The sequence below is a fragment of the Urocitellus parryii genome, chromosome 11 (assembly GCF_045843805.1).
Source record: "Urocitellus parryii isolate mUroPar1 chromosome 11, mUroPar1.hap1, whole genome shotgun sequence".
NCBI classification, from domain to species: Eukaryota; Metazoa; Chordata; class Mammalia; order Rodentia; family Sciuridae; genus Urocitellus; species Urocitellus parryii.
The window spans coordinates 103,714,310-103,823,029 of record NC_135541.1 but is presented as its reverse complement, the minus strand read 5'-3'; the positions used below and the strand labels follow the sequence as shown (position 1 = coordinate 103,823,029).

At 36.0% G+C, this 108,720-nt stretch overlaps 3 pseudogenes; all 3 read right to left on the bottom strand.

Moving 5' to 3' along the window:
• Nucleotides 1–18,581: 18,581 nt before the first annotated feature.
• On the bottom strand, nucleotides 18,582–19,312 carry LOC113192668 (small ribosomal subunit protein eS6 pseudogene; annotated as a pseudogene).
• A 2,968-nt stretch (nucleotides 19,313–22,280) lies between these two features.
• LOC113192638 (lanosterol 14-alpha demethylase-like) lies at nucleotides 22,281–32,929 on the bottom strand (annotated as a pseudogene).
• An 18,807-nt stretch (nucleotides 32,930–51,736) lies between these two features.
• On the bottom strand, nucleotides 51,737–91,096 carry LOC113192637 (actin-related protein 2/3 complex subunit 1A pseudogene; annotated as a pseudogene).
• Nucleotides 91,097–108,720: the final 17,624 nt, after the last annotated feature.

Here is a 108,720-nt window from a genome sequence, read left to right as displayed (position 1 = left end):
TCTATTCTCTTCTATTGGTCCACATGTCTGTCTTAATGCCAATACCATGCTGTTTTTGTTACTGTGGTTTTATGGTATGTCTTGAAATCAGTTACTTGATGCCTCTAGCTTGGCTCTTTTTGCTCAAGATTCCATTTGTTATGTAGGGTCTCTCAGATTTCTTATGAATTTTAGAGTTGTTTTTTCTAGTTCTGCAAAGAATATCATTGGTAATTTAAGAAGAATTTCATTAAATCTGCAAATTGCTTTGGGTAGTATAACTATTTTAACAGTACTTATATTTCCAATCTATGAACATAGAAGATCTTTCCAATGTGTGTGTGTATTTCCATTTTTTAAATTATATTTTGATAATTTTCATTGTAGAGTTTTTTCCTTTTTGTTAAGTTTATTCTTGGCTATAGTTTTTAATTTTATTTATTTTTTGTAGCTATTGTGAGTAGGATTGCTTTCATGATTTCTTTCTCAGTGAATTCGTTATTAGTATATGAAAACAGATACTGATTTTTGTATGTTGATTATGTTTCCTGCAGCTTTACTGAATTAATAGTCTTCATGGAGTCTTTCTGATTTTTCTTTGTATAGACTCATATCATCTGCAAACAGGGATGATTTGACATCTTCCTTTCCTATTTTTATGCCGTTTAATTTCTTTCTCTTACTTTATGCTCTGGCTAAGTATTAATTTAACTCTAATTCTAGATTGCTGAGAATGGACACCCTTGTTTTGTCCTGATCTTAGAGGAAATGCCTTCAGTCTTTCTCCCTTCAATAGGATGCTATGTGTTTGTCATATTCAGCCTTTATTATGTTAAGATCGGATTATTCTATATATAATTTTTATTCAGGGTTTTATCATGAAGAGATGTTGAATTTAATCAAATATTTTTCTATAACTGTTGAGATAATCATTTGACTTTTTATTCTTTATTTTGTGTGTGTTGAATCAACCTTGCATCTGTGAAGTGAAACCATGTGATCATCATGTCTGATTTTTGAAATATGCTATTGAATTTTATTTTCAAGAGCTTTGTTTAGTATTTTTGCATCTGTGTTCATCAGAGATATTGGACTGTGTTTGTTTTTGCTGATGTTATATACTCATTAGAAGAGGTGTCGCTTTGTTTAGTATTTTTGCATCTGTGTTCATCAGAGATATTGGACTGTGTTTGTTTTTGCTGATGTTATATACTCATTAGAAGAGGTGTCAAGGTAACGCTGTCCACATAAAATGAGTTAGAAAGGGTTCCCTCTCTTTTAATCTATGGTATATTTTGAGGAGCATTGTTGTTCTTTAAATGTTTCATTAAATTCAGCAGTGAAAGCACCTAATTTTGGCTCATTGTTAGAAAACTTTTAAAAATTGCTGGTTTAATATCATTACTTGTTTTCACTTTATTCAGATTTTTATATGATTGGTTTAATTTTGATAGGTTATGTTTCCATATATTTGTTCATTTCTTCTAGATTTTTCCAATATGTTAACTTATAATATTTTATAAACCTAATGATCCTTTTAATTTCTGTAGTATCAGTTGTAATGTCTCCTTCTTCACCTCTAATTTTATTTATTTGGCATGTGCTGTCTTTTGACTTGTCTAGTTAATTTTTTATAATTTTGTTTAACCCTTCAATGAACCAACTCTTTGTTTCATTGATCCTTTTATTGTTCTTTTAGGACTCTATTTCATTTATTTCTGCTCTCATCTTTATAATTTTTCCTTCTATTAATTTTGAGTATTTTTTTCTTTTATAAAATCTTGAGATGCATCATCAAGTTGTTTATTTGAAATCTATTTTTTTAATGTAGCATTTATTGCTATAAACTTCCCTCTTAGTACTGTTATTGTTGTATCCCACAGGTTTAGGTATATTGTATTTTCATTTTAATTTGTTTCAAGGATTTTTTTAAACTTTCCTCTGACCTCCTCAGTGACCCACTGCTTATTTATAAGTGTCTTCAGTCTCCACGTTTTTGTGTAATTTCTCAAGTTTTTCTTGCTATTGATTTGTAGTTTCTTCCTATTATGATAAAAAGATAACATAATATGATTTCAATTTTTTAAAATTTTCTAAGACTTGTTTTGTGGCCTAATATGTGGTCTGTTCTAGAGAAAGTTGTACATCATGATGAAAAGATTGTATGTTCTTTAGCTATTGGAGAGAACGTTCTGTAAGTATCCATCAAGCCCATTTGATCTAAGGTGTAGTTTAACTCTGATGTTTCTTTTCTAAATTTTTATCTAGATAATCTACCCATTCGTGACAGTGAGGTATTGTTGTATTAAAGGCCCCAACTGAGGTGTGGCCAGGAATGGCCGAGTGGTGAGAGCAGCCCTACAGAGATGCCTATTAAGCTCCATCAAGATGACAGCCTCCCCAAAGCATGGAGATTTCATGGCAGAACCTCTGGGGGAAAGCCAGTGGGGAGCCTGGCTGGGTTTGGTGAAGTCCTGGGCAAGAAGCTGGAAGAAAGGGGCTTTGACAAGGCCTATGTCATCCTTGGTCAGTTTCTGGTGCTAAAGAAAGATGAAGACCTCTTATGGGAATGGCTGAACAACACTTGTGGCACATTGCCAAGCAGTCTCCGGACGGCTTTGGGAATGCTTCAAGAATGGTGTGACTCCTTCTTGTGATGTTCTCTGGGAGCCATCAATCCCAGCCCCATTATCAAGTCTCCAGAGTTTGCAGCTGAGTGGGGGCTCCTTGTGTTCTACAAAGGAAAAGATTGCTGTTGACATTCTCCAGGGTCTTTAGGAGTTCTCTCCCTTTACCGTTTCAATCTTTTTGGAATTTTTGCTCTTGCATGCAGCTCCCTTCCTCTTTCCTCTCCCAGTTACATGGAAACCATTAACTACCTTTTCTGATTGGATTCTGGGCCCCTTCCCTCACCCCACCTTCACCTCTGGTCTGTTTGGTGCCATTTGGCACCTTTTTTTTTTTTTTTTTTTGGCATAACAGTCACTGTCCTTGGAAAGTTTTTTAGATCAAAAAAGTCAGTGGCCTCAAAAATAAATAAATAAATAAATAGATAGATAGATAAAATAGCCATATAAATAAATTAATAAAGTCTCCAATTATTAGTAAAGCCTGTCTCTCCTTTCAAGTCTAATAGTGTTTTATTTTGTTTTCAATAAAACTGAGTGCTCTATAATCCCAGCAGCTCAGGAAGCTAAGGCACAGGATTGCTAAGCAACTCAGTGAGACCCTATCTAAATAAAAAATACAAAATAGGGCTGGGGATGTGGCTCAGTGTTTGAGTGTCCCTGAGTTCAATCCCTGCTAACCACCCTCCCACTTCAAAAAAAAAACAACAACCAAAAAGCTGCTCCATTATTTGGTTAATATAGATTTTTTATAATCATTATATCTTCTTGATGAATTGATTCCTTGATCATTCTATAGTGACCCTCTTTGTCTCTTCTGTTTTTCTTTTAATGACTGTTTGTCAGGTATAATTGTAGCTATTCCTTGCTTTTGGATCCATATGATTGGAATATCATTTTCTATCCTTCCTCTTGTTCACTCTGTATGTGTCCTTACAGGTAAGGTGAGATTATTGTAGGCAACATATTGTTGGGTCTTTTTTTTTTTTATATTCATTAAGCCACTCTGTTTTTTAACTGGCAAATTAAGACCATTTATATTCAGAGTTATTAACAAAAGGTATGGACTTGCATCTGTCATTTGGTTGATTTTTTTCTAGTTGATTTGAATACTCTTTGATTCTTCCTCTCTTATTCATATTTATGGTTTGGTGGTTTAGTATATTGATAATGTTTTATTCTTTTTTATTCATCTTTCATGTAACTGTTCTTTTCATGGGATTTATACTTCCATGTGCTTTCATTGTGGCAGTTATCTTTCTTCCACTTCTGGGTGTAAGTTTCCTTTAAGTATCTTTTCTTTATAGAAACAATTTATTTTTTAATATTCTCTCACAAAGATGTAAAAACATAAAATATCAATTTTATTTTAAAGCATAAAATTCTGATATAAATTCCAACTCAAATATAGTAGTACTTTTTAATAATTAGATTAAGTCTATTTGTTGAGAATGAGAATGAGAAATAGAATATCATTAAGTTGATGCTTTATTTATGTATTGTTTGTATTTGTTCTTTTTAGTTATAAGTGACAATAGAGTCTATAGGCATACTTATAGAAACATGGAGTATATCTTATCCTCATTAGGATTCCAGTCTTACGGATGTACATGATGTTGAGATTCACTGTGGTGTGTTTATATATGAACATAGGAAAGTTATATCAGATTTATTCTATTTTCCTTTTCATATCCCCTTCCATTCTTTTCATTCTTCTTTGTCTAATCCATTGAACTTCTATCCACCCCCCCTTCTGTGTGAGTATCTGCAATAAGAGAGATCATTTGACCTTTGGTTCTGGGGGATCAGCTTATTTCACTCAGCAGGACAGTCTTCAGATCCTTCCATTTACTGGCAAATATCATGAAGCCATTCTTCTTTATAGCTAAGTAATATTCCATTGTGTATATATACTACATTTTCTTTATTCATTCATCTGTTGAAGTGCATTTAGGTTTTATAGCTTAGCTATTGTGAATTAAGCTGCTATAAACATTGAGGTGGCTACACCGTTGTAGTATGCTGATTCTAGATCCTTTGGATTATATATGGATGAGTGATATAACTGGATCAAAGGGTGGATCCATTCCTAGTTGGTTTTTGAGGAATCTCCATACTGCTTTCCAGAATGGTTGCACCAATTTGCATTCTTACCGGCAGCTGACTAGTGTACCCTTTTCCCCACATCCTTGCCAACATTTATTGTTACTTCTTTTTTTTTAATGATCTAATAAATAAATAAATGACAGCAAAATATATTACAATTCTTATTACACATATATACCACAATTTTTCATATATCTGTTTGTATATAAAGTATTTTGACACCCAATTCATGTCTTCATACATGTACTTTGGATAATGATGTCTATCACATTCTGCCATCCTTGCAAATACCCTGCTTGCTCCATTTCCCTCCCACCCCTCTTCCCTATCTAGAATTCATCTATTCCTCCCATGGTCCCCGTCCCTACTCCACTATGAGTCAGCCTCCTTATTGTTACTTCTATTCTTGATAATTGCCATTCTAACTGGAGTGAGGGGAAATTTCAGTGTAGTTTTAGTTTGCATTTCTGTAATTGCTAGAGATGTTGAGCACTGGAAGATGGAAAGTTCTCCCATGTTCTTGGATAGGCAGAATTAATATCATCAAAATGGCCATACTACCAAAAACACTGTACATATTTAATACAATTCCTATTAAAATTCCAATGACATTGTTCATAGAAATAGGAAAATCAGTGAGGAAATTCATCTGGAAATATAAAAGGCCCAGAATAACCAAAGCAATGCTTAGTGGAAAAGTGAAGCAGGAGGCATCACAATACCAGACCTCAAATTATGCTACAGAGCTATAGTAACAAAACTGCATGGTATTGGCACCAACAGACATGAAGACCAAGGAATAGGATAGAAGACACAGAGACAAACCCACACGAATACAATTTTCTCATATTAGATAAAGACGCTAAAAACATACATTGGAGAAAAATAGCCTTTTCAACAAATGGTGCTGGGAAAACTGTAAATTCATATGTAGAATGAAATTGAACCCCTATCTCTCATCCTGCACAAAACTCAAAGTGGATCAAAGACCTAGGTATTAGACCAGAAGCAGTGCACCTACTAGAAGAAAATGCAGACCTAATACTCCAACATGTCGGCATAGAACCAACTTTTCTTCAAGAATCGTAAAGCACAAGAAGTAAAGTAAAGCAATAAATGAGATGAGTTTCTTCATACCAAAGTAAACAAGATCATGAAGAGAGAGCATACAGAATGAGAGAAAATCTTTGCCACCTGCACCTCAGATAAGACATTAAGTTCCAGAATTACAAAGAACTCAAAAAGCTTAATCTCAAAAAACAAGTAACCCAATCAACAAATGGGTGAAGAAACTAAGTAGACATTAAGTATCTTTTTTTAAAGGCTGATCTGGTGGTCATGAATTCCCCTAGTTTTTTCTTACCTTAGAAGGTTTTTATCCTTCAATTTTGAAGAATAAACTTGCTGTGTATATTCATCTTTGTGGACAGTTGTTTTCTTTCAGGACTTGAAATACATAATTTCATGGCCTCCTTGCCTGTAGGAAATATGACATGGCATTTTTTCTTTTGCGATGTTTAAACTCTTTTCTTTGCCTTGTGTTTTTTTTTAAGAGAGAGAGAGAGAGAGAGAGAGAGAGAGAGAATTTTTTAATATTTATTTTTTAGTTTTCAGTGGACACAACATCTTTGTATGTGGTGCTGAGGATTGAACCCAGCGTCGCATGCATGCCAGGCAAGCATGCTACCACTTGAGCCACATGCCCAGCCCTGCCTTGTGTTTTTGATAGTTTGATTATATGATGTCCTGATGAGGATATTTTCATGTCATGTGTATTTGAGGTTCTATAGGCCTCTTATACTTAGATGTCCATGTCTTTCCCAGGATTAATAGTTTTTGCTATTAACTCATCAAATATGTGTTCTTAGACTTTATTTCTTCTCTTAGATGTGCCAGTGAGGTGGACATTTAATTTTTTAATGGTGTCTTAAAGATCTTTTTCTTTTTTTCTCCTTTAATTCTGTATGAATGTGATATTTCAAAATACTTGGCTTCACAGATATTCTTTCTTCTATTTGATCTATTGTGTTTTTAAGGCTTTCAACTGAGTTTTTTTTTAACCTGACTTCTAAAAAGAACAAATAAGAAAAAGAAGCTAATAAAAACCTGACATATAATTTTTAATTTTCAAGATTTCTGATTCTTTTGCAAAATCTCTTTCCTGAATTTCTCATTCATATCCTGTATTTTCTTCCTAATTTTAATTGACCATTTATCTATATTCTGTTGGATATTATTGATTTTTTTTTTAAAAAAAATCATTCTTTTTAATTCTTTACCAGGCATTTCATCCACCTCAGTACCTTTGGAATTTGTTCGTGGAGATTTATGAACTTTAGAGTTTCCATTACCTTGTGTTTTCATATTTCCTGTGTTCCTATGTTATGATTTGCACTTCTGGCGAAATGGATATGTCTACCGTTTTATGGAATGGTCTTCATTGTAAGCAGCTTTCTCTTAAAGATGTGTCTTGTAATATCAGGTTTGTTTTGCAAAGTTGAGTTGAGTTCCATCTGACAACTAAGGTGCAATCTGCATATAGCTTCTTTGTGATTCATTTGGGTGCCATGCATTCCATGTCAGAGTGGGAGAGACCCACGATTTCTGTGGGCCAAACAAGAGTGGGAATGCTTAAGCAATTCAGGAAAGTGTGTTACAGATAGTAGAGGGGATATACTGTGATTATTTCTAGAATGGAAGTGGTGGCTCCTATCAGGTGGTAGGGATTTTCTCTGGCCCTATTGGTATTAACTCTGTTACTTGAATGGGTTTCTAGTATTGGCTGCTTCCAAAGTGATGAGGGTCCTGAAGCACTTGTTCTCTGATTTGACACTAGTGAAGATTCAAGTGTTTCATGAGAAGAAGGGGAAGGAATTATAGCTTCTTTTTCTCTGGCACTTAGCAGTACATGATCAGACAAGGTACAGAGGTGACTTGTGCAGGGAATCTGTGTAAGGTGGAGTCAGGAAAAGTGGTATTCTCTATTGCTACCGTGGGCTACTGCTGAAGTCCCAAAACTGGGACCTCAGAGCCCCTCTTAAGTATGTACTCCTGGGCTGGTGTGATGGCCAGAGTCTTTTCTCCCCCAATTCTTCTAGATGTGCCAAAGATTGAGCAGGGTGTTTTGCTATTGGAACCTGGCAAAATTCCTCTCAGCTGACCTGCTCCAAGTAGAGTGAGAGTGAAATGTAGCTGGCTGTTTTGGGCAACATTTCTTTCTGAACCTTCTCAAGCTATGCACCCAGAAGGTGGAGTGATGGCCAAGGGCTTTTCTCTCCTTTATCTTTCATTTGTAGTAGTAGCAATAGTAGGTTATGGCAGGAGCTAGCTAAAATTCCCCTTAGTTTAAATTCTCATAGGAGGGAAGGGAGTGGTACATGACTGGCACTGCTGGGCAGATGTTTTCTCTGGACCTTCTTAGGCTGTGCACCTTGAGGGAGGCACTCCAGCTGGTACAGCAGCAGTATAGCTTGACGCTTCCCCAACATTCATCTGTAAGGTGAGGAGGGAGCAGAGGGAACTCAGAGTTACTTCTATTGCCAGCTAGTGATGGGTGCCTATGTGCTGTGCTGGGACAAGGGTGGTAGGAACCATGCAGGCTACAGCCCTGTGTCTTGTCCAAAGTTAACCATGTGTAACTAACCATATCCCCAGTCTCAGAGGGTAGGCCCCCTCCCCAACCCCTGGTTCTTGTAGATGGTACCCTCTAAACCATCTACTTCACAATACCCATTCTCCAAGTGTAGCACTATCTCCACTAAGGCATATGTGGCTTATGGGGCAGCCATCCATTGAACCAGAGCAGTGGAATGTCTGTGGGGTACCAGAGATGGAAATACTAGAATTTTCTGGCTCCCAAAGCATATGGATGTCCACTTGTTTCAGCAGCATTTGAAAAGACTATGTTTTCCTCATTATTTTATCTTTCATTTTTTGTCAAAAATTAATTGATAATATCTATGTGATTTTTTTCTGTATTCTGTCAGTGATCTGTGTGTATTCTTTCACCAATACCACACAGTCTTGAATATTTTAGTTTCATGATAAATCTTGAAGTTCAGTAGTATCAGCCTGATAGCTTTATTATCCTTCAATATTATTATATTGGCTGGGCTGGGTCTTTTAAATCTCTGTATAAACTCTAGAATTCGGTACTTTTTAAACTAAAAAAATGCCACATTAGAAGTATTCAGAATGTCAACAAACAGCTGTATATTTTTGGCAATTAGAGTTCTATTCGGGTAACAAAGCAATGATTATTTCATATAAGGTATATTTGAGTTAACTTTTGTGCATGGCGAGAGGAGGGGATTCAGTTTCATTTTGTTGCATATGGATTTCCAGTTTTCCCAACACCATTTGTTGAAGATGCTATCCTTCCTCCATTGCATGCTTTTAGCTCCTTTATCAAATATAAGATAGTTGTAGCTTTGTGGATTAGTCTCTGTGTCCTCTATTCTGTACCATTGGTCCACCCACCTGTTTTGGTACCAGTACCATGCTGTTTTTGTTACTATTGCTCTGTAATATAATTTGAAATCTGGTATCGCTATACCGCCTGATTCACACTTCCTGCTTAGAATTGCTTTTGCTATTCTGGGTCTTTTATTTTTCCATATGAACTTCATGATTGCTTTATCTATTTCTACAAGAAGTGCCTTTGGGATTTTGATTGGCATTGCATTAAAACTATAGAGAGCTTTTGGTAATATTGCCATTTTGATGATGTTAGTTCTACCTATCCATGAACAGGGTATATTTTTCCATCTTCTAAGATCTTCTTCTACTTCTCTTTTTAGGGTTCAGTAGTTTTCATTGTATAAATCTTTCACCTCTTTTGTTAGGTTGATTCCCAAGTATTTTATTTTATTTTTTTTGAGGATATTGTGAATGGAGTGTTTTTCCTCATTTCCGTTTCAGAAGTTTTGTCACTGATATACAGAAATGCCTTTGATTTATGCATGTTGATTTTATATCCTGCCACTTTGCTGAATTCATTTATTAGTTCTAGTAGTTTTTTTGTAGACTCTTTTGGGTCTTATAGGTATAGAATCATGTCTTCCACAAATAGTGATAATTTAAGTTCTTCTTTTCCTATTTTATGCCTTTAATTTCTTTTGTCTGTCTAATTGCTCTGGCCAATGTTTCGAGAACTATATTGAATAGAAGTGGTGATAGAGGGCATCCCTGTCTTGTTCCAGATTTTAGAGGGAATGCCTTCAATTTTTCTCCATTCAGAATGATGCTAGCCTGAGGCTTAGCATAGATAGCTTTTACAATGTTGAGGAAAGTTCCTGTTATCCATAGTTTTTCTAATGTTTTGAACATAAAGGGATGCTGTACTTTGTCAAATGCTTTTTCTGTGTCTATCGAGATGATCATATGGTTCTTATCTTTAAGTCTATTGATGTGGTGAATAACATTTATTGATTTCCGTATATTGAACCATCCTTGCATCCCAGGGATGAATCCTACTTGATCATGGTGCACAAAAGTTAACTCAAAGTGGATCAAGGAGCAAGATATCAAATCAGAGACTCTGCGTCTGATAGAAGAAAAAGTTGGCTCCGATCTACATATTGTTGGGTCGAGCTCCAAATTCCTTAATAGGACACCCATAGCACAAGAGTTAATAACAAGAATCAACAAATGGGACTTACTTAAACTGAAAAGTTTTTTCTCAGCAAGAGAAACAATAACAGAGGTAAATAGGGAGCCTACATCCTGGGAACAAATTTTTACTCCTCACACTTCAGATAGAGCCCTAATATCCAGAGTATACAAAGAACTAAAAAAATTAGACAATAAGACAACAAATAACCCTATCAACAAATGGGCCAAGGACCTGAACAGACACTTCTCAGAGGAGGACATACAATCAATCAACAAGTACATGAAAAAATGCTCACCATCTCTAGCAGTCAGAGAAATGCAAATCAAAACCACCCTAAGATACCATCTCACTCCAGTAAGATTGGCAGCTATTATGAAGTCAAACAACAACAAGTGCTGGCGAGGATGTGGGGAAAAGGGTACTCTTGTACATTGCTGGTGGGACTGCAAACTGGTGCGGCCAATTTGGAAAGCAGTATGGAGATTCCTGGGAAAGCTGGGAATGGAACCACCATTTGACCCAGCTATTGCCCTTCTTGGACTATTCCCTGAAGACCTTAAAAGAGCTCACTACAGGGATACTGCCACATCGATGTTCATAGCAGCACAATTCACAATTGCCAGACTGTGGAACCAACCTAGATGCCCTTCAATAGATGAATGGATTAAAAATGTGGCATTTATACATCATGGAGTATTAAGCAGCACTAAAAATAACAAAATCATGGAATTTGCAGGGAAATGGATGGCACTAGAGCAGATTATGCTTAGTGAAGCTAGCCAATTCCTAAAAAACAAATACCAAATGTCTTCTTTGATATAATGAGAGCAACTAAGAACAGAGCAGGGAGGAAGAGCAGGAAGAAAAGATTAACATTAAACAGAGACATGAGGTGGGAGGGAAAGGGAGAGAAAAGGGAATTTGCATGGAAATGGAGGGAGACCCTCATTGTTATACAAAATTACATATAAGAGGTTGTGAGAGAATGGGAAAATAAACAAGGAGAGAAATGAATTACAGTAGATGGGGTAGAGAGAGAAGGTGGGAGGGGAGGAGAGGGAGGATAGTAGAGGATAGGAAAGGTAGCAGAATACAACAGTTACTAATAGGGCATTATGTAAAAATGTGGATGTGTAACCGATGTGATTCTGCAATCTGTATTTGGGGTAAAAATGGGAGTTCATAACCCACTTGAATCTAATGTATGAAATATGATATGTCAAGAGCTTTGTAATGTTTTGAACAACCAATAAAAAAAGAAGAAAAAACATATAAGGTGTATTTGAGACAAGTGAGATAAAAAATCTACTGTTCTCATATACAACAATTTGTGCTGTGCACAAACAAGAATCTGCTTTAAAGTCCCATGCCAGTTTACAACCCCTGTGCTGTACCAGACAAGGTTTGTGGCTATTGAAAATAAGGGCTATCTAAAGACACACTCAGTAGTGTGTTAACTATACAAAACAAAAAATTTGTTATACAGTTTGAAAACAAATCACAACTTTACATTGTAATTTTTCTTTAAAAGGGGTGAGTTGTATATGGATGTGTGCAGGGAGTGCTTTATAGACATATACACAACAAACTGTGTTCAAACCAAATAGTTTATCCTCTTCATCTTCCTCTTCTCTCTCTTCCTTCTTTTTCTTGCTTCTTTTTTTCAGTCTTGACGACTCCAGTTTTTTGTTTATTGATTTTTTTTTTTTTACTGCATTGGGTTTTCCTTTTACTCATTAGGCAGCAATCTTTTCCCTGTGTTTCCTTAAACTTAGCAGCCTCTTCATAAGTTTTGGTTTTTTTGGTCATCTTCTACAGTGCTGCTCCACATCTCTCCCAGTTTCTTTGCAACATCACTAATGGATACGCTGGGATGCATTCCTTTGATTTTTGTGGTGATACTCAGAACAAGTAAGACTGAAGGAGGACCCTTGGTACATTAGGATCCTTTTTTGTTTCCCTGCTAGGAAGTGTACAGGTTTTTATTTCTCTTTCATAACATGCCTTGTCCACCTTTGCTGTATCTTCAAATTTTTCTTTCTTTTTAGCATAAGCCATCTTCTACCTCTCTGTGTATTTCTTAGAAAACTCTGAGAAGTTGACTAAAGCATCTGGATACTTCTTGAACTTTCTAAGGTCTTCTTCAATTAATTTCTTCAATGTTATATAGTTTTCATTTTAGAAGTCCTTTACCACCTTCATTAGATTAACTCCCAGGGTGGGTTTTTCTTTGTTTGTTTTGAAGTTATTGTGTATGGAATAGTTTTCCTAATTTATTTTTCATCAGATTAATTATTGGAGTATAGGAAAATGATTGATTGATATATGTTGATGTTGTACCTTGCTACTTTGCGAAATGTGTTCATCAGCTCTAGACCTCTTCTGGTAGAGTTATTTGGGTCTTCTAAATGTAGGATCATGCCATTGACAAGTAGATAATTTGACTTCTTTTCCTGTTTGAATGCCTCTAATAGCCTTCTCTTGCCTGATTGCTCTGGCTAGAATTTCAAGGACTTTTGTATGCAGTCTGCCATTATTTTAAGAATTTTTGCATATATGTTCATCAAAGATATTGGCGTAAAGCTTTTTACTTGATGCGTTTTTGTCTGGTTTTGGTATCAGGATGATAATGAATTTAGCAGTGTTCCTACCTTTTCTATTTCATTGAATAATTTGATCAATGAAAATTTCATTGATAGATTTTAAAGGTTCAATAGAACTTGTCTGAGAATCCATTCAGTCCTGGACTTTTCTTTGTTGGAAGGCTTTTGATAGCTGCTTCAGTTTTACTACTTGATATTTATCTATTTAAATTTTCTATATCTTCATTGTTTAATTTGGGTAGGGGATATGTCTCTAGGAATTTGTCAGTATCTTCAAGATTTTCTAGCTTATTAGAGATTTTCAAAATAGTTTATAATGAGTCTCTGGATTTCTGTAGTATCTCTGATGATATTTCCTTTTTCAGCTCTAATTTTATTAATTTGTGACTTCTTTGTCTTTATTTTGGTTAGTTTGGCTAAGGGTTTATCAGTCTTGTTAATTTTTTTTATACTGGGAAATTTAACCAATGGGCACTTTACCACTGAGCTACATCCCTAGCACTTTTTTTTGTTTGTTTTAATTTCTTATTTTGAGATAGGGTCTCAATAAGTTGCTTAGGGTCTTGCTAAGTTGCTGAGGCTGGCCTTCAGTTTGCCATCCCCCTGCCTCAGCCTCCTGAGCCACTGGGATTACAGGTGTATACTACCATGCCCAGCTCAATCTTTATTCTTAAAAAAAAACTCTTTGATTCATTGATTCTTTGTATTGTTTTTATTCTCAATTTCATTGACTTCAGTTCGATTTTAATTATTTCCTGTCCTCTGCTGATTTTGGTGTCAGTTTATCTTTTTCTAGGGCCTTGAGGTGTCATGGTAGATTATTTATTTAGAATATTTCTATTTTTTAATGTGTGAAATCAGTGCTATAAACTTTGTTATTAGAACAGCTTCATATTGTCACAGAAATTTTGATATGTTGTATCATTTGTTCTTACTTGTTTCTAAGAATTTTTTAATTTATCCCCTGATTTCTTCTGCTGTCCATTTATCATTTGAAAGAGCATTATTTAATCTCCAGATGTTAGAGTGATTTCTGTTTTTTATCTTATTGTTGATTTCTAATTTAATTTCAATATAATATAATAGGATACAACAATTCTCTCTCTCTCTCTCTCTCTCTCTCTCTCTCTCTCTCTCTCGTATTTTCTAAGGTTTGCTTTGTGATTTTAAATTGGTCTATTTTAGAAAATGCTTCAGGTGTTGCTGAGAATAAAATGAATTCATTGATTGATGGATAAACTAGTCAACAGATATCAGTTAGGTCCATTTAATGAATAGTATTTTTTTAGTTAGGAAGAATCTTTGCTTAGTTTATGTCGGACGGTCCATCTATTGGTGAGTGAGGTGTATTGGAAATCACCCAGTATTATCTTATTGTGTTCTCTTTGATTCTTTATATTGAGAAGGGTTTGTTTTATGTATGTAAATGCATCATGGTTGGGGCTAAACATTTATAATCATTTATTGTTGTTGTATGATGCCCTTAGGCAGTATGAAGTGAACTTCTTTTTCTCTACTGATTTATTTTGCCTCAAAATCCACTTTGATATGAGAATAGCTAACCCTAATTGCTTTGAGCTACCATTTGCATGGTATATAATTTCCCATTCTTTCACCTTTAGACTATGAATGTCTTTGTTTGTAAGATGAGTCTCTTGTAAATATCATATTGTTGGGTTCTGTTTTTTCATCCAGACAATCTCTTTTTGATTGAATAGTTTAGACCATTTATATTCAGTATTATTATACAGAGGTGACTTTTATTTTCTGCCATTTTGATTCATTTCTAATGTTTAATTCAGACTTGATTCTCCTTGAATAGACTATTCTTCTAGTGCGATTTATCCCTGTGTTGATACTCATTTTTATTCTTCATTTCTTTAAAAAATATTTTGTTAAGTATGTTTTGTAATGCACGTTCTGTAGTTATGAGTTTTTCAGTTTCTGTTTATCATGGAAGGTTTTTGTTTTATCTTTAGTTCTGAAGGATAGTTTTATTGGGCATAGTAATCTTGGTTGGCATCCATTTTTTTTTTCAGAGTTTGGTATGTATTATTCCAAGTCCTGGCTTTTTTAGGTTCTGGATCAAGAAATCAGTTGAAATCTGAATTGGTTTACCTCTAAATGTGACTTGCCATTTTTCTCTTGCAGCTTTTATAATTTTATCCTTATTCTTCATATTAGGTATTTTCATTATTATGTGTCTTGTAGAAGATCTATTCTAATTCTGTTTATTTGGAGTCCTGTATGCTTCTTGTATTTAAATTTCCATCTCATCCTAAGATTTGGAAACGTTTCTAATAGTATTTCATTGAAAAGATTGTATATCCCTTTAGTTTGTATTTTGGAATCTTCATCTACCCCAATGATTCTTAAATTTGATCTCTTGATGTTATCCCAGAGTTCTTGAATATTCTGGTAATGGTTTCTTAATATCTTTTCTTTCTTTTCAACTTTATTTTTAAGATTAAATACTTTGTCTTCAAGGCCTGAAAATCTATCTTCAAAATGTTCTAATCCATTGGTGATTCTTCCCATTGAATTTTTAATTTGGCTTTTTGAGTTTCTCATTTCCAGGATTTATGTTTGGTTCTTTTCCAGGATATCTATCTCTTTATTGCAGTGATCTTTCACTTCCTGTATTTTCTAATTTCGCTCCTTATATTGTCTTTTAGCTTGTTGAACATTTTAACTATGAACATTCTAAATTCTTTCTCTCACATTTTCATCTCTGTGTTGTCAATGAAGTTAGTTGTTAAAGTATTATAGGATGTTTCAGGTGGTTTGTTCACTGTTTTTTCATATTGCTTGTCTGTATTCCCATCTATTGGGATGCTTATTGGTTATTTTAAGCAAGGGACTCTTTTGTTAGCTTCTTTCTCTTAGGAGTCCTGGGTTAGGCAAATATGCAAATATTAATACTTTAATTCAGTGTTTAGCCTTTGCTGGTTCCAGTGTCGGCACCACTTTGAAAGAAGCCTCTGAGCACTACTTACTATGATCACTTCACAACCAAGTCATGTGCTTACTCAATCTTGTGAAAAATCAAAAAACATGTTATTGTTCTTAACAGTTCTTCTAATCCATATCTAAACTTGTAGTGAAGTTCTGGAATAGGTAAAACATTAGTTATATATAATAATAAAATTTCTGTAACATTTCATGGGGGTTGAGAAGGCAAAGAGAGAAAGATTAAGCAAAAAGAAGAGAAAAAACAAGAAAGGTAGAAATGAATAGTGCATACCAAGGTAAGGAGGAAAAAAATGGATGGGGGTGGGGAAAATTGAGACTGTAGCAGACAGTGTAAGAGGAAGAATAGTGAGAAGGAGGAGAAAGTATAAACCAGAGCTAGGAGAAATAAAAAAGAGTGATTTCAATTAATGCTTTAAACCATTAGAAGAAATATATTCAAATAGGTTGAAGGTCCAGTGTTGATTTTTAGGGTAACCACTATTAATCAAGATAAAGAGTGATATATATGAACAAAGTTGATTTTACAGTTATTTAAAGTAAACTATGCTAAGGTAAGAAAGTTCTTGTTAAATTTTTGTTTGGATTTAATGAGGATTTGTGATATTTAGAAGATACCCATTATTCTTGGCTTTGGATCCCTCCAGACCTGCTGGAGTGCAGGAGTCACTCCCCCAGTTGCTTTGGACCTCCCACTGGCTGGTTCTGGTTTGTCATCTCAGGGGCCTGTGGCTGAATACTCACAGGGTGCAGGGTGTCTCTGTTGGTCATTTTTATTGTGTGCCTGAGATTGAAAACTTTGTTTTCAATGGTTTTTAATGCAGAGCTCTGGGTTATTGTTATAAATGCTGCAAGTGACCATGTATCTGCTCCCCTCTACAGCATCCTTTTCAAAGTGATGTAGAGCCTGGTAGCTGCTGTAAGCACAGGCCTGTGGTTGTGGGTTCTCCATGGTTGATCTGTGGTGCAGAAATATTCCTCCTGGTTGACATAGCTCATTGGGTACTATTTTTACTACTGAGTAAGGTGACTCAGCTGGCTTTCTTGGGTGTTCTATCTTTCACTAACCCAGATGGTGATTGGTGGGCACTGTTTCACTCTGCTGACTGTGACTGTTGCAAATGTCCAGCTAGTGTCCAAACACTGATCGTGGGCCAGGCTGGGTGCCATTACTATCTCCTGCCTTGGGTCCAGGCAGCTTTTCACCTTAACCAACTTCCCACTGGTTATTATTGCAATTCAGATACCTTCTTTTTAAGCATCATGGTCTCAGGCAGTTTCTAATTCTGGCCTTCCACTAGCCTCTGCACCAACCTATGGACTGTCCCACTATGCCATTTGCTATCCAGGCATCTTCCCTCTAGAATGGGCCCCATGCTATCTGTGGCTGCAATCAGTGAGATAGCCCTTCTAGGCTTCATAGGACTCAGGCAATTTCCCACCGTGTCTACCCCCAGTGTCAGTGATCATTGGGAGCAACAGTCCTGCCGGATTCCCTCTCCTCTGCTTGGAGCCATACTACCTTCCCACTTGGATTTGAGGTCTTGATTCTTATCTCCATGACTTGCAGGAGACTGCTTCATCTATACCGGGGTTCTTGTGAATGCTGCATGGAATTCTTGGAGGGCTCCTTTTCTGCCTGGGGTCCCACTTGGGCTGTATGGAGCACTTTTTCTCTGGGGTCCTAAGGATGCTTCATGGAGTGCACCCTCTCCTTCTGGGTTCTCATGGAGGCTATGCAGAGCATTTACTTTCTGCCCGGTTTCCTAGGGATGCTTTGTGGAACACTCCTCTGCCAGGGCATTCAGGTTGCACAGAGCTCTGCTCCACCCTGCTCCAGTTGTTTTTGGAGATGAGAAGGGGGTTATAATGACTTTCCTAGTGGTAATCCCTCTGTAAGTTCTTACTAGACAGATTCTTAAGGGGTTCCACCAAGGGGTGTTCCCTGTGTTTCAATTTGCTGATATCTGAAAATGGGAATGATTTAATGTGTGGTCATCTGTGTGCCCATTGAAATGGCTGCAGAGCCCAGCATGGGCTTTCTGTTTCTGTTTTGGTTTTAAATTGCTTGATCTGGCTTAAGGACAACTCATTGCTCCTATTATGTTTTAATACGGTCTTTTTTTCCTTCTCAATTGTTGTAAAACAGGTGATTTTAGGTGCTTTTCCATTCCCTCTCTGTTGCCTCTCCTCTTTCCCCCCACCCTGGGGTTGGAGAAATCTGAGCTTCTTCTTCTACTCTAGTAATTGATCTTCTAATCTCTCCGTGTTTAGATTTTGTAACTCTGGATCTTAGAGATTTTATTTTGTCATCCACCTTTTAGAGCTGTCATTTTTTCAGTCTTATTTCTGTCTTATGGGGAGGTGAGGAATTGCTGTCTAGTTCTGCTCCACCATCTTAGCCTCCTTCAATTTATTCTTTTTTAATGTTTGGAAAAATTCACCAGAGAATTCAACTTGGTCTTGAACTTTGTTTTCAATGGTTTTAATTATTGATTCAATTCTTTACTAGACATAGGTTTATTAATATTTTTATCTTTTCTGGCATGCATTATCATAGGTGGTATCATTCAAGGAAGTTGTCTATTTCATCCAGGTTATAAAATGTATGAACATGTATTCCTTTCTTATCCTTCTAATGTTATTTGAATCTGTAGTGATGTTTCCTCTGATTAGAAATTCTTATTTTTGATTGGACTCAGAAGTAGAAGCTCTCAGAGAGGACAGCCTGTTTCTCTTGGCAATCTGTTCTTGACTTGGCAATCTGTTCTTGGCAATCTGTTTATTTGGCTTCTTTCATTCTCTTAGCCAAAAACTTGGCATGTTCTGCAGCCTCTTCCTTATTCTTTTTAGTATCTATCTCTTGAGAGCAATAGGCCTGTGATTGTATTGCAGGACACATGGAGTAATAAGACTCTGAATCTTCCATGCTTTGGTTCTGCATTTTTTACCTTCCTTAAGAGTTTTCTGATAACATATTGGCAGACATAATTTTCCTTAGAGAGACTGAAAAGTTTGCAGATTCTTCTAGCTCTTTTGGGTCCCAGTAGTATCTGTAAGTCCAGGAATATCCTTCTCTCCTTTTTGCACAATAACCAAGTTGAGAACGCTCAGATTGGCATCCACAATGCAACTTTGAACAGATTTGCACTTTCTCTCTCCAGTTTGCCTTGGTCTATAGCAGGAATGCCCCTTACTTAGTAGTAGGTGAACATGGCTATGGGTCAAGACACCCTGCTTCATGGGGAAACATTGTTTGTTATTTCTGCCATTGATTCGGACTGCATAACCTTTCCATTCTTCACCCAGAGCATCAGCAGCAACTTCTCATAAAACGTACCAAGTTTGTGTTCATCATCCACTCCAATGAATTTCTGGCAGCCAGTAGCAGGGAAGGAGATAATCAGCTTCATCTTGGAGCAGCTGATTGCCTTCAGGGCACCAGGAAAAAGAGCTTATCTCTGATATAATTTATGTCTTCTTTCTCATTTTTCTTAGTGTATCTAAGTTTTTCAAGCTTATGAATACTTTCAAAGAATCAGCTTTTAGTTTGTTGATTTTCATTTTTATTCAAAATAGTTTTAAATTTCTCTTGAGAATACTCATTTCACCCATATGTTTATTTAGAAAATTATCATTTAATCTCCACATATTTGGGAATTTTTAGCTACTTTTCAATTGTTTAACTTAATCATAGTTCATGCATACATTGTGTGCAGAATTTGCTTCCTTGTTTTTTTCTTGCTCTTAGAGAAAAACTTTCAGTCTTTCACCATTGGGAAAGAGATTAACGGTGTGTTTTTTCCTCTATGGGTTTATTATGCTGAATTAATTTCCTTCTGTATTAGGGTTTTCCAGAGATGCAGAACTGTGGTTGTGCAGCAGGACAATGTATATGAGAAAGTTAAATGTAGGGATTGGGCCATATGATTATGGAAACTGAGATGTCCCAGGAGACTGAGATGTTCCATAGTATGCTGTGTGCAAGCTGGAGAACTCTGAATGCCATTTTGTAATTTAGTCCATTTCTAAAGGCTTGATAACCACAGGAACTGATGTTAGAGTATCAATCTGAATCCAAAAGCTCAAGAATGTTTGGGGGAGTGAGGAAATGATGGTGTAAGTTCTGATCCAGTTTGAAAGGTCTGACTACCGAGAGTGCTGATATTCCAGGGCAGGAGAAGATTAATGTTCTATCTCATATAAAAAGAGAAAATCTACCATTCTTCTGTCTTTTATTTTGTTTAAGCTCTCCATCTATAAAATGATGGCACATACATTGGTAAAGGCAATCTTCTACTTAATCTACCACTTCAAATACTAATAACATCTGGAAACATTCTCATGAACACACCTAGAAATAATGTTTCTCCATCTATTTTGGATTCTTTTAACCTAGTCAAGTTGATACAAAAAATTAACCATTATACCTATGTGTCTATTCCTGTGTTGGTCAGTTCGAGTCTCTGTTCACTTTTATTAATTTTTTTCCTTCTGTTCCTTGGACTTGATAATTTCCATTGTTCTACCTACAAGTTTGCTGATTCGTTCTTTCACTTGCTTAAATCTGCCTTTTAATCCCTCTAGTGGATTTTCTTTTCAGTTGCTGTTCTTTAAAATGCCAAAATTTCTTTTGGATTCTACTTAGGTTTTCTTTCTCTTTATTGATGTTTCCATTTTGTTGAAACATCTTTTTCTTACTTTTCCCACCTCATCTGTCAGTTTGGGGAACATCTTAAAGATGGTTTCTTTAAAGTCTTTAACTAGTAGATCTACCATCAGGTTCTTTTTCAAGATGGTTTCAATTGGCTGATTTTTTCCCCTTTGAATTAGATCTACTTTCCTGTTTCTTTGTATTCCTTGTGTGTGTGTGTGTGTGTGTGTGTGTGTGTGTGTGTGTGTGTGTTTTAAATGACCATTTCAATCTAGTATGATGGTAACTCAGGGATTAGATTCTCCCTCCTTCCTTTAGGTTTTCCATTTAAAAAAATTTTTTTAATTGTTGTAGGTTATCTACCATTCTAAGATCACCTTGAGATATAAATTTACAGTCTTCTCAGATCTTTTCTAAGCTTGTGCCTTCTACTGGACATGCGTGGTGACTTACTAATTTACTCATATATGTTGTTTTGAAACTGAATGTCAGTGTCTTGCTTTCAAAGGAGGCAGAGTTGGAAATTATGAAAGCATTTTTTTTCTCAAAGAGAACTTTAATGTGAAAAAATGAGTAACAACAGAGATTTAATCTTCACAGAATTTAACACAACTCTTCCGGCCTCTTAAACAGAACTGTAATATATATATAAAGGACAATATTTTGGCTTCATCTAGTAAAAGCATATCAAATTACAGTTATCTCATAAAATTGGTCCCTAGTTATAATTTGGGTTAGGTTGATTCCTGAACATAGGCTTCACAGAATATGACCAGTGATATTATTTATCAAGTATCCTGCTTCATATTACCTTATGTTAAAGCAAGATACCCTGGTCTCAAATTCTATACTTTAATAAAGTTTAACTACTTGAATGAACAGAACTAGTAATAGAAACATCCCTAGTTGTATTTTGGAGAGGAGGTAGGGAAAAACCTTAAGCCAAAGTAGAAAACAAAAATATTCTCCTAATGGCTTGATTTTGGACTTGCACATAGATGTGACCTTGTGGAACAAGACTGATATTTAAAATATGGAGAAGCATGTAATCTTTAGTAATTATATCAAGACACATGGGCAGTCTTTAATGTATTTATTAATTTTAGGAAATATGATTATCAAGGTATGGTCCCAGATTTCTCATCTTCTGATAATAGTGCTTCCAGTTAAAGGACATATTGAAGGTATATTTTTCAAAGGATATGTTTTTCTGCAACATAATTTAATCACTGCTGAATATCATCATACCAAAACAAATAATAGTACTCTTTTAAGGCATTGACTATGAGTTTATTCCCTGCCTTTCCATCCTTACATACAAAAATTGACCAGATAAATGAATAACTTATGGTCTTCCAAAGGTAGAACTAGTCCCAGATTTGAAATTCCTGAACTTATTTGCCAAGAGCTATATCTTTTAAAATTAAAACCCAGAAGTTGTACATTTAGAATCTGCTAATTATCTAGATCCCCTAAACAAAGTACATGTAGGAAGTGTCAAAACTATTATAAAAATTTCAAATGTCATTAAATTTGATAGAATCATTCAGTTAATAAAATATTAAATTAGTAAACTGGCTCAGACCAGGGATATAGCTCAGTATAGTGCACAAGGCCCTGGGTTCAATCTTTAGCACCACCAAAAACAACCCCAAACAAAACAACAACAAAAAAAACTTCATTAAAATAATAAACTGGTTTTTAGAATTACACACTCAAAGAGTATACTATGAGAGCTGTTTCATAAACTTCATTCTGAAATGTTTTTGCAGCTTGCAATGATATATAACAAGTTCCTTGTAGACTTTTTCATTTTTATCTTTGTAGTGAATAATTGGATTTTCAGTAGTATTAATCATAGTTCTATAATTCACAATGAGAAAAAATATCCATCAATGAGATCAAAATCTTGTAAATGAAGCATAGTGGACCAAATTGTCTTAATTTGAGCATAGGTAAAATTTTCCCCAATACGACTTCAAATGGCACATAGGCATACTTCTCTTCTGATGCTGGGTTATCCTATAGGTAGAGATCAGGTTGGAAGTCCAGACTTCTACCCACCAATCTTTAATTGACATTGGGAGAAATGAAAAACTGGACGAATGGTACACCCTGCCACAGTCTGAGGAGTTTTGGCAATCTTCATCATGGTCATTATAGGAGGGCTGTCTTAATGTTTCATATATACATATTTTTTTGATCAAATAAATTTAAATTCTTGAGCTGGTCATGAGTTAAAGGAGGGAGATCCTCCCTGCAGCCTTCTACATTGTTCTAAATAACATTTTTCTTGAAGGGTTTTGTCTCTGGCCAAAAAGAAGTCCTTGCAGACACTAATAGTTGAGGATGTATGCTGCCCTGCCAAGAGGAGTCCAATCAGCATCCCTGCTGTTTCATCATCTGTGGAAGGACACCAATCCTTATATGTAGAATCTAATAGAGTTTGGAGAATGTCATCAATTTTTCTCTTCTGATTGTCTGCATTTCTGGATTGACTCACAGAAAATATTCTTGATCTTGTTGAGCTCAGTTTCTCATCTGAAATGAGGCAGGGACAGCTAATTGGCAAGTCAGGCTGTATGACTTAAACCTCCATCCAAATCTGCATATAGTTGTGCCACCTTCTCATTGAGTTGACGTCTGATTTCTTTTCCATGTAGACAATGGCTAGCTCTTAAAATTATGAGCTCAGAAAGAGCCTTAAACAAATTTTTTTTCCTTCACTTTCTCTCCAACTTTGGAAGAATTCCTTTGTTTCTTTTTCAATTATAAAAAGACACTGACTGGTTAAAGTTAGGTCACTCTTTAACGTTTTATTTTGCTCTAAGAAAATTGTATTTGGCACATCATAAACAACTCCATTCCCAAACATAGGTGTTTTAAGACGACTGTAGACATCTTCACACTCGGGTTTTCATTTTTACTATTAAAAAGCAGCGCAGCAATATCGCTCCCTAGGAGATAAGTAAGCTTTGCCCACCATGGTAAAACTAAATACAGGTGCATATTTCGCATATACTTTTTCTGGGAATTCAATTGGACGTATACCAAATGCTATGGCATATCCAAGGAATGGAACTGGAGGGAAAATATATGGCGAACTTTTGCTTGTTTACGTGCCCATGTGCGTCACAAACTGGAGCGCGTTCTATGTGGCCATGCCCTCAGTAGTGCTCCATGATGCTGAAGTGCCCTTGTACCAAAGAGAGAACTTGAGGAAGCAGTCTGTGCCTTTGGTGTATGCCACACAGGAATGAAAGAGAAGTGGACTTGAGAGGCGATCGATCATCGCCTGAGAACCACAGGCCATTCCAGCTTGCACTCCTGGGGTGTGGAGGGCCTTGGAGAGGCACAGCAGAGGGATCAGGAGTACTCCAACTTCACATATGTGGAAGCCACTTCAGCCTGTGTGGGGTCAGGGCTTAAACAGGGAGAGTGCTACAGCAACCTCCGTCTCTTCTTGGTATGCAGTGATCAGGGCACAGGAGTCCTGATATTTGGAAGACTGGTCCTTCTTTGCACACCCCATGCTGTGTACATGTTGCTTTAGGAGCTCAGGCACACCTAAACGTCTCAGGTTTGAGGGGTAGAAGAATGGTAGCTACTACCTTGTGAGGGACTGAAATTTACTTAAATTAACCACAATTTACCATCTAAGCTTTCCTTTGGAAGTTGCAGGCCTCCAGTAGGTTTGAAAATTCTAAAATAGTTAAATGGAATCTGCCAGTGCAATTATTGTCTAGGTGGAGGGATATATTTCTGGTGTTTCCTATTTTATCTTTGTAGTATTCTCCCTATCTTCTTCATTTTATTTGTGTGAGTGTGTGTGTGTGTGTGTGTGTGTGTGTGTGTGTGTGTGTGTAGGGGGGAGATGGGAGACTGAATTCAGGGCCTCCTTAAATGTGCTAAACATATGCTGTACCAATGAGCTACAGCCCTATCTCTTCTTCATTTTTGAAAGATGATCTCCCAGGATTCCAATTTATAGGTCCTCCCACCCCCGTCTATTTTTCCTGCTTTTTTCCATGTCCCAAATGGAAAATAACACTTAAAATTCTCACTCCACTCTCCTTTCTTGCATAATTTTGGAAGAGAAGTAGGATTGATTCAGATCATTCCTCTTTTGTGGGAAAGCTGTTTTATTCCTTTTTTTAAATCTTGAAGCTATTTAATGAGAATTTCTTTTTTTTAATCAAATGGGGTATAATTTCTCATTTTTCCAAGTGTACAGGTTGCAGAATCACATTGATTATACAGCCATGTTTATACATACAGCAATACTAGAGTCTATTTTATTCTCCTGCCCTTCCTATCTCCCCTTCCCCTCCCTTCCCCTCCCATCACCTCTCTCTACCCCATCTAATGTGACACATTTCTTTTTTTTCCTCTCATCATCATACATGTATTTTGTATAATCATGAGGGTCTCCTTCCATCTTCTGTGCAATTCCCCTTCTCCCTCCCATTCCCTCCCACCTCTCTTCCCTATTTAGTGGTAATCTTCTTCTCATGCTCTTCCTCCCTATCACATTTAGAGTAACCCCCCTTATATCAGAGAAGACATTAAGCATTTGTTTTTTTAGGGATTGGCTAACTTCATTTAGCATAATCTGCTATAATGCCATCCATTTCCCTGCAAATGCCATGATCTTGTTATTTTTTAGTGCCGAGAAATATTCTGTTGTGTAAAAATGCCACATTTTTTTATCCATTCATCTATTGAATGGCATCTAGGTTGGTTCCATAGTCTAGCTATTGTGAATTGTGCTGCTATAAACTTTGATGTGGCTGTGTCCCTGTAGTATGCTCTTTTTAGTTTTTTGGGGTATAGTCTGAGAAGGGGAATTGTTGGGTCAAATGGTGGTTCCATTCCCAGCTTTCCAAGGAATCTCCATACTGCTTTCCAAATTGGCTGCACCAATTTGCAGTCCCACCAGCAATGTACGAGTGTACCTTTTTCCCTGCATCCTCGCCAGCACTTGTTGTTCCTGTATATCAGAGACAGATCCTCTGAAATGGAAATGAGGACAACTACCCTATTCACAATACCCTCAAAAAATAAAAATAAAATACTTGGGAATCAACCTAACAAAAGAGGTGAAAAATTATACAACGAAATCTACAGAACCCTAAAGAGAGAAATAGAAGAAGACCTTGGAAAATGGAAAGATATACCTTGCTCATGGATAGGCAGAATTAATATTATTAAAATGGCCATATTACCAAAAGCACTTTTCAGGTTCAATGCAATTCCGATCAAAATCCCAATGGCAGAATAGAAAAAAAATTCCTTGCAGAAATAGAAAAAGCAATCATGAAATTCATCTGGAAAAATAAGAGACCCAGAATAGCTAAAGCAATTCCAAGCAGGAAGGGTGAAACAGGTGGTATAGCAATACCAGATCTTAAACTATACTGCAGAGCAATAATAACAAAAACAGCATGGTACTGGCACCAAAACAGGCAGGTAGACCAATGGTACAGAATAGAGGACACAGAGACCAATCCAAAGAATTACAACTACCTTATATTAGACAAAGGTGCTAAAAGCATGCAATGGAGAAAGGATAGCATCTTCAACAAATGGTGCTGGGAGAACTGGAAATCCATATGCAACAAAATGAAATTGAATCCTTTTCTCTCACCATGCACAAAAGTCAACTAAAAATGGATCAAGGAGCTAGAAATCAAACCAGAGACTCTTAGTCTAAAAAAGAAAATGTTGGCTGTAATCTCCATCTCACAGGGTCGGGCTCCAAATTCCTTAATAGTACACCTATAGCACAAGAGTTAAAACCAAGAATCAACAAATGGGATGAATTCAAACTAAAAAGTTTTTCTCTCAGCGAGAGAAATAATATGTGAGGTAAATAGGAAGCCTACATCCTGGGAACAAATTTTTACCCCTCACACTTCAGATAGAGCCCTAATCTCTAGAGTATACAAAGAACTCAAAAAGTTAAACAACAAAAAAACAAACGACACTATCAACAAATGGGCCAAGGACCTGAACAGACACTTCTCAGAGGAGGACATACAATCAATCAACAAATACACGAAAACATGCTCACCATCTCTAGCAATCAGAGAAATGCAAATTAAAACTACTCTAAGATACCATCTCACTCCAGTAAGAATGGCAGCCATTATTCCTATTTTTTTGAATTGTTTTTCTTTGACTTCCTGCTGTTTGAATATGGTACTCATATATTTAATTTATTTTTATCCTGGTTCATGTTTTCAGAGCTTCTTTTTAAAAAACTTTTTATTTGAGAGAGAGAAAGAGAATCTTTTTTGTAGATGGATACAACACAATGCCTTTATTTTTTTATATGGTGCTGAGAATTGAACCCAGGTCCTGCCCGTGCTAAGCGAGCACTCAACCGCTGAGCCACAATCCCAACCCCTTCAGAGATTCTTGAACCTGTAGTTGAATTAGAAGGAATTTTCAGTCATTATTACAAGTATTTGCTTGGTTGTTTGCTTTGCCTTGCCTTCTCCTTTTGGTATTCCCATTATTCATGTTATACTTTTTGTAGTTGTCCCAAGTTCTTGGACTTCCTGTTCTTTTTTTTTTCCATTTAATATAACTTCACTTTTAAGTTTTGGAAGTTTCTGTGAACATAGCCTAAAGCACAGAGATGCTTTCTTGACCTTGTCCTCTCTACCAGTAAGTCTGTCATCTCTGTTAACAATATCGTTCTCTCTCTTGCTGCAGTCTGGCTGGGCAAAAATAACCGGGGGGGGGGGGGTGACAAGCAATTTGTGAAGACTGACACAGCGGGAGCCGCTTTATTGTGAGACAGTAGGGGTATTTATACCTAACTGAATACACAGCTTGTTTCAATTTAGCATCATCCAGTTACAGCAATCAGTTATTAAGGAATCCTCATCATCTTATAATTATACACAGCTTAATTAACATCATTAGATACAGCAGTCAGTCATTAAGGAATCTCCATCATCTTAATGGCTTGCTGGCGTGACTTCTCAAACCACTCCTTCTGGCAAAGTGCCAGGCGCCATCTTGACTTGTTTATGGACCCTAACACTCTCTCTAGAATTTCATTTTATTTCTTAAAATTTTTATCTCTTATATTTCCCATCTGTTCTTGACAGTTGTCTACTCTTTCAATTTGATTGCTTAGGATATTAATCATAGTTGTTCAAATTACAGATTAGATAATTTAACATCTCTACCAAAGGAGGAATGTTTGCACTGTCCCTTAAAATTCTGTTTTTAAACTCTTGTGTGTCTTGTAATTTTTTTGTTGAAAGACAGGCCTTTAGTAACCTGGTGGTAGGGTTTGGACAAGGAGTAATGTTCAGTATTCCCATAATTAGTTCTCAGTCATTTAGGGAGTCTGTGCCCCTGAGCTCTTAACTTTACAAGTGCTCCCTGATTTCTCCCCCATTTAGGTAGGACAGTATGGCTAGAGCAGGCCAGAGTTTGGTATTTCCTTTCCCCCAGATTGATTAGGCTCTGATACAACCCCAATAGAGTAGACTCTGATTAGATAACTTCTTTTGAGGTCAGGCATTGTTAAGAATAATAGAATACTTTTATCATATTTCAAAATGGTTACTTTCCCCCTTCTACTGTAAGTATGAGTGTTCTTTGATATTTACTGTAAAAACCTGGTAGAGCTCCTGGAGGCAAAACTTCAAAAGTTTTGGAGGTTCTCCTAAAATAGACTGGAGTTTTAAACTCAGACTTTTTCACATGTGCTTCCAGTAATTAATAAATTACACTTAGGTTTTCTGACTCTGGTAGTGATTCCTACAGAGATTTCTGCTCAGTTAGTTGTGATTTCTCTGTAACTCCTGTCTGTCTCTCCAATTTTGTGGGCAGCAGTTTGCCCTGTGACCTCACTTCTCTGATACACCTAAGAAGAATTGTTTTTTTAGTTTGTTCAGTTTTTTAATTTTTAGGATTGTTAAATAATTTCAGCAGCCTTACATTCTACCATACTAGGATACCATAGATTGGATAAACTATAAAGAAAAGAAATTTATTACAATTCTGGAATCTGGAAAGTCCAAGATCAAAGAGCTACATCAGATCGAGGGCCTTTTTGCTGCATCCAAACATCACAGGACACATCACATGGTGACTGAGCACAGGGTAGAGAAAGAGGATGGGGGGGCAAGATTATAACAAAGGCATTATTGCAGTACCTGTCTCACTCCTGTAGAAGTCTGTTTAGCCTAGCCAGTTTTTACTGACGTTCACATATTATTTTTTTGGTTTATTTTTCATTTTTTCCCTACTCTTTCAGGTTGCTTAATCTTTCTCTTTATCCTTGCTTCAGGTTTGCTTTTCTTCCAATTCAAAACTGATCTTGAGTTCTCCCGTAATTTTTTATTTCAGTTTTTGTAAATTTTATCTACAGAATTTCCATTTAGTTCTTTTCAAAATTTACTAACTATTGATATTCTCCATTTGATGTGACATTGTCATCATGCTTATCTCAACTTCTTTAAATAGTCTTCCTTTAGTTCTGTTGAACATATTTATAATGGCTACTTTGAAATCTTTCCCATTTGAATATAGCATTTGATCACTCTTGAAAGCACTGTCTGTTGTTTGGTTTTATCCCCATTATATGGTTTATCATCTTTTTTTTTTTTTGCATGCCTGGTTTTTTTTTGTTATTGTTGTTATTGTTGGGGACTGGGAATTTGAGGGACTATATTATTATTATTTTACCCCTTTCCTCCTCATCTCCTACCTTTATACCATTTCTTTACTGATTTCCCTTTGATTTTTAGGAGATACACCCCTTTTTCCCTTTTTTTCCTCTCTAGCTTCCTAATGTGAGAGAATATATGATCTTTGACCATCTAAGTTTCTAAGTTTGACTGGTACCACTTAACATAATGGTCTTTAGTTCTATCCATTTTCCTGCAAATGCCATAATTTATTTTCATAATTTCTTCTTCTTATGCATTTCAAAAAAATTATTAACTTATTCTCCAGTAGATTAAAATTTTATAACACAATTTAACCTAAAAACCATAACTGCCTCTACTATTTTATTTATTCTTATAATAATACTTACATATTACTCTGTCTCCCTGCAATCAGATCTGGCCTCAATATCCTTTAGACTCTAAATGGCTGCTTAAGAGATCCCAGTATTATCTGGGATCTTTTCAACTATTGTGAGCATTCAGGAAAATACATTCAGGCTTTTTCCTCTGTATATTCTAAGCCCTCTCTCTGCAACTCTGCTGTCCCACACAAGTCCTCTTAGCTCTCACCTCCCCTATGCCTACTTCCAAAGGAACAGAAAATCCTACCAGGACTCCTCCTCCTTTGACCCAGAGGATGATCCCCTGCCATACTACAATTCTCTTTCTGATGAAGCTACTGCAGCAATTATCCCCTCAGCCCCTCCACCCTTCTCTCCTCCTGCTACACACTTACGGGCTGCCACTGCCAAACATGATCTCTGTGTTCTCTACGCAAGGTGGCTGGGGTAGATGGTGTAATCCAGGTTCAAGTGACTTTCTCTTTGTCAGATCTTTCACAAATAGAAAAAGTGGCTTGGGTCATATGCTTCAAGCCCCACCACATATATCAGAGTTTCAGTATCTGACCCAATCATATGATTTGACCTTCCATGATGTCCAGGATCTTGTCTAACCCCCCCCCCCCACCTGAGGAATGCAAGCAAGTTGGGAGCAAGCTAGAAATTATGCTGATGAGGTACATCAGACCTCCCCTGCCCATCCTATTGGCACTGAAGCAGTCCCTGATCAGAACCCCAGTTGGGATTACAATTCACCTGGAGGAGTAACTAGTAGAAATCAATTCATTACTTGCCTCATGGCAGGCCTTAGAAAGGCAGCCCATAGACTATTGATTATGAAAAGCTCCAGGAAGTCATCCAAGATAAAAATGAAAATGCTCAGCATTTTTCAATCGCTTGACCAAGGCTTTATTACAATATACTAATCTGGACTCTGAGACTCCAGATGGGAGACAACTACTAATGACTTACTTTTCCTCCCAGAGTTTCCCTGATATTAAGGCCAAACTAGAGGAGGTCCCTAACTCCCCAAGCTGAGGTTCTAGAGTGGCTTTTAAGGTGTATAGCAAGAGAGACCAGAAGGCTGGAAGCAGATATATCAGATGCTCCCTCAAGCCATCTGTCTGGCCCCAGCATCTGTCCCTGGTTCCACTGGCCTGTGGAGGGGTCCCTCAGGACTGTCTGGACCCTGTATTAAATGTGATCAAATGGATCATTGGTCTTGTACATATCCCAAGCCTCGCAAGTCTCCAGGCCCTTGTTCTAAATGCCATCAGGAGGGACACTGGGCCATTGGTGCTTGGGATATAACCCAGGGCCTCTGCTTTTAGATTGGATGTACTTATATCCCTACTTCCTATTATGGGATGGGCCCAGCTACATTTGGAGGTTTTTTGTTGTTGTTGTTGTTTTTTTGTGCTAGGGATATAACCCAGGGCCTCATGCATGCTAGGTAAGTGCTCTACCATTGAGCTACATGTGCTGACATTGACTGTCCCAGAGCCCTTAGCAGCCCCAGCCATCCAGCCCTTCTGGTTCCCCTTTTCAACTCTTAGGACTGGCTGCAGAGGACTGACAAGGCCCAGGTTCCCATTACCCAACCACTACCATCACTCCACAGAAACCCCAGGTAACTGTGTATTTCAGGTAGGCCTATCTCATTCCTCCTAGACATCAGTGCTACATATTCAGTCCTCAAGGAGTTCTGGGGGCCTACTACCATTCCTTACAGACAACTAGCCTTGTTTGTTCTTTTGGCTAATTTTTAACCATTCCCTTTTGGTCAATCCACAGTGCCCTGTTCTTCTTATGGGAAGGGACATCCTCACAAAGTTTGAGGATACTCTTTCCTTCTCCCCTCACATGCTTCCATCCAGACTCACTGCTGCTCCCCTGATCCTCACCCTTACCTTAGGACCATCCCCTATTCCGTCTACCAGTGCCTTCCCATTACCCTCTTCTAAGGTTGATCCTACTCACACCATGAGCCCATTCACATCCATCTCAGAAACCCCCTCCGCTTTCTGCCCAATCACAATACCCGCTCTCTCTCCTTGCTCCTGCTGTCACTCTCTTTTTGCAGAGCAGCCTTGTCAGGCTCCTGCCAATAAACCTGCTTCTTATCCCAGGTGGTGTGTGATTAGTCCTGCGCCACTTTTCTTTCACTGATGCCAGTGATTCCATCACATTCTCCCATCAGCTTTGCTCTCCCCTCCAGGGATTTGAGCTGCTTTGGGATCCTGGTCTGAGGGCCCAGGACAATGACCACACACCTTCGTTGTTCATTCACCTAGTGCTCTTCTTCTTCATCCACACTCTGGCCTCATTTGGGTAAGTGACTTCACCCTTCCCCTTCCCTCCTCCTCACAAGTTTACTGGAGATGGCAGTGAAAAGTCTCCTCTTAGAACTTAGATCTTGGCCCAGCACCAAGATCCTCACCCATTCCTTCCCTGGCAAATTCACGCCAACTTACCATGGGGAACTCCCAATCCCTTTCCCTTGGCAAGTTCACTCTGGGGTCTTGGTTCTCAGCTCCTCAGCAGAGTTCATGGAAGCCCTGGCCAGGCAACCAAGACTCTCTATGCCCAAGGGACTAGGGAAGTCGCAGGTGACTGCAACTCACCATGGGGAACTCCCAAATCCCATCTGACTCACCTCTCAGCTGCATCCTCGCCCACTTTCCCCCATTCCGTTTGGCTCCTGATCTAAAGACCCATCAACCAATTCAGCCTTCCAATTTTCATAACTTTTGTGAGTGTTCAGGAAAAGGAAGAAAATCCCTTATGTACAGGCTTTCTCCTTTCTCCATTCTAAGCCTTCCCTTTGCTCCTATTGCTCCCCTTCCCAGCTCCTGCATGCCACTAAAGCTTTGAATTTCTCCAGAGACCCTACTTCCAGACAAACATGGGACCATACTCTCCTACATTGTAAAGCCCTAAGCAGGAATCTCCCTGGCCAAGGCCACACTGAAGCTAACATTAAAATACAAAGGACAGACTCAGCAGGCTTGATAAGAGGCCTAAAGAAAAAAAAAAGTGTCAATTTAACTTTTCCCTTGGCTACAACACTGAAGAATGACTTCAAAACTTTCTCTATCTCCCAGATCAAAACTTTCTCTATCTCTCTGATCTCACAAACCCATTTCACCTTTTAAAAGCAGGGATTTGCTATAGGAGTCCTCTGACACTTGCTGGGGCCAACCTTTGCCCCTTTGGGTTATCTATTGAAGAGTCTTGACCTTACTGTTAGGGATGGGCCCCTTTCCTACAAAAGTTGGCTTCAGTCTCTCTACTCATTAACAAGTCAAAGAAACTCACCTTTGGGGCCCCACTCACCATCCTGGCGCCTATCGCCTAAAGGAACTCCTTAACTACAAGGGCTTACATTCCTTACCCCACTGTTACCTTTTATCTCTACAGGTTTCCCTGGTGGAAGATCCCAGTCTTACTTTCCACACCTCTAAATCCTGCTACTCTCCTCCCTGCTCCTCAGGAGTCTTCCACCTCTTCTCCTCTTACCTATTCATGCATTGAAACTCTGGAGGAGTTTCTTCCGTATCCCTCCCACATACCGGAAGGCCCCTTGCTCCAGGCAACATACACGTGGTTCATAGATGGCTCCTCCTTCAGGAAGGAGGGAGTTCATCAGGCAGTGTATGCTATAGTCTCTCTAACCTCCCCAATAATACATCCAATCAGCAGGCTGAACTTGATGCCTTCATCAGAGCCTTCACTTTGGCAAAGGGAGCCTCCCTCAATGTCTACACTGACTCTAAATCTGCTTTCTACATACTTTTCTCCTTCTTCACTATTTGGAAGGAACACAGATTTCTTACCACCAAGGAAACTTAAATTACTAATGCCCCCTTTATCTCCAATCTCCTTGAAGCCTCAAAGCTTCCCACTGCCATTGGAACTGAAGGATGGCACTAAGTAACCCCCTTCTCCAGTGGGCATTTCCTTTCCTGACCTCTCTGCTTAGGCCTTTTGCTAATGCTTGCCCCCTGTGTCATTAGATTTATTCAAGACCAGATTCAAAGAATCTCTAGCCAAACTGAGAACCAGCTTCTATTACAGGACTTCCAACCCCTCACCAAATTTGGGCCGTCCAAAGTCAGCATCGCCCGGCAGCACCTCCTGACCATCACCATTGCCTCAATGATATCCTGCAGCCCTAACAAGTGTCCAGATGCTGCCCCTTCCCAGCAGGAAGAAGCTACAGAAGATTAATCTACGCCCCTTTCCCTTAAGGGGCCCAATAACAAACAAAAAAGTGGAGAACTAAGGTCCTTGCTTAGCATCTGGATAGTCATCTTAAGTGACAGCTGCCATTTTAAGAAAAATTTTGCTTTCCTGCCCAAAGGCACTTCTGAGAAAGGCTCACCACTCCCTCATACCAACCCCCTCTTAATCCCCCACTGCATAATACCAGAGAAGCAAGCCGAGGCAAGTTTAGAGTGGAAAGTTGAAGCTTTACTAAAGGACAGCAGAAAAGACTTCTCCCTGGAGGAAGAAGGGTACCTAAGAGGTGGAATCCGTGGAAGGGAGATGTCTTCCCCTTTTTATAGCTAAGGTCTTCTTTCAGCTTTCCCGCATTTCTGTCCTTAGTTCTGTTATCTTGCAGTATTGGAATATAGGTGGGAAAGCCAAAGGGTGGGAGACAGGTGGGCCATAGGAGTAATCTGGGCAGGAAGGACTTTTGGATTAGCATCTCCACATTTGCTGGGAGCTGCTTCATTAACATTTCCTTGGGATGGGCTCTGGGCCTTGGGGACATTTTCAATTCCCCTTTTCCTGGACTCCATTCTCAATATGGCCTTCATTCTCCATATAAGACCCCATTTTCCTAAATACACTAACTACCTATCTGTAAATCTGGCTTCATTGGAACCCGTCCAGTTCTAATTCCTGAGCCTGCCCCATAAAAGTCCTGAACCCCAAGCCTGTTTTGCCTCTCTTCATCTATGGAGAGATGTGTCTTTATTTACTTTATTTATCAGCTCTGATAAATAAACCCTTAAGTGTATCTCTGGCTGGTCTCCATCTTTCATTTCTCTCTTGCCCGTCTCCTAGTTCTTGGCTTTCCTTTCACTGAGACTTCAATATCAGGAGTATCTGTTTTATGTAATTAGTTGCAACCATGTTCGGTGCATAAATATTTTATTATTGTTCTATCTTCTTTTTGGATTGTTCCCTTTACCAGTATGGAGTGACCTTATCTCTTCTGATTAATTTTGATTTGATGTCCACTTCAATATTTGGGGGTTATTTGCTGGTGAATTATGAAGTTTAGTAGTTATTATGTTAGCTTGTCTTTTTCACATTTCTTCTTGTCCTCTGTTGGGTTTTATGCATCTGTTAGAAGGTATTTCTTTTCCACTCTTATGTATGGGCCTTTTTAGTGTTCTACAGTGATCTATATTGAGATCTCTCTTAGGTGTGATATCCACAGACTTTGTGTTATTTTCCTCTGTTTTTGATATAATAGTAGTAAATGTCCACAGGTAGGACCTTCTTCCCCTCCAGCTGTTTCTACTTGAAGACTGTTCATTGGTTTGGATTTGTATCTCTTCTATTATTTGTATGAAAGTATAGCTAAAGATTGAGTGTCCTTAATTTGTGGAGCAAGGTGTTCTGTCTTTTGGTGTAGTTGAACAGCAGAGTTTCTACCCTTTGAACGTGTAGTGTTCTTATAGATTCCCAGGACCTCACGGAATAAAGGGAAATATAACTCAGCAAAATACAGGGCAAATATTATACCGCATTGACCTAAATACCTGGTTTGGACTATGATATCTACAATGTTAATTTCCACAAAAAACAGAAATGGTAGGATCAGCAATTGTGAAAAGCAAAAATAATAATTTACCACAAACTATATCTGGCATTAAAGCAAACAACAAGTGTCAACTATATTATCCACAACAGTAATAATTACAACAGCATTCTGGTGAGGGAAGGAATTATATAAACTAATTAGTGCTAAAATGTATTAGGAATATAGTTAAGAGAAAAGAAAATATTCGAGAAAGGTAGAAGAGAGTGTACAATTTTAAAGTGAACAGAGGATGCAGAAGAGATATAGTTTGTGGTGGTTATAAGAATGGAGGAGAAAAAATAGAAATAACAACGTAAAGGGAATGTTAAATATATAATAATATATATAGACAAAGTGCCTTTGATTTCCCCATGACAAATTCCACTCTTAGTAGGAAGAGAAGAGACAAAGAAAAGCAAGAGAATCAGACAAATGAAACACAAAACCAAAATGTACTAATCAAAAAACCTTAACCCTCTAAAGAGAAGGCAAGTAAAAATAACTACATTTAAAAATGCTAATAATGAGGAAAAAAATAAACATATATATAAACAGAAAAAGAAAAGATTCTTAATGAAAAATGAAAAAATCATTTCCACTGATATTGTCAAAATAGTTAACATGAATATAGGGTCACTGTCTATGCCTGAATGTCTTTCTTTCCATTTCTTCTTGAGTTATATACCGAGAATGAGAGCAACGACTGGGAGTTGTTTACCCTTTTCTCCTCTCGTGTTACTCACCAAATTGGTTCCAATAATTCTCAGCATATCTTCTTCCCAGTAGGAGGTAGTATGGGATGAGAAGTACTGTCAATTGGAATTTTATCTGCACAGACCAAGATTGCTGCCCTCCCAGGGTGGGGCTCCTGCAGTGTTTATGAATAGAGTTTCAGCAGATGGTGTTTAGGTCTAATCAGGTCTCAGGGGCTTTGTTGGGTTGTGTCTACTCTGGGGAGATAGATCAACACACCCCTAGGGCTTGGTAGTTGCAATCTTTGTTGGGAATCTGGATCTCAGGAGCCCCCAAAGGTACTCTTCTATCTCTATTTCTTCATACAATTTCTATAGTTTTTCTTATTGTTTTTTTCTAATTTTATTCTAAAAAAATATGCAGGATTATATCAATTTTTTTGTGTGTGTTTTCTAAGACTTGCTTTGTGACCCAAAGTATGATCTATTTTGGAAAAATGTTCATGAGAAGTTGAGAAAAAATGAATTTGGCTGTTGCTAGATGAAATGTTCTATAGATGTCTGTTAGGTCCATTCAATTTGTAGTATTTTTTAGGCCAAAAGTGTCTTTACTGATTTTTATGTCTGTCTGACCTCTCTATTGGTGAGAGAGATATGTCAAAATCAGCCAGTATTATGATAGTGGTCTATCTGAGCCTTTTTTGTTGAGTAACATTTGTTATCAAATTGGGTGTATCAACATTTGGAGCATGGCTATTTACTTTTGTTATGTCTTCTTATTGGATTGTTCCCTTTTCCAGTATGAAATGTCTGTCTCTGTTGGTTAATTTTGGCCTGAAGTCTGCTTTGTTGACTATCAGAGTATCCACCTGCTTGCCTTCAGGCACCATTTGCGTGAAATATCACTTTCCATACTTTCATTTTCATCTTATTGATGTATTTGCCTATAATATGAGTTTCTTGTGAAGAACATATAGATGTCTTGCTTTTTAATCCACTTTACCCATCAGTCTATGTCTTTTAATTGGAGAGTTGAGACCATTTGTATTCAGTATTTTTATGAAGAGATTATTATTATTTCATGCCATTTGTTTTATTTCTAATGTTTAATTTGGCCCCAAATACTCATTTGTTAAGCTTCTCTTTTAATGATATTAATTTATCCATTACCTTTGGGTTTTGTTTTTAACATTCTTCTGTATGTAGTGTTTCTTTAAGTATTTTATGTAATGCTGGCTTTGTAGTCATTAACTCTTAGTTTATGCTTTTCTTGGAAGATTTTGTTTCTACTTTGATTCAGAAGGATAACTTTCCTGGATAAGTAATCCAATTCTCTGTGGCTGTAGCAGTTTTCTACACTTCTTTGTGGTGGTTGTGATAGGTCTGAAATTCTCCCATTCTAAATCTCAATTGTAGTGTTGAATATCCTATTCTTCTCCGTGGCAATTAGCAGCTCTGAATGTCATTCACAGTAAAGAGATGCATTTTTGCCCCAGGGATAAATAGTATTTATCTCACCCTACCTTCTGTGTAGACAAAGTGGCTTTGAGATCCTCATGACAAACTCCACTGCTTGGTATCTGGAAATTTAAACTGCCAGACTGCACCTGGTATGCAAGAGCACACATAGCTCTAAATCACCAACTCAAAGGTTTTGCTGTCTGCCTGTTGTGGAATAGAGCTCCCAACATATGTACACCAAACTCAGTCCTGATTGAGGAACCCATTGATCAAAAGAAAAAAGGATGAAAAAAAATTGCATTTGGAGCTTGGGGATACTAAAAATAGGATTTTAAAAATGATAAAGAAGACAGAAAAGTATGAAGAAATTTATAATCCTCTGCAGAGACAATTTATACAATGATGTCCCTTTAAAGATGGTCCCCCTTCACAGCTCTCCCAGACTCCAATGGGAAATGCTGGTCTGCTTTTGAGTCATGCAAGATTGTTACATTGTATTTACATCTCCTTTCTGCTCAAACTGACTATATGTCCAGTGGGGGAGTCCATAATTCTTGAATCATCATGATTCCTTTATCTTTTCAGCTTATAGAGGGACTTTTCCCTTTCCCATTGAGCAGCTATGTATCAGTATTTTTCCATGATTTTTATTGGTGCATTATCATTGTATATAAAGTTGAGATTCATTGTTACAAATCCATACATGTACATGTACACAACATAACAGCATAATCTGGCCAATGTACTTCCCAAGCATTACCCCTTGCCCTCCTCTCTTTCCTTCCCTTTGTCCTTTCCCTCTGCTGATCTTTCTTTGATTTTTATGAGATCCCTCTGCATCTTTCTTTACCTTTTCCCTCTCTAGCTTCTGCATATGAACTTTATTTTCTTCTCTGACCTATTTGCTCTGGCTGGATTTTCTAGTAATATATTGAATAGAATTGGAGAGGGTGGATACTCCAATCTTATTTCCAATTTTAAAGAAAATGCCTTCAATTTTTCCCCATTTACTATAATGTTGGCTTTGGGTTTGTCATATATAGCCTTTATGATGTTGAGGTAGGTTCCTTCTATCCCTAGTTTCTTAAGTATTTTTATCAGGAATGGGTGCTGAATTTTGTCAAAGACTTTCTTTGTATCTATTGAGATGACTGTGATTTTTGTCCTTAATTCTATTTATATGGCAAATTACCTTTTTTGACTTGCATATGTTAAACTATCCTTGCATCCCTGTGATAAAGCCAACTTAGTCATGATGTACAATCTACTTAATATGTTGTTGAATATAATTTGTTAATATTTTTATTAAGTATTTTTGCATCTAAGTTCAACAGGGAAATTGGTCTATAGTTTCCTTTCCTTGATGTATTCTTATCTGATTTGGATAGAATAAATTTAGAAGTGTTCTATCCCTTTCTATTTCCTGGATAATTTGAAGATCATTGTCATTTGTTCTCCTTTAGAGTCCCAGTAGAGGGGCTGGGGATATAGCTCATATAGCTCAGTTGGTAGAGTACTTGACTCACATGTACAAGGCACTGGGTTCAAAAAACAAAAAAAGGCTCAGTAGAATTCAGCTGAGAATCCTTCTGATTCTGGGCTTTCCTTAATTGGAAGGCTATTTATTTATTTATTTATTTTCTTCTAATTTGTTATATATGACAGCAAAATGCATTTCAATTCATATTACACATACAGAGCACAATTTTTCACATCTCTGGTTGTATATAAAGTATATTCAAACCATTCATGTCTGGAAGGCTTTTTTATTACTGTTTCTATTTCATTGCTAGTTACTGGTCTGTATAGGTTTTCTGCATCCTCTTGATTTAAGTTTATCAGATCATATGTGTCTAGAAATGTATCCATTTCTTCTAGGATTTTCAATTTACTGGAGTTTAAGTTTTCAAAATAGTCTCTAAAGATCCCATGATTTTCTGATATTTGTGGTGATTTCTCCATTTTCATCTCTAATTTTATTAACATGGGCCTTAGCTTTTTCTTTTGGTTAGTTAAGTGTTTTTCAATATCATTTATCTTTTCAAAGAACCAACTTTTTATTTTCTTGATTCTTTGTGATTTTTTTATTCTCAATTTTAATGTTTTTGTCTCTGATCTTAAATATTTTCTTCCTTCCATTTGTTTTAGAGTTGGTTTGTTCTTCATTTTCAAGGGCCTTAAGATGTATCATTAGATTGTTTTTGATCTTTCTAAATTCCTTATGTAGGCATTCATAGCTATCAAATTTTCCCTAGATTCATCTTCATACTGTCACATAGGTTCTGCTTTGTTGGAACACTATTCTCACTTGCTTCTAATAATTCTTTTTTGTTTTCTCCCCTGATTTCTTATATTACCCATCCACCATTCAAAAGTTTATTGTTCCATCTCTATGTCTTTATCTAGTTTCTGTAAGTGTGTGTGTGTTTCTAATATTATTCCATTATTACTCAGTAAGATGTGAGGAATTATTTTGGTATTTGCTAGGATTTGCTTTGTGGCCTAAAATATGGTCTATTTTGGAGAATGCTCCATGATCTGATAAAAATAAATTGTATTCTGCTGTTGTATTTAATAGTCTATAGATGTCTATTAAGTACATTTTACTTGTAATGATTTTTAGGGTCAAATAGTCTTTACTGAGTTTAAGTCTGGATGACCTATCTATTGATGAGAGAAGTGTGTTGAAGTCATCCAGTATTATTAAATGGGGTCTATCTGAGTCTTTGAGTAGTGTCTTTTATGTAATTGCATCAAACATCAATTTTTATACATTTTTTTCAAGTAAATGCTTTTCCACTTTCTATTCCTAGAAGCTTTGTATTGTTGTTTTCAAAGTAATTTTCATAAGTTTTATTTTTAGCCACATTCTTCACCTCTCATTCCAGAAGTCAATCTTCATAATTTCCATTTTTGTTATACAGAGTGACAAGCTGATTACTTCAACTTAAACAGGGATTGAGATGCTCAAGGTAAGTTGAAGCTTTAGGTAGACTTATCACATCTATCTTTAGAGTTTATGAAACTGAGTATAAGTCCCTTTTCTGTGGCTATAAGAAAATATTTGAGGATTGTTAATAAAAGGATTATTTTATTCATCTTGCTGTTTTGAATGCTGAAGTTCAAAACAGCATGGCACCAACTCTGTGGACTCCCCTCTCCCCAGCTGCACTATATCATAGCAGATGATATCACAATGGTGGTAGTGAGAGCAATTAAATGGAAAGATAGGAAGCCATGGAGTAAGGAAGGTCAGTCTTGCTCTATTATAAAATCTGTTTTCCAGAAACTTGTGCCCTGTGAGTAGTTTATCAATCTTTTCCAGGTACTTCCTGCATTGACCTGATTATCTTGCACTAAGGTCCCACCTCAAAGGTCCCACCACTTCTTCCTACCATCACATTGGGGACAATCAAGTTTTTAATACTTGAGCCCTTGAGGTAAAAACAATATTCAGACCATATCAAAGTCCTTTTGGATTTTTTGTAGGCAATTTTCTCCGAAGTCTGAGCATGTTAAGATTCCTAAGCACAGCTATTTCTCTGTAAGTTTTCAGACTTCCTCTTTACCACAGCCCTCAGAAAATATTTTAGGTAAAGAAATTATTGTATCTTTGGGCATATTCTAGATTATAAGATTTCACACAAACCTCTGTAGCTATCAAAAATTCTACAAAACTCCAAAACTTATTTTATAAAACTAAGGAAAGTTTTAGAGGAAAAAAATCTGTAAATACTTAAAAAAAAAGAAAGATAAAAAAGTCAAATACCTGAACTCTTACATTAAGAAACTAGAGGGGCTAGGGATAGAGCTCCATTGTATGGTGCTTGCCTGGCTTGGGCAAGACCTTCCCTGGGTTCAACCCTAGCACAGTGTGCGCACACACACACACACACACACACACAGCAAACTACAAAAAACAAAAGGAAGAAAATAAAGATATGGCAGATAAAGGAGAGACTACATAAGAAGCAGAGGAAAATCAATGAAACAAGTTGGTTTTTGTAAAGACTGATGTTGAAGAATTAGATACTGAAGTGAACAAATAGGACAATGAGCCTGACTGAATTAAAAATTTATGACTTGATTTTTGTGCATGGTGAGAGATAGGGGTATAATTTCATTTTGTTATATATTGATTTCCAGTTTTCCCAGCACCATTTGTTAAAGAGGCTATTTTATGTCCAATGTAAGTTTTTGGCACCTTCATCTAGTATGAGATAACTGTATTTATGTTCATTTGTCTCTGTGTCTTCTATTGTATATCATTGGTCTACATATCTGTTTTGGTGCCAATACATGCTGTTTTTGTCACTATAGCTCTGTAGTATAATTTAAGGTCTGGTATTGTGATGCCTCCTGCTTCATTTTTCTTGGGAAAGATTGCTTTGATTATTCTGGGTCTCTAATTTTTCCAAATGAATTTCATGATTGCCTTTTCTATTTCTATGAAGAATGCCATTGGGATTTTAATAGGAATTATATTGAATCTGTATAAATTTTTTTTTGTAGTATGGCCATTTTGACAATGTTAATTCTGCCTATCCAAGAGTATGGGAAGTCTTTCCATCTTCTAAGGTCTTCTTCAATTTCTTTCTTTAGTGTTCTGTGGTATTCATTGTTTTGTTTTCACATTTTGTTAAATTGATTCCCCAAATATTTTGTGTTTTTGAGGCTATTGTGAATGGGATAACTTTCCTAATTTCTCTTTCAGTGAATTCATTACTGATGTATAGGAATGCATTTGATATGGATGTTAATTTTATACCTGCTACTTTGCTGAATTATTTATTAGTTCTATAATGTCTCTGTGGAATTTTTTGATCTTCTAAATATAGAATCATGTCATCAGCAAAGAGTGGTAATTTAAGTTCTTCTTTTCCTATTTGTAACCCTTTATTTTTTTTCTGATTGCTCTGGCTAGAGTTTCAAAGATGATGTTGAATAAAATTGATGAAAGAGGGTATCCTTGTCTTGTTCCAGTTCTTAATCTTAGGCACAAGAACATAGACCCTGTGCCTAATAGAAGAAAAAGTAGGCCCAAAATTCCACCATGTCAGCTTAGGAACTGACTTCCTTAACAAGACTCCAAAAGTGAAAGAAGTAAAATCAAGAATCAATAAATGGGATAAAATCAAACTAAAAAGCTTCTTCACAGCAAAGGAAATAATCAAAAACATGAAGAGAGAGCCTACATAATGAGAGAAAATCTTTACCACATGTACCTCAGATAGAGCATTAGTCTCCAGGATATATAAAGAACTCAAAAAACTTAACACCAAAAAAAAAAAAATCAATAAATGGGCAAAGAACTGAACAGACACTTCACAGAAGAAGAAATATAATCAATCCATAAATATATGAAAAAAAATGCTGAACACCTCTAGCAATTAGAGAAATGCAAATCAAAACTGTTCTAAGATTTCATCTCACTCCAATCAGAATGGCAATCATCAAGAATACAAGCAACAATAAATGCCAAGGATGTGGGAGAAAAGGTACACTCATACATTGCTGATGGGACTGCAAATCAGTGCATCTACTCTGGAAAGCAGTATGGAGATTCCTTAGAAAACTTGGAATGGAACCACCATTTGACCCAGCTATCCCACTCCTTGGTTTATACCCAAACGACTTAAAATCAGCATACTATAGTGATGCAGCCACGTTGATGTTTATAGCAGCTCAATCACAGTAGCTAAACTAAGGAACCAACCTAGGTGCCCTTCAATAGATGAATGGATAAAGAAACTGTAATATATATATATATATATGGTATTACTCAGCCTCAAATAAGAATGAAATTATGACATTAGTTGGTAAATGAATGGAACTGGAGAATATTATGCTAAACTAAATAAGCTAATCCCAAAGAACCAAAGGCCAAATGTTTTCTCTGATATGCAGGTGCTAATTCACAATAAGTGTGTGGGGGAGAATAGAGGTAGTTTGACAGAGGAGAGTGAAGGGAGGGGAGGGAGTATGGGGGTAAGAATGATAGTAGAATGAATAGGACATTATACCCTATGTGCATATATGATTACAGGACCTGTGTAACTGTACATCAAGGACAACCAGATGAAGGAGAAGGCATGCTCAATTTATGTGTGATGTGTCAAAATACATTCTATTGTCATATATAAAACTAATTAGAACAAATACAATTATATTAAAAATTTATGACTTTATTCATCTACTGCAGTGTGCAAGCAAGGGACAAAAAGACATGAACTGGTATCCTTAGAAATGCCATCAAGTGTTTCTATATACTTATACTTATTATAGAAATTTCAAAAATGGCAGAGATGGGACAATAAACTTATTCAAATAAATAAGCATTTTAAAAGCAGCAAGACAAAACAAGTAGCATGAACAAAGGAGCCTCTATAAGTGGATTTCTCAGCAAAAACATTTCAGGCCAGATGTAAGTAGAATGACATATTTAAAGAGCTGAAAGAAAAAGAAAGGGAAGGCTGGGGATGTGGCTCAAGCGGTAGCGCGCTCGCCTGGCATGCGTGCGGCCCGGGTTCGATCCTCAGCACCACATACAAACAAAGATGTTGTGTCCGCCGAGAACTGAAAAATAAATATTAAAAAATTCTCTCTCTCTCTCTCTCTCTCTCTCTCTCTCTCTCTCTCTCTCACTCTCTCTCTCCTCTCTCACTCTCTCTTTAAAAAAAAAAAAAAAGAAAAAGAAAAAGAAAGGGAATTGGGGGCGGGGTTGGAGAGAGGCAGGCACAAACCCTGCCAACCAAGAATACTATACCTGGCAAACTATCCTTCAAAAATGAAGTAGAGAGAAAAAAATGTCCTAGACCAAAGCTAGAAGTTCATCACCACTATATGTATCTTATAAGAAATGCTAAATTGAAACAAGTAGATATTGAATAGAAATACAAAATCATACAAAACTATAAAGCTTATTTCTGAATGTAAATATAATGACAAACACAAAATAGCATGATACTTTGATTAAATGTGAATTAATAATTTCTAGTGAAAGGCACACAAGACAAACTTTAAGCAATCATTAAAATAAATATTAAAATGTGTTTAACCACAAAGATATTACTGGAGATACAAAGTACACAAATGAAAGACAAAGTAAGATAAAGAAAAAAGGGACTACAAACTACAAGACAAACAGAAACCAACAAAATAGCAACAGTAAATTCTCTATTAGTACTTCAAATATAAATGGGTTAAATTACCAAATGAAAGACATAAAAATCACTCAATTATTTGTTTTTTAAAAAATTTTCCCTTGTCTAGTGGCCTCTTCCAGAACAACAATAACAATAAAATTAAGCTCCAACTATATGTTGTCTGTAAAAAGGCATATTGTAGTTTGTTTCCCCCACCCTATATCAGTTATAAGTGATAGGGTGGAAAAATATTCCTTGCAAATTGTGAACAAAAGAAGTCAAGAATGGCTATATGCTATCAAATACAAAAGACTTTAATGTAAAACTCCCAAGAGGCAAATAAGGGTACTACTAATAATAAAATCACCAATTCACCCAGAAGAAATAAAAATTATAAATGTATATGTGCCCAATATTGGAATATCTGAGTACGAATATAAGCATTGATGAGCTTGAGGGAAGAAACAGCAATATAGTAATATAGGAGATTCATAGCCTACTTTTTTAAATGAGTAAAATAGAAAATAAGAAAACAGACTTGAATACCACTCTAGAACAAAGGGACTCAACAGATGTACGGAGGATATTCCTTCCAACAACAGCAGAAAATACATTTTTACAATCACACATGGAATGTTCTTTAGGATAGATGATATGACCCAAATCAAGTTGTGACAAATTTGAGAACACAAGAGAGCCTATCAAGCATATTTCTGACCACATTGGTCTGAAACTAGAAACCAGTAGCAGAAGATAATGTGTGATATTAATTGTGTAGAAATTTTAAAAGACACTCGTTTAACAATTAATGGGTCAAAAAGGAGATCAACAGGGAATTTAAAAATATCTTGACACAAATGAAACCAAAATCACGTCATATCAAACATTCATAGGATGAAGCAATATTAGAACCTTCCAATATCATTTCAACATCGTTCCAACATCGCCACCCTAAGGACAAAGCCTTTATTTACAGATCTTTGGGAAACAACATTCAAACTTTTATATATATATATATATGTATATCTTCAACTCAATAGAAAAAGCAAATAAAAAACACAGAAAATCTGATTTTAAAGTTGGGCAAAACACTTGAATAGACATTTATCCAAAGAAAACATATATAAAATGATGCCCCATCATTAAGGAAGGGCCAGTAGTAAAACTACAATGGGATATCACTTGTACCTATTAGGATATCTATTATTTTAAAAACACTATTGGTGAGGATGTAGAGAATTGGGACCCCTTGTGCATTTTCAATGAGAACATAAAGTTTTGCAGCTACTATGGGAAATAGTTTGTATTTTCCTCAAAAAGTTAAAAATGAAAACACCATATAATTTAGTAATCCTACTTCTGGGAATTTATCAAAAAGAAATAAGGACCTTGGAGAGATATTTGAACTCCCATGTTTAATGCAGCATTATTCATAATAGCCTCGATGCACAAATAAACTTAAGATCCACTAGTGGATAAATGGATAAAGAAAATGTGGTTTATACATACCATATACTATTTATTATTCAGTCTTAAAGACAGAAATTCTGTCATATGACACATGAATGAACCTTGAGAACATTATGCCAAGTAAAATAAGCCCTTGGAAGAGTAAATACTGTATAACTTCATTTATTTGATGTATCTAACTTAATCAGACATATAGAAGCAGACAGCAAAGTTACACTTCTCAAAAACAGAGGAGAGGAAAATAGAATTTTATTCAATGGGTAAAAATTTCAGTTATAAGAGATGATTTAAGTTCTGGAGATCTGTGTACAACGTTGTGTTTATAGTTAACAATACAGTATTTTACACACAATTTTGTTAAGAGGAAGATCTCATGTTATGACTTTTACCACAATGAAAGAATTTACAGAAGTCATAATATCTCTAAAGTTGTTTTCTCTGAAAATATTAGCCCTTCTAGTTATTGCTTGAGTTACCTTTGATTTTCTTCAAACACTTCACTTTATATTTTATGACATTTCTATTATTTTTTATCTGAAGGAGATCTAGTCTGCCACCGGGTACTCTGTGCCATTTAGTAATGGAATCTCCTGGTGGTGTTGTTTGAATGTTTGATCCCTTCCAAACTCATATTGAAATTTAATTTCCAGTTTAATAGAATCAAGTGTCTTAACCTTTAAGAAGTGATGAAGGCACAAGGTCTTTGCCTTCATGAATGAATTAATGCCATTATATTGGGAGGGGTTTGTTATCAAGGGGCAAATTTGCCTTTACTCTCTTTGCATTTCTGCCATGATGTGATGCATCAAGAAGGCCCTCAACAAATGCTAGCCCCTTAATCTTGGACTAACCATCCTCCAAAACCATGAACCAATAAATTTCCATTCATTGCGAATTACTCTAATAGTAGCTATTAAATTGCTAATGGTATGTTACAGCAACATAAAATGGATGAATATATATCCACATGTTGCATTTTGAATTATCACTGTGATACAGCTGTAACTCTACATAATTTACAAAAGAAAAATTGAAGATTTAGATTAATTTTTCTAGCACCGGACATTAATAAGTGAAACAGCTGGATTTTTAACCCAGATCTCAAATACTTGTTTTTCATCTAGACATGCACTACCATAAATACTAAAAGAAATCCTTCAGACTTGAAGCCAAATGTTCCTAAGTGAAAACTTACATAGGAAGGAGCTAAACACGTTGAAAATGATATTGTAGATAGACTCAATGATTCTATATTGAAAGTTCTTTTTAATAAAAGTTTAAAAATTTAACTTTTGGAATATTCTTATTTCAAATTGGAATCATGGAGACATCTGAAAGTCTCCACCTCCAAAAACTTATAATTGTCAGTTCATAGAATGTTAATACCCTCACATTGTAACAAACTATTTAATAGATAATCATGCAAGAATAGGAATTATAAGTGATTCTAGAACAAAGTAATTTGCACATTTTTAGATGGGTGCAATCTAAAAGTAAGTTATTTCAGAGATAATATTAGGCAATATTTAGAGTAGTATTTATATGAATATTGTATTGTGACATTAGCAAAATGGTGGACCATCTCTACTCCTACACACACATTGAGTAAACATCTATGTATGGATCAGTTCTGTCCAGAGAAAGATAAAATCTAATTTAAAGATGCATATGCAATAGATGACTGAGAAAACTTTTTACCTCAAAATGAGCATAGTAAAAGTGGAGATACTCTAATGCTCATATTCCATTCTAAACAGAGTACCACGCAATAAGGACGAGAGATCCTCAACTCTACCCTCCTTGTAAAGGAGGAGGAATTTTACCACAAATATAATACCCCAGAGGTTCCTGCCAGAGGGCTTGGCTTTTAATTCACTTTCCATGGGGAGTGCAGGGACTGGACTTGGCACCATCGGATTTTCCTGAAGAGCAAAGTCGGGGAGGACTTAAACCATGAGTGTACTTTCACAACTGCAGCCTCCTAGACCAATCTAGCCTTCAGATTTCCTTGGACAGGGTTTGGTTACACACATTTTCAGATGTTTCTCATGATTCTGTTCCCCAACAAGTCTGCATCTGGAAGCCTACGTAAGTAAATAAAGAATAAAGCTCTCCATGTAATCAAAATAAACCTTTTCTCTTTATAAAAACAAAATCTCTTTGAGCTTAAGTTGGAGGAATGGCACTCCCCAGGTCACCTTTCCTGGATTATTCTAATGATGAACCCAGGTCTACAGTCTCCAGAGTCTCTTTTTTCCAGCCTCCTTTTAGGGAGGAACTGAAAGGACAGAATTTAGAGAGCCTAAATGGGAGTGATAGTCCTCTCAACTCCAGTATTCCATATGCCTTCTTTCTGCTTGTTCCACCAATAAACCCCAGTCTGAATATTCCCCAGAAGGACTTTTTTGGACATCTGCATCAGAAAAGGCAAGTGGGCTTACCTCACAATTTCCTCTGCATATTGCTCCAGTGATAAATCCAGGCTTGAAGAAATTACATGGAAGTTTCTGTGACTTCAGCGAGCCTGAAGAGAGTGGGAACTCCTTGTGCTTTCCTCCCTGACTTTCTTTGGCAAGAAATCCAAATCTACAGACTATATCTTGAAGTAGTTTCTACATGAATCAAGCTCCTCAACTTTCACAGCCCCTTCTCGAGGCACTGGATCCTAAATCACCTAGCTCTTGTGATTTGATGGGGCTCTGCATTTCTGAGTCTACTCCATCATAGAGAATGAGTGGGCTATATACCAAGGAGCTATATACCAAGGTTCAGAATGAAAAGTCTGAGAAAGATATCTACACATATCTGATATTTACACAGTTAATCTCCTGGCCTTAAGGAAAAACAGTGGGAGATAAACTCCCAATTCTCAACATCTCCACAAGGAAATAAGGAATTGGAACATGTGTATAACATCCCAACTCTTACAGCTATCATATGTCTCAGGCAACAATGCAGCTCAGCATATCCTAATCTTGAGAAGCATTAAGAACAAAGGTAGTGGGTTGGACAATCACAAAGAGTGCACAGGCATTTAGTATCTATGATCAGGATGATGGTGAGGAATATCTTACATCAGGCCACTTTAACAAGACTGGCAGAAATAGTGTTCTTATCAAATGTGCAGAAACCAACACACAGAGACAAGGAAAGTGAAGAAACGGGAAAATATATTCCATAGGAATAAAAGATAAATTACCAGAAGTTTACCCTAATAACATGGATGTATGTGATTTATCTGACAGGGAATTTCAAATAACTATCATAAATAGACTCACTGAGAGCAGAAAAACAATGCATGAACAAACAGATTTTTAACAAAAAATAAAAAAGAATCAAAAAGTTTCAAAAAGAAATTATTGGGCTGAAGAATACAACAACTGAACTCAAAATTTTAGTAGAAGAATCCAAAAATAGACTAGGCAAAGCAAAATAAAGGATTGGCAAACTTGAAGATAGATCATTATTAATCATGTGATCTGAGAGCAAAAAGAAAGACTGAAAAAGAATAAATAAACCATAATTGGCTTATGGTATACAAACCAGATGGGAAGAAAATAAATCCAGATCCAGGAGTATCAAGACACCTTATAATCAGCCTATCAAATGTAAAAACAAAGAATCTTTAAAGTAGTGAAGAAAAAGCTATTTGTTACCTACAAGAAAAATCTCACAAAACTATCAGACTTTTCAGTAGAACCTAGTAGGCAAGAATGGAGAGAGAAGATAGATTTCAAAAAATTTTTTAAAAATGCCAATCAAATATTCTATACCCAGCTACTCTGTCATTGAAAAATGAGGGTAAGATGAAAAAGTTTATTAGGTAAACAAAATTTGGGGAAATTTGTTATCACTAGACCTTCCTTACAGTAAAAGAAAAACAAATCTGCTAAATAAAATTATTGAAGCTGCAGGAAGTCACTAATTAGAGGAAGGGTGCCTAGCACAGCAGTTCTTCAGCACGGAATTTAAACAGCAGGAAGACTGCACCTTAGCAAAATGGGTGACTAAAGGAATTCACTGAAATTCAATTGTGGACGATAAAATAATCACAGAGACACAAACTAAAAAAAAAAAACCCAAAACTTTGAATATAAAATAAATAATACATTAGAGATACACCAGATTGGCTGGTGAGAAGTGCCAGTGCCACCAGCCCACTGCAGAGGGGAGGGGGACCACAGAGATGAAAGGGCAGTGAATAAAATTGGTTTGAGGGAAATGGTGTAAAAGAGAAGGAGGATGGCCTAGGCTGACCTTAACTGACTCAGAGACTGTTTGGAGAAATTGTTGAGGGAAAAGAAACCAAAATCACTCAGCCCATGGACAGAGAGACTAGTGAGAACCAGAGATGCCATGATTGTGGGAACAATTTTGAAGCTGCTACATGGCAGTGAAAAGACATTGGGAACTGATAAAGTATACTTCCAGCCTGACCCAGAAACCTATTGAAAGTTCCAGAGGGTGTCTAGGCCAGCATGATTGAAACAGACATGGAGAGAATTGAACCTCCAGTGATCCAAGGTCAAGATACCAAAGAGCAAAAGCTCCCCTTGTTGCTGGCATTCAATACAAACAACTGGAAAGATGCCAATTACCAGCCACAGAGATGCATCCACATTCCAGATCTGATCCTGGGTAATTCACATTCATTGTGATGAATAAGTGAGACTAGTGGAGGTTTAGACTCCTCACCCTGAAAGCGGAATTTGGGGGAGACTCCTGAGACCCAGACATCCATCAGGGATTGGCATCTCCACAGCAAGGGTGTGGATCAAATCTCAAATACCCACCAACAGAGTTCCAAAAGTCAGGCAAGACTAAACTCCACATACTGGAACTTGCAATTTAGAACTCTGCACCAGCCTCATGATGGAAGTACATCATATGTCAGCATTCCCCAGTTTATCCCATCCTGTCATGTGAGATGGGAAGCTGAGAGCTACTACAAACAGCTTTGACCCCTAGAAAGAATAGCTGGAAGTTTGGTGAAAAACACAAAGAAGTGTGACTTAAGAACCCAGCCCTTAACCTAAGAGAGTCTTATGGATAAATAAATATATAAATATTTATATATTATAAATAAACAGGAATAACAGCATAAGCAATGAGCATCATCCTTGTCAACAATTTTGATAGTCTCAGCACAAACAAGCCCTGTATTTCTCATTAAGGATGTTTCTTATTTTCCTCTTTCTATTATTATTATTATTATTTTACATTTGGGATTTTAATTTAATTTTCTAGCAGACCAATTTACATACCTCCCTCACCCTTTCCTTTAAGTTAATGTGACAATTTGCCACAATCAACTACTTGAACAGAAGCTTTGGTCAAGAATGAAATGAAATAGCAAAACCAAAAAAACCCCAAACCAAAAACCACTGTTGCCTTTAAAAAACCAACACTTTCACCAATTATATTTAAATTAAAACACACCATATTTGCGTAATAAATGTTTACAGTGTATACTAGGGGCCGGCTTTCCTCACCATCATGCCAGGGGCAGAGAGGCAGTCAGTCAGGTTTCTCCTGGTGGACGGTGGAGGCTCACACAGCTTCACATTATTTGGAGGCCCTGGATTGAAGACTGAGGTCTTGAAATCCCAAGTTGTCACGGCTCCATCGATGCCAATAGTGCAAAATTTGCGACAATCTTGTTTGTCCACCTCATAAATAGACACTTGAGTGATGCTACTCTGGTGCAGCGTTTCCAAGGCTTTATTGCAGTCCTCAGTCGTGGCCCTCTTGTCCATGTTGCGAACGCGGTCCATGGCAGACATGTCGCGCTGGATGCTCTGTTTAGGAATGTCTAGCTTGGAGACAATGGTCAAGCAGCCAGGTCATCCGAGTTAAAGAGCATCGGGCGGCAGTCATGTCCAGCAGCCACAACGCCATTCTCGGAGACAAATGATACACTTAGGAATGACAGGAACTCCGTTTTCAGAGTTGAGACCTGGACATTTTTTGAGGCATTTGACACAGCAATTGATTGACACAGTGCAGTCGTGGCTAACCCAGGCCAGGCGGCTCCCACTGGCAGAGAAGCTCCCAGCCTTCAGCGTCACTGCCACCCAAACTCTGACAGCAGCTGATCAAAAGGCATCTTGCTGCCCCAGGGCGTACTGGCTGGCTTTTCATCCACTTCTTCAACGTAGGCAGAAAAGACTCTGCATCTGAAGTCGCCCAATCCTGCTGCCAGCAATAGGTTGTTGGGATGCCAATCCAAGCTGAGACTGTGGAGCGGATCGGCTTTTTAATGTGCTTGCTTACCCACCAGTCATTTTCAGACTCGAAGTAGCAAATAGAAATGAGTCGTGCTCTACTTCCCACAGCAAATTTGTTTTCTAGAGGGGACCATTTCACAAAAGTGGCTGCGCATTGATCCTCAGGATCACCAGGGTCGCCTTCCAGATGCCATCTTTCTGACTCCAGACATAGGCTTTGCAGTCTGCCCCGCAAGTGACTACGTGGTCACTCTTGGGAGCCCAGTCAATACCTGTGATGTGTCTGTCCTGCTCCTTGAGTTGGTGAGCTACTGTCCATCTTACAGATGTGCACTTCATGATTATTGGGGCTAAGGGCAATCTGGGGAGGATCCCTGTTCCAAGCATGACAGGTGATTAGCTCTAGTAAAAACTGATGCAGGGACTTTATTCTTAGTGGTTTTAGAGGATAGAAAGCTGGGGTCCGGGCAGTCCAGAGGGGCTGGGCGGAGGGTTCGCGGACTCTGGTCAGTAGACGTGAACAGGCTCTGGCGAGTGTGGGAGGAGGCTTATGTTAATTATTATTTTACTTTTTTTTCCCCAGAGTATGTGTTCTTGTTGTAGTGATAGGTTCAAATATATATATATATATATATATATATATATATATATATATATATATTCATTTTAATTTCTTCTGCATCCATTTATTATTTAGCCTTGGTTTGACTTTGGTTGGATAAAATTGTACATAGATTTGATTAATTTTGATCTTGTATTTGTTTTTCCTTTGGTTTTTGTTCCTCTTATTACCCCTGGTGTACTCTCTACCCCCACTAACAGCCAAATCTTCCTGTTATGTTTCCTCTTATTACTTTTAGTTATTTTGACTCCTCATTAGAGTTGACTCCTGTTACCTCTTTCCTGCTTCTTATCTGTTCACTTTTTAAATATTTAAATTTTCTCTTGCTTTTCTACTCTATTACTCTATTTTGACTTAAAAACTGTTATTCTATGGAATCTCAGCAGCTTAAGAGGTTGAGGCAGGAGGATCTTGAATTCAAAGCCAGCCTCAGAAACTTAGCAAGGCTCTAAGCAATTTAGCAATAACTTTTCTCTAAATCAAATATTTAAAATGGGGAGGGATGTGGCAGTGGTTGAGCACCTCTGGGTTCAATCTCTGGTACCTAAAAGAAAAAATTAAAAAAAAGAGAAAAGAAATTTCACTATCTGATAGAATTATGTAAATCCTTTCTCATGCATGTTGTTGAGATTATTAATATAGTGGACAATGTAGTAGACACCTACTGTTTAATGTCTGATCTAGTTCATCATTGTTTAGTCTTGGTACTGATGTTAAATGCCAACTCCATTGTTCCTCTATAAATGGTAAGTAGTGTTATAGATGTCAAAGTTGACACCATATATTTAATATTGTACATAAGTTGCTGACATTATTTCTATAACTTGTTCCTCTTTCTCTTAAGAGTGAAGAGATTGGGAGCCTTCAGTCTCACAGAGTAGAGATCTTGCTGGTGAACAACATCAAAACCCAGCCAAGTAACAGTGACCCTCACTCCACACATGAACTAACCTCACTTGAACCTCAACAGTACTTCAGCACATAGAAAAGGGGAGAGAAAAACCCCAAACTAACAACCAGGCTCCAAGAAGAAACAATCAGAGGGGGACTGCAGGTCCCATCCAGAATATCTAATAATACGGCAAAAAAATATTTTAAAAACCAGAAAAGATAATTATATACCAAAGGTTACATACAAAAGCTCTTATGCATAAAAGAGGAAGAAGAATTCATACCAACTTATGAGAAAGTCAAAAATCTCTGAAAACATGAGGAAATGGTTAAACAAATCCCCCCCAAATTTACAATCCCCTAGTAACATATCCCACTGACAAAAAAGTGGATGAAATTATAGAGAAAGATTATGAAAATATGATTACTAAAATGTTCAATGAACTAAGAAGATCAAAGAATAAATTAAGAAAGCAAATACAGGAGGTGAAAGACCATTTCAATAAAGAAATAGAAATATTGATAAGAAACCAATCAGAACTCCTGGAAATGAAAGACACAATGAATCAAATAAAAAGTTCACTTGAATATATCATTAACTCATCAGATTGCATAGAAAATAGAATATCAGGCCTTAAAGACAGAACCTCAGGCCTTGAAGACAGAATATATGAACTTAAATAATCAGAATTTAAAGGGGAAAAAAGGGCCATGATCAGAATATACAAAAACTGTGGGACAATATCAACGGACCAAATCTGAGAGTCATTGTGCTAGAAAGAACACGGAGACAGGGACTAAAGGCATTAAGAACCTCTTCCATAACTGGGCATGGTGGTGCATGCCTATAATCTCAGCAGCTCAGAAGGCTGGGACAGGAGGATTGCAAGTTCAAAGCCAGCCTCATCAACTTTGCAAGGCCAAGCAACTTAGTGAGACCCTGTGTCTAAATAAAATTTTAAAAAAAGGGCTGAGGTTGTGGCTCAGTGGTTAAACACCGCTGGGTTCAATCCCTGGCATTGCATGCATACCGCCCCCCCACACACACACACAAAGAATCTCTTCCATGAAATAACGGAAAATTGTCCCAATCTTAGACATGAGATAGACACCCTCATACAGAAATATGTAAAACCTCAAATAGGCCATATCAAAAAAGAACCTCTCCAAGACAGATCAAAATCAAAATAAGGAGAGAATATCTAAAGCTTTAAGAGAAAAAATGTCAGGTCACATTTACAGGTGGATCAATAAGGCTCACTTCTGCCTTCTTAATTAAGAACCTAAAATCAAGGAGGGCTTGTAAAGAGATATCGCAAACACTAAAATAAAATTATTTCCATCCAGGGGTGCTGTATTTAGAAAAGCTGTATTTCAGAATTTATGGATGAATAAAAAATTTCCATGTTAAGGATAAACTAAAATAGTTCATGTCCACTAAGCCAGCACTAAAAGGAGGCTTAAACCTACTGAATTTCAGTAGATTAGACAAAGGGGAATGAAGGGAAGGGAGGGGGAATAGGAAGAGGAAAGACAGTAGAATGAATCTAACATAATTTTCCAATGTACATATATGAAAATACCTAAGTGAATCCCACCATTGTGTACACCCACAAGAATGTGTTCCTAATTAGAATAACATATTTCTTGTTGGTATAATTTTATCAAAATGGATTCTACTGTCATGCATAACATAAGAACCAATAAAAAATACTTAAAGATGTACTATACAGAGAACTCAAAAACAAACCCCCAAAGATCTCTAATAAGTGATGTTTAATAGAAGAGCAACAATTTAAATAAAATACAAAGACAATTAAATATAACAAACCAAAATGTCAGGAAATAACAAATCTCTCTCTATAACACTGATGTAAATTGTCTTAACTCCCCAATTAAAAGTCATAGATTGACAGAATTTCTTAGAAAACAAGATACAACTCTATGTTGTTTGCAAGGGAATTATCTCATAAAGACACCCATAGATTGAAAGTAAAAGAATGAGGACAATATTCCATGCAAACAGAGTCCAACATCAAGCAGGAATAGCTATTATCATATCTGACAAAGTAAATTTCAAGCAAAGATTAATCAGAAGAAACAAAGAAGGTCATTACATATGGGTAAAAGGAAAAATTCAACAAGATATAATAATAGTAAATATTTATGCCTTAAATATCAGTGAAACTAATTACATTAAAATAACTTTATAACATTAAATCCCAGAAAGAGCCCAATACAATAATACTGGGTGATTTCATCTCACTCCTTTAACCAATAGGTGGATCATCTCTCTATAAAATCAATAAATAATACTATAAATCAAATGGACTAAATAGACATTGGCAGAATATTTCACCCCAAAACAGCTAAATTTACTTTCTTTTCAAGCTCACGAACATTTTCCAAGTTAGACTTCGTTCTACGTCATAATGATGTAAGTCTTAACCAAAAAAAAAACAACAAAAAACCCCAACAACCCTGTGAATCCTATCAGATCATAATGCAATGAAACTAGAAATCAACACCAAGAAAAATAATAGAAGCCATATAAGCACATGGAGATTAAACAATCTTTTTTTTTAAAAAACAAAAACAGAAATTGATCTTAGAAAAAAATAAGAGAAGAAATCAAGAAATTCTTAGAAACAAAAAAGAATAGTATTAAAATCTCTGGGACAGTATGAAAGCAGTTTTAAGAGGAAAGTTTATAGCATCGAGTGCCTATATTTTAAAAATGCAGAACAATCTCAAATACATAATGTCAGAGCCCAAGTCCTTAGAAAAGAATGAAGAAAATAATACATAATCTATAGAAGACAGGAAATAATCAAGATCAGAGCAAACATTAATGAAATAGAGAATTAAAAATGTAAAAATCAATGAAACAAAAATTTGGTTTTTTCAAAAGATAACAATATTGATAAACCATTAGCCAAACTAACCAAAAGGAAGAGATAGAAGACAAAAATAAATAACGTTAGACATTTTTGAAATTCAGAGGTCATTAGAATCTATTTTGAAAATTGATATTACAATAAACTGGAAAATATAGAAGACATTGACAAATTTCTACACACAGATGATTTGTCAAATTAGACCAGGAAGACATAGAAAACCTAAACATACTGATATCAAGCAAAGAAATTGAAACAACAATTAATTCTTTCAAAAAAAGAAAGCCCAGGACAGGATGAATTTTTATGTGAGTTGTATCATACTTTTAAAGAAAAAACCATTAGGCTTCCTCAAAAATTCCATGAAATCAAAATAAAAGAATATTCTCAAATATATTCTATGAAGCCACAATAACTCAATAGCAAAAGTCATAGACTGACTCCCCAATTATATAAAGACACATCAAATTAAAAAAAAAACTATAGACAAATATCCCTGATGAAAATAGATGCAAAAATCTCTAGTAAAATATTAGCAAACCACATTGAAAAATATATCAATATATACACCATGATCAAGTGGGTCTAATTCCAGGGATGCAAGTATGGTTCAACATACACAAATCAATAAATGTAATTCAGCACATAAATTAAAGACAAGAATCATATGACCATGTCAATATGTTTTAGTTAGCCTTTTCACTGCTGTAACCAAAATACTTGACCAGAACAGTTGCAGAGTTGCATATATCAACATTGTAAAGGCTATCTACACTAAGCCCCAGGTCAACATCATTCTAAATGGAGAAAAATTGAAGGCATTCCCTCTAAAAACTGGAACAAGAGAGGGATGCCCCTTTTCACCACTTCTACTTAAACTAGTTCTTGAAACTCTAGCCAGACTAATTAGACAGATGAAAGAAATTAAAGGGATACACTTAGGAAAAGAAGAACTCAAATTGGCACTATTTGCTGATGATATGATTCTATACCTAGAAGACCCAAGAAACCCCACCAGAAAACTTCTAGAACTAGTAAATAAATTCAGCAAAGTAGCAGGATATAAAATCAACACCCATAAATTAAAGGCATTTCTGTATATCAGTGCAAATTCTCTGAGAGGGAAATGAGGAAAACTACCCCATTTACAATAGCCTCAAAAAAAAAACCACTTCGGAATCAATTTAAAAAAAAGATATTAAAGATCTATACAATGAAAACTACAGAACCCTAAAGAAAGAAATCAAAGAAGACCTTAGAAGATGGAAAGATCTACCTTGCTCTTACATAGGCAGAATTAATATTATCAAAATGACCATACTACCAAAACCTCTATACAGATTTAATGCAATTCTGATCAAAAATCCCAATGCATTCCTCATAGAAATAGAAAAAGCAATTATGAAATTCATCTGGAAAAATAAGAGACCCAGAATAGATAAAGCAATCCTTAGCAAGAAGAGTGAAGCAGGTGGCATCACTATACCAGACTTTAAACTATACTATAAAGCAATAGTAACAAAAAACAGCATGGTATTGGCACCCAAATAGACTGGTAGACCAATGGTACAGAATAGAGGACACAGAGACTAACCCACAAAAGTACAATTATCTTACATTAGACAAAGGTGCCAAACACATGCACTGGAGAAAAGATGGCCTCTTCAACAAATGGTGCTGGGAAAACTGGGAATCTATATGCAACAAAATGAAATTAAACCCCTATGTCTCACCATGCACAAAACTCAACTCAAGGTGGAACGAGGACCTAGGAATTAAACCAGAGACTTTGCGTCTAATAGAAGAAAAAGTAGGCTCTAATCTCCATCATGTGGGATTATGCCCCAACTTCCTTAGTAAGACTCTTATAGTGTAAGAATTAAAACCAAGAATCAATAAATGGAATGGATTCAAACTAAAAAGCTTTTTCTCAGCAAAAGAAACAATCATGAGGTGAATAGAGAGCCTACATCTTGGGAGCAAATTTTTACCCCTCACACATCAGATAGAGCACTAATCTCTAGGGTATATAAAGAACTCAAAAAGCTAAACACCAAAAAACAAATAAACAACAACAACAGCAACAACAACAACAAAAATAACTCAATCAATAAACGGGCCAAGGACCTGAACAGACATTTAACAGAAGTGGATATACAATCAATCAACAAATATATGAAAAAATGTTCATAATCGCTAGCAATTAGATAAATGCAAATCAAAACTAGTCTAGATTTCATCTCACTCCAGTCAGAATGGCAGCTATTATGAAGACAAACAACAATAAGTGTTGTCGAGGATGTGAAGAAAAATGTACACTCATACATTGCTGGTGGGACTGCAAATTGGTGCAGCCAATATGGAAAGCAGTATGGATATTCCTTGGAAATCTGGAAATGGAACCACCATTTGACCCAGTCTATCCCTCTCCTCGGTCCTACCCAAGGATTTAAAAACAGCATACTACAGGGGCACAGCCACATCAATATTTATAGCAGCACAATTCACAATAGCAAAACTGTGGTACCAACCTAAAGGCCCTTCAACAGATAAATGGATAAAAAAAAAATCTGTGGCATATATACTCAACGGAATATTACTCAGCAATAAAAGAGAATAAAATCGTGGCATTTGCAGGTAAATGGATGGCACTGGAGAAGAAAATGCTAAGTCAAGTTAGCCAATCCCCCCCCAAAATAAATGCTGAATGTTTTCTCTGATATAAGGTGACTGACTAATAATGGGGTAGGGAGGGGGAGCATGGGAGGAATAGACTAACTCTAGATAGGGCAGAAGGGTGGGAGGGGAAAGCAGGGGGCAGGGAGTTAGCAAGGATGGTGGATTATGATAGACATCATTATCCAAAGCACATGTATGAAGACACAAATTGGTGTGAACATACTCTATATACAACCAGAGATATAAAAAATTGTGCTTTATATGTGTAATAAGAATTGTAATGCATTCTGCTGTCATTTATTTAAAAAAATAATAAAAAATAAAACAAGGGGGAAAAAGAAGATAAAATATCTGTTTGTTGGTGACAAAATATTCAGTAGACCCAAAAATATTCTACCAGAAAACTTCTAGAACTATAAATAGAGTCAGCAAAGAAGCAGAATACAAGATCTACCTTTTTAAATCAATAGCTTTCCTCTAATCTGTACACATGGAAAAATAAGATTACGTACCCCATTTGAATCAAATGTATGTCAAGATTATTGTAATGTTTTGAGCAACTAATAAAAAAATTAAAAAAAAAGAAATCAGGAAAACTATCCAAATCAAACCAAAAGCTTGGGAATAAATCTAAGAAGGGGAAAGACCTCTTCAATAAAATATATAGAACACTACATAAAGTAATTGAAGAAAACTTTAGAAGCTGGAGAGAACTTTCATGTTCTTGAAAAGGCAGAATTAATATTGTCAAAATGACTATACTACCAAAAAAAAAAAAAAACTATACAGTTTCAATGTAATCCCCATCAAAATACCAATAATGTCTTCACAGAACTAGAAAAAAAAAAGTCCTAAAATTTGTTTGGAAGAACAAAAAGTCCAGGCTAGCCAAAGCATTTCTTAGTCAAAAAAGCAATGCTGGAGGCATCATAATACCTGCCTTCAAATTGTACTACAGAGTAATAGTAACGGAAATAGTATGGTATTGGCATCAAAATAGACATGAAAATAAATGGAATAGAATAGAAAACACAGAGACAAATCCTCATAGTTACAGTCATCTGATACTTTGCAAAGGTTCCAAAAATATATGTTGGAGAAAAAAAAAGATATCCCTTTTAACAAATGGTGCTAGGAAAGCTGGTTATCTATATATTGAAGAATGAAACTAGATATCTACCTCTCATCCTGCACAAAAGTCAAATCAAAGTGTCTAAGTATAAAATATTTAGTAATTAGATCAGAAATTTTGAAACAGTTAGAATAAATAGTAGGTCAATATGCCAAAATATTTGTGCATGAGATGACTTCCTTACTAAGACTTCTAACGCTCAGGAAATAAAATGAAGACTCAATATGTGAGATCACAGAACATAAAAAAATTATGCATAGCAAAGGAAACAATAAAATGTGTGAATAGAGTCTAAATAAGAAGTGAAAATCTTTGCCAGCTACTAATCTGAAAGGAGATTAATATCCAGAATATATAAAGAACTAAAATAAACCCACCAAAATATGGTATATATGAACAATGGAGTTTTGATTAGCCATAAAGAAGAATGAAATTATGGCATTTGCTGAATCCATATGCCAAATAAATGCAACTGGGAACATAATGCTAAATGAAATAAGCCAGACTCAGAAAGTGTCAAATGTTTTCTCTCACACAGAAGCTAGAGCAAAATAATGGGGAAAATGGTGTGTGTGTGTGGGGGGGGACGGACAGTTGGATATCTTAAGAATAGAGAAGACAGCAGAGTCAAAGAAGAAGACTAAGGGAGAGGGAGGATATATACAGGAAAGGGAATGTACAAATTTATGCCATAAGCATGTATAAATATGCTGCAGTGAATCACACCTTTATGTTTATCTATGAAAATACCAACTAAAACTAGATGAATAAATGAAATGAAGACCTACAGAGTAGAGGAAGAAGAGTTGGGGGAGGGAGGAAGGGAGGAAAAGAGAAAGCATTGGGGACTGGAATGGAGCCAATTAAAGTTTATACATGCATAATAATGTCAGAAGGAACCCAACTATTATATATAACTATAATGCACTAATAAATGCATTATATATTGCATTTTATATATATGCATAAAATATAAAGCCAAAATTAATTGGTAATCATAAGTAGATTGTAAAACTTTTTATACTCCAATATTAGAGTGGTGGTAAGAAAATAAATTCCATATCTACTATTAAAATTTAAAGATAAATATCTTTTCAAGTAGTTTTACTTACAATAATTATGAAGGGATAAGATTATAAAAGGTGTAAATTGTGGAATCAAAATATACAATGTATAATGGAAGGTACAATTTTGAGTAAATTATCAAAATAAAGTTGTTAATAGTTTTTAACAACTTATTAAAATTTGAAATATTACATGTAAACCTCATGATAACCACAAAATTAAAACTTATGGTTGATACTCAAAAGATAATGAGAAAAAACTCAAAGTATATCACCATAGAAAATCATCAAAACACAAAGGAAGACTGCAAGAAAGGAAGAAGCAAAGGATCTAAAAATCAAACAGAAAACAATGAGCAAAATGACACCAGTAAGTACTTACCCATTGATAATTACTTTGAATGGAAATAGATTAAGATTCTCCAATGAAAATGTATCAAATGGCTGGGTAAGAATTCCATTTGTAGGCTGCCTGGAAGAGACTTCATTTTTTAATATCCAACACATAGACTGAATGTGCAGGGATAGAAAAAATTAAACCATTACAAATGGAAGCCAAAAGAGGAAACGGTAACTATACTTACATCAGGCAAAGTAGACTTTAAGCCAAAGACTATAAAAAGTGACCAAGAAGATCATTATATAATAAATCATGGGTAAATTCATTAAGATGGCAAAACAATTGGAAATATATATGTACCCAGCATCAAATCATCTAAGTATATAAAACAAATATAAACAGAACTGAGGAGGAGCTATAGACTGCAGTACAATATTAATAAGGGACATAAATATTCCATTTCATCAATGGACACACCATTCAGACAGATAATATATAAGAAAATATTGGCTTAAACTACACCTCAGGCCAAATGAATCTAAAAGTTATACAGAGCCAGGAGTGACAGGGAACACCTGAAATCCCAGTAATTCAGGAGGCTTAGGCAGGAAGACCATAAGTTTGAGGATAGCCTCAGCAACTTAGATCCTTTCTCAAAATAGAATAAATAAATAAATAAAATGAGCTGGGGATGTGGCTCAGGGATTAAACTCCCTTGGGTTCAATCCCTGATCATAAAAGGGGAAAAATGACATATACCGAAAATCCCATCCAATAACATCATACACATTATTCTCAACTGAACATTGAACATTCTCTAGGAGAGGTCATATAAAATTAGTGTTAAGTTTGAAAATATTGAAATCATATTGAGTATGTTTCCTGACCACATGATATGAAACTAGAAATTAATACCAGGAGAAATCTTGGAAGTTCATAAATACTTGGAAATTAAACAACATGCTCTTGAACCACCAATGGGTTAAAGAAAAGATTAAAAGGGAAATTTAAACATAATGAAATGACAATGGAAACACAGCATACCAAATCTTACAAGATTAGAGCAATTCTAGGAGGGAAAGTTATACCAATAAAAGAAAACCTCAAATAAACAACCTAACATTACATTGGAAAGGGCTACAAAAAGAATAAGCTAATCCAAAATTTAGCAGAAGGAATAGCATAAAGATTAGAGAGGAAATAAAGAAAACAAAGACTAGAAAAACAGTTGATAAATGAAATGAAAAAAAAAAACTGACTCAAATAAAATCAGAAATAAAATTAGAGGAATTAAAGATGGCTGAATAGAGGTGCCTAACACTCACCACCTCCTCCAGATAGAAATAAAACAAAAACAAAAAGAAATCAAATAGGTAGGTGTATAGTTGCATTTTGAGGTGACTGTGGAATAATGTTGGAAATCTGCATGAGGCTCACTGGAAACAGAATATGGAATGATAGCATACAAAGTTCAGAGATCCACCAAGCAAGTGCCATAAGCTCCATGGCTGGAGGAGGGAGACTCCTCTTCGTATGAGTAAGGGTAAATGGAAGAGTCCCAGAAAACTCCCATCAGTGCAGATGCTGGCAATTCTAGCTACTGTGAAATCCTAGACAAGCTTGCAGTCTAGACAGGCTTGCAGTCTAGTTAGGCAAACAACCTGAAATCTGCACAGTAGTTGCACTTTGAAAAATGATCTCACATTATTTCCTAGTCACAGAGACTTCAGTTTCCAAGCTTGCTAGGTTTCATGCATTGTGTGGATTGAATGTTGCATAATGGAGGGGAACATATGATACTGCCTTTGCTGCTAGGAGATCAGGGCACTCTCCCTCTAATACAAAGGGCATGGCAAGTCCTGTGTGGACTCACATCAGAGTCAAGGATGTGACTGAATACAGGCACCCACATGGTTACCCAACCCCATGTCATGCTTGGGTGCCTGCTGCTAACAGAGCTGGAAGGGAATGATATGGTTTCTACAGATGCCATGCTCATGGGTCCATGCTAAAGGGGCTATGAGAAAGTTCTTGGCTCCAGCTGCTGTCCTGCCCCCAAATGAATACTGTAACTAAAGAGGCAGAGAGCAATGCCCCAGTTTCAGCTCCTGCCACACCTCTTGTTGCACACTAACACTGAAGAGGCAGATTCTGTGATTCTCCTGTTGCTTGCTTATGCACTTCCCACCACTCATCACTCCTGCACTGAATCTGAGCGTGCACTGCTGTTAGAGATAGGAGTTCGCACCACAGAGGGGTGCTTCAGTTCCTACAACTGCCTCTTCCTATACAGCATCCAAGCCTACTCCACTATCTACATAGAGGGCATATGCTTCAAGACCTTCATAAGTTCTGGGACTGCCAGTACCAGAGACACTTGCTGGTAGTGGAACTAGCATCAACAGCACCTGAGGAAATCTTCATCACCTAACTGGAGCCACAAGCCACAAGTCCCCTCTCTTTCATGGCCCGTGGAGACAGTGGGTATTTCACACTCTACCAAAGTATGCACTTTGTCATTAATTTGCCCAAAGTCATTAATTACAGTTGAAGAAATCAAAGGAGATGCACTATAATGCCTACCTGGAAACAAAGTCAATATTTCCTACTAAGCTGACCCAAGACACCTTCAGGAGAAATCATGTAGGAGGAATTCTGCCCCATAAGAATATCTAGAGATAACTGACACAAATTTCAACATAAGGGCATGAGAATTATGAAGAAAAAGTAACAGGACACTTTGAAAGAACATAAGTCTCTAGAAATAGATCCCAAAGAATGTACACAATGCCTAACACAATGCCTAACAAAGAATTGTAAAAATCAGCACAAAAACTTAATGAGATCCTAGTGAATACAGAGAGAAAACAACACTCTCTGAATAAGAAATTCAGCAATAAGATATACATTTTGAAAAAAAAAACAAAGAGAAATCTTGGCAATGAAGAACTCAATAATAGTCCCATTTTAAAATGGGCAAATGATCTGAATCCACCCTTTTCAAAGTACATATACAAATGTGCAATAAATATATGAAAAATGAGCAATATTATTAGCTATCAGAGAAACACAAACCAAAATTGCAATGAGATGCCATCTCCAACCAGTTAGAGTGGCTATTTTAATTTTAAAAGTAACAAATATAAAGATGTGGAGTAAAAGAAAATCTTTTACACCATTGATGGGAATCTAAATTGGTACAATTATGAAAAACAGTATTGAGGTTCCTCAAAAATTCAAAAATAGAACCACTGTGAGGCCCATATATTCTATTCCTGGGTCTATATCTGAAAGAAATGAAGTCAGCTTACAAAAGGCATAGCATTATTCTCATGATTATTGCAGCAGTATTCACAATAACTAAGATATTGAAGAAATTTAGATGATCAACAACACTTGAATGGATAAAGAAAATTATATATATATATATATATATATATGCACACATACATATATACTGTGATTATAAAATCACAGGAGTACAAAATATATAAAATGAAGTATTATTTAGCCATTAAAAAGAATTAACACCTGTCTTTTGCAGCAAAATGGATAGAACTAGAGGACACCAGGTTAAGTGAAATAATCCAGACACAGAAAGACAAGCATTGCATGTTCTCTCTTTTATGGATATGATCAGTGCACATTACACTCATTTGTAAACATATTACATTGAATCTCATTAATATGTGTTAACCTTTGAAGACTCAAAAATTACAGTTGAAAGCCTCAACAAAAGACAAGTGGAAGAAAGACTCTGAACGTGATGAGTCTTTTGAACAATTGGATAGAAACGCAGGATTCAGTCCTTACCTATCAGCAATAACCTTGAATGTAAGGGGACAATTAAAAGAGACTGGGTGAATGGATTCAAAAACAAAAGCCTGATTACATACTGCTTACACAAGACTCACTTCAGTGGTAAAGACACCTACAGAGACTGAAAGTGAAGACATGAATAAAGATCTTCCATGCAAATAGAAACAAACTAAGCAGGAATGTGTATATATATATATGATAAAATACATTTTAAAACTCAATTTAGGTCACAAGTTTTCCATTCTATGAATAATTGAAAAAAAATCAACATGGGTGCATTAAAATAGGTTGTAAATCACAATATAGAACTTATGTATCCTTTATTACCATTAAGGATGAAAATGCAAATTGTTATATAAATAGGATACTAATAAAAAGATATGTCATATTATAAATAGAACAATGGACAAACATGATATTATGGTTTGGATCTTTAATGTTTCCTTAGAAGCTCATGCGTTAGGCAATGCAGGAATGTTCAGAGGCAAAATGATTACATTTTGAGACCTCTAACCTCATCAGTGGATTAATCATTTGCTACATTAATAACTTGAATAAACTATTGGGTGATAATCTAGGAAGGTAAGGTGTGGCTAGAAGAAATTAATCACTAGAGGCATGGCCTGCACTATATTTGTCCTTGGCCCCTTTACCTCCCCTCTCTGCTTTCTAGCTACCATGACTTGACAGCTCTTCTCTATCACAGCTGTCTGCCATGATATTCTGTCTCAGGCCCAGTGCAATGGAGTCAGCTAACAAAAAACTGAACCTCTGAAACTGAGATCAAAATAAATTCTGAATCTTCTAAGTTGTTCTGGCCAAATATTTTAATCACAATAACAAAAAGCTGATTCACACATTTTTTTTTTTGTAAATTGTACAGTAGAGGTGATGGGAGGGGAGGGGAGGGGAAGGGGGATAGGAAGGGCAGCAGAATAAAATAGACACTAGTATTGCTGTATGTGTAAACGTGGCTGTATATCCAATGTGATTCTGCAACCTGTACATTTGGAAAAATGAGAAATTATACCCCATTTGATTCAAATGTATGATATGTCAAGATCATTGTATTGTCATGAGCAATTAACAAAAAAATAAATAAATATTTTGTTGGTTTCATATGATATGGCTTGTCTTGTTGTTGCCAGTGTTCTTAATCTGAGAATATCAGATTTGACTCCTTTTGTCAAATCTAATAACATCTTGGACAGTTGTCAGTCTGGGAGTATTATGCTTTATCCCTTCTGATGTTTTGTTTCATTGCTTCATTTTAGATATGCTAAGCAGATTTCACATTTAAAATCCAATAGATGTATGAGGTTGAGGTTTTTATTGTCTTTGTTCACAAATTTGTATACATGTATTTACAATACACATATCAATAATTCAAGTAAACAGTCCAATTTCACTTTTTACCTCTAATAGAAGAAGTATGAAGAGGCAGCCTTCACTGCCTGCTGTTTGCCAACCACTCACCCACTGCTTGCTCCCAGATCACCCTCCATTTGCCCACAGATCACTCTCTGATTACTGCTGGTCACCTACTGTTTGCCTACCACCTATCATCAGCTATTACCAGCTCAACAGCGGGTGGCCTGCTACTTGCTGCCTGACGCTGCCTGGAGGTCCATTGCCAGGCTACCTGCAGGTTTGGTTACACACAGCTGACAGCATCTTGAGACACTGACAGGGCCTGGAAATCTAGGGCCAAGGGACCTGCAGGTTTGCGGCCACCACTGCTGCCATCTGGAGGCACATCTTTCTCAGTCTGACGACACTGGTCAGGGCCTGGAGATCAATTGTCAGGGTACCTGCAGGTCTGGTTGCACCTAAGGTCTTTCTGATGGGTATGTTAGTGGCCATAATATGGCTGCCTCTTTGCAGGGTTCCTTCTTTGTGTGAGTGAATCCCTAGTGGTCTTTCTGCAAGTTGGAATGGCGTTGAGATCTTGGGGCTACAGTGAAGCAAATCCTGGGGAATCTGAAGCCCAGATCCCTCTGATTGCAGCTGGGTCTAGGTGAGCTAGTCTGGCCCTGGGGAGCCTGTGGAAAGCTGGAGATTGGGGGCATTTCCCCAGAGGGAAGCACAGGTTGGAGGAACTGAAGAGAACTGGGCTCTCTCCAGCTCAGTGAGTCCTGAGATGCATGGGGACAGAAGGGGCCAGCTACAATGGATGGGATGACTGGAAGAGGGTGTGAGCACATCTTGCTATCAGCTCACTCAGCCAACTGGTCAGCACCCACCAGACTGAAGCTACCATCAAACTTCAGACAAGCCCACCTATTGGTGGAGAAGGGAAGGTGAGAAACTTTTGAATGCCAATAGAAAAAATTTTCCTATTTTTCACTGAAGAATTTTTTCTTTTTCTTTTTACTTTCTATAGCATCTCTACCATCTTTGAAACCAAATATTTTTCATCCAGCAGTTTATTGAGGAATAGCATGTCTGAATAGTATATTACAGTTTTGTTGTGCATTCTTATATTTTTAACCTAAAAATATGTATAGATTTTTTTTCTTATCTGTCTCTCTGGATTCTCTTTCTCACTTCTCTCATGCTAACAGCCAACCTCTATTATTTCCTCCTTCACTTACTGTAAAATTTTACCTCTATCTTCTCTTCTTCTCTCTCCTATACATCACATCCTACACTGCTTATGCTCCCTCTTTGCCCATAATTTGAAGTGCTAAACTCTTTTAGCAAACTTACTGTTTGTATTATAGATAATAATTGAACATACCATTTCTGTTTATTGTGACAAAACTGTAGATGCCTTAGTAGGAGCTATTTGGTTTAAGGCTGTATATTGTTTCCATTGAGTGTTATCATTGTTCTTCCCCTTAAAGGTGGGGTACAGGAATCTTTCAGGGACACTATAAGACTATAGGGAAGAAACTGTACTGTCTCAGATCCATACTGCTAGATAGGAAGACACACAAATGACATGAAAAAACAAGGGAACAAGGTACATCAAACAAACCAAAGTGTTCCAACAAGAGAATCCATAGACAACACAGTAGCAGATTTATCAGAGAAGGAATTTAGAAGGAACATAGTTAGATTTATCTTCAAAATAAAGGATGCTATCAGAGAAAATACAGAAAGTGAAAAATTACTTCAATAAAGAAATAAAAAGGAATCAAGCAGAAATCCTTGAAATGGAGAAAATAATAAATCAATTAAAAATTCAATGGAAAGTATCAACAACAGACTAGACCACATGGAAGACAGAGCCTCAGGCAATGAAGACAAAATATATACTCTTGAAAATAAAGTCAACACTCCAGAGAAGATGGTAAGAAATCACGAACAGAACTTCCAGGAAATATAGGATAAAATGAAAAGACCAAATTTGAGATTTATTGGGATAGATGAAGATGCAGAGATACAAACCAAGGAATGCACAATCTTTTCAATGACATTATATCAGGAAATTTCCCAAATCTAAAGAATAAAATGGAAAATCAACAATAAGCTTATAGGACCTCAAATGTAGAAAATTACAGCAGACCCACACCAAATCACATTATACTTAGAAGGACTAACATGGAATTTTAAAGGATGTGAGAGAAAAATATCAAATTACATATAGGAGAAAACCAGTTTGGATCTCAGGTAATTTCTCAACTCAGACCTTCAACACTAGGAGATTCTGGAATAATATATATCAAGTTCTGAAAGAAAATGGATGCCAACAAAGAATTTAATACCCAGCAAAAATACCCGCAAAGCTGAGCTTCAGATTTCAAGATAAAATAAAAATCTTCCATGATACACCAAAGTTTGTTTAAAAAAAATCACAACTAGAAAACTTGTAATACAGAACATTCTTAGCAAAATATTTCATGAGGAAAAATGAAAAAAAAATAAAAACCAGTAGAAGGAGGAACTACACTAAAGGAAAAGTCAATAAGTCAATCAAAAGAGAAATTAAGGGCTGTGTTTGTGGCTCAGAGTTAGAACGCTTGCCTAACAAGCATGAAACACTGGTTTCAAACCTCAGCACCACACAAAAATAAAATGAAGGTATTGTGTTCACCTATAACTAAAAGATAAATATTTTTTAAAAAGAGAAACTAAGTCAAGTTAAAAAACAAAAATAAGTCAGCCTCCTTATATCAGAGAAAACATTCAGTATTTGTTTTTTGGGGGGATTGGCTAATTTCACTTAACATTATCTTCTCCAAAGCCATCCATTTACCTGCAAATGCCATGATTTTATTCTCTTTTATTGCTGAGTAAAATTCCATTGTGTATATATGCCACATTTTTTTTTATCCATTCATCCACTGAAGGGCATCTAAGTTGGCTCCACAGTTTAGCTATTGTGAAATGTGCTGCTTTAAACACTGATGTGGCTGTGTCCCTTTAGTATGCTATTTTTAAGTCCTTTGGGTATAGTCTGAGGAGAGGGATAGCTGGGTCAAATGGTGATTCTATTCCCAGATTTCTAAGGAATCTCCATACTGCTTTTCATATTGGCTGCACCAATTTGCAGTCCCACCAGCAGTGTATGAGTGTACCTTTTACCTCACATCCTCACCAACACTTATTGTTGTTTGTCTTCATAATAGCTGCTATTCTGACTGGAGTGAGGCTGACTCATAGTGGGGTAGGGAGAGGGAGCATGGGAGGAATAGATAAATTCTAGATAGGGAAGGGGGGTGGAAGGGAAAGGGAGGGGGCAGGGGATTAGCAAGGATGGTGGAATGTGATGGACATCATTATCCAAAGTACGTCTATGAAGATATGAATTGAGTGTCAACATACTTTATATACAGAGATATGAAAAGTTGTGCTCTATGTGTGTAATAAGAATCGTAATGCATTCTATTGTCATGTATTTAAAAAATAAAATCAATTAAAATATATATAAACAAAAATGACAAGAAATACAAATCATATCTCAATAATAATCCTGAATGTTAGTGTCCTAAACTCATCAAACAAAAGACATAGACTGGCAGATTGGATTTGAAAAAAAAAAAAAAGACCCAGCAATATGCTATCTTCAAGAGACTCACCTCCTAGGAAGAGACATCCACAGACTGAAGGTGAAAGGATGGGAAAAAACATATCACTCACATGGACTATGTAAACAAGCAAGGGTTTCCATCGTCATATCAGATAAAGTGGACTTCAAGACAAAGTTAGTCAGAAGGGATAAAGAGGGAATTTCATACTGCTTAGGGGAATCATACATCAAGAAGACCTAACAACTGTCAATATTTATTCCCCAGACAATAGAGCATCTGTGTACATCAAAAAAAAAACCTTTTAAATTTCAAAAATCAAATGCCATGATTTTATTCTCAACACAATAATACTGGATGATTTCAACACATCTCTCTCACCACTGGTTAGGTCTTTTGAATAAAAGCTAAACAAAGAAATTATAGATCTAAATAATACAATCAATAATTTAGACTTAATGGACATATATAAAGAATTTCATTCATCAGTGACCAAATAAACTTTCTTCTCAGCAGCACTGGATTTTTTTTTTCTAAAATAGACCATATGTTATGCCACAAAGCAACTCTTAGAAAATACAAAAAATGAAAAAAAGAAAAGAACTACTACCGGAATACTATCAGATCATAATATAATGAAATAAGAAATCAATGATAAAATAAAAAATAGAAGCCACTCCAACACCTGGATACTAAATAACATGCTATTAAACGATGAATGTAAAGCAAAATAAATCAGGGAAGAAATTTTAAAAATACTAAGAGGTAAATGAGAACACCAATGAAACATATCAAAAATCTAGGACAATATGGTGGCAGTGCTAAGAGGAAATTTTATTGCACTGAGCTCATTCATTAAAAGAATGGAAAAACAACAAATAAATGATCTAACATTATATCTCAAATCCCTAGAAAAGAAGAACAAATTAACATAAAAAGCACTAAAAGACAGGAAATAATTAAAATCAGAGCTGAAATCAATGAAATTCAAACAAAAGAATTCAAAAATTGACAAAAGGAAAAATTGGTTCTTTAAAAAAAAACTAAATAAAATTGATAAACCCTTAGCTATGCAAATGAAGAGAAAGAGAAAACTCAAGTTACTAAAATTCTTGATGAAAAGAGAAACATCATGAAGTACACTACTGAAATACAGAAGATAATTAGAAATTATTTTGAAAATTTATACTCCAATAAAATAGAAAATCTTGAAGACATTGACAAATTTCTAGAGACCATAATATAATCTGCCCAAACTGAATCAGGAGGATGTACACAATTTAAACAGATCAATTTTAAGCAATGAAATAGGAGATACCATCAAAAGCCTATCAACCAAGAAGAATTAGATGGATTAGATGGATTCTTAGTCAAGTTCTACAAGATTTTCAAGTCATAATTTTAACACAACTACTCCTCAAATTATGCAATGAAATAAAAAAGCAGAAAACCCTTTCAAAATCATTCTATGAGGCTAGTATTAATACTGATACTAAAATAGACAAAGACACATCAAGGGAAGAAAATTTCAGAACCATATCCCTGATGAGCATAGATGCATAAATTCTCAATAAAATTCTGGCAAATCACATACAAAAACATATTTAAAAGATAGTGCACCATGATCAAGTGGGGTTCATTCCAGGGATGTAAGGTTGGTTCAACATATGGAAATTAATAAACATAATTCATCACATCAATAGACTTAAAAACTAGAATTATATGATAATCATAATAGATGCAGAAAAGTCATCTTATAAAATACAACATCTCTTCATATTCAAAACACTATAAAAACTAGTGATAGTAGTAACATATCTCAATATTGTAAGAGCTATCCATGCTAAGCCAAAGGCCAACATCATTCTAAATGGAGAAAAATTGAAAACATTCCCTCTACAAACTGGAATGTTTCTATTTAACATAGTTCTTGAAACTCTATCCAGAGCAATTAGACAGATGAAAGAAATGAAAGGGATATGGATAGGAAAAGAAGAACTCAAATTATCACTATTTGCTGACAACATGATTCTATACCTAGAGGATCGGAAAAAAAAATCCACCAGAAAACTTCTAGAACTAATAAATGAGTTCAGCCAAGTAGCAGGATATAAAATCAACACCCATAAATCAAAGGCATTTCTGTACATCAGTGACAAATTCTCTGAGAGGGAAATGAGGAAAACTACCCCATTTATAAAATAGCCTCAAAACAAACAAATAAACAAACAAACAAATAAACTTGGGAATTAATAAAAGAGGTAAAAGGTCTCTACAACGAAAACTACAGAATGCTAAAGAAAGAAATTAAAGAAGACCTTAGAAGATGGAAAGATATACCTTGCTCTTGGATATGCAGAATTAATATTGTCAAAATGACCATACTACCAAAAGCTCTATACAGATTCAATGTAATTCCAATCAAAATCCCAATGACATTCCTCAAAGAAATAGGAAAAAGCAATCATGAAATTTATCTGGAAAAATAAGAGACCCAGAATAGATAAAGCAATCCTTAGCAAGAAGAGTGAAGCAGGTGACATCACTATTCCAGACCTTAAAATATACTACAGAGCAATAGTAACAAAAATAGCTTAGTATTGGCACCAAGATAGACTTGAGGACCAATGGTACAGAATAAAGGACACAGAGCCAAATTAACATAAATACAGTTATCTCGTACTAGACAAAGGCTCCAAAAATATTTTGAAGGAAAAAATAGCCTTTTCAACAAGTGGTGGTGGAAAAACTGGAAATCCATATGCAGCAAAATGAAATTGAATCTCCATCTCTCACCCTGGACAAAACTCAAAGTGGACCAAGGACTAGGAATTAGACCAAAGACCCTGTGCCTAATAGGAAAAAAAAGCAGACCAATATTATCATATTGGTTTAGGACTTGACTTTCTTTCAAGATTCCTAAAGTTCAATAAATAAAATCAGTAATCAATAAATGGGATGAATTCAAACTAAAAAAATTCTTCTCAACAAAGGAAACAATCAATAACATGAAGAGAGAGCCAACAGAATGTGAGAAAATCTTTACCACATCTACATCAGATAGAGCACTAATCTCCAGGATGTGAAAAAAGAATTATATGGTAGTTTTATATATAAAGAACTATATATAGTAGGAACATATCTCAACCTTGTAAAAGTATCTCTGATAAGCCAAGGTCAACATCATTCTAAATGGAGAAAAATTGAAAACATTCCCCCTAAAAACTGGAACAAGACAGAGATATCCTCTCTCACCATTTCTGTTCAATGTAGTCCTTGAAATTCTATCTAGGGCAATTAATCAGACAAAAGAAACTAAAGCAATATGAATAGAAAAAGAAGAACTCAAACTATTCACTATTTGCTGATGATATAACACCAAAAACTGAACACCCAAAAAACAAATAACCCAATAAATAAATGGGCTAAGGAAATCAGCAAACACTTCACAGAAAAAGATATACAACCAATCTACAAATATATGAAAAATGTTCAACATCTGTAGCAATTAGAGAAATGAAAATCAAAGCTACTCTAAGAGTTCATCTCACTCCAGTTAGAATGGCAATCATCAAGAATTTAAGCCACAATAAGTGCTAGTGAGGGTGTGGGGCAAAAGGTACACTGATTCATTGGTGGTGGGATTGTAAAATGGTGCAAGCAGTATGGAGTTTCCTTAGAAAATTTGGAATGGAACCACCATTTGAACCAGCTATCCCATTCCTGGATGTATACCCAAAGGACTTAAAATTAGCATACTGCAGTGATGCAGCCACATAAATGTTTATAGCACCTCAATTCACAATATCTATACTGTGGAAACAACCTAGATGCCCTTCAATAGATGAATGGATAAAGAATCTGTGGCATATGGGAATATTACTCAGCCTTAAAAAAGAATGAAATTATGGCATTTACAGGTAAATGGATAGAGTTGGAGAATATCATGCTAAGCAAAGTAAGCCAATGCCCCCAAACCAGAGGCCAAATGTTTTGTCTGATAAGTGGATGCTCATCCATAATGTGTGTGGCGGGAGCAAAGAAAGAAGGGAGAAACTTTGGATTAATCAGAGGGGAGAAGGGGGAGGAGAGGGGTGTGGGGGATAAGATGGTGGAATGAGACGGACATTCTTACCCTATGTACAAGTATGATTTCCAAATGGTGTGACTCTACATCATGCATGACCAGAAAAATGAAAAGTTGTGCTCCATTTGTGAATAAATTTTTTAATTAAAAATTAACAAACCCTTGGTGGGGAGGAATCACACAATCATGCCAATAGATGCAGAAAATGTCTTTGATAAAATTGAGCTACACTTCATGATAAAAGCCCTAGAGGAATTAGAATTATACTCAATATAATAAAAGATATATATGAAAACTCATAGTCAACAATATACTGAATGGGAAAAAACCTGAAAACATTATTAAAAATTTTATTGGTTGTTTTTAGTTATACATGGCAGTAGAATCCATTTTGATATTATTATGCATGCATGGAATATACATTATTCTAATTCAGACCCCAGTACCCCTCCTTCTGCTTCTCTTTTCCCTGGTCCCTTCTCTCTATTGATCTTTCTTCCTTTTACCCATAGTTAATTTTTTAAATTAATTTCTTTTGGATGTACACTGTGGTGTATGCATATATGTACATAGGAAAGTTGTGCCGCAGTCTGGCTGGGCACAAAATAACCGAGCCGCCACACAGCCTTGTAGGTTCAAAACAGGAACTCCTTTATTCTCCACACTCCCGCGAACACCACACACCAACCGGAAATCCCTCCTCTGGCAATCCCTCCTCCAGCACTTCCCCAATCAATAGGAACTCTCCGGGAATCCCCGCGAGAACTCCAAAGTAGCCCGAGAACTCCAAAGTAGCAGGCGGAGGTGGACAGAAGGGGTCTAATATACAAATGAATCAATCCAGCATTATCTTCATGACTTGCCTCTCAACCAATACTATTGGCAAAATGCCAGGGGCCATTCCGACTCAGCTGTGGCTCTCAGCAAAGTTGTGTTGGATTCATTCCATTGTCCTTTCTTTCTCTATCCCTTCTCCCTTTTCTTTATTCTCTTTTGTCTAATCCACTAAACTTCTATTCTCCCACCCCATTATTGTGGGTTAACTTCCACACCTCAGAGAAAAATCCAACCTTTGTTTTTTGGGGATTGGCTTATTGTACTTAGCAGGATGGTCTCCAGATCCAACCAGTTGACAGCAAATGTCATAGAGTCATTCTTCTTAATGGCTGAGTACCATTGTGCATATCTACCACATTTTCTTTATCTATTCATCTGTTGAAGGGTACCTAGACTGGCTCCATAGATTAGATATTGTGAATTGTCCTGCTACAAATATTGATGTGGCTGTGTCACTGTAGTATGCTGATTTTAAATCCTTTGGATGTATACTGAGGAGTAAGACAACTAGGTCAAATGGTGGTTCCATTTCTCATTTTTTGAGGAATCTCCATACAGCTTTCCAGAGTGTTGCACCAGTTTGCCTTTCCACTAACAATATTTGAGCATACCCTTTCCCCACATCCTCACCAACATTTACTGTTATTGTATTCTTAATAATTTCAATTCTGACTGGTGTGAGATGGAATCTCAGTGTAGTTTTAATGTGCATTTTTAAAAATTATTAGGTATGTTGAACATTTTTTCTTTAATTACTAGGGATGTTGACCTTTTATATTTCTTCTTTTGAGAAGTGTCTGTTTAGTTCTTTTGCCCATTTATTTATTGGGTTATTTGTGGGTTTGGTGGTAAGTTTTTTGAGTTCCTTGTATATCCTGGAAATTAACAACCTGTCTGATGAGCAAGTGGCAAAGATTTTCTCTCATTCTGTAGGCTCTCTCTTCATGATGATCTTGAGTATTTTCTTTGCTGAGAAGAACTGAAAGCATTTTGTCTAACATGAACAAACATGAATGTTCACTCTTATTTAATCAAGTAGTAGAGCAATTAGGCAAGAGCAAATAGGCAAGGAAATAAATAAAAGTCATATAAACAGAAAGAAAGGATGCCAAATTATCATGTTAACAGATGGTGTTATTCTTTACCTAGAAAAATCTAAAGATTTTCCCCCAAAGACCATTACAATAAACAAAGTTACAGGATACAAAGTCAACATAAAATGCTTCTGACAAAAGTCAGGAACACTTTCATATGTCAATAGTGAATTTATTGAAAAAGAAATCATAAAAAATCTCATTCACAATAGCTACAAAAATAAAATACCTGAGAATAAACTTTATCAAGGAAGTATAAGATCTGCACAATGAAAATTATAGAACACTGATGAAATAAATTAATGAAGGTACAAAACACCAGAAAGTCCTTCTTTATTTATAGACTAGATAAATAAATACTCTTAAAATGGCCATTTTACCCAAAGTGATTTGCAGAGTCAATGCAATCCTTATTTAAATACCAGTAACCTTCTTCACAGAACTTGAAAAAATAATACTAAAATTTATGTGAAAGCGTGAAAGACCCCAAATAGCCAATGGAATCTTGAACAAAAAGAACAAAGCTAGAGATATCACAATATTTGATTTCAAGACATACAAAGTTATAGTAAAAACAAACCAGCATGGTATTGGCATAAAAATAGACATATAGACAGAATAGAGAGTCAATAAATTGATCCATTCATCTATAACCAACTTATTCTTGACAGAGATTCTAAAACTGAACATTGGAGAAAGGGCAACCTCTTTAATAAATGGTGCTGGGAAAACACATGTAAGACCCTATCTCTCACTCTGTACAAAAATTGACTCAAAATGGTTGAACAATATAAATATGAATCTGGAAATTATAAAAAGGAGAAAACATAGATGAAACATTTCAAGACATTAATATAGACACTTTTTTGGATATGATTACAAAATACAGGAAACAAATCAAAACTAGAAAAGCAGGATTATATCAAACTAAAAAGTTTTTGCAGCAAAGACACAAAAGAATGAAGAGGAAACCTACAGAATGAGAGACAATAATTGGCAATTCTTTATCTGACAAAGAATTAATATTCAGAATACATAAGGACCTCAAAACAATTAATAGAACAAACAACAAAAACTACAACCAAAATACCAAGTATTCCATTTAAAAAAATGGGAAAATAATTTGAATAAACACTTCCCAAAGGAAAATATACATATAGCCAACAAATAAATGAAAAATGCTCCTTATAATTAGTCATCAAGGAAATGCAAATCAAAACTGCAATGTGATACCACTCTATACAGTTAGAATGGCTATTATTTTTTTTAAAAAAGAAATAACACATGCTAGCAAGGATGGGGATAAAATAATTATATACACTGTTGATATTGTAAATTAGTACAGCCACTTTGGAAAACAATTTGGCATTTCCTCAAAAAACTAAAAAGAAAAATACCATGTAATCTAGCTATCTCACTCCTGGGTTTATTTCCAAAGAAAATGAAATCAGCATACAAGAAATATCTGTATGTCCAAATTTATTGTGGGACTATTACAAAATAGGCAATATTTGGAAGGTATCTAGGAACTTGTTGCCCATAAAAAAGTGAATGGATAAAGAAAATATAGTATATAGAGAAAATTAAATATTATTCAACTATAGAACAAATGCCTGATCTTTTCAGCAAAATGTATGGAAATGGATAAAATGCTTTATTTTTGACATAAGCCAGACAGAAAAGGTAAGTAATACATATTCTCTATCATATGTGAAAACTTAAAAAAGTCAACCTGGATATAGAATAGTGATAAAGTTTGGAAAAGTTGTTTGTGGAAGTAGGAGGATGAAATAAGGGAAGTTGAATTTTATCAGTGCACACTATGTTCATGTGTTGAAAAACCACATTGAACCTCATATGTATAATTAACATTTTTTTCAACAAAATAATTATTAAAAAGTTACTGAAATAAAACACATTATGGCTATTAGCACAGAAACAGAAAGGAAAATAAGAGATTACTATAAACAACTATATGCTACAAATTGTATAATTTGGAAAAATAAATAAATTTCTAAATCTATACATTTCACCAAGACTGAATGAGGGAGGAAGAAAAAGAAAATCTGAATAAACAAATAATGAGTAAGAAAAAGTCTCTCATCTAAGAATAACCCATGACCTAATAACTTTACTGTTAAAATCTACCAAACATTAAAGAAGAATTAATAGTAATGCTTCTCAAACTCTTCTAAAAAAATTGAAGAGGAGGGAATACTTCCAAATTCATTGAACAAGGCAAGCAAGCATTATCCTGGCACCAAAGCTAGATAAAGACACCAAAGAAAAGAAAGGTATAGGTCAATATTTCTAATGAATATAGATATAGAAATTTCAACAGCATACTAACAAATTGCTAAGTATGGGGGTTCATCCATATAATCCTAGCTACCTGGGAGGCCAAGGCAGAGGGATAGCAAGTTTGAGGCCAGACTCGGGCAACTTAGAAAGACTCTACCTCAAAATAAATATAAAGGGACTGGAGGTATGACCTAGTAAGACACTACTGGTTTAATCCCCAGTACTGCAAAACAAAACAAAAGTAACAAAAAGAAAACCAATTTTAATTTAACAGCACATTTGATCATGATCAAATGGAATTTATCCCTAGCATGCAAGGATGATTAATAAAATCAATGAACATGATATACCAGATTAACAGATTAAGCACAAAAAAACACACAATTGACTCAAACGATTTAAGAAAAGCATGTGACAAGTTCAGCATTCTTTTATGATTAAAAAACATCCACAAAAAGTAAAGAGAAAATATATGGAGGGACAGCCAGCATATTATTGAGGGGTTCTTCTTTTTGCTAAGGAGGGTGTAAGCCACCTGAGAATTTAAAGTCTAAAATAATTTGTGAAGAACAAAAGACAAAGAGTCAGAAATGTATTTACAAAAGCAGAGTTCCTCCTGATGGATCTAGTCCATAAAAGACCTTGAACTAGACAAAGGAAAGATGGCTCCAGTGGTTTATTTAAGGGGGTACATCCAAGGCAGGGATAAGGTTTGAAGGACGGAGTCTTGCTTCAGGGTGTCTTGCAATCACAGGTTGATTGGCATCTTGGCAGGTTACCCCCATCTCAGGTGCTGATGGAACATGGTAGAGTGGGATAGAAATTCACAATGTGTCAGGACAGTTAATCACTGGTTATTCCCAGACATCAGATGTTCCTATCCACTAGGCTTGATACACAGTGGCCCACATGCAGCCCATGGATGGCTTGCAACAAGAAAGAAATTAAAGCATACCACTATAGAAAATAATGACATTACAAAGGAAGACAGAGAGGAGAAAAAAAGCATTCTACATAACAGCCAGAAAGCAATAAAAATGACAAAATGGTAATAATAAGTTCTTAGCTATCAATAGTTATTTTAAATGTAAATTAAATTCTCCAAACAATAAGCACAGAGTATCTGAGTGAACAAAAAGGGAAAATTTCCAACTGTATGCTACCTACAAGTGACTCACTTCAGCCTTGAAAACCCATAAAGACTGAAAATTAAGGGGTAGAAAATGATACATTAACAAAATGGAAACCAAAAAAGAGAAGTATATCAGTTAAAATAGACTTTAAGTAAAAAACTATAATAAAAGTATTAGTATAATGATAGATAAGTTCATAAAGAACCTATAACAATTATCTTAAGTGCAGAGAAGATATTTGATCAAATGTATTGTTCAGTGTAATTTTTAAAAATCTCAGCATACCAGAAACAAGGGATAACTTTCTTAATCTGGTAAGAATTATACCCAAAAATGTGAAGCTAACATTACTTATTATTAAAAATGTTGGAAGTTCACCCTTAATCACATACCAGTCATGCCTACCAAAGCTGTTTCCCATCAGTGCTAGTCAGGGCAATAAGATAAAGAAAAATATTTAAATGGTATATGGATTGAAAGGAACAAAATATCATTATTCACATTGGGCAGAGAGAAAATATAAAATACTAAACATGCAAATATTTCAATTAATATGTAAATTTAGTAAGATTACTGCGTAGAACAATAGTGTAAAAATACATTGTTTGATAATAACAAAATATAAAATTTTAAACAATAACACCAGACAATAGCATAAATATTTCTAAACAATAGCATAGACATCCTAGTCATATAAAACATATGTAAGTCTAAAATAAAACTATAAAATATTAGGTGAATTAAAAAAGATTAAAAACAAATGCCAGAATATACTTCACTTATGTATTGGAAGCATTAAGATTTTAATTGTTTTTTGTTTGTTTGTTTTAGAAATTAATCTACATAATTAATGCAACCTAAGTAAAATTCTTGTGGTTTTATGAAATTAACAGAGTTTTCTACAAATTATATGAAAATTAGAAGAGTCTAGAAAAATAAAGACAACTTGGAAAATTAAAAGTAACATCAAAGGAGTTATACATCATGACTTATAAAAAGTTATGGTTTGCATGTGAATTGTCCCCCCAAAGATCAGGTATGAGACAATACAGGAAAGTGCAGAAGAGAAATGATTGGATTATAAGGGTCTTAACCCAATCAGTGAATTGGGTTAAGACCCCTATAATTACCACTCACTTACCACTCCATTAATCCCCTGATAGGGATTAATGGAGTGGTAATTGAAGTGGTAGGATGTGGCTGGAGGAAATGGCTCATTGGGGGTATAGCTTTGGGGTACCTATTTGTCTGGCAAGTGGAGATCTCTCTCTCTCTCTGCTTCCTGATCTCATGTGAGCTACTTTCTTTTGCCGCACACTCTGCCATGCTGTTCAGCCTCACCTCAAGCCCCAAGGAATGGAGCCAGCCTTCTATGGACTGAGATCTCTGAAATTGTGAGCCCCCAAATAAACCTTTCCTCCTCTACAATTGCTCTGGTTAGGTCTTTAAGTCATAGCAGTGAAAAACTGACTAAAACATAAAGTAACAATAATCACTTTGTATTGACAAAAGGGGGAATAAATGCAACAATTAGACTAAATACATATTACAAATATATTAGAGAGTATAGAGAACATGGGTAATTTCAACATAGTAATAGAGATTATATTAAAGAACAAAATGGAAATTGTCTAAAACTGAAATGCACAGTGTTGTAGGAAGAGTAGTGTCTCCCCAAAGATGCTCATGTCATAATCACCAGAATTTATGAATATTTCATCTTACATGGAAAAAGGCACTTTGCAGGTATAATTATATTAAGAATCTTGGATTATCTGAGTGGGCCCAATGTAATTATAAGAATTATCAGAAGTGAAAAAGGGAGGCCACAGTGACAGAGTCAAAGAAAGATTGGAAAAATCGTATATTGCTGGCTTTAAATGGAGGAACAGCACAATGCCAGGGATACAGGTGGTTTCTAGAAACTAAAAAAAAGGAAATAAATTCTCTTCTACAGCTTCCAGATGAAACCCAGTATTTAAAAAATAGCTTTATTGATATATAATTTGCATACCATAGAATTTATCCATTTTAAAATGTCTACAATTCAAATATTTTTGTTGTATTCAGAGATTGTGCAACAATCACCACAATTTCAAAGCATTAAATAGATTTTTTTGGAGGCTTCTATTTATTGATTTTCTAGCAAAATCCTATTTAAACTATTTTATTTTTATTTTTTCACATTTTAATTGGTGCATTATAGTTATACATAATTATGGGATTTGTTGTTACATATTTGTACATGCACACAAAATAACAATATAATTTGGCCACTTTCACTCCCCAGTATTTACCCATTCCCTCCCTAACTCCCACTTTTTACCTTTTTTTTTAAAAAAAAATTATTATTTTTTTTTCAGTTATACATGAAAGTAGAAACCATTTTTGACATAATTATAAAAGCTAACTTGGTCCCCAGAACCTCCATTTCCCCAACTCCTGTTCCCTACCTGCTACTCTAATGATCATTCAGTTATTTTTTTTATTGGTTGCTCAAAACATTACAATGATTTTGACATATCATATATATCATACATTTGATTCAAATGGGGTATGAATTCTTATTTTTACCTCGTGTACAGATTGTAGGATCACATTGGTTATACAGCCACGTTTATACATACTGCCATACTAGTGTCTGTTGTATTCTGCTGCCTTTCCTATCCCCTTCCTATCCCCCCTCCCCTCCCCTCCCATCATCTCTCTCTACCCCATCTACTGTAACTCATTTCTCTCTCTCTCTCTCTTTCCCCCCCCTTTCCCCTCACATCCTCTTATATGTAATTTTGTATAACAATGAGGGTCTCCTTCCATTTTCTGTGCAATTCCCCTTCTCTCTCATAGTTATTTTTTTAAATTAATTTCTTGCAGATGTACATGATGATGAGATTCACTGGAATGAATCTGACATAACTTCCCTTTTCTCCCTTTCCTCTACTGATCTCCCATTGATTTTCATGAGATCCATCCCCACCTTTCTTTTCTTTTTTCTTCTCTAGCTTCTGCATATGAGAAACACATAAAATGTTTGACTTTCTGGGTTTGACTTATTTTGCTCATCATAATTGTGTCTAATTGTAACCATTTATCTGCAAATAACATAAAACTCCATTGTGTATATACATACCATATTTTCTTCATGCATTCATGCATTAATGGATATGTAGGTGGTTCCACAGTTGAGTATCATTAATTGTGCCACTATAAATATGGCTATGCTGAGAAGAAACTTTTTAGTTTGATTCCATCCCATTTATTGATTCTTGGTTTTAATTTTATAGGAGTCTTATTAAAGAAGTTGGGGCCTAATCCCACATGATGAAGGTTAGGGCATACTTTTTCTTCTATTAGACGCAGAGTCTCTGGTTTAATTCCTCAGTCCTTGATCCACTTTGAGTTGAGTTTTGAGCATGGTGAGAGATAGGGGTTTAATTTCGTTTTGTTGCATATGGATTTCCAGTTTTCCCAGCACCATTTGTTGAAGATACTATCTTTTCTTCAATGCATGTTTTTGGCTCCTAGGTCTAATATAAGCAATTAGAGAAATGCAAATCAAAACAACTCTTAGATATCATCTCACTCCAGTCGGACTGGCAGCTATTATGAAGATAAACAACAGTAACTGTTGGTGAGGATGTGGGGGAAAAATTACACTCATACACTGATGGTGGGACTGCAAAATGGTGCAGCTGTAATGGAAAGCAGTATGGAGATTCCTTGGAAATCTGGGAATGGAACCACCATTTGACCCAGCTATCCCTCTCCTTGGATTATACCCAAAGGATTTAAAAATAGCATACTACAGGAACACAGCCAATGTTTATAGCAGCACGATTCCCAATAGTTAACCTATGGAGCCAACCTAGATGCCTTTCAGTGGATGAATGGATAAAAAAATATGGCATATATACACAATGGAATTTTACTCAGCAATAAAAGAGAATAAAATCATGGCATTTGCAGGTAAATGGATGGCGTTGGAGAAGATAATGCTAAGGGAAGTTAACCAATCCCCAAAAAACAAATGCCAAATGTTTTCTCTGATATAAGGAGGCTGACTCATAGTGGGGTAGGGAGGGAGAACTTGGGAGGAATAGATGAATTCTAGATGGGGCAGAGGGGTTGCAGGGAAAGGGAGAGGGTACGGGATTAGCAAGCATGGTGGAATGTGATAGACATGATTACCCAAAGTACATATATGAAGACACAAATTGGTGTCAACATAATTTATATACAACAAGAGATATGAAAAAAAGTGCTGTATAAGTGTAATGCATTCTGCTGTCATTTATTTTTTTTAAAAAATCAATAAAAAATAAACATGTCTGTACACATACCACTGTAATATGATGATTATAATTCTTCAGGATAAATACCAGGTAGTAGTATAGCTGGGTCATGTGGTGGTTCCATGCCTAATCTTTTGAGAAACCTCCAAACTGCTTTCCAAAGTGGTTATACTAATTAAAAATCTCACCAACAGTGCAACAGTATTCTTTTTCTCCACATCCTCTACAGCATTTGTTTTTGTTTGGATTCTTTTTTATTGTTTTTTTAAAAGATTTAAAAAATTTGTTCTAATTAGTTATGCATGATAGTAGAATGCATTTTGATACAGCAGATATAAATGGAATATAACTTCTCATTCTTCTGGTTGTACATGATGTAGAATCACACTGATTGTGTAATCATATATGTATATAGGGTTATAATGTTCGATTCATTCTGCTATCCTTCTTACCACCATACCCCCTCCTCTCCTTTTACTCCCTACTACCTAATCTGAAGTACTTCTATTTTCCCCTAGCTCCCTGGACTTTCATTGTGAATTAACATCTGCACATCAGAGAAAACATTTGACCTTTGGTTTTGGGGGATTGGCTTATTTCACTTAGCATGATATTCTCCTGCTCCATCCAATTACTGGCAAATGTCAGAATTTCATTCTTCCTTAAGGCTGAGTTACATTCTCACAGGTGTGAGATGGAATCCTAGTGTAATTTTGATTTGGATTTCCTTAATTGCTGATGATGTTGAACATTTTTTATACATTTGTTCACCATTTGCATTTGATAACTGCCATTGAGAAGTATCTGTTTAAAATTCATTTGCCCATTTATTAATTGGGTTATTGGATTTTTTTTGGTGTAAAGGTTTTTGAGTTCTTTATATATTCTAGCTATTAATTCTCTGTCAGAAGACTAGTTAGCAAAGATTTTCTCCCATTCTGTAATTTTTCTATTTACATCCCTAATTGTTTGGTTTGCTGTGCAGAAACTTTGTAATTTGATGTAATCCCATTTATTAACTCTTGATATTATTACCTAAATTTTAGGGGCACTATTGAGAAAATTGTTGCTGTGCCTATATGCTGGACTGTTTATCCTAAATTTTCTTCTAGGAGTTGCATAGTTTCAGGCCTAATACCAAGGTCTTTGATCCATTTTGAGTTGATTTTTTGTGTGTGTGGGATAAAAGAGACAGTTCTAATCTCATTCTTCTACATGTGGCTAATTATTTTCCCAGCATTATTTGTTTAAAAAGCTTTTTTTCTCCAATGTATGTTTTTGGCACTTTTTTCAAGGACAGATGACTGTAGATGTGTGTGTTGGCTTCTTTGTCTTTTGTTCTGTCCAATTGGCCTATGTGTCTGTTTTCATACCAGAATCACATACTTGTTGTTACTGTATCTCTGGAACATAATTTGAAGCCAGGTATTGTGATGCCTTTTTGGCTTAGAATTGCTTTGGCTATTCTGAGTCTTTTATGCTTCCCACTGAAATTTAGGACTCTTTTTTTTTAGCTAGTTCTGTAAAGAATGTCATTGGCATTTTGATGGGGATTGTATTGAATATGCTTATTGTTTTTATTAGTATGGCCATTTAAAGGATATTAATTCTGCCTCTCTATGAACATGGGAGCAAATTGTTGCCACACATGTCACCACTAATCTTCAGGATATATAAAGAACTCAAAAAACTTAACACCAAAAAACCAACAACCCAGTCAACAAGTGGGCTAAGGAGCTGAACAGACACTTCACAGAAGAAGATAAACATTTGATCAACAAATGTACAAAAAAAATGTTCAACATCTCTACTAATTAGAGAAATGCAAATCAAAAATACTCTAAGATTTCATCTCATGCTAGTCATGAGTCATGGCAGTTATCAAGAATAAAACAACAATAAATGTTGGGGAAGATGTTGGAGGAAAGGCACACTCATACATTGCTGGTGGGGCTGCAAATTGGTGCAGCCAATCTGGAAAGCAGTATGGGAGATTTCTTAGAAAAATTGGAATGAAACCACCATTTGACCCAACTATCCTACTCCTCTGTCCATACCCAAATAACTTAAAATCAGCTACATCGATATTTATAGTAGCTCAATTTATAATAGCTAAACTGTGGAAGCAAACTAGATGTCCTTCAATAGATGAATGGATAAATAAACTGTGGTATATATACACAATGGAATATTACTTAGCATGAAAAGAGAATAAAATTATGGCATTTGTAGGTAAATGGATAGAGTTGGAGAATATCATGCTAAGCAAAGTAAGCCAATCCCCCAAAACCAAAGCCCGAATGTTTTCTCTGAGAAGTGGAAGATGATACATAATGGGGGATGGGAGGGAAAGCATGATAAAAAAATGGAGAAACTTTGGGCAAAGGAGAGGAAGGGGTAGGGAGGGTATAGAGGGCAGGAAATATGGTAAAATGAGATGAATATCATTACCCTAGGTACATGTATGACTGCACATGTGGTACAATGCTGCGTCATGTACAACCATAGAAATGGAAAGTTGTGCTGCAATTGTATACAATGAGTCAAAACGCATTCTGCTGTTATATATATCTAATCAAAATAAATAAATTAATTAATAACAGAATCTAAAGTGATTCTGATAGGCTTGCCTTTAAATGTGACCTCATGTTTTTCTTTGGAGGCTTTTACAATCCTATCTTTGTTCAATAATTTAGGCATTTTAATTGTCGAGTATCTCATGGAGAGGTACTTTTTTGAGCTTGTCTATTTAGGGTTCTGATTGCATTTTGCATCTGAATTTTCATCTCATTTTCCAGGTTTTGAAATTTTTCTATTATAATTTTTTTGAGACGGTTATAAATTACATTAGCCTGTTTTTTATAACCCTCATCAATTCCAATGGTTTTTAAATTTGGTCTCTTAATGTTGTCCAAGAGTTCTTATATTCTGATCATAGCTACTTATTTTATTCTTTCAATGATTTCTGAAGTTTAAGGCTGGCCACTTTGCCTTCCAGCTCTGAGATTCTGTCTTCATCATGGTTTATTCTATTAGAGACACAATGAAAAATTTTGTTTGATTTATTATCTTTCACTTCTAAGATTTCTATTTGATTCTTTTTCTATATTTTATCTCCTTATTGAATTTCTCACTTGTATCCTTACTGAATTTTTATGTTTTCTTTTTCGAGACACATGATAGCAATTAGTTATACTCCATATATGTGCTGACTCTTTATTCATTCAGTTATTTTTCTGTTTTCTCTCAAAAATCATTGATATTTTTTATAATTGTATATTGATTTCTTTTCTGATATTTCATCCACTTCAATGTCATTGGAGTCAGTTGCTAGTGAATTATGAACTTAACGAGGTATCATGTTACCTCAATTTTTCATATAAGCTCTATATCCCTGTATTGGGTTTAGAGGGATTTATCTTTTTCTCTTTGAGTGGGTCTTTTTAGGGCACAATTTTTTTACTTGCCAAAGTGTCCTAGAGTGCTCTAGATTGAATCATCTTATATGTGTGGGTCCATAGTCTTTGTATTAACTTTGTTTTTGCCATAGCAGTGATTATCCATAGTTGAGAACTGGGTGCCCACCCCTATTTCTACTTGCGACCTGGACATTAGCTTAGATTTTTTCTCTTCTATTCTTTGTATAGCTGAAGATTGAGTGTCATTAATTTGTATTTGGAGCAGGGTGTGATGTCTTTTTGTTGAATTTAGTTCAGAAGCAGAGTCTTTATCCTGTGAACTTGTAGTGTCCCTGGAGGTTCCAAGCACCTCACAGAATAGGGCAAAATAAACAATAGCAAAATCCAATGCAAACAATATACAGTAGTAAATTAAATACCTGTTTGCTACTATGACATGTACAATAGTAATTACAAAAACAAAACAAAAAAACAGGAATGGTTGGGGGTCAGAAATTATGAACAGAAAAAAACAATAACTATAAACTAGATCTTGCTTTTAGGTAAATAGTGGGTGTCAAATATGTCATCCAGAGCAGTAATAATTACATCATAATTAATGGTGGGGGCAGGAGTTACATAAACCAATTAGTTCTAAAAGATAGTAAAACTATAGTTAATTAGGAAGCTGAGATAGGAGAATCACAAATTCAAAGCCAGAGTCAACAATTTAGTGAGGCCCTATGCTACTTAGTGAGACCCTATCTCAAATTAAAAAATAAAAAGGGCTGGTGATGTCACTTGGCGGCAGAGTCTTTGGGTTCAATCCGAGTTTATCAGAGAGAGATAAAAGAAAATGTGCTAGGAAGCTAGCAAACAGTTTACAATTAACAAAAATGGACAGAGTGGGCAAAGGAAAGGAAGGGGTAGGGAGGGTATAGGGGGCAGGAAATATGGTAAAATGAGATGGACATCATTACCCTAGGTACAAATATAGCACAATATTGTTATAAGGAAAGAGATAAAATAGGAAAAATAATGTAAAGGTTTAGAGGAAGAAAGAACATTAGGATTTGGCTGTTAGCAGGAGAGGAAAAGAAAGAGAAATAAGGGAAAGAAACAAATCAAAACAAATCAAAACAAAACCAAAGTGTACAAACTAAAAAACCCTAACCCTCAAAAATCAAAGCAAGGAAAAATAAACTACATTTAACAGACTCTGCTTCTGAACTAAATTCAACAAGTATGTATAGTATATATATGTTCCTGACCCAGCAAGCACAGCAAAATTGTGTGTGTGTCTCTCTCTCTGTCTCTCTCTTTCTGTCTCTGTCTCTCTCTCTCTCTCTCTCTCTCTCTCTCTCACACACACACACACACACACACACACACACACAGAGAGAGAAAATATCTTAATGAAAAATGAAGGAATTGTCTCCATTGAGGTGGTTAAAATAGGCCACAAGAAAGGATGGTTTCTGTCTATACCCAGCTGTCTTTCTGTTTCTTCTTGAGCTATGAGGAAGGAGGGTTGGGGGTGAGAGGGAGGGAGCACTCCACTACTGATGCTGTTTTCTTTTGCTCTCTGAGCTACCCGTAGGAGTGGCCTAAGACTGAAGCTGGTTGAAATAAGTCTCAGCTTTCTTTCACACCAGTATAAAGTAGGACGCAGTGGGAAGTATCTCAGCTTGAGTTTTGTCCACACAGACCAGACTGGTACAATTTCAGTGTGCAGCTACAACAGAGTTCTATGAGGGAAGGTCTGGTGGGTGGGGCTTAGGTTATATCAGGTCTCAGTGACTTTATTGGGTGTTATCTGCTCTGGAGAGATTAGATCAACACACCCCAAGGGCCTGGCAGTTGCTGATCTGTTTGGAATCTGGATCTCTGGAGCTTCCAAATATTTTTACTTGGGGTCAGGGCAGCCAATCCTTCACACACTGTGCTGCTCTTGAACATAGCCTTCCCAGGCTCAGTCCCTGAGTGTATTCATACCTGCCTGTTCATATTACCAACCTTCTTCAGGTGGCCATGTAATCTGCCAGACTCAAAGAAGAAGCAAGCTGAGCTAACATTAGCTTTGCTTTTCTGACTTAAAATCCCTCTGGGAATATCTTCTCTGTGCCTGTTTCACTCATTTTCCACTAAGTATACCTTAGGTCATATGGTAGGTGATTGCTAGAACAGTTGTGGCAATGTTTGCTGTGATCTCTTGGCTCCTGCAGCAGCAGCTGCAGCATAGCCACCTCAAGATGGCTACCACCTCACTCTCTGCAGTCAGTTGAAAAACAGAGCACTTCTCAATCACCAATGAACAGTGCATCTTTTAGATCAGCTAAATTCAGGCTGCTCTTCTGATCCCAGGCGTTTTTATACCAAATCTGTATTTCTCTCTGTGCTTTCCCTCCTCTGTGTTGAACCAGTGCTGCTATAAGGGGACAGATAAATGAGAATGGTGGGAACACAAGGTTAAGAGAATAACTCTACACAATAAGCCTGCTGTGCTGACCCCCTATAAGCTTTCTTTGCCAAAAAAGCAATCTGCCTGCAGCCCTTCCTGGCTTAGGCAAAGACAAAGGTCAGGTAGTTAGTGTAGTTAATGTTGGGGGGCAGGTGTCAAGAGAGAACCATGACTGGTTATCAGACAGAGAGGACAGTGGGTTGTTAACCTTGGCAATTGTGCTCCTGGGCACTCTAGGTTACTAACAAAGAACCTCCTTGTCCTTGCTCTTGGGCATAGAGTTGAAAGAGAAGACAATAATTTAAAGAGGAGTTCTGGGGTCTATGAAAGAGCAAGACACACCCCCTCCTATGGAAACCCAGCTTTGGGGTCCCTTCTGTTTTGAGAAGTCTATTGCCATCACTTTCTTAAATAAAACTTGCTTTCTGTGCTTGCCTCAGCATTTCTCAGGTGTTTAATCTTCAACAAGAACCCATTCCTGATCTTCAAGACTGGTATTATTGCCACTGCTTCAACCAGCGTGGCTCCAATGTACTCATTATACTTTGCTTAATATACCCAAATTTCTGAGTCTCTAAGACACTCCAACTTTTCAATATTGAATTGTAGTAAAATCCCTCTTTCACTTACCTCTCTTAGAAGCAGTATTCCCACTGCTTGAATCCTGAGCCATGGAGCAACTAGGAATGTATTTTTCTTCCTCTAAATGCCTAGATTAAATTTTACTGCTTAAATAGATTTTTAAAAATTTATTTTTAGATATACGTGAGAGTAGAGTTTATTTTGGCATATTATATTTACATGGAGTTTAACTTACTCTAATTAGGATTCCATTCTTGTGATTGTGCATGATGTGGAGTTTCACTGCCCATGTATTCATATATTAACACAGGAAAGTTATGCCTGATTCATTCTAGTGTCTTCATGATTCCCACTCTTTCTTCCCTTCATTCCCCTTTGTCTAATCCAACAAACTTCTATCCCCAAGCCCCATTGTGCATCAGAGGGAACATTCAAATTTTGGTTTGGGGGACTGGCTTAAAAAGATTTTTTTTTTAAACAATCAAACATCTCTATCTAGTGGGCTGAACCATATCTTCTCCAAAGAGGTCTGAACATATTTCAACTTTTTCCTTTTATGTATTCTGCTACTCAACCCAAGGGATACTATATTGAATTTCCTTCCATCTATCTTTTTTTTAAAAAAAAAGTGTATATGAAAGTGTAGATCTTACACTTTTATTGCTGTTAATGATGATTTATATTACATTTTTCCTGTTTTACTGTGTAATTTAAATCTCCCTTTTGGACCTAGACTACTACACTCATAATATAGATGTGGGTGTTCCTGATTCTTTTGTTGAGGACTTAGAAAAAAAGTGAGGAGAATGGTAACAAAAGCATTCCATCTTAGAAAATATTTAAATGATAATAAATACACTACTGGTAGAAATATGAATGTTAAAGTTGCTTCAAGAAAAGCATCACATGGAATTTTCCAAAATTCAACTGAGTCATTAGCCCACTGTGTTAGTTATCAACATATTGCCTCACCATTCTGCACCTTGTAATATATGCTTCATGATAAACAATAAAATTCCTTTAAGCATGTTTACTTAATGCAAGCACAATATGAAGCTTTCTTTTAGAGACACTGGGGAGGAATTGCAGGAGGAAGAATCTCTTCTATCATATCTGACATGGGCTAAAATTTGGCAATGTGGGTAAGGATACTGGGTAGAGTACTTCTCCAACTGAAGGCCAAGGTCCTTCTGTGACTGCAGCTTCTGGAAACAACATTTTACAGCCTTGTCTACAGAGAAACCAGAGTCTCTGCATACACTCAAAGGGCCTACTGCCCATGCCAGAGCCCAACTTTTCTCTGGACATTTCTTAATGTCCTGTGCATATCTGCTTGTAGCCTAGGGGAAGTAGAGCATATACAAACATGCTATTCATTTTTTAAGCCCTAGGTTCTAAAAAACTCTTAACATATCTGCCACCAAGACTCTTGCTACAAACTCACTCCAGCAATTGAAAACACCACTCCCCTGAACTCATGAGGATTGCCTTGGCTGGTGATTTCAGATAAATTCTAAAAGCTGTCATTTTGAGTTTCTTTATTTATACTCTTTATCATAGATAATATTTTCTTATACTAAACTTTCCCTGTTGAACATATGGTGTAATTTTTATCAAGGACCTAGGTTGTTATGCCCACAGAGCCAAGAAGTTTATCTAATTCTAACTGGACATTTAGGAGACCAAACAAATAGCAGCAGAAGCAGCAGCAACAACAACGACAAAGCCCATAAGAATATTTTTAAATTGTTTGAAAAGCATAAATAAAGAAAACAGTCTTAAAAGAAACCAAAGGAAAAATAAAATTAAACTTATGGGAATAAAAATTAATGATTTTCTTCCTGTTAAAAAAATGGAAGTCAGAAAATAATTGATTGACACATTTGAAGTCATGGAAATAAAAATTTCCAATATAGAATTCTACTTGTAGAAAGAAAAACCTTCCAAAATAAGGCCAAAAAAACCAAGATTTTTTTTGGTAATCTTTTAGATTACAGAGAAATTGTTATAGATAGAAACCCAAGTCAACAGGAATAAAGACTAAAAACATAAAAAAATAATATATGTAGATGTTGTTGTCAGTTTTCTCATCACTGTGACCAAAAGATCTGACAACCACAATGTGGAGGAGGATTGGCTCACAGTTTCAGAGGTCTCATTCCACAGAGGACCAGCTTCACAGATCTGAGACTACAATGAAGCATGGCAGAGGAAATCAGCTCAGTATAGGGCAACAGAAAGCAGAGAGAGAAAAAAATATACTCACCAAGGAAAAACAAAAGCCCCAAAGGTAGACTCCCAGTGATTTTGTCCGCTAGCTATAGCCTCCCTTCCTACAATTACCACCCACTTAGTCACCATTAAAGAACTAATCCACACATTAGTTATAACTCTCATAATCTAATTATTTACCTCGAAGTTCTTGCATTGTCTAACATGGGAGCTTTTGGGGAACACCTTAATATAAAATTATAACATTGTGCCCTTGGCCCCCAAAAGCTCATGCCCATCTCACAAAGCAAAATACGTTCAGTTTATTACAGAAAGACCCCAGAGTCTTAACAGTTCTAGCATTGCCCAAAAGTCCAAGCCCAAAATCTCATCTGAGATTCAAGACAAACTCATGGCAATTTTTCCCTATAAAGATCAAAAGCTCATCACATAATATGCAATATATATATATATATATAATGGCACAGGGTAAATATTTTTTCCCCAGAAGAAGGCATAAAAGAAAGAAGGGATGGTACAAAAGCAAAATTGAAATCTAAATTCTTTAGATTATAAGTTTTGTAGCTCCATCTGAAACTCATGGCATAATAGTGTTTTCTTTACTAGACTTGTGTAACTCCACCCCTATGACCTTGCTGGCTGCAGCCCACATGGCCTCTCTCTCCCTTGGCTTATCTCCATCCAATTCCTACAGCTTTCTTCAGCATACATTCCATGTTAGTGGCATCTCTTAATCTCCACTGTAGCTTTAGCTTCCTTCTCACATCTTTAGGCATTAAGTTTCCATGGGTTCTCATGGTTGCCCTCAGAAATTCTGATTCTGCTAAACTTTGCCTGACCTCCCAGGTCTTCCTTTGAAATTTTAATGAAAGACTCCATGAGCTCCTAACTCCAGCATCCTGCAATTCTAAAGAACCAGCACCATGTGGTTGATGCCAAAATGTGCCACCATCTCAAGCAGTAGCCAAGCCTCCTGGCCAACTGAACATGCTGAAACAAATTTCTAGGCTCCCTATGCCTCCATGGTCTTTTATCAAAGGAATTTTTAGTTTTATACCCTTGAGCCTGAGATGAGTTTGGTCTTGAAAATTCCTGAGCTGTCCTTAAGCAATCTTTCTTATTATTTCTAGATAAAGTACTTAGCAGCTCTGTAGTGTTTGTAATGTATCTAACAACCATAACTACCTTAGCTCCAGTTTTTCTTAAATTTTTTTTTGTGACCAAACTGCAAGTTTTTCAAATCTTTCTGTTCCTCATTTTTATAATAAACTTGGCTAAAAGCTTCCAGAGATATTCATGCCACTGCTTAAATACTGTACTGCCTTGAGATTTCCTCCTCTAGATTAACTAGTACATCACATTTAAATGCAGCCTCACAAAAATTCTCAGGATATGGGCAAAACATAGACAAATTATATTACACAAATGAGAGAAAATGACACGAATGGTCTCTAGACAAATTTCTAATAGAGTCCTCCTTCTCCAAAACCTAATGACCCCTGTCTTTACTACCCACAGTCCTATCAACATTCTGATTTTCTGAATTCCCACCAGAATTGCCCATGAAGCTTCACTTACAACATTATAAATCATTTCCAGATTTTATCTCTGAATTTTTTGAAATTCCTCCCCTGCCACAAAACCAGCTCCAAAGGCTTCTGAACCACATGGTCAGGTTAGTCACAACATCACTTCTTGGTACTAATTTCTGTTTCAGTCAGCTTTTGGTCACTGTAACCAAAGACATGATGAGAACAATGTAGAGGAGAAAAAGGTTATTTTGGCTTATGGCTTCAGAGGTTCAGTGCATGGTCTGTCAACTCCATAGCTCTGGGCCCAAGGTGAGGCAGACCATCATGGAAGCAGTGTATGGCAAAAAAAGCAGCTCAGAACATGCTAACAGGAAACAGAAAACCTCACTCACCAGGAACAAAATATAAAACCAAAGTCACACTCCCAGTGATCAATGTTCTTTAGCTACACCCTCCTTGCCTATAGATACCATTCACTTAATCCATAACAGTGAATTAATCTGCTCATTAGGTTACAACTCTAATAACTTATTTCACTTTTAAACATTCTTGCATTGTCTCACACATGAGGATATGGGGGACACCTCATACCTAAACCATAACAGTAGGTAAATATACACTGAAGAATTTTAGACTATTGAATGTTTAAAGCAAAAATTACAATAATTTGTGAAATTTATCCAAAAGTAAAATATTATATGTATCATATATAATAATCTATAGGTACATGTCTACCACTATGTGCTCAATGAATGAATAAATAAATATGAATGTGTAAATGGAAGGTAGATAAATTATATTACACAAATGAGAGAAAATAAGTGGTTCTTTTCTTTCTGAATCTGGTTTATTTCACTTAAGATGATGATCTCTAGTTTCATCCATTTACATGAAAATGACATGATTTTATTCTTTTTGACTCAATAAATATTTTACATATATACCACATTTTATTTATCCATTTATCTGTCAACGGGTACCTAGGCTGATTCTATAACTTGACAATTGTGAATTTTACTGCAGATATCTCTGTAGTATGCTGTCTGTAATTTCTTCAGATATAATACAAAGAAGAAATTAACCAAAAGAAGATATATACAAAGAAGACGGCAGTAATATTTTTAGTTTTGTATGCTACCTACTTACTGAGTTCCATAATGGTTGCACTAATTCACATTCCCAACAACAGTATAGAGAGGTTCCATTTTCCTTAAATTCTTATTAAAGTTATTTCTATTCTTTTTTTTGTGTGTGTGTGTGTGCCAGGAATTGAACTCAGAGACACTTGACAACTGAGCCCCAGTCCCAGCCCTTATTTTGTAATTTTATTTAGAGATAAGATCTCACTGAGCTGCTTAGTGCAACTAAGTGCAATTAATGGGTTGATTAATTTGGTCTGCAAGTGTCTTATTGAGGATTTTTAAATCTGTTTATCAGGGATGACAGTCTGTTGTTTCCTTTTCTTTATTGTGTTTTTATTTGGTTTTGGCATCACAATGGTATTGACTTTGTTGAATGAGCTTAGAACAGTTCCTTCCCTTTCTGTTTTATGGAATATTTTGAGGAACAATGACATTATTTCTTATTTAAAAGTCTGAGAACACTCAGCCATGAATCTGTCCAGTCCTGGGGCTTTCCTTGTTGTAAGGCTTTTTATTACTTGTTCAATCTCATTTCTTATTATTACTTTAGGTTTTATTATATTTTCTTGATTCAATTTTGGTAGGTCATATATGTCTAGAACTCTATCCATTTCTTCTAGATTTTTTTCAATTTATTAGAATATTTTCAAAATAATCCCTAATGATTCTCTGGGTTTCACTGGCATTTGTTCTAATTTCCTCCTTTTCATCTCTGATTCTATTGATTTGGATCTTTTCTTTTGGCTAGTGTGAATAAGGGTTTATCATCTCAAAGAACTAATTTTATTTCATTGATTCCTTGCATTGTTCTTTTAGTCTCTATTTAATTTATTTCAACTCTGATCTTTATTATTTCTTTTCTCTACCAATTATGAGTTTGGTTTGTTCTTGTTTTACTAAGACTTTTAGATGCATTATTAGTCATTTATTTGACACACACATCTCTCTCTTTCTCTCTCTCTCTCTCTCTCTCTCCCTCTCTCTCTCTCTCTCTCTTAAAATATAGGCATTTATAGCTATAAACTTTCCTCTTAGAACTTTCTGACTTCAGTTTATCTCATAGATTCTGGTATGTTGTGCTTCCATTTTCATTTAATTCTAGGGTCTTCTAACCCTTTCCCCCAATTTCTCCAATGAATTAATGATTATTCCAAAGTGTATTTTTTTGTTAAAAAATCCATGTGTTTGTATAATTTCTTTCATTTTAAGAATGTGTATATCTTTACCAGTGAAGAGTGTTTCTTGCAGGTAATGTATTTGTTTACAATAAAATAAAATATATATACATACATACATATATATTAGAGATATGATCATGCTATAGAAATATGATCTATAGTAATATCATATAAAATAGACTTAAAAGCTTAAAAGAGGCAAAGAGGATGTTATAAATTAATATAAATTTTAATACTTCAAAAAGTCATAGTGATTTTTAACATTTATGCATCTAACAGCAGAGCACCAAAACATATAAAGGTAAAAAAATATCAGAATTGAAGGGGAAAAGAGGTACACAATAATAGTTATCACTCCCTCTCTTTTGATAATCATTCAGAAGTAAGGAAATAAAGAACTTGCACAACAAATAAACCAAGTATACTCAATGACAGCAGAATACACACCCTTCACAAATGCACATGGAACATTCTTCAAAATAGAATATACACTAGTTACAAAGAAAGTCTCAATAGATTTAAAAAGATAGATATCATACAAAGTATTTTCTCTATTCACAATGGTATATAGTCAGAAATCAGTAACAGAAGGAATGCTGGAATATCCACAAATATATGGGAATTAAACAACACAACCCTAAACAACCAATGAGTAAAAGAAGAAATCATGAAAAATATTGAAAATTGCTTGGAGATAAATGGAAATAGAAACAAAAAATACCAAAACTTATAAGAATCAGTGCTCAGACTAACATTTACATCCACAATAATGGAGTTCAAATTAGAATAAAACATATTCCATGCATGTGTAATTGTGTCAAATCACTGGATTCTACTGTCGTGTATAACTAAAAAGAACAAATAAAAATTCCATTCACACCCATACAAAACCATTAAATGCATACATTGAAAAATAAGAAATATTTTAAATAAAAAGCCCAACCTTGTACCTTCAGAGAGAAAGGAGAAAGAGGAGAAGAAGAAGAAAGTGAAGAAGAAAGAGGAGGAGGAAGAACAGGAGGAAGAGGTAGGGGAGGAGGAATAGGAGAGCAAACTAAACCCAAAGTCAACTAAAGAGAGGAAATAATAAAGATTATAAGAGAGATTCACAATATAGAGAAGAGAAAATCAACAGAGACAATCAAAGAACCCAAAAGTCAGTTCTTTGAAAAGATCAGTAGAAATTACAAACTTCAGACTAATGAAGGAAAAAAAGAGATGATCCAAATACTTAAAAAATGAAAGTGGGACATTACTACTGATCCTAATAGCAAACATTATAAGAGACAACTAGGTTAAATAAGCTAGAGGAAATGAAAAAAAATGAAATGAACAAATTACTCAAACTGGTTCATAAAAAAATAAAACTTCAATAGATCTAAAACAAATAGAGATGGACACAGTAATTCAAAAACTTCTCCTGGGGACCCAGCCTCCACTGCAGGTGTGTCTTCCACTCCCACCTGTGGGGAGGAAGTGGGTAGTTGGGGTGGGGGCCTTTTAGCTGTGCTGGTCCCCAGTCTGTGGTTCAGCCTCCAGCAGGGTACCTGGGGAAAACCCAGGGTTTGGCCTGGTCATCTTGCACTGAGAATGGTGGACAATCCAGAAAAGGTCACATTTCAGACCTTCTGGGGAATAGAGGCTCAACCCTCACTCTAATGGCCTGCACCAGGTCTAGATCCCTGTGGGATGCCACGTGAGCACTCCTGCTCCACCCTTCTGCCTGGCTGGACTTGCAAGTCAGACAAGGCACTAAACTACAGCACCTGGAGCAGGTTGCCTGCTGGTCTCCCCACAGAAGCCAGAGCCACTTGAAAGACACAATGATGAGCACATGTTCCTGGTGCAAAATCATCAGGATACCTGCCCATCACGTCCCAGGGATTCATTGAGAGTCACCTACTGTGTCCTGGGTCAGGACAGCCAGTGATGCCCTTAGGGGTCAACAAAGAGCCTTCAGGTGACCAAGTAGCCTCACAAAAATTCAGCACTGTTCTTTACTGCTTTTACATTTTCTTAACTATTTATTTACAATAAAATAAAATATAACATATTAAATTAAAAATAAAAAAAAACTTCTCACAAAAATGTTCTTGACCAGATTGTTTCCCCAGGTCAAATCTATGAAGCATTTAAAGAATTAAAAAAATCCTTCTCAAACTCTTCCAAAACCTGAAAGGGAGAACACTCTTTAGTTTATTGTATGAGACCAGAAATGCCCCAATATCAAAGCCAGAAAAAAATATCATAAGAAAAGAAAAATATGGACAAATATTCATCATGAATATAAATATAAAAATCTTCCAAAAATACTAGCAAATAGAATCCAACAACATGTTAATAATAATTATTCACCATGACTAAGTGATGTTTAACCAAGAAATGCAAAGGTGATTCAACAAAAGAAAAGAGTGTGATTCATCACATTAATAGGATGAAGGGGAAACCCAAAATTATCTCCTTTTATGCAGAAAAAGCAATTGACAAAATTTGTCATTCTTTCAAATAAAAACTTTTAGTAAACTAAGAGTAGAGAGATAATCCTCAACACGATAAGGTGTATTTATGAGAAACTCACAACTAATATGATACTACATTGTGAAAGACAAAAACATTTTTTTCCAGATCAGGAAAATAATACATATATCCCTGTATTCAACATTGTACAAAGAGTTCTAGCCAGAGCTGTTGAGGAGAAAAAGAAATAAGAGGTCAAATTTGAAAGAAAGAGGTAAAACTATTTATTTGCAGCAGATATGATCCTTTTTAAAAATTTTTTAAATACATGACAGCGGAATGCATCACAATTCTTATTACACACATAAAACACAATTTTTCATATCTCGGTTTGTATATAAAGGATGTTCACACCAATTCATGTCTTCATACATGTATTTGGATAATGATGTCCATCACATTCCACCATCACTGCAATGATGTGATCCTATATAAAAAATCCAAAACCATTCACAATAAATATACCACAAGTAATAAATAAATATGTCAAAATTTGGTGGTATGAGAACAATATACAATATTCAGTTATAATAAATAATACGAAAAGGAAATTTAAAAAGCAATTCCGTTTACTAGAGTATCAAGATCTTCTAAAAGAATCAAATACTTAAAAATAAATCTAACCAAGATGTTGAGTACTACAAAAATAGCTGAAAGACATTAAAGGACACATAGATAAATAGAAAGATATACCACATTTATGAATATGGATACTTAACATGGCTAACATATGTATAGCATTCAAATAAATCTGCAGAAAAGCACAATCCCTATCAAATTTAAGATAGCATTTTTTCCACAGACATTGAAAAGTAAATCCTCAAATTTATATGGAATTATAAGTATACCTGAACAGCAAAAACAATATTTAAAAAAATGGAGTTACAGGACCAACACTTTTCAAGTTCAAATTTGCTACAAAGCTATAGTAATTAAAATGGTGTGGTTTTTACATAAGAGTAGATGTATAGACTAATAAATATAGCAGAAAGCCTGGAAATGAGCCTTCAAATAAGGATCAATTAATTATTGACTGGGATGCCATTATTTTCCACAAAGGGAAGGACATTCTCTTTAGCAATGGTGCTGTATATCTCATGTAAAACAATGATTTTAAACCGTTACCTTGTGCCGACCACAAAAAGTAGCTCAAAATGGATCAAAACTTTAAAATAAAAAAGCTTAAACTATAAAATTCAGAACATCAGGATATATTTTGTTGACATTTGACAAGACACCAAAGCACAAGAATAAAAACAAAAAACAAACAAACAAAAAACAACCAAAACCCAGATATCATCAAAATTATAAATTTTTGTGCATCAAAGGCTACTGTCAGGACAATTCATTACAAATTTTTAAAACTTCATATTTTTCTGCTGCCTCAACAACCCCACAAATAGGTAGGGAGTACTTCACCCCGTTGACTAGGTGACTACTGTGATAAGGTTGGTCCTTGCCATAAGCTCCCCCAAGTATAACCTACTAAAATTCAAATATACTAAAATAATTCCCTTCACTCTGTTCTTGTGCATTTCACACTGAATTCAAATAAAGGCACTTGTGCAGAAGTACTCTCTTAACTCTCCACATAGTTGGTTGAACCACTTTCATGGTACTCCTCTTACTCTCTCTCTAGGACCTGAGAGTATAATAATTATATAATTTTGCTTTTTCAAGCCTCTCCTGTGCTCTCTCTTGTTGCTACACTTGACTGGTCAATACCTAGAAGAATAAAACAATTGGTGTTATGAACAGTATGATCTAGTTTCAGATAAGGAGAATTTGGAGGTGATTCTTTACTATTTTTTACTTAATAATAGGCTGTCCTAGTTGGCCTCCACCATCTGGAAAGGCTTTTTATAGTGTTAGCATTCCTAAATGCTCTTTTACACCTCTTTGTGTTGCCTCTTTCAATTACTGCCAGGACTTCACCTGCAATCTCTTGACCCACAGATTCCATTTTCAGCCAGTCCCAATTTAGCAAGAGAAGGGGAGAAAGATTCTCCTAGGTCTTAGTTAAGGAATGGACTAACACAATTGTCTAAACATATTACTTTCCCCCAAAAAGTAAGGGTGAGAGAGCAGAAGTGTAATCTCATCATACAAGAGAAAGCCCATTGTATATGAGGTGCATGCTGGTTCTTCAGGTATCCTTGATCCAACCCAGTTTCATGGTTTGGATCTGTAATGTCCTCTGAAAATATAATGTGATGAAAGCAAGATTTCTGATGCAGCAATTTGAGGGATGTAGGCAATGATGAGGGCTCTGACCTCATTAATGGATTAATCTATTTGCTGGATTAATCCAGTGAGAGTGAATGGACTATTAGGTGGTACTATAGACAGGTGGAGTTTGTTGGAGGCTGTAAGCCACTGGGGGCAGAGCCCTATATTATAACTGTCCCTAGCTCCTTTCTGTCTCTGCTTCTAGCTGCCATTAACTGATCAACTTTCTTGGCCATGCCCTTCTGCATTAACTTGGGCTCAGAGCAATGGAGTTGGTTGATCATAGAGATCTGTGAGACCATGAGCCAAAACAATCTTTTCTTCTTCCAAATTAGTCTTATTAGGTGCTTTTGTCCCAGTGGAAAGCTTACTAACACATAAGTTAATGACAACAAATGGGGTTGTTTAATATAGGTTCAAAGCTCTAGTTCATTTCTCCACATATAAGAATGCTCACGAATATTACTAAAGCTCTAAGATAATATTATTGTTTGGATCTGAAATGTTCTCCAAAGGTTCATGTGCTGAAGACTTGGTCTCCAATCCAACAGTACCCAGAGGGACTCTTGGGGAGTGATTGAATCAAGAGGGATCTGAACTCATGAATGGATTAAAATTCATTGATTGGTTAATAATTTGATGGCATTATTGGGAAACAGTGGGAACTGTAGCAGGTGAGACCTAGTTGAAGTAAATAGGTTGCTAGGGGCCTTCCCTGGAAGGGTATATCTTGTCCCAGGCCCCTTTCTCCCTCCCTCGTCTCTGCTTCATAACTGCCAGAAGATAAACAGCTTTTCTCCAACATGCCCTTCAGCCATTGATGTTTTGACTTGCCTCAGTCCCAAGTCAAAAGAAGCTAGCCAATCGTGAACTAAAACAACCAAAACTGTAAGCCAAAATAAAGCTTTCCTCATCTAATTTGCACACATGCCCATGCCCCATATTTTGTTATAAAAACCTAGACAGTATAGTCTACTACATACCTATGCAATCCTATATGTAATCCATCACTGCCACCATCTTATTACAATACATCATTGCCAGAAATTTTATTATATGGTGCATGACTGAATAATGTGCCTTAGTCCTTCAAACTGACCTTGCTTGGAGTCCTTTGATCTTCATGAATCATGATGTCCACATGTTTTGCAAGATTTGAAAAGTTTTCAGACAGTATTTTAAAAAATTTTTCTGCCTCTTTCTTTTGTGCCTTTCTGGAATTTCCACAATTTGTATATTAGTGTGTCTGACGGTGTCCCCATGTCCTTCATGCATTTTTGTACTTTTTGACCCCCTCTTTCTTTTAATTTGTCTTCTTTTCTTTCCTTTTTTCAGTTAGTTAATTTCAAGTGGCTTATTTGTCTTTAAGTTCAATAATTCTTTCTTTTACATAATCTAGTCCCGAGTTAAAGTGAGCTATTGAATTTTTCAGATGTCATTGTTTTTTTCATCTCCAGTATTTCCACTTGGTCCTTTTATATGTTTATTTATTTATTTATTTACCTGTTTACTTGCTGCAGTCTGGCTGGGCACAATTCAGGAGCCACTTATCAAGCAGAAACAAACTTTATTTTTAGAACACACACACCACACTACACGAGCTCTTCAGGAATTCCCTCAGAGCCCAACTGCCACCACCGGCTTCCCACAAGCCTCTCAACCCCACCCCATTCCTCCTGCTCTTGAGGCTGATTGGCTGGGTCGAGTGGGTGGAGCCAAAAAAGTCCCCCAATGAGCAGCTCCGTGGTCTGAAAGGGCGGGGAAACAGCCCAATGAGCATCACCGCAGAGGAGCCAATCAGCTGGCAGCTAGAAGTTTGCTGGGGCTGCTGTGAGCCAATCATCAACTGGCAGCTGGAAGTTTGCTGGGGCCCCTTTGGCTGTGGCTTTCAACATCTCCCCCTCTCTGTTTAAACAACAAGCATGTGACTTAGGGACTGTGCCTGCCTTAGGTTGTCCAATACTACATATGGTCCTTACTCATCATCGGATGAGCTGACCTCAAGGTGTCAGCCTCCTGTCTTAGGTTGGTACCATTGCAATTGGATCTTACCCATCATTGACTACCGGTCCAGCATACAGCCACACCTGTGGATAGGTCTTTGTACCAGCAGGGGGGTGAGGGTCTTTGCCTCACCTCTGTTGGCCCCCAAATTTTAGCTGAACAACCATCACAAACAGAAGGGAGAAGGATACACCAAGCCAATTGATGGCTCCTTTTGGAGAAATTGTATCACCAATGACACCATCAGCAAAAATACCCCAACACTACCACAAGTCACTGCACCAACAGATAGTTCACAATGCATACAAGTGAGTTTACAATGCATACAAGTGATACATAGTCTAGGCAAGTTCTGCAAGCAGTTCAGTTATAGCTATTGCAGAAGCTGTAGATTGGTTTTATCTTTGTTTTCACCAGCACTGGGATGAAGATAGGAATTCTGGCAATAATGGCTAAAGAAAAAATTATGTAACATTCCAGAAGGCACTAAAAGAAAACAATTTTCTGAACAATTTACATTATCTTGAACAGAATTATTAAATATAATGAAAAGGAAAGGTGAAAGTAAACAAACAGATCTGTTAACCTCCTTTTTTGTTCACATATTAAAACAATCCTCAACAGCTGTTTACCCAATTTAAATTAAGCCATTTAAATCACATGAATAAAAAAAAAATTTGGATCCATTTTTTCATGAGCGCTCATCATATATGATATATGGACATACGTACATACAAACATACAACATAAAACACAAGTGTGCACACATAATATAATACATACAACACATAACATAATAGTAAAGGCCTTATAACTTTTTACAGGTGAAATCTCCATTGCAATGTTTAAAAACTCTATAGTCAAAAAAATAGAACTGATCAGCAAAACATTAACCCAGGTCGATATGAGCTCAAAAAACAAAATAGAACTTCATGATGTGGGAGAGGGCAATAATAAAATAGATATTGAAAAAAGCATCCTGGTTCTGTCGCAGATGTAAGGGTAGCCAAACTGGAGTTCTGGATATCAGCTGTTATGGATTTGACCAAATCATCTTCTTTTTGTTCTGTAGAAGTCGCTTTATTGCCACTTGGTCCTTTTATGTTTATTTATTTATTTATTTACCTGTTTACTTATTTATTAAACTTCTAATTTTGTTCATATATAATTTTTATAATTTCATTTAGTTTTCTATTTTCTTGCACCTCATTTAGCTGCTTTAAAATTAGTATTTTGAATTCTTTTTCAAGCAATTCATAGATATTCATTTCTTTGGGTCAACTGGTAATGCTTTATTGGATTCCTTTGGTGCTGACTTGTTTATCTGATACTTTACTATTGATGTAGTTTTGCAGATGGGTTTGTACATTTGAGGAGGCAAATACCTCTTCCATTCTTCACATACTGATGACATCAAGGTAAGACATTTTATTGTTAGGTTCCTTGGCTGATGGAATCGCCTCCAAGATTGTGGATAAATACTGTTGAGACTAGGCCACATGGGCTGCTACTGTGTTTACAATAGAATTCCATGGTTGGTGGGCTTGTTACCAGGGTTTGTAGTGGGTAAAGATCTTATCTGCTCTGTGGGTAGATTTAAGAACATCCAAGAACCTTGGTCTAAAGAGATCTTCTTTTGAGAAAAGTCTGTTTAGTTCTCTTGCCCACACATTGATAGGGTTATTTGGTGGGGTAATAAGTTGGGTTTTTTTAAGTTATTTTATGTTCTGGATATTAATTCCCTTTTGGAGGAGTAGTTGCTGGATGATTTTCTTTAAGTCTGCAGGCTCACTCTTTATGATATTAATTATTTCCTTTTCTGTGCAAAAGCCTTTAAATTTAATTTCATCTCACTAATTGATTATTGGTTTTACTTCTTGAGCTTTAGGGGTCTTGTTAAGGAAGTCAGTGCCTGAACCAATATGTTGAAGTGTTGAGCCCATGTTTTCTTCTAGCAGTTGCAGAGTTTCTGGTCTAGTTCCTAGGTCTTTGATCCACTTTGAGTTGACTTTTTTACAGAGTGAAAGATAGGGGTCTAGTTTCATTCTTCTACACGTCGACATCCAATTTTTCTAGAACTATTTTTTTCTTTAAATATTTTTTTTAGTTGTCAATTGACCTTTATTTTATTTATTGACACATGGTGCTGAGAATAAAACCCAGTAGCTCACACATGGTAGGCAGGCGCTCTGCCACTGAGCCAGAACCATTTTTTTAAAAAAATTTCTTTTCTCCAACATATATATTTGGCATCTCTCTTGAGTATCAGATGATTGTATCTATGTGGATTATTTTCAGTCTTATATTCTATCTCATTGGTTTTCATGCCAATATTATACTGTTTTGTTACTATATTTTCTATGGATAATTTGATATCAGGTATTGTGATTACCTGATTACATTACTCAAAAGGAGAAATACAAATGGCCAAAAGTATATGAAAAATAGTCAAAATTCCTAGTAATTAGGGAAATGAAAATGAAAATTACATTGAAATCTTTCCTTATAATGACAATCATCAGATATACAAGTAATAATAAATGCTGATGAGGACATGGGGAAAAGGTACACTTACACATTACTGGTTGGACTGCAAATTAATTCAGCTATTTTGGAAAATAGTATGGAGATTTCTCAAATGGCTAGGAGTAAAACCACCATAAAAGTCAGCTTTTTCACTCCTTGAAATTTAAAAAGAACTAAAATCTACATAGTATGGTAATACAGAACATTAATGTTTATAACAGCACAATTCACAATAACCAAGTTATGGAACCAGCCCAGGTGCCCACCAACAGATGACTGGATAAAGAAAATGTGGTTTGTATACACAATAGTGGTATATATATATATATACACAATGTCATAAAGAAGAATGAAATTATGAAATTTTCTGGTAAATATATGGAACTGGAGAACATCATGCTAAGAGAAATAAGCCATACTCAGAAAGTCAAGGGTCAAATGTTTTCACATGTGGAAGATAGATCAAAATAAAGGTAAATAAAGGGAGGACCCAATGAAAATAGAAGGTAGATTAATAGGATAGAGGAAGAGGATTGAGGGATAAGAAGGAGGAATGGGAGAAGGAAAGAACTTCAGAATGAAATTGACCTATATACCTGTATGAATATACACAGTGAATTCCACCTATATGTATACCTATAAAGCACCAATTTAAAAATAGATATATTGAAGAAGGATAAATTAAGCAAAAGAAGGGGAACAGGAGGAGGTAAAAGGGAAGGAAAAGAGGGGTGCAGAGACTAAAATGGAGCAAATTATATTTTATTTATATATGATTATGTCAAAATGAACTCTATTATTATGTATAATATGTATAATGCACTAATAAAAACACCTTTGTAAAAGGGATGTCCTTGGATGAGGATCCATTTAAGTTTCTGCAGACAGTGAACTTTCTCCTATGTGTATGGATGAGTATGGCTTACTCAAGTTCCCAGAAAGGCTTCCGCTGGATCACTGGATAGATCCTAGGTGAGCACCACTATTCTGGTCTCTATCTTCAGGATCCACAGCCAGCACCAAGATCAACATGTCTGCTTAGAAGACTCAGGTAATCATATTGCCCACTGTGTCCCTGTATCAGTGGCTGAATTAATCTTGGGCCACTTCTTAGAGGGGCTGAGGTTGAGATTTAGAACCATTTCAAGATCCACTGAGGAAATGGTTTAAGGACTGCCAGGTCTGGCAAAAACATCTTTCTATGGGTCCTTGGGCCTGAAGCTAATTCTCAGTGCTGCTTCAGGTCCACAGCCTGGGATGCCAGAAATCCTTCCATGATTACTCAAGTCAACAAGTCTCTTCTGGGTTCCTATTCTGCTAGTAGAATCAAGATAATAAATAATTTAAAAATCCCAGCCATTGCCTATAATTCATATTTCTAGGACCGGGAACATTTCCTGTAAGGTTTCTTGCTTATGGTATTAATTATATATATGATGTCTTGAAAAGGGAGTGCTCTAAAAAAGGAAGTCAAAGAGGATTTACATTCACTTTTACACTGTTTCCAAGAATAAGAGTAGTCAACAAATAATTATATACAAAATCCAAGTTCTGTCAACCTCAGTCAAATTCTTGGGCATAATCTAATCTTCTGACAGTAACAAAATACCTGTAGTTGGACATGTTCTTTTACAGCTGTGCCCGCTTCCAAAGACTTTGTCATGCTCAAAGCTTGTTAAGGTTCTATGTGTTGGGGTGACAATACATTTCATACCTTTTAGTTTTACTTCAGTCTATTTACCAAGTTCATCAACTTCCACTAGGGGGAGCACCAGCAATAGGCACTGGAATTAATTCAGTAGACTACACAAAGCCATGCAGCTGGTTTTCTAGAAAACTGATTTTAGATTTGAATCATTGACCACCACTGGCTAAGTATTCTGTTGCATTTGGAATAAGCATGATAAAAAATGGCTTCTTGTGGGATTTTGGACTGGAGGCTACTATCAACTGCTGCCTGGCACACAATAAATATTAGCTGCTCCCTGGACCCTTATAGTGACTAAAGTGTACATTATTCACCAGCAGATGAAACTACACCCAGATTCCTACCCTGACATGGGTAGGGGATTAGTTAGTCCCACTAATAACAACTCAACAGAGGCATAAAATCCTCCTTGCTTAAGTGGAAATGGTACCTCCAGTAGCAAGTTACCTTGAGCCAACAGGTTTTTTCTACCTTCTATGAGGTTGTATCTTCCTCCATGACAAGCCCTTTGCCCACAGACATGAAACTATTGATAATGGCACCTCCTAGGCCTCATCTTCTGGAAAATGGGAGCCCCTTGGAATCATCTTTTATGGAAATGGAGTTGAAGTACTTTACTGATAGTAGTGACAACATTTTATGCAATT